The sequence below is a fragment of the Apostichopus japonicus genome, chromosome 23 (assembly GCF_037975245.1).
Source record: "Apostichopus japonicus isolate 1M-3 chromosome 23, ASM3797524v1, whole genome shotgun sequence".
NCBI classification, from domain to species: Eukaryota; Metazoa; Echinodermata; class Holothuroidea; order Aspidochirotida; family Stichopodidae; genus Apostichopus; species Apostichopus japonicus.
Window position 1 is genome coordinate 8,397,175 of NC_092583.1, and position 107,607 is coordinate 8,504,781.

The window sequence follows — 107,607 nt, forward strand, 5'->3', positions numbered from 1 at the left end:
CTTGTAACCCTGGATTTGCAATAGCTCAAAGTTGGTCAAATGTGTCTTTATTTCACATAGGAAGACTATTCTTTCTGGATATTGATACATTTTGGATCAAACTTATATACTGTAACATCCTTATGAGTGAATGACATGGTTGATGTCTACAAAGGATTTCTACCAATCTTTTTCTTGTTCTCACTTAATTCTTGAACAAATTTAACTCACCTGCTTCTACAGTAGTTAGATAGTTACAGTAATTTGAATTTTTGAGCAAATTGTACGACAAGGAACTTCACAAAGTTTCTATTCTGCCTCTCTAGTTAATCAACCAATCGCAACGAGTTTCTATATTAAGTTGCTTATTTTGAATGTTATTTCATGGTGTTGCTCCTTAAACTGCATGAATAATTTCACAATATTAATGTTAGCACGAAAACTTATCTAATGTTCCTTGTCAAGATAGGATCGAGAGCTATAAAAAGTTTCTGAAAGATTAGCACGAAATCGAAAGAACATCAATAATAACAAATTATGCTCAATGAAGATTATGATCAATAAATTCATTCCTCTCTCATCATGTCTTTCTTTTCATAGCTTAAAGTAGCATTTGCCTTACCTGGGTGCATTCACGTTAAACCTCCAGCATGGGTGCGAGGCAAGAAGCTATTGGGAGTGCTAAGCTATATTGAGGCATAAACAACCATTTCCTGGAATATCCAGTTTAAGTAATTTACAATAATTTCAGTGAGTAGATTCAGTCAAGTCTTCACAATTCAAGAGGTCACTCCTGGCACTACAGTACCCCACATTTATGCAAATGAGGGACTTTCCCCATAGGGAAAACTTCCCATAAGGTACATCAACACTCTGAGGCATTCAAATATACACCTTATTGGTCCCCCCATTAATATTCCTGGATGAAGATCCGAGTCAATTGAGATTAAGTGTTTTGTCCGAGGAATCTACATAATGATCTGGGCAGGACTCTGAACCTGCAATATCCTTAGAGCTTGTGTCTATGAAATGACACCATATTGTTCAACTTAGCTTGTTCAAACATATGGATGGTTCTCTCTAGAAGCCTATATATATATATATATATATATATATATATATATATATATATATATATATATATATATATATATATATATTATATGTGTGTGTGTGTATGTATATATATATATATATAGTTGAGACTAGTGGAACACTAGTAGTTGTATCTCAGAGTTTCACGCATTTTAGCGATCGTCAGACAACATCACATATATTCCGCTCTGTCCACTGGACATAGAGCACTCTGTGCCAAGATAGACGCCAACCAACCAACTCTACATATATATATATATATATATATATATATATATATATATATATATATATACATATATATATATATATATATATATATATATATACATATATATATATATATATATACAGACGTGTCAGAGAAGGTCAAATAAAGGAAGTAGAGGGTGCAAAATAATAAGAACTGGCTTAATTAATAATTGGAGGAAAGCAAACACCCACAAGAGAATTGAATAAATCTAATAAAGGCAACTTAATTAAACTGGTAAAGTCTTAAACTTACCTGAGATTGTGAAGTCAATGATCTATATGCAACTTACAGGGAGAAATGGACACACTGCCTTGGGGAGGGGGGGGGCGGTGGCACAGGGTCATCATACATCCAGTGTATGTGCATTACTGTTATCAGCTGATCAGGAATTGGGAATAAAAAGTTAACTTAATTTTTAATAAATTTAAATATCGTACTATCAATTATTCCTTCCTTTTTTTTTTTTGTCTTCAAGGAAACTGATTGAAACAAGAGGCAAAAACAAACAAAAATATTTGATCGTGTAGCTTGTATACGATTCATGTTCAGTGTTCCATATACAATATAGCTCTTTATTAACATAACAATGGATTTTAATGACTGACCTACTTAATTAATTATAATATATATCATTGGGATCATTGGCATATAGCATCAATGTTGCCCTTATATAGATTTTGCAAACATTGCAATTAATTAAACTTGAAAGAAATTCATCCACGACATGACGAGGCAATATCAAAATTTATCGCACGTCTCAAAATGATCATAATAATTGAGATCATAATGAAAACGTTTTATTTCTCAAAGAAACAGATTCATCCAATGAAGGGAAATTGCCTTTTCAGATGACAAGGACTCTGGACGGGATGTTTGCTAAACCAAACCTGCAGGCAGCATCTAATCATTACCGACTGTCTTCCTGCCTCTGGGAGAATGCAAGATCTTATCTGTCACTTGTGTGGAGATTTATCTAAAGTTTGGACCGTTTTCCATAAACAAATATTTTACTTTGACAGGAACTATCATAACATATTGCCAACTGTTCTGCTCATGTTTTATGGGTTTCGGATGAGAAAAGAAACGGTATTGGTCATAAAACTGAAGATATGACAAAAGATGATGTTATCATTCATGCATGTGGGTGATTGAGACATCATACAGTTTTGTCGATAAATTTAGTTCTAAATTTTATAATACATGATATATATGATGGAAGCATGACTTATTCTCTATTTTTTCACCCTCTCTATTTCTGGAATATTATTTATTTCCTTTTTTTCACAAATTTCTCAGTTAAGTTTCGTTCGACGGTCCTTCGGTCCCCCCTCTCCATCCCACACTGTCGTGTCATTTTCAAATTTTCTCACCTTTAGACTTAAATTAGGATATTGACATTTGAATTGACTAATAGGGAGTGTTAGCTCAGTGGTTAACGCCGGTGCCTTTCAATCATAAGGTCCCGGGTTTGAGTCACTCCAAGATTAATGTATGTCCTCCAGTTACAGAGTTGTTGAAAATTGACTCTTAAGAGACTGACCTCGGTCAGATGATGGCTTCTTCACGAGTTCCTGCTTGCAGACATTAAAAGTTGAATCATCAATTTTGCATGAAGATTAGACCTACTTTGACCTGATTGATTTAGTAACTTAACAAATTTTCTTTTGTGCTTTATGTCCCGATTCTCACCGTCCTAAGTATTTCCGCCCCAGATACCAGTCAGGGGGGGTGGGGCACCATGCCACAGCCCCCCCAAAGAAATCAGAGAAATAAATAAGATAAATAAGAATGACAATTCTGAAACATATAATCAGTTAAAAGCTTTGCCAAAGAACCATTTTGCATCTAAGGCACCTTAAATAAACAAGTAGGGGAAAGGGGACACCCCTCCCTAGGATGGCATCCCCTGCACGGGTAACAAAGGGAGGATCCACCCCGGGTGCCAGCTATTCTAGGTACGTCACTGCAGCTTACAAATGACAGTTTCAATAAAATCATACTCGCAACTGGCATCAGCATGTTTTTAATGCGGCTTGGGTAGTAATTAGTTTTGAAAATTCGGGGAAGATTTCAAATTCGGGCAAAAAACTTTCTGCCCCCCCCCCCACAGAATTGGGACGGTCCTATATGCCAATATGCTGACATCTGATGTGTTAACATTTGAGAACAGGTGGCACTTGATCAACTGGAAAGAGAGAGAAAATTACACAATTAAAGGTGAGGTCAAGGTGATACAATCAAGTAGTTATTTATAGTAACACAGGGATCCCTGTCTTTCGTCACCGATGCTGAAGTAAAAACAACAGAAGACAGGTAACTGGATAACTCTGGTTGCGTGATCTCATGCATTCACACTACAATCTTGATCGTCCTTGCAGGGTCAGGATCTTCTTCGAAAGGGAGAGCACGATTGCAGGATCTGATCCTGAGTATGGGAGTCTTCACAGTACAAAGTTAATCTTAGGAGCTGAACCCCATCTCTAAAGCACATGTGATTGTTCCCCTGTTGTCTAACAGGCCAAGTCTCCAGCAATGCCCAATTTATATATTTCATTAGTTATTTACCAGATCAAGTTAGTATGCATTCCATATAAGGTACCGTATATCAGACTATAAGGTACATACTAACACCAGGTTACTGTTTTTGCAATATAAAAATACATTAGTTATGCATGCATGCGTGGTTGAGCCTAATGATGGAGACATATTGGATCACTATGCATATTGCTCAGATTCAAATGGCAATTTTGCTGTATATGCTATCTTGTTGATTAAGGTCTCTATTGCATTAATAAATTGCAAACGGTATGGTTTGGACAAGATTTCAGGGGCGCCGGAGCCGGTACGGCAGGTCCGGCGAACGCCGGACCAATTATATTCACGGCGCAAAAAAAAGAAGAAAAAAAAGAAAGTAGAACTAAGAAAAAAAAAATGGCAAAAAATAAAGAACCAAAATGAAACATACTTCAAAATGTGTTTCAGAAGATTAGTCGGGTGGCAGGGGTCTTGTTTTCAAGCTCGGGAAGTGCCATTTCCTGCAATCTGGGAGACATTTTTTCAAAATTTTCTCCATTACGCTACGCGCCAACCATGGTGGCGCGTAGTGTAGTTTGACCTACCAAACGTCCCCCCGATAATTATGATAGATGGCCACACTCTGATCTGCCGTACCAATCCCAAATAGCTTCCGACGCCCCTGGATTTGCATCACAAGCAGGTAAAATTAAACCGACTTTGGTTGAAATTTTACCATACATACTAAAAAGAAAAAAATTACATATTTATAGAAAGCCAAAAGTAAGCTTGCATATGGTCTCTGTAAGAAACAAGGTATGAAGGTGATAATGTGTAGAAATATATTCTCAGGCAGGTGTAGGGTTGTATTCATAAAAGAAATTATATATATTTTTTCATTTTTTACTAATTCTCATTTTAGTATGTACAATAATTACATATTTTTGTGCCATATAGTAGAGCTGCATGCATGGTCCTGTTATTCTATTTCATAATATTATATTCTATTCTTTCTTGAGTGTAATAATAAAGCATAATGCCTGTAACTATGCATATTAGCAGGTGGAGATGCAGCAGGTGGGTGGATACACCCCTCCCCCACCGTCCACCCCCACCCCCACCCCACCCCTGATTTCAGTGATATATGACCAAGGGATAACTAAACCATTTCAGAAATTATTACCCCCATTATATTGATTGACGTCTTACCTTATCTTACCAAAAATTTTAACTTGATACAAACGATAAAAAATGTAATATGATAATTGTCATTGGTACTTGATATCATTGTAATCCGATCCCCCTCATTTCAAAACTCAGTTTTAATTGTCGTCGTTCTATTGAGTGCCATTGTGAGTCAATACCATATAGTTATTGTGTCAATTGTTTGGTACATAAATACCATGATATTTCTCTCAGAGTCTACATGAATCCTACTTGTCTGTTGAGTCTCATTTCTCTACTATGGGAATTCAACGGACACATATTGTTCTCTAAGATATATATCTCGATCTTGTATGTGTAATATATATATATATATATATATATATATATATATATATATATATATATATATATATTTATATACACATTAGGTGAAGTCTATAAGATCATGTTTCCTTGCCTAATGTTCAGCTAAGAGATCACCAATTGCAAAGAATTGCAAACCCATATCCTTAGAACTCATTTACTGGCCTTAATTATCATAAAAGCAGAAGCTAACTTGTGTTTGATTTTTTTTTTTTCACTTGATTTGTCCGCACAAAATTGGCCAATTGCATCACAGAAATAATGTCAACCCTGGCTTTCCCCGTTTGGCAGATTTAATTCCTAACACTCCACCACGGTGACATACAATATATCCAATCAGGAATTGCCCTCCTATGCCTTTAAAATAATAATGAATGTGTTATTTGGTTTATATTTCCTGTATTATATAAATTCATTCAGTCCCTCTCTAGTTTTTTGTATCAAATGGAATAATTCCCTCTTACATCAAATCCGTCCACTAGATGGTATGTAACCATAGTAACAATTAAAGAGAATTACCATGGTAACAATTAAAAAAGGATAACCAATTTCTTATCTTAAATTATTCTCAGGTTGCAGTACAGTCCAACAGTAGACCTATGATCAACATCGTGCAGCATACTAACAGAAGGCTCAAATATGGAAGTCGCATTTCATGATGTATGTTTGAGTTGTTTTTGCCCTTTTTTCCACAAAACTTGATCCATCATAAGTGTCGTATACAGACAGCACCTAATCCATCTGAAAACTGAAAAAAACAGACCTTTTTCAAAGGTTCATCATAGCTGCAAATGCATCATTATGTATGATTCAACATGTTTCATCATCAGCTTAAAGCAAATTTCTTTTTGAGTTGATATGTAACACAAAAATTGGGATGGCTTAATTTTGATACTAAAAAATCTCATAGCAATAATGTCAGATCAAATAAGCTTGACTAAAAAGGTAAAGTTTCAGTTTAAATATAAGTCAAGAATACTTAAAAGTGGCAAAATTTCAAATATTCTCAAAATTGGATCAATACAAGTACAAAAAAGATTCAACAAATCTAGGTGCCGACAAAATATTGGGAAATCGAATGGAATCTGTTATACTTACTAGCTGACAATTACCATTCGTTTGGTTTACTTAAATCTAGAAGAATCTTTTTGATTTAATTGCAATTCTCGGTTAGGTTGGTAAAATTGTCGATGTTACACCAATAATATGAGTGCTGGAGGAGATTTATGGGTAGGAGAGGGATGGATTGAGGAAAGGAGGGATAAGGGAGGGATTGAGGGAGGGATTGAGGGAGGGATTGAGGGAGGGATTGAGGGAGGGATTGAGGGAGGGATTGAGGGAGGGACTGAGGGATTGACTGAGGGAGGGAGGGATTGAGGGAGGGAGGGATTGAGGGAGGGAGAGAGGAAGGGATGGAGGGAAAAGAAAGGGGGAAAATGATAGCATCTGTGCTGCTTCACCCAATGTGGAAGTTAGTAATTTGTTTTCTGTTTGCACTGAGTCCCCTATCAACAAAATTTTGGTACTTGAGACAAATATATTAATTTCCTTGACTTTCGATGGATAAACAATCTCTCCGAGAATTGATTTGCCATCTGTGAATAGTCAGCTCATTTATATACTGAGTGAATTTTACTGAATGACAGTTCAACTGTTTTACTGATTATTGATTTCCAGGTGTAAATTCAGCTATCTATATATATATATATATATATATATATATATATATATATATAGGGCCTATATATTTGGTGAATTGATCTCAGTGCAACAAACTTGCTCATGAACTAGCTAGCAAGAAGGATAAATTGTTACTCCTTGAACACAGTGCATGCTATTTTCTACATAATACAGATAATGACCCTGCAGACACGTAGTGTACGCATGAGGCATTATCCTTTAATTATCTTACATGAAGCCGCACGGTTTGACACCTTGAGTCCGAAATTGTTGTAGCCGTGGTTCTAAAGTCACGCTCAAGCGACTGAGCAAAATTATTTGATTTCATGCAGTTTATGAGGAAATTGTAACATATTAAAGCTTACAGACTTGATGTTTCCATTTCTTAAGTAAATCTTGTGTGAATCCTTGACATATGCATTGTGTACACTTCTAAGCAAAGGTATAATGTATTATTCATGGATCTTTTTGAAAGCATTAATGCTATTGAACAATAGAATTTAATGTTTAATTTTGTATGATTTATGCTTAGATTGATTTGGAAATTTTGTTCTGATCTCTCCGCTATTTCTATTTTATTGATCTATCCTTTAGAATTTTCGGTTTCACAGTCATTACCAATCAGGTAAGAAAATTTTTTTTGGTCTTTTTCCTGAATAATTCTCTTTTTGAATTATTACCATTTTAAAATCCTACTTGAAGCTTGGATGAACTTCTTACTTGCTAATTGCATGCATTGCTTGTGCAATTTTCCTGTCCACAATTGCCGAAACTCGTCGATAAATCTTGTGTGCATGCAGCCTGTTTTATATAAAAATTTGTTATGGGAAATTAAGTGCATGCAAGATAAATAACTTAGGCCTGTTGGCTTTCTGTTTTTTGCTTTCCTATTTTTTATATTTTTTTTGGCTCCTTTCCTTGTTGTTTTCATTTTGCTTTTGTGTCCCTTTTTCTGTTTTTCCTTTCATGCTTGACTTTTTTTACCTTGTTTTTCTTTTTCCTGCACTTTATCCGTTTCTCGTTACCTTAATTTTCTTTTGTCCTCTTGATCCTTTCTTGATCCTCCACACTTAGAAAACCCCATAAACGGCCTCTAAATTTGAAGACCCCCATTAGAGACCTCTTGTTTGCCTCTCTAGGGGCTTCAACTTGCTTTATTATGACTACAATTATTAAAGCTTCTACACCTACAATTTGGCTGTTAAAAACACTGAAAATTGTTCATTTCATAACTTAAATTTTTTTACCCTTTCACATCATATGATAATTAAATTTATGATTTTAATTTATATCATAATTAACCGATCGGATTAAGAAATTGACATTTACCCGCTGCCTCCCAACTTAAATTAATTTCATTATCTCTTCCAATTAAATCAAATCTATTTTTGCTTTATTTGTCTTTGTATTGTTGTTTGTTTGTTGGCTTATAGTAAACTTATAAGCATTAAATTGTCCAACAACCTCTAATTTATCATATGATAACCATTGGATAGATAAAAATTCTTTCCCAATGGTATAATTTCATTTGCATATATGCTATACTATTTTTACTCTTATGGTTGTGGAATTATACATTTTCTGTATTTTCTTTTCCTCTAGAGAATATCACATAAATATGGTAATTTCTCCCTCTGCCTCCCACACTTTGGCAATGAGTTCACCCGTGGGTCCTCCACACAGCTTCCCAAGTCAGAGTTTATAAAGCCTGTCAGTGAATACGCAATCACTTTATGAGAACAACAGATGGGGCCCACTCATTAGGAACACATCAGCACCCATGTATAACGCAGCACTGCAGGGTGACCAAGGCTTCGCTGAGGACTGACTTTGTATTTTATTAGTTTTATCAACATATACTTGTGCCCTAAATACATATATTATGATTATATATATATGTATATATATATATATATATATATTATACTACTCACATAATTCAAAGACTGGAATAAATCTCTCAATTTTGGAAGAATCTCTTTCAAAAACATGATAATTAATTCAAAAGTTTTGAGGGTTTTTCTTCACCAAAAAAAAATAAAAATGGTGGGATAAACTGCCAGTCAGACATGGATACATTAGTTTTAAGAATTGTCTGCTGTGGAGTTATTTACTGAATTTTGGTACTATCCAGTTTTAATTGTATAGGCCCCGTTAACATTTCTCCGTCCATCTCCTTCTACTTCCACCTGCTGTAGTTTGCTTATCTCCCGCCTCCCCTCCCCTCCCCTTCCATCCCCCATAAACACCACACACACAGTCACCCATACACACACACACACACCCAATCACATACACATTGCATTACAACTGATCAATACCTACAGTTTAGATGTCTCCAATCCTTTGTTACATTTCTTTGAGCATTTACAGGTCAGTTGTTCTTTTCGACTATGACACACAATACCGTTCCAATTTTTGGATAACAACAGTGATACTTCCTAACGTCATCTGATCAGTTTCGTAGAAAGCCGACTCTCATTAATGATCGATCTTGGTCGCTTAACATTAATGATAACTGTGAATATTTCGTAATTGTATCGCAATGTACCGAACGAGACTGAATCTAGTGATATCAGGCACGGAGATCGACTCTCAAAAATATGATTGCGTTACAGGCAAAGCCATTTATATCCACTCTCCGTAATTTATATGAAGCCATATCGATGACTTTCATAATTAAAAAAAATAAATAAATGGATTCTGTGTCTGGCCTGGGTATAATTATGGGGGCGCTCTAGATGAGATGCAGAACGACCAACAGATTCAGAATTTGTTTTGACACCTTGCCCGAGAAACATGTAGACTGTACAGATATCAAAATTACAACCAAAATAATGGTGATTAAAACATTGGTCAAAAAGTGAGGAATTTCCAGTTGCGAAGTGTGTTAAAATGTGTGTCTATAAAACTATGTATCTTAATTCTTTTTTGGACAAAATTATGTTTGCAAGTGCTGCTGCTTTTGGTGCAAAACACTTTTTCTTGGGGGGGGGGGGCAGGATGGGGTCGGCCGCCATGCCCATCTGCCTGCAACCACCTCTGAGGGAAGATATGGGAGGGGGGTATAGTGTTATGGTTGAGTGATTAGAAGGGATAATCAATTCATCCTGCTGGGAGGTGAGGCAAGGGATTAAAGGGGATTAGTATAGGTGTATACATGACCAGAAGGAAAACTCCTCCCTAAACCTCCTTGGAGTCACAAAGTATTATGCAGTTCTTATCTTTAGATAATTATGGTAAATTGTAGATCAAATTAGGCAATTTTATAGACATGGGACTTGAACAAAGGCAGGGATCAGGGTAAATGAATGTGTAACTATCTGGTTAATTTTGAGTCAAATATGTACAGAATGCAATGCCAAAATTTAAAAAAAAAAAAAAAATTGAATTTTCCCTTTCCCATTTTCTCATCTTTCAAAATATGTATTTAATGAACTTAAATTGGATCAATTAATCTTTGATGATGTCATAATTCATCTTCTGTTGTCTTTAATGCTACAAGGCATTTGCAAGGAGATCAGCATTTAGAGGAGAAGTTCATTTTAGTGCTAATAAAAGTAATCATTTAAAGGGTTGCATGACCGTGGTATTCCTGGCAGAAATCATATAAGGTTTTGAAACGCTTTATTATACATATGGCAACATCAACCGACACCATTAGCGTACACCGGCCCACACCTTAACCTCCATCCCATAACATGATAATTGTCACACAAAACAGATAGTCATGATCAGCCCAGAATTTATTCTCCTGAAATTTGATTGCTTTTCAGTCATTCAAATTACGACCCTAACATGAGTGTTGTAAGTTCTTCACATAATATTTCCAGTTGCTTGACTTTTGATACGTGCCGGTCTTTCCTAATTCTGCGATTTTCATCGTTTGGGGACGGTTAGTCACGTAGCTGGGCCAGAGTCGTAATTGTGACATATTTTCCCTGCTATCGCTTCAAAAGTACTCTAGCGGCTTTTTTTATTTTTTTATTATTACAGTGCAATTAATATACTTTGAAGGAAGAATTGACCTCTGAGAACACTAGCAAGCTCAACAATCCAATCCATTCGATTCCCAAAGCAAGTAACAAGACAGAAAAACGTTGAATACTTTGATTTGACATGCAGACTGTTATAATGTACTTGACATTTGAAAAGACTACTACAAGAACTGATGAAGTACATTGAAAGAATTAATTCAACCCTGCTTTTGATCTATAAAATTATAATATTAAGAAAGAAAGTTAAAATCTGAAGATAAATTTATTTGATCAAGATTAGAGGGCTCACTACTAACGGAACGCTAATTAATTCGAATCTGAAAGCAGCTACAGTGGTTTATTTATTTCTTATTTTTATTATTTCTTAATATTTTAATCATGATTTTTTTTTAATTTGGCAATTCTATTTAATTCTGTTAGATTTACCAAACTCCCACAATGCATTTCATCAGCTTGCAATTTTGTCATGTGATGTTTATACCATATATTCGAAAGGGTCATGAAGTTTTTATAGATTTAATAGAAGTGTATACATAAACTAGATAAAATGAACAATAATACTTATTTAATTGGCAACTTTAATGCAAAAAAACAGGATTAAACAACTGTGTTAATACCCTATCAAAAAATTGTCTTTTAATTTGAATTAAGCAACATGTCCTATGTATGTTAAGTTGTGCGCAAGTTTCAAACTGATCGAGCTACAAGAATAAATTTTTTTGTTCATTAACAATTTACCACATTCTGTGAACGTTTGTTACGAACTAATTGTCACCTTCAGTAACAAATTATGCATACCATTATAATCTCATTAGATTTAGGACAATTAAAAGGGTCACTGCTAATGTTATTCATCTTTGTTGACTAAAGAAGCTTACTTATGATAACACTCCTCCTCCCACATGCCCCACCTTCTTACCCTTACCCCTCCCCCACCCCCCCACCTCCACATCCCTCAGCACTAAGCTGAAAATGAGGAATTCAGAACGAAAACAAATTCCAAACAAAATATGATAAATGAGCTTCAAATGAGTTTATTGATTACTTGATGTCCTTACACTGGACCGTGTTAGATATTGTATTCAAGGTAAAATTATAAGTGTTTGCTACTAAAGATGGGCAATATGTAAGGATTTTTTCCTCTCTTTCTTTAGTAATCAATTCTAATGAATTCAAAAATCACTATAGACTCCAGGTCTTTCCATATCTTAAAAGTTGATAATTCCAATATTAAATGGACATCATGACATTAATTGCATCTTATAAATATTTCCCCACTTTATGTCCCTTCTTTTCTTTTCATCACAAAGTGCAGGCTAATAACATTTAATATTATATAATATTATATTAAGTTATATATGCTCAGATGGCCACGAACAGGACACAAACATATTAGAGATGACAATAATAAAAAAATAAAAAACATTAAAAAAATTTAAAAAATTAAAAAATGATGAATATGTAAATTTAGAGAAGGTTGTATAGCTATAGAAGCTATCATGAACACTGTGGATAGCAATTATTGACTGCAGAAAATTTAGAAAGTAATGAAAACTGCAGCAACATAAATACGGAGAATTTGTTTCCCAGAAGAAGGGGCGAATGGGTCGTAGGCAGTTATTGGATTATCGAGCAGTTGCAATATATTCAAAGTCATTTACCTGATTTCACACTGAGAGGACCAATTTAACTCAACTAGAGTGAAAATGTCTACAGCTTGTAAGAATATATGTATATTTACTCTAAACTAGCATGGGGTGTCAGAGGCTGTTCAACATCCACTACAGGGAGGGGAAAGTTATTTTCAAAGGTGGCACAGGGAGATAAATGGTTACAAGGAAGGAGGGGGTGTAGGGTTGCATGTTACCTTCCTGTTGAATTTTCAATTAATTAGTTTGATTATTATATTAATGTCTTGGGGCTAATTAGAGAATCATATTATATACCTCCAAAAATACTTCTGAAAATATTACCTCAAAAATCGACCTCAAAAAACTCTGAAAGCGAACCTTATATACTTCTAAAACCTTAAGTAAATCTGAAACCTACCTCAAGTACCTCTGAAATTTACCTCAAGTAATTCAGAACACCACCTCAATTACCTCTGAAAGCTGCCTCAAATACCTCTAAATGCTACCTCAATCTTAGAGTTAACCTCATAAGTAGCCTACCTCTGAAAGCTACCTCAAGGAACTCTGAAAGCTAAACCGTAAGTACCTCTGAAAGCTAAACCTCAAGTTCCTCTGAAAGCTAAACCTCAAGTTCCTCTGAAAGCTAATCTCCAGGTACCTCTCAAAACTTCCCCAAGTCAACGTCTGAAAATTACCTTCAGCTATTCTGAAAACCACCTCAGTTGCCTCTGAAACTACCTCTAAATGCTAGCTCAATCTTATAGCTTACCTCATTAGTAGCATACACACAACATTCTCACAATACTATAACTATCTGACTAATGTAGAGCAAGTGAGTTAAATTTGTTCAAGAATTAAGTGAGAACAAGAAAGAGATTTGTAGAAATCCCTTGTTGGGGCATCAGGCGCGTAGCCAAGGGGGGGGGGGTGAAGGGGGCAGCCACCCCCCCCTTGAGCAATTTTTTTATAATGTTTTTATGATATCGCTAGTATTTTCAAAGGAGAAAATGCTAAGATGCAACTTAAAAGGCCTGGAAAGTGCCATTACCAGCGATCTGGGGGGCATTTTCAGCCAAAATTTTCTTGTACGCTTCGCGCCAACTCATGGTGGCGCTACGCTTAGATAGTTTGCAGTGCCGAATCTACAGTTTCGCCCCTTTCTTGGCAAATTCCTGGCTACGCCTGCATCATCAACCATGTCATTCACTTATAAGGATGTTACAGTCTAGAATTTTAAACCAGATTGTATCAATATCCAGAATGAACAGTCTTCCATGTGAAATAAAGACACATTTGATCAACTTGAGCTAGCAAATCCCTTTAAATAGTTGTTCAGAGTTACTTGACTTTGTTTGTATACTGCTGAAATATTTTTGAGAAAATGGCCAAATTTCCCACCATTTGAGATGACCAGTTGACCCATTGAGCCAGTTTGGTCCACTTGAGAAAACTGTTGACCCCTTGAAGCTCAGAGTGGGAAACCTTCATAGGAGGTTTAAGTGCATGTTTAAAGCAAGAGTATGAACTAGGAAGCAAATTTCATTACCTGGATGCCAGATATGTTTTGTTGAAGACCTGTAGAGTCCCCTCACAGAACTGAATTTGACCAAACTATGTTCACCAAAACAAACTCATAGCATTGGAGAATTCACAGATTAATTGTAGCTTTAATTTTGGGAGTTATAATATTTAAAAGGTTTTTAGACTTTGATGCATGTTGACCTCATGTGACCTTTGACCTCTACCAATTCCAATAGGATTCTTGTACTCACCAAGCTGGATCTACATACTAAGTATTAAGTTCACGAAAGAGGTACTTCTCGTGTTACTGTGTATACAAGATTTTCAGACTTTCATCTAAATGTTGACCGCAGATGACCTTTGACCTCCAAATTTCAATAGGAGTTCTTATACTCAACGAGCTGAATCTGCATACCATGTATGAAATACAACAAAGATGTACTGTTGAGTAATCACATTCACAAACTTTTCAGACTTTGACCTCTGTTGACCCCAAATGACCTTTGAGCTTCACAGAAATACAATAGGCTTCTTATACTCAATATAAAGAAGGATCTACATATCAAGTATGAATTTAATCCATGCTTAACTTTTTTAGTAGCGTTGTTTACAAGCAAGCATCACATACACACACACACGCATGCCATCACCATCGCAATAGATTCCTTTGCCCTCCGGCAAGAACTAAAAAATTGATGCAAATAAACACATGGCCAAAAATGCAGATTCAATCAGATATTTTACACAAAATATACTTGTAATAATATTCATAATCAAAATTGACTATATTAATACTACAGTGAATTGATATAACACAGAAGTAATTTTAGTATTGGGAGGAAAACAATATTCATCATGAGAGTCCCATGCAGTGCAAAACTTGTCTCTTTCAGAGGAAGGTAATATACTGGGTAGACAATTTAAAGCGAGAAGTTTGAATTGATCAAAATTGATCAAATCTGGTGAAAGCTGCAATTATTTCACGCATTCAAGGAAAGATACTTTAATGTTGCATGCAAATTTAATCAATTCCTTTAGTTAGTCCACTCAATTAAATTATTCCAAGATACAATGCACGCACTTTTGAACACTTTTAGGCATAAAATTCAAACGTTTGGTAAACATAAAAGAATCAAAAAATCAATAAAAGTGCATTAAAAAGTGTGGGACATAAAATGTATAAACTTTTCATAAAATGGTGGATAGTTTAGTAATTATTAGTAGATTTTTAGTAATTATAACTGCCTATTATAAATTATGATCAGAAAATCTGTAGTGACCTGAACCAACATTATTAAAGTAAAGAACAGTGCACTGCATTATATTGAGATTAAATTAAAAGAAAACCAGCCTTACAAACAAACAAAACATCACTAATTAAGAGACCGTTAATCATAAATGCATATGAACAATGGGCTGCAGCAGGTTATTACAATTAACTGCTATCATCCCAGTGTCATGTAGATCAGGTTTAAACAATACTGTCCTGCACTGACAGTCTCACGAGAAACATAATTCTCTAAACGATAACATCAGTACAGTGTTTTAGTCTATTGAAGCAGATATAGTGTCCTGCTTCTCACTGCAGTACAGTGGCTTACTAGGGACATAGGAAAGACAACAAAAATTGAGATAAAAAGACAAAAAACTTTGACTTTTTAAGTCAAATTTTTGTGATAAAAAGTCAAACAAAAATTTGAGATAAAAAGTCTAACTTTATGAGAAAAAAAGTCAACCTTTTGAGATTAAAAGTCAAATGTCCCCCCCCCCCTCTATGTCTCTACAAAGCTACCGTACTCCAGCTACAGGTTCCCTGTGTATGTAATTTGTTTACAAATTCCTGGGAAGTACCCTCTGCCATCCAGGTCTTCCCTATTAGCTCTCCTGGTTCGCCATAATTCCTGTGAATTCTATTTTTTTTCACACAGGGATTGAACTTGACGACAACGACGCACCTGGTAATTGCCATAGCGACTAGAGGTGTAAACATACAGGATGCTGGTAGTCTTTTTGAACTCGATCCAAAAAAAAAAAAACAGGGTTTGCATGCATGTGATCAAAACACACAGCTTGCAATACAGACTGTAACGATGCCTCTGGCTATTTCTGGGGACGTGTTTCATAGTGGGATATATGAGGATGGGTAGAGGTGATGCTAAATGATGAAATGGACTACACACTGTTTCTCTATACATGTATATACATCGTAATTTAACCAACAGGCTTACAGGTTTAATTTTACATTGGAACATTTTCTGTAAACTTTGACATTTTGGCCATTGCTGATATGTTGTTCAGCAAGGTTCTCATAAATAAGGTCCCCACGTACGTATATAAGTGTGTACTAAATGCATCCGAGCTTATTTGGAGCTTTTTGGTGTTCGAGAACATCTTTGACTTCTACGATAACATTGTGATGTTGTTTTCTGGAGCTATGGACAACTTTTGAAATGATTTTCAGACTGTGAAGTCTGTTGATTTCAAGTGACTTTTGACCTCTGCAGACGTAAACCCCTCACCAAGAATAATATTGTAGTGTAAACAGGGTAATATCTTATTACCAGAACGAGCTGACCCTGAATGGTCTTACCGACCCCCATCCCCCATCCCGGAAAAATGAGCACTGCTGTGCTGCACTAAATTATGTAACTGGGCGATATAAGTTAACAATAAAACGAACATTATGTCATACTGGCCCCACACAATTAAACAGTGTAGTACTGTAGTAAATCCTGTTGCACATTTTTGGCTACACAAGCATAGTGTAGTGAACTGTATGCACATGTCACACTGTCCCCACACATATAAGTAGTGCAGTATACTGCAGTAAATCTGTTGCACCTTTGTGGATACACGAGTATAGTGTAGCGAACTGTATGCATATGTCACACTGTCCCCACACAAATGATCTTCTTGTTTGTACGTCGCTTTTCTAACATTGATGTGTGATATGTCCAGGCGCGTAGCCAAGGGAGGGGGGGCGAAGGGGGCAGTCTTCCCCCCTGGAGCATATTTGTTTTGTACGTTTTTATGCTATCGCTAGTAATTTCAAATAGAAAATGCTTAGATGCAACTTGCAAAGGCCTGGGAAGTGCCATTTCCAGCAATCTGGGAGGCATTTTCGGCCAAATTTTTTGTGTACGCTCCACGCCAACTCATGGTGGGCGCTATACGCCTAGATAAATTCCAATGCCGAATCTATGGTTCTGATAATTTGCCTACAGGTTAGCCCCTCCCATGACAAATTCCTCACTACGCGCCTGGATATGTCATGGGTAGTAAGATCTGTATGCTGATCGAGGGTTTCATACGGCACAGAGCATTGGTTATCATCGTGCAGCGTGTGTGTTGGCCGTAACTACATCTATACTCGTCCCACATTGTATAGTGTTTTATAACCCTGTCTCAGTACTATTTGTACCATGCATCACCTGCTGTTTCTCTTAACATTGACTTTCTATTATTGGTGCAGGCATTGAGGAGTAAGTCAGACCCTGGGCTGTACCCCACCCTCACCCAACCCCCCCTCCTTCTCCTCTTAAGGGCAGTCCGTAATCACGATCATAGTGTAGCTGAGCGAGTTCTATGAATATTTTTGAGTACTTACAAAGATTGAGAGATTGTTGAACAATCCCGGTTGTAACATTAGTCCCTAACAATTTGGACTCTTTTGAGTCACAGACTAATATATTTTCCGGCCTCCAGCAGATTCTGCGACTTAAACTGTCTCAGTGAAATTTCTCTGGGAGAAATGTCAGCAATCTTTTCGTATCTTGTTTCACTTTGTTGATTGCGACTCGAACCACGACTGACAAGTATTTAGAGCTTCAGTTTGTTTATTACGTTTTGTTTATTCTTACAAGAAATCTGATTATGTATCACAATTTATCTCATTTCCTGCATTCATTTATATGAATTTATATTACAGATTCTATTTGCATCCTTTATCAGGCTTTTTTTTTGTCTTTATCAGTTGTCTGGAGACTTGTCATAGATGTGGACTTTAAGACCCCAGCTCATGGAATGATCAGCAGCTTAGGTCATTTACTTGTATTCAAATCAGTCCCAGTTATCAAAAGTAAATATCAATGCTCTGAATATCTCACATAGTTGAACATTGCACTTCTGACTTTTGATCAATTTTTATCAATGCACTTCACGATCATTATTGCCATAGCAACAATTATATCTGTACCGGGAATGAAGACCGTACAGCTCTTTTTATCTCGATGACGTATCAAGTTTCCCGATGACTAATAATCGTCTAGACTTGTATCATGCACAATTTTCGTGGTAACGCTTAATATTCTGTTCAATTTCAAATGGATACATTCAAGTCCATCTTGGTATTCAGGTCCTGTGCATGAGTGATACTGTTGAAACCATGGAAACAGCCTTGCCATTGCCAATTCATGTGATTGTCTATTGGTAACAAAGACTGGATTAAATTAGTCACATCTCGAAAGAAATTGTTTCTTTTCAAAGATGTTTGGAGTGAAAATTGTCAAATTTATGCTTCGGACACTTCCAGCAATTAAAGTGATAAAATGATTTATCCAAAGATGTTTGCTGATGACTTAAGAAAAAGGATAACCTGTCGTCCAAATTCAAAGGAGGTGGGGAGGGTGGAAGGCGAGGGGTTGGGTAGGGTGAGCACTTTTCTTTCCAATGCAATGCATTATGGGACTAGTTGATACATCCATTGACGAAAAATATCTTCAGATTTGGACGCAAAACATTTTCAGTTTTAATTGCGCAACTGGATGGGATAGAAAAAGTAGAAGACATACAGAAAATATACAGGAATAAAAATAGAAGAACATCAATTTTTTTTTTTTCTGGCAAAAGCTTATATTTGCTTCATACAAGTAGCTTGCATTACAATGTACATGTACACCTGATACAATGATAACGGTTGACTTTGCAGTGCGTTGATAAATTCACGAGTTGGAAACTATTTCAAGATTGTTTTCAATTACCTTCATAGTTCAGTTAATACATACTGCACATAATTGTGGGGGTTTGCTTTTCCCCCCCCACATCCAATCTGCTATATTTGATAACTTTCACAAATTGAAAAAAAAAACTATATATACCCTTTATGTGTTTACACTAAACTAACTGTAGATTAGTAGCGGGACAAATAAATACAAGTGTAAGCTGATATATACATATAATATGGCATGTAAACATAATATATTAGTTATCCATAACAAAAAATGAGATTGTAATCAAAATTAAAAAGAGAAACTTAAAAAACAAACAAAAAAGTAACCAGTAAAAAAACTGGCCAGTTTTGTATTACGAATGAAAGATCAATGATGCTAAGTAAATTTAGAGAGACTGGTTTTGGAAGACAAAATGATATAAGGATTGAAGTCGGGGGTGTACGGTTAGAGGGTCACTTAGAAGAGAGCCAAAACATCCAGCCCTCCATCTCCCCCCCACCCCACCACCACTCCCCCCCTATTCACCATCCCCTCGATCCTCTGCGACAATGTGGATGAGAAATGATCTCAGACAACATCCACACTTCTACAGTTACCTTTCTCTCTCTTGCCCCTGGTCCTCCTCTGATCAGTTCAGACTAGTACCCACAAGTCCTCGAACTTTCGCACTAACAATACCCAAAATATCCCAATGCCTTTTGTCCTTACACCCAGCCCCCACAACCACCCTGCCCCACAACCTCCTCCAGCACAATTTATTAAGTTCATCCCACAAATCTACCTTTTAATTGATGACCAACAAATGTATGTTTCGAGAAGACCAACATTTACCCTACCGAGGACTCAAAATGGCTTAAAACCAACTCGTTCTTTAACTCACAACCGGTTGTATAAAACAATAGTTAGGTAAGGTACAGAGAAAACTCCGCACGTCCCAAAAACCTTCCCTCAAAAATCTGCCCCGTTTTCATGCCTCGCTGACGATGTCACCCGCGACTAACCTGATTTTGTTTCTGCATGTCAGGATTCTGGAGATCGGTGCTGTTTGCATTTTTACGAGAGACAATAACTGCCTGTCTGAGTGACGTTTTACATCGCACAAGTGATTACTCTAATGCCAGCGACGACCGTGGTTACGATGGTAAATCTAATAGCCGTGCATTAAAATTTCACCAAACACATCAAACGAGAGGCAAACTACAAAACAAAACCACGGCATCAAAAGGAATTCAATTATCCTATGCCATTTGGAACTTCACAGATGAGACTTGGGATCGACTATAACACAGACTACTAGAAAGAGGGTTTGACTGCCCAGTAATTTTCGAACAACGGCAACGAGCATTCGATATGCAAATTGAGTTTTCCTTCTTTCGTTCTTTTGCACTTTTTGACTGCAAAATTTCCCTTCCATAACTTCCTTTTACACATTTTGGTTTCAATTTCCTTTTCAAAAGAATGTTTGATTGAAAACAAGCTGCAAATTTATATACACCGTACGAACAAGCGACCCTTGTTAATGTAAACATTACACAGAGTAACGTATTCATTCGGATTGTAATACAGATATGGGAAATGCCTGGGGCCCTAGCTTTTGCAACGGCCATTCTCATTCATCATATGTGCATCAGCAGCTCACACATACACACACACTCCCCAGGGTTCCAAAACAAACCAAAATATTATTGACCAATCAGTAAAGCAGGCAAAATGATTATAGTAACTAGCAGATGACATTGTGCAACTTCTAGTCACATGCACACCACTGTTTGCCATAAAACATTGGCATATTTGAAATATGCATGGATTGATGCCTTATCATTTTGCAAGTTTGTATTCCCATTCCAATATAACCCAGGGGTCTGCTTTCCTTTCAACATTAATTTGGAACCTCAACAGGTTATTTACATCTCCATTGTTAAAGTAATATGAACGGATTTTTATTCCTCATTTTTATTATGTATTATACTTTTGTATTATACATTTTATTATGTATGAAAGAAAAACAGACTGTGCAATAATTTTTGGCCAGTCAAATTCGATCAACATGAAGATTACAAGGTAGTAGTAGTTTCCTTTTCTCCACGGTTATTTGAATCAGCAGGAATCTCAACGTTATGGACTTGCACCTACTTTATATATGACCCTGGGGCAAGTGATTTCTGGCTGAGCATTATACTCGAGATTGCAGAGTAAACAACCCAAACCGTGGGAAACACATCTCTGCTTGCCATAGAGATGTTACAGGCAGGATTCATGAAAAATAAAAAAATGTGAATATAACATTACCAGAATTGATAACTACTCGTGGGTTAAGAGCTAGGGTGCCAGAGCTAATAAAACTTGGCCTTCCATTCTCTCGACATTCTCAAATCTCCTTCAAAAACAACCGATATAACAAGTCGAAGGCTCGATTTCATTCGATAGAAGTTCACTTCCAGATAAGGTATCATTAAGTGCCCATTGGTTAAGGTATGTCAATATATACTAGCAATGCAAAATCTTACATAAATAGCCATGTACTACTGATGGACAACCTACATGTTAGTCGTATTCTAGATATTACACCGTGAAGAGTGTATCTTGTAACTACTAAGATATATGGATGATCAGAAATGTATCCATCTACCTTTCCCTCCCTCCTCCCTCCTCCACACGCCCCCCCCCCCACAATGCCTTCATTAGCAGGAACGACATCGAGAAATTTGGAAATACACCGTGTTGGTTTGGAAAAGTTCATCTTTGTAACCTCCTCATGTTCGTGATTCACACTTTTGTTCCACATTTTTTGAGCAAATTTCTGTCCATGTTTTATTACAACTCAACCCCCCCCACCCTTCTTTCTTCATTGCATGCCACTCACCCCCCCCTCTCCCTTTTCTCAAATGACCCTCTTCAAAAACATCATGAACAAAAGACATGACTTCATGAAACAAATGACAGACCGACATCATTCCCAACCATCCGTACTATTACTTGTATTGTGTGGGTTTGGCAAGATTTAACTAAATTACTGGTCGATACCGTGACGAAGAAAGTGTTCCTCTTTCCCCTACCATATGTGCTTTCAAACCTCTCCTGCATCATTAAAATCAATACAACAATAGTAGTTCATTGTTCAATGTTGCTTTTTAATTCCACAACAGACAATTACAGCCAACAAAGAGGCAATGAGTCACTGATCTGAACCATGTAATTATCGACAGCAGGAGGATAACCCACTGTAGAATGTAGACGTTGTCAAAATAATCTGTTTTTCTGTCAAAATAATTTCGTTTTTCTCAACGATCCATGATGCTTTAAAGAGGGACAAGTACAAACTGTCAATCTCTTATTCAAAAAAGATAACAAAAATTGGATAAAAGTGTACATTTTGAGATATCGTCTGGGAGTTTTCAACTCCTTGGTCTGTTTAAAATGCTGACCATAATTTAGCATATTTAGAATACAAAAAGTACAGTTAAAGCATACTTCTACAATGGATAAAGTATTTGTTACAACATATATAAAACAATACTTTTCGTATATTTGTATAAAAAATTAATAAAACAAAAGGGAAAAAAAAATAGTTTTGCTAACTTTGCAAATAAAAGAATGTAATATCTCAGCCTCGGGATAAATAAAGCCAAAAAAAAAAAATTCATTAATGCCATTCGGAGTGTTTTACAATTTTTTTTTTACTTTTTAAATTTTTTACTTTTATAATGTAAACAGAAGAAATGTTCAGAGAAGCTTGATGGGACCATTGAAAAAACTAAATTTTTAATAATTATTAGTATTATTATCATCATTATTTTGAAAGGCCTCTTAAACAGACAAACTGGAGAACTCTTCTGAAAAGTGAAAAACTGTTGGTATGACCCTTGAACCCTAACAGTATGTAGGTTTCAAATTATTTAATAGTTTGTCTAACAAAACCCATAGCTGAGCAGTACAAATATCATGCACCACCCCAAAATCCAAAAAATTCCAGAAGGGGATTTTTATTTTTTTTCTCCTGCAGTTTTGTTTTTCTCTGATAGAACTCATAGGAGGGGTGAGGGAGGGGTCAGTGGGTTTGGAGAGCAAAATTGGGGGCCGGTAGTGAGACTGACAACCACAGAACAATATAGTCACAATAATCACTTTGCAACATAGACTGCCGTCCTCAAAAATCTTCTTCCATATGTATTTTTAAACAGAACACAAACTTGTAAACCAATTTCGTCATCAAAGCTATTATATTCTACTCTTGCATCTCTCACACTAAACAACCTTCCCAAATTTTGTTCCCTTTTTTATACTTTTCATAAAAAATATCCAATCCAGAAACGACTTTTATTTACGATACACAACCATAATTTTTTTCCCCCGTTCTTTTCTTAATTATAACACTTCCTCCCTTCCTTTCATGCTGAATGACAGACCTAATTTTCACAATTGACTCTTACTGCATGCAGCAGAGACAGACCTATTTTATTAATAAATGGATCCCCCCCCCAACCTTCTTCTATTTTTTGTAGCAAGAACTATAAACCTTCAGCAGCTGTTTCCTATCAAAAAAGAACAGATGTGTTCTCATCACTCTTTTCTAACATGTTGAACATGTAGACATTTTAAGCTGTTCATGCAGGGTTGTCTATATATGAAATATTTTTCCTATCTGTCAGCTGAATTTTCTTATCTTTTCCATCATGTCTTCTATGAGTCATACTTCCATATAATTCCCAAATTCCAGGATCCAGGGTAAAGAGTGCAAAAACATGACTTTGTCAAAGGTTAAGAATTGCTAATGTTTTTTTAAGATTGAGTATTGTTTTCTTGTTTGATACTTCTTTCACTTTGTTTATTCCCTAGATCCTACTTCTTCTTCTTTTTCAGGGGGGTGGTGAGGGGTTGGGGGGGTGGGGTAGAGTATTCAAATATTTCACAATTCCATAACCGCATTACTTTTTTTAAATGTTTTGATATTTTTTTAAATGCTTTGATACGTGAAAACTACGAATTAAGTGTCATAATACATGTTGGTATGAGAATTGTAGGATATGATTATATTTTGAAAAAAATTAGATTAAAAAAAGTATAAAAACCTTTTTACAAAATGCTTCCAACTACCTTGAAACACTTTCACCACTGCTGTAAATTAACCCAGCATTAATTTGCATAAAAGAATTGGGAGAGAACAGAAGGTTAATGTTCTCTTCATTCATATATGTGTATGTGTATATATATATTTCAGTATACATACATACACACACATACAGTCTGTCTGTCAAATAGGCCAGCACATCTATACACGTTCTCGGGATGGAGGATGAAGTTCCATTTCCAACTGAGTAGAAATACATGATTAATTTAGTAATTGGTGGTAGGGAGCCAAGGCCTGTGTTATGTCACACATCTCCTAATGACTACTACCACACTAATGAGAAACCACAATTCAATTAGGGTTTTTTTCCCCCTGAACTTACTTCCAGGATGAGTTTTAAAGGACGTCCACTAGCTGCAGGAATTCCAGTGGGTTAAAATTTAAACTATTTCAAAATTGCCCCTTATTGACAGTTTTGAAATACTTGAAATAAGTTCAAAGGAACGTTTCATTTTGACATTCATGAAGAAGAAGTGAAATGGTACCCCCCAACTCCCCCCCCCTCCTCCACCGGGTGGAAGTGAGGGCAAGAGTGTCAACTAGATCACATGACAATGTTTGGCACATCTAGCATTTTTCTGAGGCTGACATACTAGCTAAGTATAGTTTCACTTTAAAGTTAGAGGATGTTTTCATTTTTTTTTATTTTCTGGGATATTAATGGTTTCGGTTTCCTTGAAAACCTAATTACATGTCAACAGTTTAAATCCAGATAGTTGCATTTGGTATTGGTCGTCTTGATAATTTATTAATTTCTAAATCATGAGGGAAAAAAACTCAAGAAGCACATGATTAAGGTTTGTCATTTCACTATGGTGTGTAAATGTAACTTTTAGTTCTAATTATTATTGAATATAAATGTATACATTTCTCGTGCATATTTGTATATATGTATAGATATTTCATACAAATATTCTACAAAGGACCAAAACACAAAAAACAATCACACATCTGGGGCAAAAGCTTAGAATGCTGTTTCTGTTTCTCGGTTTTCTCTCCCTCTCTCTATCTTTTGATGGAAGTTGTAAATTAAACTGAGCAAGACTCTGAAGAACCCGGTCTCAAAAAAATTTAACGAGCAGATGAGGGAGAGTTTATAGAGTTGCAGTGAATGATGAAAACCACTTCCGATTAAACCTGTGGCACACCAGAAATCTTATCGACGGAAAAGAAGGATTTCTTTCAGACGATGGTCTGAGAACGCGAAAAAAAAAGGTGGAGCGTTATTAACGAAGGGCACAAATTGTTAACGACCCGCTCCTCTGAACATCTCCTCTGTCATAACATTTAATAATAAACCTTCCTTTTAAATCAGTGACGAAGACCACACTCGAGTCTGTTCACTACAGGTTTTTCCACTAGGCAAACATTTATGTACACAAATACATATTGGTTTCAGGTATATATATATATATACATACATAATACATTAAGTGCATACAATTATATACTTTTCTCACATACAATTTCTGTTATAACTCTCTGTGCATATATACTATTACAATACTTTTTCTATCAATTATACAGGTCCCCCTTTTTTTCCTTCATTTTTTTTTGTCTCATTTTTTTTTTGTGGGTGGAGCTTTAAACTTTTTCTATTCATGACTAGGGTTTACAAGAAGCATCATCAACCAATATCTCTTTCCATTTTGGGGATTAATAATTTTCATTTTCAAACATTTCTCATCTTAAGCAACCAGTGTACATGTACATTATATAGACACATTATTCACGTTAAGTTTGTCATTTTTTTTTTTTTTTGGAGATAATTTTTTGCAAAGTACCCAATCATTGTAAGATTTCATGAATTACTCATTATTTATTTATATATATATTTATATATATATCACTTATTACTTTCTTTATAAAAGGACAAAACAAGATTTTCTGCAAACATGATGGTTAATACTGTGAAGGGTGACATTAAACAGACCAGATGCCTAACATTTATCAGGGCTTTATAAACCCTAGAATTTGTGAAACATTTTAGGGAAATGTCACCGATGATAGAAAGAATGAGAACCAAACCACCTTTATCCACCCACTACTCTCAACCCCAATCTCCTAACATCCAGCCCTGTTACCTTGTGAATATGACCTTGTAAGGTCAAATTATTATCACACTTTCTCTCCTGAATGGTAATCAAACAGAATGACTTATGTGATTTAAACATCATCTATTCTACCCATTATCCCATCCAACAGTTCCCCTTCCTCATCCTATCCCCCCATCCCCTCCCCCATCCCTCTTAATTGAAGCTCTAGTGAAGTACCTTTAAATACCCTTTGGTTTTGTCGAGGTGCTCAGTGCAAAGAGATTATCACATCCATGGGCTGCTATACGTACAGCATTATAAAGCGCACAGTTAATCAATTCTCGTTTGACAACGTCATTTAAAGATAAAGGGTACCAGCTGGCCCTTTCTCTTCCACCTCTATCGGCAGTGGCCAATTTTTGGGCACCCCCTTAGGATACTACAACTCAAGGGCCTACCCACTCCACCTCCCTCCTCCCACCTCCCTTACAAGCAGCAATTATTATGTTTCATTGTTTTTCAATTTGGAGATGGAGTATAGCAGTGTTGTAAAGGTTGTAGTCTCTCATCATCAGAGATCCCTGCCACCGCTTCCCCCCTAACCCCAAGTTGCCATGGCAATCAACCAACCAACCAATCAGATGTCAGATCTCTCTGAGATTTTCTGGCTAGCTTCTCCTCCTCTATCACACCACCTTCACCGATTCCAACCAAAAAAATAAACTTATTTCCCTCTCCCTACTCCAGAACCAAGGCTCCAAAACCTCCCAGAAAATCTTGTTTTGTCCTGTTATATATACTATTTTTTTTTTTTTTTTAATAGCAACGCTACAATAATAACATCTAAACAGCTACACGCTAAAACTGCTATACTAAGGTTACGATGATACGCTTTAAACATCACGGATAGGTCCCTGCTGCTGGTTTGCAATACAAAGTATGATTATTTCTTCAGATACTTTTTTTTTTGGTACACTCCGGCATTTTTTAAGGTGCGGCACACGCCATCATTGTGAGCACTGCGGCAGGAACGCGCTACCGATATTATTATTACTACTACTTCTACTACTACAGCTACCGAACTACAGATATTATAACCTCTTCTACCGCGGCGTTGCCCCTTTTCGAGTCGAGTCACATGACATTTATAGCACCATGTTACCCGTATAAAACAAAATTCAAAATGAGACTAAAACATACCAAATGAAAATGTCATTAGAAAAATTCTGCAGCCCATTTATAGAAATTGCTTGCTAATAAGTAATAATAGTAATCATAATAATAATAATAAGAGTTTCTAATGATAAAAAGAGCTGTTTGGCTATCGTTTTCTTGTTTTCATGAGGAAAACACCAGTCCTCAAATAATTAATGAAAGTTTACTGGGTCTGGGAGGTGTTTCAATGATTTCGTTTTTTTGTTTTGTTTTCTTCAAATTTTATTTTTCTCTCTTTTTTGTTTTTCAAACATATGAAAGAAATCACATTATAAAAAAGTAATATCTAAATTGTTTGCGTTACAAAGTTGCTATTTTTTACTGAGCACTACGAATAATTCTCATTCACTTGCTACGACTAACACTGAAATTGCGATTAACATACAATAATTCTACACATTGATACACATATTGAGGGCAGCACACATGATTTGGTAGCCTCCGTTAAGCCTGCCAATAACATTGTCTATGAATTTACGAGTTTCCTTGGCAAAAAACATCCTAGTCATTCATTTACACCAACTTACTCAACCACCACTACTGTCATTTCCAAGCACTTTGATATTCAAAGCAGTTTCCTTATTTACAAGTGACAACAGAAAAACAATTTACTTTGGAAGTGAAATCTTTTCTGCACGAGTGACAAGTTTTAACTTCAAATATTGACAATCAAAGGTTAGATAGACAACAATTCACTTCCCCGTTCAAAATGTGGATTCACTTTGGGTAAATAATAACTTTCCAGTAAATTACATTAAGTTTAATTTTTAAAAGTGTGGAGGCCCCCCAAAAGAGACTTTTCATCCGTCCAAATTTGTTTGGGTCTCTCACCGTATTCTTCAAAGGGTTGCAAGATTGGCATGTAAAAGAGATGTGCTATCGGGTATGGTGGTATGCAGTATTATTACCAAGCGATATCGAGAATGAATCGGTTTTGAGAGCAATAAAAAAAATATTTAAAACAAAAATACTTCCCACGACGCTCCGTGGCATGTTGGAATATCTCTTCAAAAACTAAGTGACTCTGTGAAAGGTTAGCAAGAATTGTGACGGATCTGAGAGCCGCAAGATCTCGAGTAAAATCACTCACACTGATAGAGCAAACAGAAATTCTCCCAACTCTGGGGCCAGCATTAAAAGACGATAAATGATTCCCTAAGGGAAGTATGAAACGGAACCGTTCTCGTTGAACTAAGGCCAGGCATTTACATGATACGGATCAGACCCCACACTTCAGAATGTGGGTTCTTATCCCCCCGTTTAACACTGCAAAATGGTTTCAGCGAAAGTTAAACACTGTGCTTACGGTATCTAAATGAGTAAAAGGGGCCTTAGCTTCTTTTTGATTGAGATTCTAAGGAATAAGAGAGTTATGGGGATATGTGCTTGGTTAACAATATGCAGAGATAAGTCCATTCCACAAGGTAGTTTCCATCCAATGCATCATGGACAAAAAGCAGTACGTAAAGTCAAAGTTAGGAGAACTAAACAACTAACCCACCACCATAGACGACAGACATGTCACATACAAACAATGTCAGATTGTCTTATGATGTTCACACCTTGATATTAATCGAAAGAAATGTTTTGGGATTAAAACTTGCCATATCGACTAATCCATTATACATACTATGCACATCGGACAGGATACGGAACTGTAGATAATAGAGTGTGTAAGTTGTGTAAAGACAGTCGTCACTGGACATGTACTTTTAGAGTGTTACTCAGACCTTCATACCAAAGATGTTTTTTTTCTTCTTCTAGGTAAGTGCTATCCACTATTTCCTATTTCGCTTTCTGAAATCTACAACAGAACTTTACAACATGAAAGACTTATTTTTTCCCCTTCTAAATTGTTTGTGATCCACCCTAGGAAAGGAAAAGAGGTTCAAATTCCTAACACAGTATCCTAACACAGTATTTCTGATTGTTTACAACAACAAATTTGTTTTTGACTGAATTTACTTTAAAAAAGAAAAAAAAACATTTGCTCTTTGAAAAAGTAAGAATGAAACCACCGAAAACCCTTTAAAAAGATATGAAGATTAATTATGCCAACGTGGGGTAAAGGTTCTTACAAAAACCTGAAGCTTGGTTTTTCGGCTATATGAAAAGATACCAAGGCATATACTGTCCCTTAGCAAGGTGTAATAAACCTGAACTTGGAATAGCATGAGATGGAAGCCTCATCAGACCGAAGTGCTCTCAGTAAAACATCAACAAAACCCACCAACCAACAACCTGTATTTGAAGAAATTCACCCCAGCAATGCATTAGATCTATAATCTCCACATTTTTTTATGTTTGCCTCTCTCTTATTAATTTATTCAACCTTTGCAATATACCAGTGCATGCATGACACATATAGCACATTTATATAATACAACAACCACAGGGTGCCCATTATTCAGATTTTTGTCAACCCTTTTTTTCCGTCTCTTCTTCCCTATTTTTTTTTATAAACTCCATTTTCAAACAGAGGAGCGTGTTTTACAGCAGCAGACTGCCGCATCGGAGAAAACTGGCTAGTCGAATTGCAAATGTCGAAATTTACGGCAGCAAAACCGGCCGGCTGGCAACCACTTAATTAGCATCTTTGACGAACAACCTCGGCGAGAGCACTTCCTGACAGTCTTATCTGGGAGTTTAATTTTAACATTTGGAAGTTAAAATTCAAGGACGAGATTAATCAACCGTTTGTGATCGAACCGAAAGGGCTTGCTCTGACAAACACTGACTCAAACAACATCAACAACAATATGGTGGCCAATTTAGTTCTTCAGTGTGCATCGAATCAATGATCAGTGAATTGATGAGTAAAATGGGAAGGCCAGAGCCTTTACACAAAATCTATGAATATTTGGAGCTTTACCTGATACAAGATTTGTACATTCTTTGTATTATTTTATGGCTAATATACCCCGACATGGATCACTATGCTACAATTGTATGAATCGGCTATTTATTATCGAAAGCTTTAAATGGATTTTTAAAAAAAAAACAGATTGTAATCTTCATTATTGGAAAAATAAGGAAAAAGCTTTTTTAAGGACGTGAATATTTTGAAGAAAAAAAAAAAAAAAAATCAATTTTTGCTTTTCATGACTGATGACAATATTGAAGTGAGAGACGTACTGGGCTTAGGTTTTTCTTAAGTAGTTTCAATGTACAAACTTCGGAGAGCAAAAAAATCTCTCGAATCCCCATCTCCAAAGGATCGGGTAAATCACAGGTTAAATGCAAGGTGCGTTTATTTGTTTTACTTTTTTTTTTCTTCTTATAGGCAAGAGCAATTGTCTTAATAATTTTCTACCGGCGGTTGAATACATTTAATACAGCGTAATTCCAGTATTAATGTAATTAATCACAGCTCTCTCTCCCTGTATGTAATACTACCCTCATATGATTACCATGCATCTATGCTGTTATTGTAAAAGTAAAAAATACTTGGTGTTTGTCTCATCAAGAGTGGTTTTTTTTTTGTAGGCAATCTGGATATCAATCTTCATCACTTAAATTTACAACCATTTTATTCTGTTCTTCATACAAATTGCATTTATTCATTTACTCATTTCAAACGGGATGTACACCGTTTCTTGTTAAGATTTTAAAAGGATATCATCGCATTTACAAATTAATCCTCAGATAGAGGTTATAAACCACACGTACGTACATGAGCCTCTACCACTGTTGGTGACGACAAAGAACGCCACGTTCGACTTTCCCCTCAATAGTACCACAAGACCGCTGAGATGACACAAGACCATCACTTTAAGAATCGAGTCTTCCACCCACTTGATGGGATCTGCTTCCCACGACGCAATATCTGCTTTGACAAGGAATCAGGATCGTCGCCCGCGTCTTCTCGGCTGTCGACTGTTTCGCTCCATAGTGGTGGTTTAATGACATCGCCCGGTACGATTCGGTTACGATGGATATATGTGACTTTTCAACACTGTTAACTACATGATAACTCGTCGCTCTTTTACGTACCATAAAAACCAGGTACATTCCCACACCAGATCCCACAGGTTTTATTATGCATTTTCCCCTTTTCTTTTACTTTTTACTTTAAGTGCTGCTTTAAAATCTCAACTTTTTACCCACTTGCTCTGTGCTCATCCCAACAACCTATTTAACTCTGCAGAAAATGGTCACCCATGCTGAGAGCTGCTGACACCCATCACCATACCGTGGAAAGGAAACCTATCCAATTTATCATCCAACACTACAAAAACCTTTTGACCTGAAAAAGCACTCTCTTTAAAAAACTTTGGGGGGGTGGGGAGAAATTTTCTGTATTTGAAAATCTCTTCAAATCACAGTTACCCAGGTTTCAGCTAACCGGAATTTAGGACCTAAGAACACGAAATGATACCGAAATGATAAAGCAGGGTTGGAGGAGGACACAATCTCCAAGCATCCCATTATAAGCAAAAATGTGCAAAATTTATCTGTTTTTTTCTATAATAATAATATAAAAAAAAATTACAAGTTATCAGAATTTCTACTCTTCCCCCAACCCCCCCCAACCCCCCCTCCCCAGCCTCTTTTTCCTCCTCCATTGACAAGGCCACGTTGAGCCAACCTCATCACGATTCAAGGCAAAAGTATGATGAATTCGGTTCAAACTTTCCAAAACTAAGAAACAAGGGTGACAACAAAGCTTCATCATAACCCCTTAGTCCTCACATCTACTAACTGAGAGTAGATGAAAGAAAATTCAAAAAAAAAAAAAAGGGAAAAAATTTATCTACTGTAAAACTCGCATAAAATGAAACATTTTTTGAGCATATATTGACGATGCAAACAAAGACTAAGTTTCCTTAAAAATCAAAGATGTCGCTTCATGTGTAGCGCGAGGTGATCTGATCTTGAAAAGCACCTGTCGCAATGATTGCACTTAAATGGCTTGGCTCCCGTATGTTTCCGATAGTGCCTGGTTAACTCGTCCGAACGGGCGAACCTCCATTCACAACCTTGCCAATTACATTTATACGGTTTCTCTCCTGCAAAAGAGGAAAAAGAAAAAAGAAAATATAATTAATTATGCCGAAAACCAAGCACATTGTTTTTACACACATTCATTTTTGATTCAAGAATATTGAAAAAGAGTTGAAAAGACACGAAGAGCCAATTAATCGGAAAATTCCAAAGCCAATCCGCGACTCTGATGCGATTGGTTAATCTCAGTAGCCAACCAGTAACTCTAACCTATAACCAACTCTCCTAAGACAAGCTCACCGAACGGTTAAAGTAAAACCTGGAATCTCTTTTTCCCTTTTTTTTTCAGTTTTGAAGCTTTCTAGAACGAGTCTGATTAGCCGTTTTCTGTAGATGATATATTTAGAAAGCCTGTAAGATCTCTGCAATATTTCGTGAATATCTGTCCTCCCAAGTGAGAGAGATACAATCCTTTCATTTGTTGTTCAAAATTCATCAATTTATACTACCAGAGATTTGAATTTTCTTTGTCGATGCAAAAACTTGCTTTCCTAACTTTTGTCAAGATTCTGTTTGTATCACTTTTATTCACTTGATTTAACTAATTTTGCCTTCTCTGCTGTATTGCTGATAAATTGAACATATATCTATATAAATATATTCCTTTTTCTTTTTGTCCTTTTTGGCCTTCCATAGCCATGACAAACAAACCCTCTAGAACTAAGAATAAATTTGCATCAGATCATTTAGCCCTGAGCAGAATTATTGTCCAGGCGTAATTTTCAAAGCAAACAAGCCTTCGTTCGTCTTGTTAAGATATAACTTCACGATCTTTATTTCGGCTCATCAGTCGACGATATTTAGAAAAGAAAGAAGAAATGCTCTAAAAGAGACAAATATTTCAAGTCAGCTAAAAAACAGGAAAAGACTAAACTGATACTGATGGGAATATTTAAGTGGACTAGAAGGGAACAAACACAGCACCTTGTGAATTTATATTCATTAACTGAATCCAACCATAGCAACTGCTTTTGGCGAGCAAACCTCTTAAGATGTTTCACCTTGAGCAATCCCGCTATTCCATTGGTCAAAAATTAGAGCCACGTTTTAGGACAGTTGCCTGGCCGACTGATCCAAGAACCTCGCCAAGATTTTGATGCATGATACATTAGAAGTGCCATCCTATCATGAAACGTGATATCAGGCTATATTTGCTAGACAAGCTGACAAATTTAAAGAGCCACTGGGTCTAGAATGTAGCCAAGCACAAGCAGGGAAATTTTTTGAAATTACGAAATAGGGATGGAATAATGATTGGAGAAATATGTAAAGAATTTTCGTTTTTTATGCCATTATCACACATGCAGTCCCAAAAATGCATGTTTTGACAAAACCATATTTTTTTGTTATTATTCAAAAAACTGGGACTTATATATCACTGTATCAGAGTAATAATACATGTTTCACAAAACAAAAGGTATTGGGGGGGGGGGGAGTGAGATAAGTATTAATAGGTTTAAGAAAAAGATTTGAAAACAACAAACTTTAATACTAGGAAGATGTACAAACAGACAACTGAGTATCACAAGAGTAGATCAAAGCCATTTGTATTGATCACAATTCAAAGAAGCAAGCTCATAAAGTACACTGTAGTTCTTATAAATTGTATTAATAAAAATAAGTAGAAAGGGGGCTGGACTGGACCCAGGATGATGTGGGCTATTTTAATTAGGAAAACCTTGTAGACCACATAGGCTGGGAAAATGTAATAGTATAGACACGCTTTGGAGAGAAGAGCAGTCAAGTTACCAAGTACTGTATATCACCCTAACCAGAAAGGTTTACTAACTGTACACTGACCCTCACACTGTGGCAGTTAGTGTGTGACCATAAAAGGTTCTTTTTTTTATACCCTTCCATCAAACATCAACCTTCCACTTCCCTCTAAGGGTTAAACCTGTACATGTCATTACTAATTGCTATAAACAACACCACCCAGAGGTTCATTAATGAGCATGTCATATAACTAAGAAATACTTCATTCCATACTGGTGGTAAGTATACTGTTACAACTCACAAAACACACCACCACCGCATATCATGTAAGAATTAAGTACCTTGGTATGCCTGCCCCCCACTTACTAGTAGTAAGTAGTCAGTCATACACAAGTAACCTATTCAGGAATGGCCATTTGTTGCCAAAAGGAGTGTCATCAACAGTAGAAGTATTTCTCCAGGGACTTGGCCTAGTTTTATTACTGGACAGTTAGTAGACCTTATGACCTGAAAACCACAAGGAATTTATGCGTTACCTCAGAATTCCTTTTTTTTTTTTTTTTTTACCTACATAGTCCAGGATGTTAGTCCCCATACTGCATACAGTATAAATATAGTAGCATAGTTCTCTGTATCAATTTAATGAGGGATACAAGGCCAGGAATCTGGATCGGTAAAGCACATGTAGTGGAGTGGTAGGAGTTTAATAGTGTGTCCAAAGGCGTAACCACTACCAAGATACTGCTGTCCGGTGTAATGATAGAAATATAAATCTGAAAAGCTTACAACTTTGTGCAAGCTTGATAAATCGGTGAATATCACAAAGAAAAACATAATATCTAGAATCCGGACATGAGAACATCAAAATGATATTTGTAATCATTTATTAATTGGTCACTGTCACTATTTTGGTGCTTGCATGTGACAAGGGGCATGTGGAAAATGTGTAGCCTTGAAAAGAAAACTGTTAGTCTGTTGATTTCCTGTTGCTGGATGCTTGTATGCTCAATTGAAAACCCTGTTTCATCATATAACACTATTTCAATGGCGTTGCGTACGATAGAGTACTTTCACGAACATATATACAGAGCTGCTTTCCCTTTTATTCCAGTAAACGGTAAACGAAAGTTTGTCAGAACCGTTTACCGCTTCAATGGTCGTTTCCAACACTGTCTATCTTTCTGTGTACATGTTTTCCAATTGGTAGGGCCTACAGGTAACTACATTGGGTACATTGTGTATAAGAAGTGTGAATAGCCTAATGATAGGGGTATACAAAACCACAATGTTTGATCTAAAGTCTGTTAACAACTGACTGAAGCTAAAAATTCACTACAAGTATGAAATTAACTACATATTTGTTGCCCTTTTCTCTTCCAGTGTAAAACAATTTGTGCATTAACCAGCTTTTCTCTACTGGTTAAAACAACAACCAGTATATCCTTCACTACCCAGCTGTAAACCATCACCTTGGCCCACAGACACACCGTCTCTTGACAAAGAGTCCAAGACAACTTTTACACACTCTGTCCTACATACATCTTGCGTTCAAGGAATAACTGGGGCAATTCCACTTATCTTTGCAAATAGCAATGGTACCTGCTGAAAAATATGATGTGTGGAAACCCACAAAGTCACTGCAGAAGTGAGTGATTGGGTCTTCTACCAGAATGAGACTTTTCACTCATTCAGAATTGTCCAGATAGGAAAATTCAGAGGGAGGAGATAGTGTGCGGTAACCCGTAGCGGAGGTCACCGAGGGCGCAGTGCAAAATTTATACCGGTGGTGCTTTGGTAGACTAGGAAAGGTGCGTAAGTGTGGTAGGAGACAGGTAAAGAGAGGAGTGAAGTGAATATTTATTGAACCATCCATAAAAACTTCCCATATATGCTGTAAATCCAGGCACTCTCAGGAAAGAAATATCTTTTAATCGATTCAACAACATTTGGCACAAAAGTTCATACAATACATGAGTTTACATGAATATTCACGTTCCTAACATATATGATATCAGATGACTCTTCGTAAACTTTATATCTGCTTTAAATTAACAGTCTTTTTTTTATAGACGCCTTCCCCCTTGTTTTTTAAAAAAATATTATTTATAGGGAGTGGGCATGGGGGGGGGGGGGATTGTAAATTACAGAGACCAAAATTTACGAAAGATTGCTGTTTGGCTTCGCCTCTCCTTTAACCTTTCAAGCGATTAAAAATATGCAATGTTAGTAATAAAACAGTTATGCTTCAGTAAAGAAATAGCTTGAAAAAGATCAATTGCCTCCCCTATTATTTCCATTACGACCTTCCCTTATTAATACACAAAGCATCTTCCTTGCCACACATACCACTGGACAATAAAGTTACACAAATGAATAATATACCTGGAATGCATCACACATGCAGCTCTCATGTATTATGCTGACGTTTGAGTCAACTCGAAGTCCAAACTGCAATTTGGCTACAAAATACACGATTCCCAACAAATTAATTTGAGAAGATGGTATGAGTCTCTGTTATCAGCAGCCTCTACACCTTTACTATGTCCATGGTCAATAAAACTCAAACTACTGTAGCAAGAGATAAACATACAAACTAGCATACTGTATTTGACTGCCAGCTGCAAGACACAGTCAGCTCAAATTATTCATGTCAACCCATATTAACCTATAGAGTGCAGCATTAACTCACACATGTGCAAAGTTTCTGTTTCTTTTTCTCCGCTACTGTATGCCCCCCCTTCCCTCCCCTCTGCCACATCCTTATCTTACTCTGCTAGTTACTCCACTACTTTAGCCTCCTTACCAAATCTCCTTCCATCCGCCTTTCCCCCCCCATAAATTATTACCAACAGGATTTGACCCGACATTATAGCCCCCCCCCCTTGTATGCCCACACCCTTACCTTACTCTGCTAATTACTCCACTTCTATATCCTCCCAACAACCCCCCCCCCACCTCCCCTGCCATACATGTATTTAAAAGCTTCGCATAAATTATGCTAAGACTCACAACATTTGAACAGATGAAGAATCTATTGTACAGTAGCTACAAGTGAAGTGCGAATTGACTTCATAATAAATACTATGATGACTTGAGAAAGGTAGACTCCAAAGGAACAAAGAGTGGGAACTTTAATTTTGACAGTTATACTGCCAATCTGAACCACCACGCCCCCCCCCTCCACGGCCCCAATGCTCACTCACATTTACATCTTCCAAGATATCATCACCTACAGTACAAGTCTGATGATCCATGTTTGAATGAAACTACCAGAGGCATCGAAGAACTTCCATTTCCTTCTCAACTTTTCGATGAATCATTTGATGAGAAACAAACCACGGGGTTTTTCCGTCAGTCATTTCCGACTAAACGCCTTGAAAGCTACTTGACTTGGAGTGCATCCCTTTAAACAGTGTGTGTTTGCCGACTGTTCATTGTTATCACAGGAAGTGAAGTAGCAACAAATTGCACAAATCAAATTAACATTGCTATGGAAACCAATGTCATGAATCTACTATTTCAAACAAACCATTAATGCATATTTTTGCTATGTGCTAAGGGAAAGAATTTTTTCCCCCATCCATTTTATTCCTTCCATTTTTTTACTCCCCCTCCCCCACTCTTTTAATATTTGTTATGTCTTTTTGGTTCTTTTAGCTCGTACAGTATGCTACGGTATGGTAGGAAGGGGAAATGTGCTTTTCATGTTAAGAAGAAAGAAATATTTGCACTACTTGAACCAAATCCATAAATATACTTTTAGCTAGCTCAGACAGTATGCTTAGGATTTCTGAAAATGCAGCCACCCACTTGAAACAATTATCAATAAACTTATCTGACATGACTCATATCACAAAACAACAACATTCAGGCACTGCAGGCACAGTCGAATGTTCAACTTCATCACCGGTGACATTAACCGTCTATGAATTAAAGGTGACAGCTACTGTAATCCTCATCCGTCTATACACGTCCGCACTAAATGCCACAGTACAATACTCTTACCACCAACCGTACTATACTACAAAACCCTACTGCTGCTTCACACATCCATGCAGAAATGTCGTCTACTGCCCAAGTTAAACATTCAGTCGGTTACAGTCGATATAAATGTAGGTGGTAGGTCACATTGTCCAGCGTCCTTCCAAGCTTCAGCGAGAATAGTACGACACCCCCTTCGCCGGGTTCTACAAATCGTTACTACTTCATACTGTGTGTATATAGGTCTTATACTGCCACATCTGGTACTTAGCATTCCACGTCGTCCACGACGACTTGAACAGTTGCTACAGTACAGTAGGTCATCTTGTCACATGTTATTGTACTTCCGCGATATTTGTACTGTCGGTTGTATTACATCACTCCAAACAGGCTTACTGCCAAATTAACTTTCACTCAGCTGACAAGTCACCTTGTCTTTGGTAAGTTTCTGCAAGAATTTAGTACTGTTTCAGTACAAAACCCTCTGCGCTGTATTCAACAGAAGCCCACATATAGGGTTTTACACTGTATATTGTGGTTTATTTTACTGCCAAATCTGCATTTAGTGTCCTACAACGACTTGGAAGGTGCCAGGTCATCTTGTATCATATGTCCCTGTACTTTTGAGATACTTGTATCATATAGTACAATACTGGCTTCATCTCCTCCATACACATTGTACAGAAATCTTATGCTTATGCTTCACACATAGTATTAGTGTCTTGAACTTGAACATTTACTGCCAATAACATCTGGTACTGTAGGTAACATTGTGTAATGTCCTTGTACTTCTGCAGCAATAGGACTATACAGTACAGGATACCCTCTCCTCCGTTTTCTTCACAACCTGGGTATCGTTTAACACACATTGATACATGGGTTTACAGCCACATCTGGCATTTCGGTTTTCTACAAATTAAAGTTGGTAGGTGATCTTGTTACACGGTCACTTGTACTTCTACGATATCTGCGCTGTTTAGAAGAGTACAATAACGTCTCTTCCAAGATTTACAAACGTTACTGCGCATCACACAGATCTTTACTGCCAACTTTCTGTGCTTGTAAGAGTAAAATACCCTCCCTATCATATTCAACATACCCTACTGTAGAACACAGAGGCTGATGGCCGAGGTTCTACGCCATTTAATGTAAGTCCCTGTCCTACATATGAATCATTAATGCTGCGTACGTTAGTGATTCATGCTGCGTACAATAGTGAAAAACAATTTCGTGCTCTACAATCCTGTAACGTTTCCACCCATCGCCAGCAAATGGATCTACCTACATTGCCGACCGTCTTTGGAAACATACCAGTTCTCAATACATGTACAGGGAAAATATGCACTTAGTTTCCGGGAGCGGTTTCATTTTGCCCACTTAACTACATGCACTTCAGGTTTGACAAGTATGTTTACCAACAAAATAGTGGAATGTTTGAAGCCTCACTCCAAAGGATGACTTAGGGCTGATATATGTCATTGTCAAACACAAAAGAGATATATTCAGGCCATATCTCATTTTTAAGCTTGTTTGGGTCTCTATACAGTATGTCACTGACCTTCAAAATACATTATTTATTGCCAATCCTCATTCCCACGAAGAAGAGTAAGAGGTTTTATATTCATGAACTTCCGAGAAATTTGTTCAATAACATCATGAGCAACCAAGGATGAAATTTCAATGCATTCATCCTCCACATGATTATTTAAACTTTTTAAAGTTGTTGGTGTTTAAAACTTTGTTGCAGTTGGAGAGGGGGACAAATGTCTTGTGTGATAGACTAGTAGCACAGTCACTTTCATGGATGAGCCACTGACTTGTAAATGACAATTTCTCAAGAAACTTACACATTAATGGAGAAATTTATATAGAAATTATATGCCCAGATGTAAGATGACTATTGGAGCTCTATAATTTATAATTCTGTTTCTGAAGTTTCAAGCATTCTCTTAGGCATGCTTTGACAACAAACATTGAACCAGTACTATATATATATCTGTTAAGACATTTATCATGGAAACGCACACTACTGTATAATCTTCCATCACGTAAATTGGTCTTCGTGACCTTTCTGGACATTTGATATCTTCATCCGTCCACGATTATTTTGGAAACTCGGCCGACTCGATTCACGACAGCCACTATCAAGTGCCTAATCCCTTGGGGCAAGCCATCCGAGGAAGATAAAAGTTTTAACCCAATTTACTGTGACTATGGGACTGGTAATGATCTCATTAGTCATATTAATCACACAGGAGTGCCGGCCTGATAACAAAACGTAAAGTAGGAAATGTATTGCTTACATCCATGTAACACTGCATCTCTGCAGCACCCTTTATACATTATCATGTGTAGACGACAATGGACGTATCAAGGATAAAGAACTTTTCAACATATGAGACAAATAACTGTTCTAAAACATTGTCTGCAGTAAGTAGAATGGTCACCGATGCTGGCCTTTTCTTTAAAGGGGGACCGTTTCTTAATGAAACATCTGAAAACACAGTAAGACTATATTACAGTGAGAGGGCAGGAGACTGGGTATCTGATAGGATCATTGCAACCTCAGATGTACTTCAGTGGAGGGCGAGGGGTGGGGTGGGGGAGGGGGATTTACCTCTAAACCTGTATGACGTCAAGTGGAACGGACAAAATTACATGAGCTTTGACCCTTATTTCTCTCTACCTCCTAGTACACACATCAGGTTAAATTCTCGACAAAGTAAGAATAATTTTGAACGATTTCAAAATTGCACGTTTTGACCTCAAATGACCTTTCACCTACTACAATCCTTGATCACAAGGGGTCCTGATGTGGACAAAAAACAACACAGTTTTTATCCCCACAATGGAGCAAACCACAGACAAGCAGCATTCATAGCATGCTATAGATGGATGAAATAATAAAAGACTATATACAGCCAAAGATCGTAGTTACTTTGGCTAGTGTTACTGAGCTTGTTGAATTGTTGAATATAATCCAACCTCACTTCCAAGAAATTGTCAAATTGGCATGTAGGCTGAGATATGAGAGATTTAACAGACTAAATACAGCCGGATGTTCACATTTGATAAATATGCAAAACAAGATGACACATAATTCTGTAAATCTCTTTGACATTTCAAAATGCTCTTAATGCTTAAATGCTTTTAAAATGCTCTTATACTATCACAAACTAACCACGGTGAGGGGTTCACTGATCCATAATTCCATCTAACATGTACTGTAATCACACAGAGTCCAATGCAGCTATCATTGAGATATGGCTACGGGCATTCAGATCATCTTCAGTAACTTCTAATGAAGACATCCTGCCTATTTAAAATTGCTTCATGTAATTTTACTTTGATCAACTTTGCAGTTTACAATCGTTTACAATGTCGTTTGTTAGGCTGATTATAATCAAGCTTCAGTTCAAATATTTGTAAGTACATGTTGAGAGTTTCTTGAACCGAAACACCCCGGCTATTTGAAGCAGTCTTTTGAAAATGCATTCTTTCTCGTCAATCCTACTGAACGCAATAAATCTCATACTTAAGTCTCATCTTTTTCATATTTTATTCCAAATAATGAAATAAACTATTACAATATTTAAAATGAATTTTACAGACAAATATGAAAATTAAGGGTCTGTGGGGGTGTGGGATGTGGTGTGGGTGGGATTGCGGTGAACTGTCGAAAACCAAATCAGTAATTCTTTGATCATTATTTAATATTGATATGATGATAAGATCTAAATGGAATCCACCTTACCTTGCTTTATCATTTGCACTTTTATTCTGATTTGAGTATAAATATACTCCATAGGCCTGGGTAAAACTGTCAATTTGACAAATAACATTTTGCACACTTACAAAATTAAACATGGCTTCAAAGAAGAAAAAAATCAGGATGTGATACAAATACACTTTCATAATTCCCCAGAGATTTCTTTGAAATGAGGACACGAAAAATTTTAAAGTAAAAAACGTTCATCCTCAGAATGAATCAATCTGAAAACTCGTTAACATCACTTAGGTGTTACTTGACCCAGAATGCTGCTATAATTCCACTAAGTAGTAAAATAGCAAATAGCCTTCCATGGCTGTTCTGAAAACAAAATTCAAAGTGGGAGCAATGCCATAAACAGTGCTGCATTACTGCACATGTAAAGAAACTAATCAGTCAACTAATACTAAATCTTAAATTAAATAAATATGTAAACACGTTGATTTCCTGAGCAAATTTACAGCTTTGATTCAAACGCTATATTATATCGAGGTGACCATGTTCCTTTCTGGATATCGCTTTTTACCCCTTTTCTAAAGCAGTCTCTGCTTTTTCAATTATGTAAAAACTACAAGTTTCATCATGGCCAGTTTGTCACGGTAGAATAAGAAAAACTAGCCATGGACAAATTGATAATCACACATATAGGTGTTATTATACTTAATACAGCACTTATCATACTGTACAGTCGGTCCTACAGCTGAGCATGCATGCATGCATGCATGCGTGCAGGGAGAGAGAGAGAGATTAGAATTGGTCGACAGTACCCACAGAATTTATAGCCTGATACATCTCCGGAATATTGGTCCAATAAATCGGCATGCTACACTGCATACCTGCACCATCCAGGCATGTGTGTAGCTTCTCTCTCTCTCTCTCTATCTCTCTGTACTTTTTCCCACCTTTTCCTCCTCATGAATAATTCATAACTTCAGCAATATTTACTAGCCGCTTCAGTAATTTGAGAAGATGACTTTCATATCGTTTTGGACCTGGCATTGTGCCAGTTTTCCCCAATTTACTACAAGTTTTTTAAAGGGGCAGTATATTATATGTAACATACTGTGGTATGCTGCTGAATACACATGGTTCCCAATTGATATGTGTGTGTGTGTGTGGGTTCAACAGTCACCAATGCCAGGAAATGCACTGGTCATCGTACTAAACCACTTCCCAGAAGTAATACTGACTACAGCAAATGGTCTACTTGCTTTTTTTGTGGTGGAAGAAGTATTAAGCTGCATGATTACGCTGCAGTATTAACCTGCAGTACTTAAGCTAAGTGAGGTCAGACGGTTACACGGACAGCAATACAGATACACAGTTGGTCTGTGCAGGTATGTGAGGAGATATGTAAATCTGTCAAATGTAATACAAAGGGTAAAAAAGAATTTTCGTGGGAGCATCTGTGGATGGATTGCTTTCTGCATCAGAAATCAAGCATAGATAATATTATTTGGTTCAGGTTCTCTGAATGAGAGCATTCTTTAGAGAGCCTATAGATTAGTGTCACGGCCAGGGAGCAGATGACCTTATAGTAACAAGTCCTGATTCTCCTCTCCGCTTACTGCAAAGCATTAACAGCTGCAGTGCAGTATGTTGGTCGCTGATTTCACAAAAGTTTGGATTTTTTGGGGGGATTGTGGCACATTATTGAATCCTATAAAGCAACATTATCGTTCATTCCTTCAATGCTATCTCACCATCTTCCCAAACCTCTTCCTCTTACTTATCAACCCACAATCCTCCCTCCTAATTCCCCCATTCCTCCCCTCCTAATCCCCCCATTCCTCCCCTCCTAATCCCCCATTACTCCCCTCCTAATCCCCCAATCCTCTCCTCCTTATCCCCCAATCCTCCCATCCTAATAATAATAATAATAGAGACTTAGCGCCAAATCAGTAAACAAACGTCACTGCCCCCCACCCCTTCCCCTCATTTCTCCATCCTAACCCTCCAATTTCTCTCCTGCCCTATCCTGATCTGTTCCCCCTCAAAATATGAATACAAATACATAATGAATACATAATCGCTGCTTCAAGGACATGTAATCCGACCATTTTCATAACTTCCATTATCTGCTGACAATGTGGAGAACTATGTCTTTCCACTTCTACCCAATGTACTGCATGTACTGTGAGCATTGATCAGCTGAACTCACAATAGTACAGTATGTTTTCACTTCTACCCAATGTATATACTGCATGTACTGCACCGAAGAGCATTGATCAGCTGAACTCACAATAGTACAGTATGTTTTCACTTCTACCCAATGTATATACTGCATGTACTGCACCGAAGAGCATTGATCAGCTGAACTCACAATAATACAGTATGTTTTCACTTCTACTCAATGTACTGCATGTACTGCACCGAGGAGCATTGATCAGCTGAACTCACAATAGTACAGTATGTTTTCACTTCTACCCAATGTACTGCATGTACTGAACCGAGGAGCATTGATCAGCTGAACTCACAATAGTACAGTATGTGTGTCCTTTAAAAAATGTAGGCTCCATTTAATTAAAAGGAAATACAAACAAAGGTAATCTTTTTATATCTGAAGGTTTGTGTTGACATGTCATGGTTGTTTTGGGAATGCACAAACAGACTTTATCTTTGTCTTCAGTCTTGAACATCAAACAGGAAAAGGAATGAGGAAGAGAGATTGAGAGAGAAAGAGAGCGAGAGAAGAATTTATCATCACATCTAGAGCTCTGAGATGAGGAACTTGGGAGAATGACGAAGAGAGATTTATTTAATCAATGTTAATCGAAATAACAACAACGTTTAATAGTGGTGCATGTATCTATCCAAACCCACTGTGTACATATTGACTCAATAGTGATGGCACTAGCTAGACCACACCATGAAGATATCCTTCTATTTTATCCCCTAATGAAGATGTTACTTGCAAGTAACTTAACAAATGCATTACTTTTTTAAACCTTCCAGATTTCTGCTGGTATACATTATTTTCATATATTTTTACACATAGCGTTAAAAAAAGCAATGTGAGTTTATAACTCATGTACACAGTATACATCAAATGCATTCCACAGATAATCATCCCTGATTCCCTGCACTGTTCAGGCTTACATTTAATTCAGTTCATTACTTGAAGGATCTTTGCGAGGCACTAATTGAGCTGCTACTTTTTAAGACTTAATTACGAGTTTGTACGCTCCAAATGTACGCTCCGAATGTATTGTAATTACTTTCCTAAGATGATGGATGTTTCATGTCCACAAATGCAATCACAGGAAACCACATCATTCTAGTTAGAAATAACATCTATTCCAAATGCTGCTTAAAATCTACAAATCTGCTCTCCTCATCATCACCACAACCACCACAAAGAGAACAGTTCTATTTTGTATGTTAATGACGTTAATAATTACTAGTTTGATTCCCCGATGATCGTTTTTCTCTCATAACTTGGCACCAAAATGAGAACCGAACAGACATAGGCTAGCACTTATCGTGAGGCCACAACATGTACATAAATGTGGTTGGCATGGTTGAAAAAAGGAGGTGACATGACTCAACTGTGATGGTAAAGTCTTTCGACTATTATTGCTAACTTACAATGGTTATAATTACTTACAGTAAAGCTTCTAGTATCTATGCTTCGGGGAATAGAGGGAGGGAGGTAGGTACAGTAGGTAGGGAGAGAGGGAAGGACACTAAAGGTATCTACCTACTTCCCAACAGCATCTCAAATACCCACACACATTTCACACCATCCTATTTAACCCTAAACTTGATCCACACACTGTAGTACCCTCTCTAACCTTGATCCACACACCGTAGTGTCCTCTCTAAACTTTATCCACACACAGTAGTGTCCTCCCTTAACTTGATCCACACACCGTAGTGTCCTCTCTAAACTTGATCCACACACCGTAGTGTCCTCTCTAAACTTGATCCACACACTGTAGTGTCCTCTCTAAACTCACCAGAAGGTTCACAAATCAGTTGTTAGAGTTGGGTCATATATACAAGCAACTTCTGCCAATGTTACAAAACATGCCCAGTGTTTTAATCAAAATAATACAGCAACTTATAAGAGACATGGCTACAGTAGGCCTACTTGGTTCTTTTCACAACATTGATGTCAATCACTGAATAATGTAACTGATTCCATTTCATTTTATATTTTTTTTCAATTTTCAATTTTATATGTGTCATTGATAGTGGATAGTGTTAATTTTGTACACGTAAAACAGAAACTAAACATCCAAAATCACTTTCAATATTTTACCAATATGTGTAACAATGTTAATTTGAAACTCCGTCAAAGCACAGAGTCAAGGAAATAAACAGTAAGTTCTGCATACGTGCACCAGTCATACTGCAGTGCAGTGTTCAAATTAGTGTTAGAAATTTATCTGCAACTAGCTATATACTAACATCAAGATTCCCCCATATAGCACCATTTAGCACACTGTAGTACTGTCATCTATAGTAATCTACATACTTCAGTTTATTAGTGACCATTAATTACAAGTCCCTCCTCCTCCTACTAGACTTGTCAAACCGTCGGATGGCAATATCAAATACAGCCAATATACCTTTGAAAAAGACCTTTAGTTTGTGACTTAGGTAGAAACTAATTAATTGCATCCTTATTACAGACTAAATTTCCTTTCAAACTGTATCAAGTTGATATCCTGATGAGAGAGAGAGCTCAAAGGACCTTCTATACACTGCTATACGTATATACACCACATAGATACACTGTGAAGCAAATTGATATCAACTGTACTGTACGTCAGTTCCGTTTTTACAGGGTAATGATAGTTTGCACGTATACACCAGAGCTTAACGACTTGAACTCAAAAGCCGTTGATGGTCTGTTATTTACTCCCCCAGGTTAATCACTTCTCAATAACCCATTGATAAAGATTTCTCTGAGTACACTATCCTATTGACAGGCTCTGGTTGCTCAAATAATTAAAATGACAAGTATGCCAAGTATGTTAACTTCAAGACCGCAGAAAGCATGCACACAAGGAATGGAGGGGGGTGAGGGGCTGTTATCTTCCACTGTCCCATACACAGTCAGTCTGTATGCAATAGTCCACTGATCCTTGTAACCACGCATAGATAAGAATAACTTACACAGTTAAATGTAGTTAGACATATTTATATTGTGAGATTAAAACTGCCTTACACATAATTTTGGTTTTCCAAACAGCAAATTTGGTTTTCCCACTCTCCCACCATACCCCCTCTCCCACCAACCCCCTCTCCCACCAACCCCCTCTCCCACCAACCCCCTCTCCCACCAACCCCCTCTCCCACCAACCCCCTCTCCCACCACCCCCCCCCCCCCCTCCATATGAAGAATAACTTACATGGTTAAAAGAAGTTGACGTTTTTATATTGTGAGATTAAAACTGCCTTACTCATAATTTTGGTTTTCCGAATAGCAAATTTGGTAGCCCCCACCCCCTCCCCCCCCAAAAAAAAATGAAGCAATATGAGGCAAGGAATAAGAAGTCCTTCAGAGAACCTCCACGGCCAATTCTGGTTGTCTGAACAGAAATTTGGACGACAATTACAAAAGTAAAAATTTGTCCCAATGCAGATGATATTTCATGATACAGTATGCAATGCTGATGTTATAATATTTCAATCGGTTAGTTTTTACTACTGTATGTAATGCACACATAGGGATACAATCACATCAGTCAGGGTTGAGCTCATTCACAACGGAACCACAGCAATAATAATAACAATAATAATGCTATATCATCAAATCTTAATCAGATACATAAACAACATAGTTAACACTGGCACAGACCCCCTTCTCTTCCCATTCTTGCCATCTAAACTGGTGTGACATTTGTTTAATCATCACGCCTTTATACATTTACACATTTATATATAATATATATAATATATAATATATATTTAAACATTTATACTTTAATTCTTTGAACTCTTATGTTTGCCATTCTTATATCTTTTTACTCTTTATCATCTTGTATTTGTCTTATATGTACATATGCGAGCTTGTCATTTCCCTTTTGGGATGAAATAAAGTATTACTTACTTACTTACTTACTTACTTACTTACTTACTAGTATGATCTGTAAAGCCACACAGACCCTCTACAGATCTACAGATCTCTCACAAGCAATAGTTACCATCACCACATTACATGGTGACCTCTTTTAGAAGGGTCAAAACGGGAGAGGAAAGTCAGTTGCATTCTTATCATTCCAAATTAACATACTGTAGTAAACTTAAACATCAATAAAACCGAAAATGATGTCAATAAAATGCAAACATATGGGAGAATGTCCCTGGATAAAATGCCAATCAGTCTGAGCACTAAGTTTGACTATATGTATATATTGGTTCAATTTCCTGGAATACACTTAATTAGATCGATACATACTGCGCCATGCAATGTGTAATAAAACTCCAATGTAGTAGCATGTCACTGCAATACATGTACAGTATAGCTGTGTGTACCAAGAGTTGCAATGACAGTCCGGTGCAGGACACACGCATGGATATTGGAGTCTGGATTTTAACTTTTGCTCCTCCTCTCTTAGCCATCTCCAATCTACACTTGCACTTTCCCATCTACCGACAGTACGACCACATGACTGGAAACGTTCTAGCTCTGCTGCCCCCACTCCTCCTATACCTGCCCACTTTCTCCTCTTTCTGAATTTACCATATTCAGTAAGTTTTGGAGAATCTTGTGGATCTAATATCATATCATTTCTGTAAATTAACATTCTTTCAAAAGATCTCTATATCACATTAAGATATGAAGATGACAAGTGGGTTTGACTCTCTCTTCTCCTGTAATAGCATTTGAGATGCTGTGTTCAGTATATCAATCAAAACAATGGAATCCAGCAAGACAAACAAAAGGGAATATTTGAAAATGTCAGAACCAGCAATCCTCTCTCTCTCTGTGACTGATCACTTGAAGCTAATTAATCTTAAAACTTTTACCTGACCATCCTTGGGACATTCAGTTCAAAAGCCATTAAAAATATCAATCTTGTGTAATAATGATCTGATAATGTATACAGTTGCTTTACGAGGGCATATTTCTCTAAGTGTCTAAGCCTCAACTTTCCACTGCTCATAAAGAGTGTCTAAATGTCAGAGGGTACTTATAATACTGTACCTCTGTTTTTCTGCTCGACTGAAATGGCAGCCAAAAGCCAGGAACAAATTAGGCAAACAAATTTTTCCCTAAACTCAAAAATTTGTATTGTATATATGATGAACTGTGTTTCTGGCAGGCCAAAAAAAGGGTATTCCAAAATTACCTGCTTTAGATGAAATTGCCATCAGTCTAATGCAAACTATATATATCTGTATATTTCATTTTAAATTCATTTTTAAAAGGAAAACAGAGGAAAATGAACAAGATCGATTCCATGTGAATTACATAGCAAAATTGCTGTATGTTTTCATACTTGCTATATATACTTAGGCACTTCTACCCATAATGCATTTTGATGAATCAGCAATAGATTTCTAATTCCAAAATATTCTTCCCACCCCCTTCCCCCCCCCCCCATCCTGAAGGTTTTGCTACGATTACATTTAACAGCTGGAGTTGATCTTGGCCAAATTGTGCATACTACAATTCAATTAACAACATCCTGTTTGTTAGCTTGAATAATCAATTAGTTTAATCAATTAATCTCTTCTTATAAAGAAGAAAAGTCAACAAATTGGGACCAGTTCCTACTTTTTTGGTATACTAATTTTGTACGTGATTGATGCTAATATGATAGTGTCTGGGTGACAATTATTGTTTTAAGATACGATCTCGCTAGTTCGAAAGTTTATCCAATGAAAATCTAGGAAAACATTTTTAGGTAGAGGTCAACCATAACCTCATTTTGAGAAAGCATGTGAAAGGTGTTGATAAAATAAAAGAATCCAGAAACTAGGAAGAAACAAGCTGCTTTTTAACAAAGTCCTGCAGAAAAGGTTTCACATCTTGATAATACAAGGAAACAGATAAGGACTAGAGAAATATTAGAGATTTTCACTTGATATTCATTTCTGAACCATCTCTATAGACTCCCATAAATCCTGCATATTCTCGAGTACTTTGAAAACCTTCCCCTCAGACAGACAAGACAGCCTTAGAATTTATCAACATTCGAGCAAGAAATACTCTAAACGACGAAAGATGAAATTTTACAGCTGATCAGCTACAGTCTCTCTCTCTCTCTCGCTCTGCGCAGAAAATTTGAATATCTCCAGAAGTGGAAAAATCCATCATAGCTATAAATAGAGTGCCTCCGATTGGCGAAGAAATCTTCACCCGCCGTTCACAGGCTTGAGTCAGAGTTTTGGTAATTAGATGCGCGCAGACACACAGACTTGTCTCAATGTGCTACGGAGTTGTTGTGAAGCACCAGTGTTCGCCCGCCGCATATTGGGTTTCCAGACATTACACACTGTTGTTTATTTCGCTCCAAACAACCGAGCGGCAGATCAAATCCATGAGAAATGACAGGTGCCGGTAAGAGAAATAAAAGCTAGTCGCAATTCAAGTTCGTGCGGTGGAGAGAGAGAGAGAGGGGAAAAAAAAAATCAATGACAGGCGGGAGGGCATACGCTTGACGGTAAAATATAGGCCTAAAAAAATGACAGGGTTTTAAAAAAAAAATGGATTGATGAGTTGGTGGGGTCCAAGAGAGAGAGAGTTGTGAATGAATGGATGCATCTATGGGGTAATTCATTATGCATTTGACGTCGTAATTTGGATGTAACACAGGAGAGCTCTACTCTCTTATCTACTAAGTCTGCAAGGGTAGCACATTCGGTGAACAGTTAGTAACGTCGGCGGAGACAATGTGCACAGGATTTGACAAACTCTGTAACCAGAGGACTTATTTGAAAATTTCCATTTTTTGGGCATTTTCTTGCTGGGTGCGAGAAGGTGGGAAGGGTTATTTAGATACAGACTAAATTTGTCCGTGATGTATCCTTCATTTGCAGTCTAATAGACCGATGACCCACCCCACAGTAGAAAGATACGTGACTTTAAAACGTTCTTAAAATGCACGGAAGGGTACATTAGTCAGCGTTGGGAACCAGCTGCCCGAAGTAGAACACTGCCGTACAGTGTTACTGTCTGATCGAACTTGTTTTGATGAACATACGAAACAGCTGGTGTCTATTTCTATTGTGCACAATAATTGTGTTTTTGGATACGTGTAGTAATTCATTATATCAATTGTGTGGTTGGTCTATGGTCTTTCTAAGTGTGTTGTTAATTACGTTGGCACTATCTCCTCATATATTTGCAAAATACCACGGAGTACTTTTCACAAAACGTCACCCAAACGTCGTCCCCTTTACTACTGCATCGAAATTGATATAAGGTATTTAAGGTATCAGATATAAGGTACTGGCACCAGTCCACTATGTATATTATTTATCTGAAATACTGTATCAATGTACTCCACAACCTTCCAGGAACACCATTGGCTTGGGAATGGCATACAGTATATGTGACAATTATCAAAACACACACACACATATATATACAGACAATTAAGACTACCCCCTAATGCAACACTTGGCTAGGAATTTTTTCACAGAATTTGTCCGACAATAAACATATCCACACCTGCCTGGCTGAAATTTGTGCCTTTTAATGATTATAGATATCTCTGTTATTGTTGAAAGTATCACATACTAGCGATGACAGCTTTATTTTGCTACTCTTCTCATATCACTACTATATTAAAATAAAAAGAAAACAATGTTATTTTTTATTTATATTCCAACCTAGATGCAAAAAGTCATGATTTATGACCAGGAGGCTAAAACAGAAGTGTTTTTTTTTTTGGTGTGTGGGGGAGTGTATTTCCGTTACTATGAGGGAGAGAGTAGGATAGCTTGAAAATAGAAACATTTCCGCACTTGTCATTTATTCTGTGTGACTGTCAGGGACACAGGGACAATTTATTGGTTCCAGACTGTTACAGTGATGAACAATAATTAAATAAAATCTTGACAGTTTATATCACATCTCCCTACAGGACTAACACTGCCCTGTCAAGAAGGTTCATATGAAGGTTAAAAATCATAACCCAGTATAAAATAAGATGGAATCTCACTGATGACCTTAAAAGCAAACCTCTGAGTAAAGAATGGTTGGGGTGTGCACTGATGCCCCTGTTCTACCCCTCTTTGAATCTCTGTGGGGGAGGCAGAGGGGGAGAATGGGAATCTTGAGGTCAATCAATATATAAAGGGTTTGATCTGATTGCTTCCCTTTTTGTTTGTGTCCCATGTGTCCATCTTCGAGGGAAGGTACAGAACCGGCACGCACATCCCTATATTCAGGGTAATGCTGTAAGTGGGCTGACAATTTAAGAACGGGTTGCTTGGAGCACTGCGCATATAAGTGAGAAGCAGGTCGAGGTCAAGCATCTCCTTTGCCTCTTTTTTAATCAAATTTGGGTTCGGACGAGAACACCAGCATGAGGACGACGCCGGCGATACTCTTAGTCATCATGATCCTCGTGGATCATATTCAATTGCACCTTTCGGTGAAAATACCGTTGAGGGGTACCCCTCAGAGTAATTGCATACTTAGGCTCTTGGTGAGAGCACATGATAATTCTGTGAGAATGTACGTCACCTTTACTGAGCAAAGATCCCGCCAACTCTAACAGTACTGACAAGTTTTGAAACCGGAAAGTCAAGAGGTTTCTAAAGTGATTCCTTGTCACGTTTCGTATGTGAATATTTAATGTGACACTGCAGCTGACAACAGTTTCAATTTTTAAACCAAGGACTTTTCTTTACTGAAGTTTCTTCACTTATTCATGTATTAACCAACAGATCCCTACCCCTTGTCCCCTACCCTCCTCCCCTACCCCTCCTCCCTACCCTATCCAGATACTCCCTCACTCTGTCCCTATCCTTCTTCTCTACCCTTCTCCTCCTCATCTTCCCTCCTGTTTATGTTGCTCTAGACTATATGTAAATGAGTTGGAATATATATATACAATACAGAGAAGTCTTAAAATTAAAATGGCAGTTTTGCAGTCCTCAGGTGGTGGTTCAATGCATGATTGATGACTCTTCCAGTTAATTACTCCTTCCCCCCCTTCTTATTCCCACAAGGGATACATATCATACTAAGACAAAAATTCAACATTAATTTTAATGACAATCACCAAAACAGCTCAAAGGAATAAATATGCCTATAAACACATTCCTAACATCCACCAGTATAGTAATATTCTGAGGATTGTGGTTTTCAAGACCACAAGCAACAAGGGTATAAGCACAGTAAGTTGTATGGGTGTGGGAGGGGAAGGAGGAAGATAGGGAGAAGGGAAGAAAGGAATTTACTAAACATCAAACAAAGGAAAATGAAACAATGCAAATGTTAGCTAATATTTGATTATAATCTAATTTAATCACAAAATCACTGTCATACTACTTTATCTCTTCCTGAAGTATTAGTTACAGGCTGTGAAGTACTGACATAAAATATTGTAGGGCATAAGGGGCATCCATTGAGGACAACCTGAAATATTTCAAACCTCTTAATTGATTGTAAAACAGTCCCTTTTCTGTGACACTGTGCATTATACATACACACGATTGCATAGCAATTTGCTCATGTTGTGCACATACCATTTTGCGAAGGGATATCGAATAAATTATTCCCTATATAAAACGTGTTAACTACAGGTTGTGTGTGGTACATCTATAGGTACAGTGCAGAGATGGGGGGGGGGGGGGAGAGGGGGAATATAAGGAATGTAGGAATTTGCCAAATTGCAATATAATTTGTTTTGGAAGAAATGAGTGGACTTTTTGCCTTCAGAAAACACATCTGTGAATCATTCATTATTAAGAGAGCCTACTGAACTACTTAAGGGCTTTCCGTATTGATTAGGACATTTAATAATCAGTCATGTTTTTGACCAAAACTCTGCCATCCTAATAACTTTTTTGTACTCCCTCTTCCTCCTCCCTTCCAAACGGTTTCTTTAATCAGAGCAGTATAATTCCCCAAGGTACACGTTAATTACACAGATAGTCTTGGCTCTAAAAACAACCGCTGCTGGTAAATTACAAGACAACTCACAAAGAGCTTTTTTCAATTCTCACTTGACTTTTTCGCGCCGCTCGACCCATCGATAATATCCAGAGTGGGTTTTTTTTTTTTTTTGCCGTCTTCGGACTTTTCCTTGCGGTTCGAGCTTCCTCGAGAGGCAGAGACACGACGACGTCTGCAAAGGGGACTGGAAATCAATTCCATCTCGACGATAAAAAGATACTGCCATCAGCTTAATGAGATGCTCTCTATACATACTACTGAGCTGCTCGAGGATGTTACACATTCTGACTTCCAGTGCTATCGAGCCAGACTTTTTCCTTTTCCTGCAGACAGTCCAAATTTTTTTTACCTCATTTTTTTTTTTTTTTTGTATTCCTGACATGTATCTAAGGCTCTCTTTAGTCTTTTCAAGAAGCTCTGCAAACTGATATCTCCATATTGCCCCAGTTGCTTGCAATGATGCAATGAAGTGGATAATGCCATGGATAATGATAGCTTCTGTAATACCCTGTTCTCTTCATCAAGAAAGATACTTTCATATTTAATGTGTAATAACTTTCATATTTAATGTGTAAAACCAAACAGCAAATTGCATCGCACTGTGGTAGAGATGGCTGATTGACTGACCAAACTGTTGTGTAATTTATAATATATTTTTAGCAAATCCACTTGACTACAATCTTGGTAAACGAACAAACAAACTTAACAACAACCAAAAATCTGAGAGTGCTAGAGGATGTGTCCCTCTAAATGTCTAAACTTCCCTCTATTCCTTTCCCCCCCCCCACACCTCATTCCCAATCCCCCCATATATTTCAACCATCAGATAACTGCCACAAGAATTGCTAGAAAGCTATTCTGGAGGTGCTGCTGACACAGGCATCGAGGACAGCCAACAACTACAACAGAACAATTATCACTTCTACTCATGGCACTCATCTCGAGAACAAACTAGGACATTTAGACAAGATTTTGACAAGGTCAAGATCAATTCAATACAGTTGCCACGAATCATTTAAATTTATACACCAAAACTATCTGAGAACCTGCAACTCTTTTCATAGCCATAGCCAACATAGCCAAACATCTACTCAAATTTTGCCTTAAAAAAAAAGAAGAAGAAGAAGAAGAAATTCCCGCTGACAAATTCCTACCAAAAGACACGACAGAAATTGTACGTGGGGGGAGGGGGGGTGGGTCTGTGACTCACCTGTGTGTGTTCTTTGGTGTGCTTTCAGATGCGAACTCTTCGTGTAAACTTTCCGACAACCTGAAAATTGGCATCTGTGTACTCTTTTCTTACTGTCCTGGGAATCGACCTCGGATTTTTTACTGCTGTTATGACCTTTCACCCCCGTCTCCATTTGCCTCATGCGGGCGTTAGACGAGTCTAACCTGTGTCCACTGTTCATCATGCTAACTGTGACTATCTGGCCCATGGATAAGCTTAACGGTAAAATTTTATTCGGCGGAGCTATCTCCGGCGAAGACGGAGGTGTCAGGTTGTGCTCCAGACCGACCAGTTTCGTTTTGAAATCCGCTCGAAATGGATCCGAAATTGAAGCACAGGGCGACGGCGAGAGTTCCCCTGAGCTGTCCCATGACGCACCAGAGCTGAGACTGATGGTGTCGAACCGTGAATCGTTACTTTCAGAGTCGGAGAACCCGGTCATGGATTCCGAATCTCTGTCTATGGAACGTTCCCTCCTTGGCAAGAGAAATTTATTCCAAGGGTTTGCAGGTTCTTTCATTTTTGTTTCACATGGTTCTGTTTTAAGAAGTCTTTCCATTTCAAGACATTGCTGCAGAAAAGGAAAAAAAAAAATTTATATATAAATTTATGTTTAGCAATATCTACAGAAACCGCAACAAGTCGGCTTAAATGTTGGATGTCAAAATTACCGAGCAAATTTACCATTCTCAGCAAGTCTCAATTTACACTACTGTAAGTATAAAAATGGAAATAAATGAAAAAAAAAACCTCCCCGCAAAACTCTATTGCTGACATGGCTAAGATTTTGCTAAATGGAAAAAGAACATTCTTGTGGTCATCAGTTCATTTACTACTGTACCTTGTTAAAAAAAATTTGATACATCTTTGCACATGAGATTATTAGCCAAATTCATGTAACTGACATAATTTAGCTAAATATCTGTGTCCTGAAAAAGTAACATATATAGTTTTACCGTGTTTCTCAAATGCAGATGCTGGGTACATACTTGACACATGAATAATATATGTATGTAAATTTGACACGTACCATCTATAGTTGAAAGTTTCCAAATAATATAACAGATGATCTGACAATGTTGTCAAAATCTCTCTGACCTCCCCTCTCCATTCCCCACCCCCCCCCCACTATGGATGTCATTAATATGTCTGTTTTCCATATCCCGATATTAATATCTCACTTGATTAACTCTCTCAATTGCTTAGACTGCAAGTCTTTTTTAAACATCCTGGATACAAAAAAAAAACCTTCAAGCAGAAATGATGATACTGATGAATAAGACAGTTGCCAGATTTCAAAAGATAAAGCAGACCACAAAATTTGCATTGCAAATCCAGCTCTCTCTCTCTCCTTGTATCTCAGTTGGATATATAGCTTCATCACTTTCCTTTACTGACAATGGGTGACAAGAGGCATATAAGATTCTCAAGAGATGAGCATGTATTCATCATCATCTTTTACATCCAGCTACTAGAGGCAGCCAAATAAGTCACCAAAAAAAAAAAATTTAAAAAAAATACTTCAACCTAAAATTGATGTAAAGCAAATGCAATATTTATTGCCTAGATACAGTGCCTTAGTTAGAAATATACAGTATATGGGCGAGTGGGGTGCGGGAGAGGGGGTTTGGGAGTGAAGGCATGCATAAATACTGGTTGACTTTGGCCAACTTGTACACGCAGTACCAGATTTCCCTATCATGCATCTCTGTACATAGACATTTCCAATAATCTAATCTGGATACAGGTTTCAATCCTTATAAATGTTTTGCTACAAGACAGATCAATTTTTTTCTACCTTCGAAATAGTTTGTAAACGGTTTATACACTATGTTCGCTTTTTCTTGTCCATTTTTCTGTTATCTCTTACTTTTGCCGATAAAGCTGCTTCTCTACAGATCCTACATGTAAGCAATTATATTAAATGTAAGTAATTACAGCTCACTATAAACCCGACGGACGGACGTTCTTCAAACTATGCCACAGTATGCAAACGTTGGTACTTTTCGTTTGCCAATAGTTGTCAATTAAGATGTTAATGAATACCTGGAATTGCTTTAATACTGCTTGCTTAAACACTCGTTAACTATACAATATAGAAAGTAAGCCATATCCATTCCGGCACACGGAAACATGCTGGGAAAAGTGAAAGCCTGCACTCAAAAAGAGCAAATGAAACTACAAATTACTCAAATCTACAAACTTCCCTACTTCATTAAATCCTCTGTACGGGCCCGTATGTAACTCGCAGAGGATATTTTGAATTATTTTCAATTTCCCAGCTACAAAGATTGTCCCTTCTGCTTTGACAGCTCTGCTGTGCGGGGGAAAAGATCGCCCGTCAGACTGACAAAATTATTACATCCAAATAATTGGCACCCCAGGGCAAAAAAAATGAGTGGGAGAAATATCACCCCCCCCTTAAGGTCAAGGTATAAAGGAAAAAAGATGAAGCAAGCAAGCAAGTACACAAACAGACAGACACAGTGGAACTTTAGAAAGGAAGATGTTTCAGCGATGTTTTGAAAGATGTGCATAAGGTTAAGGTCTTCTTTTTTATCCCATGAGAAAATCCTTGGCTGAAAAAACAACTGGCATGAAAGAACTTTAATGAAGGCAAATTATGTATGCAGAGTCAACAGAACGTCAACTCTAGGGGGATAGATTCAGAATTGACAACGAGGTCCCTAGTGTTCTAATCTTTAAATAACAATGTGTGCATGTGTGTGTATATTATATACACACTTGAATTGGTTACAAACTTGAAATTGTGAATTGTGAGCAGAAGTCAACGATAAAATAACAGAAAAAAAAATACAACGGCCAGCTAAAGATGTACAGTAACTATATCCAATGTTGACTGAAACTCAAATTTGAAACAAGCCGAGTATTAAACCCATATGTCAATACAGAAATGATGAATCGTTCAGCAATCATTGTCCATCAAAACCGTGCACCATCACTCCCTAGCCTGTGTAATGATTCTGTTAAAATCCTGACAATATATATAGACTGTGCTATACAGTATGTATAGGAAAAAGCACATCCCGTCCCCCTTCCCCAACAATTTTTGTCTGTTTTTATGTGATTTTATTCACTTCATGATCCACTTTCAGTAAACATTACATTTGCTAACCAAAAAAAAGAAACAACTCCAGCCTCTTCCCCCCCCTCCAACCCTCCCACCAATTACTCTCCACCCCTCCATGTCTGCTTTTCCTTAATTTTTTTTCTTTCTTACCTGTAACAAAAGAACAAGTTATGACTTTACAGGGAAGATTCGTTCTCATCTAATGATGACAATCCTGCCGACAAGTACAACTAACTTCAAGCCCTCTAGGCTATATTCCCTTCTGGTCCACTAATGTTTGCACAAGTTAACACATATATTCATAATACTCTCTCATAATAATGCCCTTTCAAGTGTGAATAATTGTTTTCTGGCAGAATTATGCCATCCCCGCCATCAACTTTCCTGTCAAACAAATTTTCGCTTCTGCCCAGGCAGACATTTTCCCTCTTATTGCTGCTATGGTATTCAGAGTGATGGCACATGATTAACACTTGTATCCAAGGACTCGTGTCTAGTCAGATGAACGGACGAAGACGGCGATCAACGGGGTATTGCTCGCACGTTCAAGACCGGTGCAAACTATTACTTTATATTGCTAGGTAGGGAGGAGAAGTTTAACTCATACTTGGTTAGAGGGTCCCTGGGGGTATGGGCCAGGTTGGATAGAGAGGATAGGTTGAAGTGAGACGGGGCGAGGGGAGGAACACCAGTGGAAGTGATAGCAGCAGTTATCTTGCGGAAGAGGGAAGAAGAAAAGGAAACTGAGGGAAATGAGATGGACTGGAAGGGAGACAAAAGGGATCAAAGGAAAGAAGTGAAAGAGAAATAATGAAGGAAAATTTCTCTTACATATTTGCACAGGATCAATGCAGAAACACAGTAAGTTTTATTTTGTGTGCCTTCGTTTGAGGAAGAGAATGTGAGAGGAAAATAGGGGTATGGGGAGGGTTGAAGGCTTGCACATAACTTCTTTGGAAGAGGATTGTAAATATGGTGTTCTTATTCACTTTACCGTAAACATTTTGCATTGGTTGCAGAGTGAGCTAGTGAATACAGTAGGTGGAGACAGGTAAGTAATGAGAGAAATGGTCATAAATTATATGAGAATTTAGCTTCCCTAGTTGAGGAATCAATTCAGCAATGGTCTACAGATAAGTCTTCTTGACTGAAAGAGAGCAGCAGCACATTACACACAGAAAAAAAACTGAAAGCAAAACTCTGCTTCCTTGGGAAGGAAGCCATGCAGCCCCCAATAGCTTAATTTAATTAAGCTATTAATTAACCAATCAAAGGAGCAGGTTTATAAAACCCTTCCCGTAGTTCTGGTTACCAAGGTTTGACTGATCAATATGAGACATTCTACTGTTTTGGACTATTGACTGTCCACAAGAATCAACCATTACTACACTACCTTAACTGTACACTAAAAACGGAACAAAGTTTCAAAGAAACCAAAGCCGTCCCAGTGAAACTGCAAGAAATAAAGAGCCTGTGCTTCATATTAGGTTATTAAGTTTTAACAGGACATGAAACATTGGCATGTAATCATATAGTGCAATATTTACTCAATAGGTGGGAAAAGTTTGTCGTCATAGTAACACATGTATCAACTTTTGGCAAGCATATATATTCTGCATAAGACTGGGATACATGTATCAAACTGGGAACAAATTGCATTCATAGAAGATCAAGGCAACTGGGGGGGGGGGGGGGGCGGAGGGGAGCAGTGAAATATGCCCTTCGAACTTTGTAATTGAGAGTAGGCGTAGCAAGTAACATAAATCCATGCACTCCCTCAAAAGTAGAATATATTCACAAATTATCTAGCAATTTGTTATATTTATGACCCTTAACTGAATTTGGTTCCGGGAGAGATTGAACTGCCAACTACCATGAACAGCAGTCACTGGTTAATGCCCAAATGTCATTGACATTTCTAAATTATACAGACAGTCAGAATTTTGTTTTGGATCATCTCTCTGAGGAGGGGGAAGGGGGAGGGGGAAGGGGGTGGGAGAGGTGGGAGCAGCTGACTTGCTGTTTAGTGGAGAGAAAGGGGCAGAGAAACCCATCATGGTCTCAATTTGTGGTCTCAATTCATGAACTTTGCACCGATGTCAATGCACAAGCAGTAAAAGCCCACCGTTCCTTGCTGTTTTCTTAGGGCATCATCTCCCCTATTTTCTCCCCGATTCTCTCCGACAGTCGATACCATTTCGCTAATGTATTTCATTAGACGGTGAAAGTGACCTCCAAAAACCACTTCGCAGCGGGGTATTTTTTTCTTTTAACCCCTTTGCTCTTTTCTCTCATCGTAAAAAACAATCCCCATCTACATCATCAGCTGCTTCAGAGATGTCCAATCAAAATATAATTTACTCATTCTCTTTACAGGCCCATCATCTCAATGTCATCCACTTTGTCGAGAGGAGTTCTGAGGATTTTGAACAAATAACGATGACCGAGATGGAGAGGAAATAGCAGAAAAATAATCATGCAACTTCAAAGCAGATTCAGATTTCTAAGGCAAAATTGAGTGTAATTCATCTATTTTACACAGTTGCCCAGTTGTATCAATTCCACTATTGAGAATACATAATCTGTCACTTCCCACTATCTAGAACTGGGTCGTAAAGCTACTGCAATAGCCAATATGAAGGTCTTTCTCTATCATTGGGATGCAGGTTCCACCCAAAAGGAGATTGGGGGAGGGGGAGATTGGGGGAAGGGGAGATGGGGACTTGGACAATTTTTTTGCTTTCATAACCCCAATCTTGTGTTTACAAACAGCCCTGTGGCAAATTATCACTACTTTATCATTACAGTATATTGAATAACTTATTTTACGACATTACCACAGAGAAGCACACTAAATAGCCCCAAAATGAGTTTGGATCCATTAATTCCCAGGGTAAAGGGGGGCAGTGGGTGACCATGGCTTTATCTCAGGGTAACCGCTGTCATTTGTTTTGCAACCAAACCAACAGGAAATACCAGGTGCTCCTGATAAGGTAAGCGCAACCTTTCAGAATTTACCCATCAATAATGACTGTTCTTCCAATCCCAACCCTACTCAACTCTTTAAGGACTTTATCAATCTCTCCTAGATCAATTAAAATAGCAAACTTTTTACCCTCCTTTTCACATATATAATGACTGAATGAAGCAAAAATTTTCCTGCATTTTCCAAGGATTTTTAGTATTAACTAATACAAGGTTAACCTTTCACCCTTCTGGCTTTTTATTTTTTTCCCACAATAATCATTCCATTTTTTTTTTTTTTCTCACTACAGGTTGTGACCCCAAAGGTCACAACAGGTATGCAGCTACCACAGGTTGTGATAGATTTCCCTCAGTGATAAAATGTCAATATGGAGGAGGAAAGAGGAGACACACATACACACACACAAGCCATCAGATAAGTGCAAAAATTGAAAGGGAAAGTAAGAAATGACCCACAGTGGTGGTACATCAGGTGCAAAGATCAGCTGGAAAAGCAAGGTATGGCAATGAAGGACATTGGATCTAAAGAATTATCTACCCTGGGCCAATTCCAATATGGTGGGAGGAGAGAGTGGGTGGAGTAAATCTATGGAATTAATTTGTTTTGAGGATGTTTTGAGAACCCATGATTTAAAGGGTGTGAAGACTCCCGCAAAAAGAAACGTCTAATGCCAGTAATTTCACCTAGTTCGAATGAGGTGTAACAGAAGTGTTAAACACTACCATCTATCCCAGAAGATACACACACAGCTTGCTACCATCGGTAATTAGACACTAGTGTACAGTCAGTACATACAGCTGCGGTCAATACCCACAGCACAGTATACAAACGATACAGCGATGGATATCTCAGGTCCAGCTAAAGATCACGTTTCATTACTGTCTGCATTTTGTAGCGACACGAACAAAACGTCACTTGCAAGCGACAAAAAGGTTCAGATTTTTCAGATGGCCACACGTGGTTTGGGGCGAGTCTTCAATGCCTTTAACCATCAAGGAGGAGTGACATGGAGGAACAGCAATGTTCAGTACCTTAACAAACATTTCTGTGACATTTATAACAGAAACAGTCCATACTATGCACATTGTAATGCAACTGTACAGTAGATCTTCTAGGGCAAACAGTCAAGTGCTTGGTGGTTTAATGTGCAGCAACTCGATGACGAATTACGCTATTTGGGAAAAACATCCTTAACTGTACTTCCTTATGCTTGGGGCAATTAGCCAAGACATTTTTGAAGAATTGGTTAGTCATGTATTACTTTCCAGTCCAAGCTCAAGAAAATACAGCAACTGTATACAAGGTGACAAGCCATCTTAGACCTCACTGGAAATTAAAACTTACACTTTGCTCCACTTCCAGGGTGATTTCCCTCTAGATAGCAACTACCACTCTAACAAAACATTTACAAAAAGGGCTAGTTGGTTTATGTGAACACTATACACCAGGAAGTTAGGGATTTTCCCCCTATTGTAATAACTCATGGGGTTATCAACATTTTAACCTTCCACAGGTTTTGTTTTTTACATTCCCTTAACTATACCTATTTCCTTCCCAGTCCCCCCCAAACCTGACCTAACCCACCCCACCCCATCCCTTGCCTCGTCCTTCTCACTTTTTATCTCTTATTTGGCCCCACCAACTACGCTGGTCAAATGAATCCAACTATATTTTCACTGACCAAAACCCATTCTCATATTTCTAACTCAGGACAAATTACTGAACATGGTACATATTACTCCTCCTGAAAACAACAGGGATTTCCAGAAGATAAGGAATCCCTAAGTAGCAGATAGGAAGGGAGGTTTTGAATTACTGTCATATGGGCAATGTAGTAATTGTGACCTATTCCCAAATTCCTGTATGTCACCAAAACAAACACTGCTTGATTGACTTTTAAAGCAACATATCATCCACTCAAAATTCAACTTTTACAAAAATTTGTTATCTAGGATTTTTATACATTTTATCACATAATACATACACAAGTTGCTTTCTTTTTTCAAATGCCAGGAGTTTTTACCTTTTAGTATAGTATTTGCCATGGGGCATTTTAGTTGCACACAATTGATGCATGCCATAAATTCTAACCTTTGTGTAAAAATGTTTTACACTCAATAGCAAGTTTCTTGAAAATTTTAAATGGCAGGTGTGATCATTAATAGACCTCTTTAAAGAGGATTGACATAAGACACAGAAATAATTTCTGGTTGACTTTCAGGGTCAAGTAGTTTGGTGTACATGGAGGGACTCCTGAGATACAAAAGGAATGGTCAAGCTATCAATTTACAGATGGCAGTCTGTTTTTGTTCAGTTTAAAAAGATGGCTCTTCATACAATCTGAAGGAGTTAGAATAAATTTGAGTGATATATTTTGGCTTCAAAACGAGGAAAAACACAAACCCTAACATCGTAACCACCGACCCGATTGGTTTATAAGATAAAACAGCTTCCAAAAAGATCTAAGAGAAAAAACCGTATTCCATTTGGGAGATTTTGTTATTTACATTCCTTCACAAACAAGGCTGAAGACTTGATCAAGTATAAATCATCGAGCCACACACATCCTTCAATTCCCCCCCCCCCCCTCCATTTTTAAATGTTAATTTTCTCTAATGGATATGGGGGTTTGTCTAGTGCTGAATCTAAAATATTGAAGCTCTTAACATGACCTCCTAATGATGGCACTTGTTTCAGTTTCAACACTAAGTTTTGTTAAAATTTTAACTTTAAACAAAATTATGGAAAAAAAAACAAAGGGAAAGAAAAGGTTTTCAGATGCTAGGTGGCAATATAGACATCAGAGAATTACAACTCTTCTCCCCCTTTTTTCAAAAATAAAAATTTTAACAACGGATGATAACCTTAATTGGCTCCTAAAGCAAGTGAAAGAAAAAACATGACTTGGACGTTAGGTTTTACCTTCTAAGCTATAATGAGCAAACATCTCTTGACCTTAGACAGACAGACAGACAGACAGACAGACAGACAGACAAATACATAGACACAGAAAGAGGAAAACAGGGATATACTATCAGAATTTAAGGAAAAAAAAGTTTACAGTAGGTCATAAAAGTAGAAATTGTATTGATATAATCACACCAAATGGTATTGTGTTGACCTAAAAAAAACCTGCATCAACATTTTTTTGCAAAATCTGACATAGAAATTGCCAGAAAAAGTACTTATTGATAGGAAATACCTAAATCAGGAAGTTTAAAAAGAGCTGCACATTAATGAGCATACAACTATATCTATTATTTATTCGGCTTGCATGTCTCAATAGGTCAACGCCAGATTCGGTATCGATCGATAGATTCAGTATCCTGCGAGGGTTTTGTGTGGAGTAAGTACGTACTATAACCTGCTGCTGTAGTACTAGAGCTTTTTATGGAATGAGAAAGTCTGTTATAACCAACACTCGCTGTTTAAGCTTTTACACTAGACTCTCACAATTATACTCCATAGAACGTTTTGTTAATGAGTTCCAGATACTCAATATCTCTCTGTTTCAATTTGAAGCTGCTTTCCTTTTTCAATAGAAAATAGTTAAGCCGTGTTATATAGTTTGAACTATATAACCAGACTGCCGAGCTACAATCGATCATATAGAATGTCAGAATGATCTATAACTTAGAAACTCCATAAGAGATATAGGTATGTTTTCATTTCTTTAGGAGGGGTGGGGAGGGGGTAGGAGACGAGATGTACAGGACCAGATGAACAGGGCGAGAGGGGAAGGATACTGGATATTTGCATGAACAGTTAGACAGGAAAGTGTCATATATGTGGACACATATGCATAACACTGTGCACGAAACTCTTTAGCAGAAGGCAAATGGCCAGTGCTGTAAGCCCAGAAGAATTTCAACAAGCACAAAGACATATGGGGGGAAAAAACTATCCAACCAACTTGACATGTGACTTGTTGTTTAGTCCAACAAAGTGTCAATAGTCCAAAATACTCTTCAGGGTACTACAACGAGTACTTCACCTGCCAAGTACCACACACAGTACCACTACATTGCTGTAGACGACTTAAAGTGAACCAAAGAATTTCTATTCACAAAATGGTCTTGTTATCTATATCAACCAATTCTTTTGAAAGAAATCACAACTTTTCCATGCAAAAACAAAAGTTTAGAGGAAGGCTTCTCTTTGCTTGTTATAACTTTGAATGCTTGCAACCTAGTACAAACCACTTTACTGAATCGCTGCCAAATTCTTTAACACCAACCACTCAGAATATTTGGTTTCTATGGTAATAACAAACCTAGGCTTTCTTACCCCAGCATAAACATTTTAGTAATCACCAAGGGATGATAACTCAAAAACCAGACCAAAAGTGAAAGTAGAAGTCCTAAGGGTTCCTACCCACATATAACAAGACACATACATCATGCAAACTTGTAAGAAATGTCTACCCATCTACAAAACAACATACCTTTGTATATGGCAAAGAAGAATCACCCCACCCCCCCCCCCCCTCTGGTTTTACAGTGAGTGATAACCATGAATGAAATAATAAGTTCCTGTCATTCTAAAGCCAAAGTATGTTTTCAGTGAGTGACCTATTTGTAAAAGCTGTTTACAATGGCACTTCAGACAGCTAATGTTAAGCAGCACAATCTGCCATTAAAAACTCCACATAAAAGTGTACAGTTTTCAAAGCACTCTTCAATCTGCATATTAGAATGCAAGGTAGGCTAGCGGAAAAGTAGAGTCAATCAGAAGAGAAATCCCTTCCATTGTATAAAAACTTCAGCAGCCTGCCCTGGGACAAGAAGCTTAGGTTATCTATACAGATTGAGAGAGGGGGGAAAAACAACCTAACAATAGAACAGAGATTGTTCACTGGGGCTTCAAAATGAAGACAACACCTAATTGACTAGTAAAAAAGACTACTGAAATGGACCCTTTACTGCTACTGGATCATTTGAAGCATGCTTCCCTCACATGATGGAAATGTGAAAGAAGATCATGCCCTAGGTATGTATACCAGAAAGCAAAATTTAGAACTTACAAATCTTTCGCAAACGACTAAATATTCATTTACGAGTATTTGATGGCACATAAAGTTCTGAGAGAAGATTGCCAATTTCATGTGTTGGCAGAAACATGTTTTTTTTTCCTTCTTTTTTTTGGGGGGGGGGGGGGAGTGAAGGAATCAACTGGATAGCATCATTGTTTACCCAATAAACAAATTAACCTCTAATTGAGCTGCAAGTCCAAAGGCCATGTCTGGATGAGAAGTCACCTCATCGAGACCCCACGACATTTTCCTGGATCGAATTTCACGGCAAAGAAAAAACTAAACAAACACAGCAACTTCGTTTACCCCCAGAGTGACCTTACAATGTTATCACCAGATCAATGCAAACACACAGACGGACGCAATGGGAAACTAAGCGAATTGGTATAATCAACTAGGCCTCTTTCAGGGCCCCAGTTGGCCCTTCAAACTGCCAGAGACTGAATTCACATTCGTCTAAAGAATCCTCGAGCCTCTGTCTTAATGACGAGCAGCTGACCGTCCGCCGAGACTCGAAGGATACGATTAGACTCACAAATAAGCGTAGAGGGTATGCTGGTCAAGGTATCACTCGCAAGGGCATGAGTTGAATGCACCCCAAAGAATCAACCCCCCGAGATCCCAGGTACCTCCAGGTTGACAGGTGAGGTTTACCCTGAAAAAAACTTCAGAGGAGAGATTCTTGAAGAGGGAAGAAAAAGGTTGTACTTTTGCTGCACTAATGTCTAAGTTCTAACTGCCACATGAATCTGAATGTGATGGCACATGTACTTTTAGTGCACTAATGGCTAAGTTCTAACTGCCACATGAATCTGAATGTGATGGCACATGTACTTTTAGTGGCACCCTAATGTCTAATTTCTAACTGCCACATGAATGTGATGGCACATGTACTTTTAGTGGCACCCTAATGTCTAATTTCTAACTGCCACATGACTGTGACAGCACATGTACTTTTAGTGCACTAATGGCTAAGTTCTAACTGCCACATTAATCTGAATGTGATGGCACATGTACTTTTAGTGGCACACTAATGTCTAATTTCTAACTGCCACATGCATGTGACAGCACATGTACTTTTAGTGCAGTAATGTCTAAGTTCTTACTGCCACATGAATCTGACTATGACGGCACATGTACTTTTAGTGCACTAATCTCTACGTTCTAACAGCCACATGAATCTGACTGTGACGGCACATGTACTTTTGCAGCGCCAATGTCTAAGTTCTAACTGCCACATTAATCTGAATGTGATGGCACAACTGCACTCTGTGGAGGTCATCACTAGTAAATAATGATCACTTGCGTTGTCATGGACACAGTCAGGACAAAGTACTTCCAATTTTGAATTATGTCAATCTAAATATTGATTACAAAATTGACTGTTTGGCTCACAAAGTTACATCTTCCTGAATTTACCATTTACCTTATATGCTATTTTTCTGTATGCAAGTCCATTTAAAGTCTCATTTTTTCCCCTTTGGAAGGGGGGGGGGGGGTGGGCGGGTGGGAGAGGGAGGATGGTTTTATATGTTCCTCCATGATAAGACCATCCAATAGTTGCACAATTAATTACATTTATCCATCAATGACAGAGATCTATGTGATTACAAATCTTTGCCTACTCTTTTTTTCTTTCTTCTCTTTTTGTGAGTTCTAAAACTAGTGAATCCAATGAACAAAATTACTTTAAAACAGTCTTGTCCATGTAATGTCGGGTTTAAAATTACTCATTTTGCATATACATTTATTTTCAATATATTTCCATTATCCCTAGTGCACTGTTGGTGAAATGAGTTTATAGCAGATTGTTTCCTCCACGTCGTCGGTTTACTATGAAATGTTGGTAACACCACTGACGACTCACAAGAGTGCACTGAAATTACCACAATGTAAACAGCAAGTTGTGAATTACAATAAACCCATAGCTTTGTAAGCGGCACAGTGTACTTATTGATCTCCAAATTCAAGCTACTGTATGCCATTAATATACAATATACATTACAAACACCTAAAGTACTGTGAGGGGTGACCTTGTACGGAAAAAAAAAATTGCAAAGACACTTAACCCTGCTTGGTGTGCAACCATTGTTCAACCAAGTGGAGCACTATGGGATTTTTTCTTTCCTTTCATATTGCTGATATAAAGAGCAGCACAGTTTGACATCTCTGCCAGGCCTACACAAAGTGCACTTCACATGTGTTATCTAGCTGCTGATGGGTAAACAGTACTTATTAAACAAGATATTGACTACATAGGTTACACAGTTTAAACCCAAATGCCATATCCCAAGATCAAAGTAGAATCATTGAATAGTGCGACGTATCATGTCAAGAAACAAGGAAGAAAAAAAAAAAAAGAATCCGACATTACTTCCTGTCCCGCAAAAGGATGTAATTAGCTAGTAGTTGGGCTAATAAATTACTTACAATAACAATACACTTCCATACGAAAACATTAAATGTTTAAAAACAATGACATTGATGAAGCACAACTGGGGGAAGAAACATTGCTTATCAAACAAAACCTGTCTATATTGTATTCAGCATAACATGTGATAGAGCCAGCTATGATGAACGGAAACCCTCTTCCATATCCCTGCAAGCCAATTCGATCAGTCGTTCAGAAAAGGACCAGGGGAGACTTGGAACAAGTCTAACACCGCTAACACCACTGGGCAGAATGGATAATGTTCACAGAAGGAATACAGGCAAGAGAAACATGGCGATATATACTGTATAAATATGCAAATGGATTTTTAATCACTCCTGACTAAAAGGAGGCCTGACAGCTGTACAAACCAACCTAAGTTGATATTTATAATACAACGTGAAATGTTATTTGTAGCTGTTGTGGATTGGACGGAAGAGACTTGACAGTTCAGTTTAATACAGGTATACCATTACATGATACCGATGAAAATCTCAGGTAGAGTGTTAATATTACATTGTTATCTCAGTATCAGATCATGATAGGATAGTATCATGCATGCATGCATGCATTTACCAGCAAAGAGGTGTCCCTTCGGTACCTGTATAAAAGAGCAGCCTAATCACATGACGTACTCTCTTTGGTCTAACTGCATAATTTGAGGGAGGGAGGGGGGGGGGGACAGATGGCCAAGACTGCCATTCCTTGCCACCAATAGCAAATGGAGATCTCTCACTAAGGGGTGTTTATGAACCAAACATGTAATTTACTGACACAAAACTTTTCACTCCGGTTGTTTACGTTTTCAGACTTTGAACTGGCACTATTTCCCAAAAGTGGATATTCAAGAGGCAAAAATCCTGGGACATTATAGCAAGTTATTTAAGGGGCCCCAACTTGAATTTATAAATTGACTCAAGTGGAGGTGGGCAAACAGACACATCCATACAGCTCTTAACAGTACACAATAACTGTATGCATACCCACGGGAAAGCTGTACCACACAGGGATCCCTTTCTATAAAACTATGAAATTCAAAATTCAATCAGTACAGAGTCAAAGAGATTAATTTAAGAAGTCAAGTGACCGGAATCTCAAGCCATGGTTCTGTTAATAAGTAACTTGCTTCGGTTGCAGCATACTATGCAAATGTCAGGGAATAGCCATGGGGACTTACATGCACCATCCAAACTTCCTAACTGAAGAAAGGAACTTTTGACTCAAACCGAGTTGTACCCATGAGAAAAAAATATTCTGGATTCACTTTAAAATGTTTGACTCATCAAAAAAAAAAAAAAAATGAAAAATGCTGTAATTTGCAAGAGGACCAGCAAAATGACAAATCACAACGAGGATCACATTTTTGTCTGAGTTTCACCATTTTTGATGATCAGACGATCCAGATAAATATAACTATCTGAAACATTAAACGGGAAATGAGGGCGCTTTCTGCCAGGGGACGGATCCAGAGGTTCTATGCCCTTGAGATGTGCAGCAGAGTTGATTGAATTACCAACTTTAATATAAGAAGAACGGAAATTACACCATTTCTACCAATCGCAAAAGCTTGAGGAAGAGCTTATGTGAAAGGTTACATAACTAAATGCGTTGAGGTTATAGGGCAATCCGCAATGGATACAAGACAACAAAAACAGTACTTAGTTATAAATACTAAGATCATAGAGAGGGCAAGTTATAGCCTTATTCCAAGTAAAACCATTCAGGAAAACAGCAGGATACCTCTTACCCCGTTTAGGTTTCCATGCATGCGTTTTGCATAGTCACGTATTTGGTGGGTTCCCAAAAACCAACCCAAACCATCCAGGAAGGAAAACTAGTCTTCCTAGCCTTCCTTCCTTTAGGAGTGCCCTCCCACATATTGGATTGTGGAGATTATATACAAACAGTACATTGTTATTGCCCAATGTGAGATGATCTTAAAGGATGTTCTGGAAGTATAGAACCATGACGGTAATCCACCTCTGTCTGATGGCATTACTTGTTTCGGTCGACAAGGGAGTCAGTCGCAAGCATTTAACTTTGAATAAATTACAAAGGTAGACTTCTTAGGTTCAGCAATACATAACAACAATCTGGCAGACTTTTAAAGGGGAAATTTTACATAAAAAGCTTCATAAAAAGCACAACAAAAAATAAATTAAAAATTAAAAAAATAAAAACCTTAAACTTGTTGTTTGATTGAATATTTTGAGAGAATTCTGCAAAAATTAATAATTATCCAAAGCAAATAGTGTAATATTGTGCAAATTTGAGTTAACTTACAAGCAATGCCATCTGCATCTGACATATTCCCCCCCCCCCCTCCCCCCAATACCTGACCCACCATGCATAGTCTCCATTGTCACCATGTAGAGGAGCCTCTCTAATTTAGAATGGCTGAGTAGATTTAAGCACCACCAGAGGCAGATATTGCAACTTCATATAGCAACTTTAAAAAGAAAATATTTTACAACTAAACCAACAAGACCAGTCTATGCCATGGTAGGTAAGATCATACTGTTAAATTACAGATTTTTTAACAGATTTGAACAGGATTTAATTGCAGGATTTTAACAGATATGTTTAGATAGAAACCACACTGTTGAGTGGGGGTGACTTGACAATATACCTTTGAAAATGAAGATTTTGCTTTGTCATAAGTTTCATATGGTATGGTCTTGTGCATATGCATACAGTATACACCAACAACAACTCTTTGAAGTAAACTCCCACTCAAAGGAAGCCCACAATCACATAGCAAGCATTTCATCAAGTTTCACGCTATATATAAGTTTCCTGCGTTGAATTTAGATGGATCCACTTTTAGTTATTAACAAGTATGTTGTAATCCCATTCTGTGTTGGGTTTCAGGTAACAAACCACAATCAAAAATGGGTTTGATCTAAACAAATAAACTCACAATCATATTGAAATTTGTCACCTGAACACACCTTCCATATATCTTGTACTGTCAATTCACAGAATCTCAAACCACAATGGAAAACACTGTTAACAGAATTTGTGTTTCAACTTGGAATGATCTGGCAAATCTGCACGCCGCACAAGTTTATGAGGGGATTTTGGTCAGGCCATCACAAGAACAACCTTACAGTTCTTCCAACCTTCTTTTCAAATGTATTTTTTTCACTCCCTAATATTCAAGGATTCTTTACATGCTGAAAAATTGAAGTTGTGCAAGAAAGATCACCACCTATAAACCCCCAAGTTGAAAGATCCCCTGCCTATAAACCCCATTATATTCCTTGAAATGTCTTTAATCTTCCCAACAAAACAAATTCCTGGGAGTGCTCTTCAATACAGGACATCAAACCAGATTTCATTGGATAGTTTCTGAAATCTGTGACAGGCAAGAGGATCTTATTGTAGCCTAATTCCTTTGAATTGATTACCCCTTTGATTGTGAAATGACAATAGCTGACCACAAAGAGTTGATGATATCCTCAATGAACCCCAGACTTCACCTTCATCCATGAAAATCTCACTCTTTTATCTTTCCAGATGAACCAAATCTCGGCCTCTCTATGGACTAATTCCTCTTTTGTAAGTGAGACTCTTATAGGGGGAAGATTTTAACCAAAGAAAGCCTCATGGGGGCTTCTTCTTTCTTTCTTTCTTTTTTTTTAGCCTGAAACTACTGAGAAATTTAACAATGGTCTGAGATCATTTCTGGATCTTCTTTTGAAAATGTAGTGTCTGAGTGTGGGCGAAATGATGAACAGTGATTCTGGCAAACAGGACAAATACAAACGTTGCCAGGTGCAAAAGATTGTCCGAAATGCCTTGTTGCTATGTAAAACCACAGCTTGGAAAAAGCTTGGAAAACAGGGTCATGTTGACCAATCATCTGACATTAGTGAAAATGGCAAAATCTGAACTGCATTAATGTCATAAACTAGGCTAGGAAGAATGAAACTGATATTTCCCTTATAGAGTGCTTTTACACTAAATCTGGATCTGATCTCCTGTTCAGGGTCACATCCTGTGCTCGAGATCAAGGCTGTAGTCGTAAATGCAGATCATATCGGGATCTGTTCCTCCAATTTTGATCTTGGAAAGGGGGAGAAGCAGACCCTGAGCATGAGATGGAGCTTGTAGTATAAATGCTCTAGGGTCAACGGTGACTCGAGGATCAACAGTGAACTTTTTCAGATCAGATCCTAGTGTAAAAGCATCCTAAGTTTCCAGCAAAACCAACAAGTAGGTACAACTGTTGGAAGAGTTCATGTACCTAAGCTATAATAAATCATGTTTAATGAAAGGCCCCTCTCCTAGCTGACCAAATTGTACCATACATAGATGGACAATGGAATTGTTAAACCTACCTAACAACTTTTTCTTGCTCGCAAATATGATGCAAAATCCAAAACTTTGCCTGTCATCTTTTAACTAAATGCTAGTTAGTTGAAAGCCTTCCGGTAGTAATTTTGATGTATCATAAACCGCAATTTAGGCATGAATTTTAGCAATTTTTAAGCAGGACTGTGTGTACTTCAAATTTTGCCAATTTTTAGTTTGCCAATGATGCTTTGCCCCTGCCACAACCATAGGCACTTTGTACTCTCTATCATGGACAGGCCACATGCTAAGTATGACACATGGACATTCCCCTTACTTAGATATCATGTTTGCCAGGTTGTCACATTTTGAACAGAATCGACCTCAAATGACCTCAAATGACCATTGACCTCAACCAATGACTGTCAACCTGTCAAGTCTGAAATAGATCTGTCAACATCCTAATTTTGGATATCACATCATCAAGTTCTAAAGAGTATCACATACATGCATATACACATACAAATATGTGCATGCATACATACACGCATTCATACATATACATACATACATGCATACAAACCAACCACTCCACCTGCCTGCAATAAGTATCCACCTAGAAACCATCCACTCAGCTAAAGAATGCTGTTTGACCAAGTTTACAACCTTGCCAACGAACGCATTGGCCGCAACTAATTTTTGGGCTAATGGATACTCTGGAACCCTGTGAAATTTCAGCTTGCAAGTGAACTTAGGTACTAGAGACCTGATCTACTCCACAGATTGGGTAGCTTCGTATCGAGAGAAATGAACTTTCAAAAGGTTGGGCCTCTCTGCGATGTCCATTCAGCGGGCAAGCTGAGTAAATCAAGCCCTGCTATTTATGTCATCCATCACACACAGAAGAACTTGAAGGCATTCATGGTACAGTACTTAGTACATGAACCTTTGGAACGGCACATGTGCTTTAATTAATGACGGTGCACGAGGGAAGGCCTCTAGGAATATGTTGGGAGAGAAACCCTAGTATACTGAGAGCCTTGACCAGCCTCAATTTAGTTCTCCTGCTATTTCAGTTTTGTTTACTAACTCAGAGGAAAAGAGCACTTGGCCTACTTAACTTGACTAGGGGTGTCATCCGAGACATTCAAATTAGATGTAACCGGAGGAACGCTGCGACGAGCCTTACGTCCGCTCGATGCAAGATGCAGTTTAGAATAGCCATTGACCACCCCGCCCCCCCCCCCCCCTTAATGGAGGAGATAAGTACTGTATCTGTCTTGTTGATTCACAACAAATAAACTGGTTCCACTTTGTCTTTTAACTTAAAAACATTATAATTACAATGGTAAAAAAAAGTGAAATATGTCAATTGAAATGCAAAAGATTAACCTCTTCTCTATATATGGCCATGATTATCAAGTTACGGTCAAAAATTGGTAAACCTGGCATTCAACGGACAAACTGATGTGTAATGCTGGAGAGGACATGGCAACCAAGAGGGATTTTGCCTCATGCACCTACTACAGTTAATCCCTAATTATCCACTTCTCTAATCAGGCAGCCTACCCAACAAAAGTTTGGGACACTACACAAACCACATTTACTGCACTTGAATTTGATGATTCGCTGAAAATGAATCCAGCAAAGAGGATAGATGTTCAACAGACTTTAAAACAGTGGTACAACCAATCAGTAAGAAACTGACATACGTGCAGATTAGGAAGGTGGAAAAATACAAACCTTATCTTTTATAGCAAATGCAAAAGGATTCACCGATACTGTATCTACTCATGCGCAAACACACATACACGCACCCATACAAATGGATACACACACAAATTTGCACTGGTACTTTCGTACCTGTTTCTGTGTTGAACTTAACCAACGCATACTGTACACTGTTAAGGGGTCTGTTGTATATAATTACTGCGGTCGATGTGAACCAAGAACCTGTCTGAGGCAAACAAGATTTCACATTTAATGAGCTGCATAAATCAGGGGTGTACAGGTAGAGATAACAATCTTCACACCAATCAGCTAAACAGTTGCAAAGGGGGGGGGGGGGGGTGTGAAAAGGGAAAAAGAAAAAAAAAACGTGGAAGATTTATTGTCAATACACAGCAAAGAAAAAACATCCAATCTGTAGCCGTTCATACCATGGAAAAAGATTGTAGAATCCAGGGAAGGGAGACCTATACAATTAGATAGTACTAATGGCTTAAAGCAAGAATGAAAATCTGACCAATTCCAGGTTTCGATGCTATTAATGACAATTGATCACAATAACCATTGATAACTTAATGACTGTCTCCATTTCCACCGCCTTGGACAAAATGAATTGGATTCCAAGATTTTGTGGGTTTAATTTGTGGTTAGAAACCAAAGGAGGTAAACATCCTCCCCAACAAACATGGTTTGCATAACTGTATTTAAACCCAGATAAACAGGGCTTTTTAAATCTCTTCAAATAGTCTATTTGAAATCCTTTTACTGCCACTTCTTGAGTGAGTAGACAGATAATGTGTGTGTGTGTGTGTGGTACGTATTGTACACCATCATCCAGAGAAAGAAATTAATATGTACTATAGAATTGCAAAATGGTTAAATTTTTGGTGTGCTCACTGTCATTGAAAATCTCACATCGTATTCTAGGTAGATGGAATATTATGAAGGAAAAAAAACCTTCATATTTATCTGATATATTTTTATACGCACTGTAGATCTGTGGCACCATGGTGGGCATTCACATATGACATCATTCATAAAATCATTTTGTACAGAGTTTTTTTTTTTTAAACCTACAAAAAGAATGTACTTCCCTTACACTACTTTGCTCTGCGAGTTATCATCAGAAAACTGTTTCATTGCAGTTTTTGCTCAGCTGATCATCATCATCATCATCATTATCATCCGATAACCAATTTCCAACTGTGTTTTCTCGTAACCATAGCACATGTGATTATGCCTGGATCTTTAATCAAACACATTGGAGTTAAACAGGCACATCTTAAAATTTAATTGTTATTAAAAATTGATCTCATCTACCGGACTTCCCCGATGCAAACATCCGACAGATCGGTTCGCATCTCTGAAGAAGAGAAGTTTGCCACTTCCACGGAGCCTAGCAGACTGTACAATGTCGTCGTCTTTCAACATCTGACATAATTCATACAAGCCAGCCACGTACAACAAACAACACAATTAATACAAACTTACAAGCCGAACAAACGTTGTTAACCCACCAATAACCAAAAGAAAGATGAATAAGAAGAAGAACATCCTATTAAGGGCACATCACTTGAGCTGTGCAAACAAACTCACACACATATACATACATGTGTACTACAAACAGTTTTTGCCTGCTTTGTCCTAAATGAGAGTAACACATGATCAATAGAGAGACAAGAAAATTGATCTCTCCGACATCTATTTGCTGACAAATATTATTCAAAGCAAAGGCAGGGTAATTAAAATTTAGGCACCAGAGTCATTTCAGTCGTCTGGACGCTTCGAGCTAGTCGCATAATGAACCTATAGAGATGATTTCATCGTAATGATGAACAGTAGGAAATTGGCACGCTGTACTATGAGGAGATGTGAGCTGCCAGTGCAGTATTCAATGCTGGATGTCCCAAGCTGATAGCATTCTTGAATTTTATCTTAAATGTATTAGTTACTTTTATTTACTTTTTTTCTCTTTTTCTTGAAGAAACAAGATTAAAATCATATTTCTATGATTGATCAATCTCCAGGACTTTTCCTCCTCTGTCAGCTTTCAAAGAGGATGGAGCTATGGTAACCTATACCAGTAGATGTGGATTCATTTCCGTTCTGCAGTGACTTGTGAAGGCTATCGCGTTTTATTTCATTTTTTTACCCTTTTTTTTTATATAAATTTAGGAACCTTCCTAGACCGGACAAGACTATATCACTCTGCTTCTAGCGTCTGGGCCGTAACTAACTGAAACTAATTAGACCTTCAACGCACTAGGTCCGTGTAGAATGTGGCCCATGATGTTATATATCAGAGAATCACTGTGGTATATAGACCACTTACTACTATTAAAAGAATTCATTTAGGTCTGTTGAGGTAGAATACATGTCAGAATTTGCAGATTATTATGGCCACAGAATCAGTTAATTATTATCTGACCCACAGAGAAAAATAACTTGTATTTAATCAAGACTTCACACAGCTATATACATCACAGTACCAAAACACTATACATAGATGACTTTGTAAACAATTTCTTGCTTACAAAAGTTCTGCGTTGTAAACAGTGATTTAACACAGCTGCATGGTATGATACAGTTTATGAACTCTCAAAAAAAATTGATATTTTATACATTTTATATTTTTTCTGTAATTAATATGTAATACACAATTGTGTTTAACCCGGCATCAAAAGAGAGAAATGAAGTGAGATAATCAAAATAAATATCAAATTCACTACACCATATCACTTTAGTAAAAAAAAAGTCAATTTAAATATAAAATGATAAGTCTATGTATACTACAAAACTAAGTATATAACTGACATTTTGATTAACAACTAAATACCAGCAAACATTGCTCTACCAGGCTGCCAGCACAAGTGGTTGCCTAGCGACCAGTTTTTTGAGGGCACTAATGAAGCCAAGGTTGAAACATCGTGATTGGAATATTATTTAGTTCATAAAACTGCCAAGTGTGATATTGCAAAAAATGCGTAGAAAGTGGGCATAATGTCTGTCACAGTGCATGTGAAAAGATATTTTAGATCTTTTCGTCCGGTCAAATTTTGTAAAATAAAATATGTACATATTTGCCAACAGAAATTGGTCACATACAGTTTCAACCATCTCTGACACAATAAACTTGCTGTTTAAATGGAATATGTTTTCATGGATAGTTTCCACAGTGTAGATTTTTTACATTGCAATCAATAATTTGAAGCAAACTTAATTCAGCTGGTTGTTGTTAATTATCAGTTTCCAATCAAATTTGTTAACCCAAAACAATGCACTGCGATACTGTGTCAAATGGTAGAACTGGAAGGAGACAGTAATCAGTAGTATCAGTCGCACACTGCGTTTGCAACGCAATGACGACCTAGGCTTATATAAAGCTAGGCTTATTAGGCAACAACCTCATACACAGTTTGTGTTATATCAGAATAGTTCCCTGTCTTGACAGTTTGCTTTTCCATAGCAATTCAAATGTCTCAGACTATTAACATTCACAAAAGCATCGTTTTTGCTACTTTTCAATGAAGAAGAAAGGTGTTTTCTTTCCTTTACTGTATGTTTTTCTTCTGCCTTTTCCCCAACTCTCTATGCAATAATGCAGGCATTCATTTCACTATGTAATCATTCATTCATCCTTTCTTTAATCCAATGTGGTTAAATCATTTATTGGCAAGAGGTCACACACAATTGGGGCATCTGTGTGCCTATGATGCAAGTAAGGAAGCAGCTTCCTAAAGCCACAAAAGCATTTCCTTTCCACTCACCATTGAAAAATGTTGAGGGCACATGAAAGTTCACATATCCTTAGTCATTCCTTAGCAAATGTCCCCCAGGCCCTGTAGACTTCTCTCTCATAATGTTTCACCAAACTTGTCTTTTATGAACTGGCAGCACACTATTCATACAGTACAATGGAGTTTTTAGACTTTTTAAATTATATCAGGGAACTGCTGTAAAACCCAATAGTAATACTATCGTAGCTGTAGGACTCTACACAATATACCGTATACATGTACACTACAAGGTCATTGCCATATAGAACAAAAGCCTATATATATGCTGTCTTCTATGTCCATAGATGTCGTCACTTCCACTAAATAATTGGATTTTTTCATAACACTAGAGGAATACAAAGTACCCAAAAGGCTCAAGGTTCAACATTCCCTACAAATGGGAAAATTATCAATTATCTGCTGCTTCAGTAGAATGGTAACATCACGTTTCACTGCACAAAACCTTAGCTATTGTCCTTCTGTAATATATTAGTAACCCAACGGTAGCTGATTCGTCATGTTAATGCTATGTAAGTTAGTAATGAATATTCATAGTCACATTAAAACCTCATTCCAGCATAGCAAATATATTAACCATAACTGTTAGTAAAATGACAATAGCTGCTTCTATATATTGATTGATGCCATATTCACATATTACCTAGATATCATATTTGATATTTTTGAAACTCAATCTGAATGCCAAAAAAAAAAATTTGTTTTATAGTTAAAACACAATGTATACTTCTAAATTTGCACTGTGAGAAGAAAGCAAAGTTTTGATTACCACTATAGTGTGCAATGTTAATGGAATTGGTGTTTACTAATACTATGCCAGCAAATATTTAGGACTTGTGAAGCAACTTGCAAACCCCTTTTTCTCAGATAACCTTGGCATAGGAGACTCTGTGAATGTGGTAGATATGTGAATGGACAGACACATACATGTACGTGCAAGAGGATACCTGCTGGTTATAATGTATATACTCATGTTTAACAGACAACCCTAGTTAACTTTCTTTTTAAATATTCCACGTAACTCTTTACAGTTGTTACCGAGGGAAGCCAAGCACAAGCTTTAAAATTACATTTTTTTTTCTCTCTCTCTCTCTCCCTCTCTTTCTCTTTATAAGTATCTTTTTTCTCCACGTCTGGTTAATTTCAAGGATTAAGAATTAGCTGGAGAGACACTGGGAATCGTATATATAAACAGCTGGAAACGTCCTGCGATCACAACACGACCAAAAAAAAACTAGCAGAAAGCTTCCGTATTCTTCATGCATGCATGAACCACCCGGTCTGCACGGCATCATTTTTCGGTTTCATGCGCATTCCGTATGACATTAACCTTTTACTGTACAATCAAATGCCTACGTATCTTCCAAGGTTTGATGATATTTGAGTAACTTTACTTTGTTTGACTTTTGAAAGGCAAAATGAAGCTGCCAAGAGGGCAGAATATAGCGATCTGTCTATACTCTGTTTACATATTGGTGCACTGGGGACGCAGTCACGGTTTGTGTACGTGGTCTGCATGTGTGGAGAGTCACAGTGCCCAGTAATTCAAATGTTGGAAAACTTGACCTTTGTATCTGATAGTCCGTGGGTGAACAACTCTTTGAAGGCCCTCTCTACTCTTGCATTTAGTGATCAATGTAGCCATACAACCACGTCTAAACAACCTCTCTCTCTACATATATTTATATAGGCTCTCTATATACATGTAGACTACATGTGATTTGTATCATAATTGTGGTAGGTCAAAAGCATTTTTAGGCGCCCCATTTATACGGAACAGATGGAAATATTTGTACATAGGACAATTTTCACATTTATTTCCACTTTTTCACAAACTGAATTAAATTGTTTAGAGATTCTGAAGGATGCTATACCATTACCCAGTCTGGGTATTTTTTTTTTATTATATTTTATATTTTTTGAGACAAAAATCCCATCAGTCATGACAAATTTTTCGCCTGGGATTTCACTGTGTGTTATATATATGTCAAACTCCTGCTGTGGGTATGTGACCTATAGTTTACAAGAGTGCTACTATTTATAACTAGATTGACAGAGGCAAATACTGTGTAAGACTTATCAAAATAGGGTGAACTTGCATTCACCTTCCCCACAGCAGCTCTAGATGCTACCACAAGAAGGAGAGGAAAAAACTGCCAAGAGAAAAGTCAAAGCAAACAGGAAACGTGTCTTTTAATCGTATTTATTCATCACAAAACTTGCAAAAGGGTGGCCGGCCCCAGCATTTTACTTCTTCAAGAGTGATTCCTAGCTCATCCAAACCAGTTATATCCCTCCAGGGGTGGTTTTCAAAATTGCTTGAGTGGAAAGTCTTAATGAACGAGACGTACATGTGCAAGTGCTCACATAATTACTGAAATTGAATGTTAAAGCATATATATCCTATTTCGTGAGTGACTGCTCTTTGCTTCTATCAAAAGGTACTCACATGAAGATCAAAACAAAATGCACATTCCCAACAGGCAGGAAGGACACTTGTCCGAATACTAACAAAGTTTTTCAGATGGTAAAGAGCGCCGGCCTCTTTGATTGATCCTTCAGGTTTTGAGAGGACCCACCCGCACTAGTTTTTATCAGTTACTGGAGTATTTACAGGTATTTAAGTGCCATCTATCCTCTTGTCAAAAGTTTGTAACTTAGAGAAAACATCTATAGTTTAGCCAGTGACATACATATAAGCCATACCGTATGTACTACACACATGCAGTGGCATTTAAATGGCTATAAATGTCAATATTTTTGAAAAGCTGTCAGTTTATAATGCCATGGTAACGAGATCGCACAATTTCTCTCCACACTACAATGCATGTTAAGAGTGATTCTGCATACAAGAGTGATCAATTAAGCCGAATTGTTGGTAACCAGAGAGACAGTGCTTAAGCTTCATACCATCCTCTGACATCTGTAAGACTTTAAGGTTTGGCTCAGTTAACATATCTATATATCTATATATATATCATGTTTGATCTCTAGAGTAAGGCAAAATGTGTCACCAAAAACAGAACTAGTATTGTTCGATACAGGTGACAAACGCCTACAGTGGAATTACGACCTTCCTTACTGGTTTCGAACCTCTGGACATACAATCAGCGTCCATAGCCTAGTTGGTTAGGGTGTCCGCGTACAGAGCAGGAGGCCCGGGTTCGAATCCTGGTGGAGGCTGGAAGTTTTTTCACTGTTCTTGATTTTCCAACTCATTACGATTTTCATTTATATATATATATATATGAAAATCGTAATGAGTTGGAAAATCAAGAACAGTGAAAAAACTTCCAGCCTCCACTGGGATTCGACATACATACATATATCAACCAACAATTTGGAGTGAAAGGACAAATTAAACACAACCAAGTGTGATCTATAAATGTATATTATATACTCTCCACTACCAACATCCTGTAATAATAACAGTGTTAACTAATTAATGCAGTGAAATGAACCCCTTTTTCAGTCGGATAACCACTACACCTGCATATTATGGTGGAGCTAATTATTTGTTTAATTCATTGCAAAATGGAAGACGGATCTCCCTTGCTAAATTATTCAAATTATGTGAGTTTTGCTCATCAATCGTCTGAAAGGTTGCATGGCAACAGTTTAACACCAGCCGCTTTGTATCAAAGTTTTGTTTTTAGTCTGTTATTTTATCTGTCACGTTTTTCCCTCCTCAAAAGTGTCGTATCTTGAAGTTTGATTCCTATACAGAATATATCTGAAAAATTGAAATGAATTTCTCTAAAACAACATACCCACCCATGAAGCTAAAATCCTTCCTTGTATAGACAAATCTGAAAAAAATTCATAGATGATAACATCGTGTGGCTAGTTCTCATCTATAGACACAATCATTATAGTACATGTATAAATGCAACTTCTGATCAAAGTTCCAAAAATATCTCTCTGTTGACAAGGAAACAAACGGTAAAACATTTTTGTTTTATGTTTACCAAGTAAATGCTAGATGGTTACTACTGATATCTGGTCACATTTTACCCTTTAATAACCACCTTCTGATAAGCAAGCTTTTTCAGAAGTACTACTTTATATCTACTAAACTATTAACTATGACCTTTAACTTGCTAACAAGACCAAATTGAAAAACATGTGTACCCGTGTATGAACTACATTTGGGCAGGGTGCCCCCATCCCCTCCCCCAACCCCCATTCATTCAGGGAGTAGTGGGGGGGACAAACATGCAGCTAAGTGGTTCAAATCAGAAGCAGGAAAATAAACTCTCCATATAAGACAGTTGACTGTATAATGAATTTTTCTTCATAAATATTGCAGTTGCAGTCAAAACTAAACCTCAAAACGAATTGCAAGTGTCATTTTACGACAAAATTGAATTAAAAAATTGGGTAGTAATTTGTAATCAAGCAATGTTTAGATAAGCTGTAAATTAAACATTCCTATAAACAGAACTGAAGTACCGGAACACAGTCAAACCAAGGCTTACATGCTGACCAACATTGAGTACTTTTCAAATGTTTCAAGTTTGTTAGGCTGTTAAACCTAACCCTGACCCTTGACCCCGACCTGGTTACACACTGGCCAGATTATACAGCATCAGTAAGAATACATACCAAATGTCAAATGAAAGGGGCATCCAGAGACTTAAAGGCAATAAAATTCAAACGACAACAGGTTTATGTCATCCATAACAGGCAAAACCAACATGACTAATTGCTCCAAAGAGCAAAAATCTAGCCATAGGCATTCATTTCGGAACTAAAAGACAAGAAGGCTTTCCAAGTATGAAGAAGCCAAAGGCTGTCAAATGTAGTTACGGAGGATGTAAAAGTGCAGGCTATTAATGCAGAAAGCACTAAACGAGCCTTATTTCAGCAGAGCCCCCTGTTAGTTGATTAATGATGCTAATGGATCTTAATGGCAGTAAAACTGTTGAGTAATTTTTTCTCTTCTTGGCATTCAATTTCCTACCTCGTAAATGACGAGGCGTTCGGCTACTGAGCATAAAGTCTCGTAAATCTCTGATGAGAAATGCAAAGAAAATTTGCACCGCTGGAAATTTCCGCACCGTACATGCTTCGCTAACTCGACTAGTGTAAACCTTTCCTAGTTGGAGGGCTCATTCTGAGAGCAATGTTTTTAAAGTTCTATCAAGGTGCCCCTTATGATTTTCTTTGGCATGAACATCTTTCACTTTTACAGGAAAAGAAATGTAAACACATGGAACATGCAATCCTGTAACTGTAAAATTAATTCAAACACATACAGTGATATTCTAGCAATGGTAATTGTGATCAATATAAACAGCAAAAAAAGAAAATGAATTCAGGTATTTTCATTTCCTGCAAACATATTTTACTGTAATAATTACAGTAAAATGTGTTTGCATATATATATATACATTATTGCATTACCTAATCTTTCAAACCCACAAAACATTTCTCTGCAATTATGGGTTTAAAACCTTCAGCATGATGCTAGTTTTAGAAGGAAGAGGAAGAGCTTGTTGACCCTGAAGTAGGTCAGTATGTGGGCAGTTCCAAACTGTTAAAAGGGTTTTTTGCAGCTAGGTAGATTTGTACAGAGTTCATAAGTAGAATAGAAAAAGGGTAAAGAGTGGAGTCAAACTGAATTCTCTCATAATTCTGTAACCATACAGTAGTTGCCCCAGTGAGAGAGCTGTTGGCAGGTTTTGTTATTGAAAAGTTTACATGGTTGTCGAATTATCTGTAGCGCTCTCATGTGCAGTACGATACAACAATTTTGAAAGGAGAGAATTTACAAGCCCAGATAAGGATATAGTGACCCTATCAATATTTCGGGTAAATTACAACAAATCTGTCGAAAAACATTGCCATGAGCAACATGTATGTAACGTCTGTCTGTCTGTCAACATTTGTCCGAAACGAGGCACTTGAAACACAGTTACCAGAAAAGACCTTCCTAGGTACTGGAAGAGGAAACAGACCCAGCACCGAGCAGGAAAGACACCAAGAAAGGGGGAAATAATTCGAGATCAACAAAGTACACACACACCAAATCATGAATTGCTACAGTTACAACAGGAAGCTCGACAGATCGGCAATTCAACGCTGAAACAATTGATTGTTACTGGAAAGTAGAACAGCTTGACAGCTGACAATAGTAGGATTATATCTCTCACACTGGAACAACATCACAGCAGAAAAAACATGGATCTTATAGCTATTCTACAGAACTGATCACTGTAAAATGCACAGTTTATACGGCAGATGACTTTCCTCAACCCCCGCCTCCTTCCTCAATCCCCTCCTCCTTCCCCCCCTCCTCCTTCCCCCCCCTCCTTCCCACTCTTTCGCCTCCACCCAAATCATCATTTACAGCTGTACTACACCCATATCATCTATGACTCATGCACTTTACACCGGAAAAAGTGAGGCTCCCTTTAAAATCATGAACTACGTAACTGCCGGACATCTGTTTGAACAATTTATGTCAATACACCTGTGTTTATAACAATTCAACTTACAGTACTACAATTGTTATAACTCCCACTTTAAAATCTATGCTTAATACAAAACTGACTTTAATAGTGTAGCACACTGTTGCATATATATTAATGCATACATGTATAATAGCTGTGTGTAATGGCTGAATGCATATTAAATTCTCACACTGATATAGCCGCTGTACAGAGTGGATACAGTACTGTAATCGGTTCTATCACAAGTGTTTGTGTTAAATCTTTTTATATTTAATTTTACGCTTGCCTTACAAGGTTACACTAACAGTGTACACAATATTTATCACATGACAATTGTAACTGCAGCGTATTGGATCCTCACTGCCGTCGCTGCATAATAAGCTTTAGAACAAATTTATGCCATCAGTACAATAATAATGAGAGTTTATCGCATGGTCTCTGCGCACTACTATTCTAGCGACAAAATCCATACGTGTATAGAGATCCATGGCATTAACACGACATAGTGGAAGCCAGCACGTGAAGTGGAACGTTTTATAATTCAACCAGCAGGTTATAATTTGTTACCACGGGAACCGCTATCATTAATGCAGCCAATATGGATCACAGTCTCTGTTGACAATGTCACATGGGGTAGAATTTACAGACTTCTACGGTCTTTCTAATCTCTGCCGACTACGAGCAGCAGTTTGATATTGTAGCGTACCAAGAATCAAATTAATAAACATCCTTCTGCCAACTTCCTGCTTCTTTGTTTGAATTGGCCAGGAAGATAGGAAGACACTGCCAGACATCATCCTGAGCGAGATTTTTACTCGGAAGCTGATGTCACGGTGAAAGCTCGTTCGGTAGCCATGGAGCCAGTCAGTACTACACATTATATACAAAGAGAGTTGGAGAATGAAGACCTTATTTTGACCCTCATCATAGCTGTTGCAAGTTAAGGACAATTTGAAGGTTTTCTCATTGTTAATAATATATATTTTTTTTCCCTTTGCGGTTTAGAATGTTTTATAATTTAATTGAAATACCAAAGAGGTATACCAACTTCCCAAACCCCCTACCCAATTAATTTTGTCAAAAGTCATGTCAATGTAAATTACGGTACAGCTCAAAATTGAATGTTGTAGCCATCAAACTACTGAAGGATCATTATCTCACAAGAGTCAAAAGACTCATTTAAATTTAATTAACATAAGGCAGTGCTCCATCCTAACCACTACTACACTGAACACAGAGAGCAATGTACATGCTGTCAGGCAGGACTGTAATATTTCAAACTGAGTCACACGTTAAGAAATTTATGTCTATCAGATTCTTCACGACAGAATCTTGTTGGAGCGAAACTTTGTCTGCCATAGTCTCAGCTTAATTGGCCTCTATTGTAGCAGTGGTAAAGCCACTTAGCCATCTGTGTACAACTCTGAGCAAATCTGTACTTTCTAAATCTATACACCTACACAGTATGACTGACTTTAGAGGAATCCAATTCCTGAGTACACTACCAGAATATTAATAATTCAGTATATACTGTAGTCACATAGATCTGAGGTGACCAGTTTGCTAATGGCAGCAATTCAAAAACTTGGGGCATCACAACTTGCTGCATATGTTTTGGCTTAATTAGTTAGCTCTAGGTCGAGACTAAAGCGGAAGAGAGAGTGTGAGTTGAGAAAAACCAAAATCAACGATTGAACCAATCACATGACGCACGCTGCATCAGCAGTGAGTATTACATGCATTGCAGCTTGATTAATCAGCTCGATTTGAGAAGGGGGAAAAACAAAAAATGAAGACTCCCTGGAAGGTTCAGCAACAAAAAGTATTGATTAGAATCATGGATGACTAGTTTAACCAGTTACCCTGTTACTCTCCTTCACTGACCATAGAAATAGTCAGATTTTGAAAATGCCAAAACAAAATTGATCAGGATTCATTGGAGGATAAAAAAAAGGTCAGTGCAATAATGGAGAAAGAAAGAAATATGAGTAACAGTATCTGACTTTTTTTTTACCTTTTCTTGTGTAGATGTTAAACAGCGTTGACAAACATGGCAAACCTTGACTTAAATACCAACCTAGTTAGAACTGCACTTATTAAACTTACATTATACAGACAATACTAAGTACTGTGTGTTGTGCTGTAATAGTAGTACTACAGCCTCTAGTATTGCCTCTAGTATTGCCAGCAGTGCTATCCGGTGTATGTAGGAAAGCAATGACCTTTCTTTTTACAAAGTTAAATAACTTGTTAACTCAGCAATATATAAATGCAATATGCATATTCTGGGGGCACCAGTGGCGTAGGAAGGTAATTTTGAGTGGGGGGGGCTGAAGATTGATGGCCGGCCTGGGAGAGGGGTCTAAGGGGAGGGGGTGTCCCCCTCCCCTTTGGAATTTTTTTGCATTTCCAGGTGGCCTCAGATGCAATTTGGTGCAATATAGCACACTTCAACATCCCACTCCATTTTGTAAATAATTTTGCATTTTCACCTGGCCTTAGATGCAATTTGGTGCTCCAAATGAGATTTTTGTCTCATTTGGAAATGAAAAAGGGGTTTTTTGACTTGCGGAGCGGGGGGCGGAATGATACTTCCGCCCCCCCATATTTTTCACCGGGGGGACTGGCACCCCCAGCCCCCCCGGTTCCTACGCCCTTGGGGGGCACTAGTTGCAAATTAATTGCTGTCTCGTGGTTAAATCTCAAAAACAACATAAATTATTTCTGTGAAAGTGAAAAGTAAAAGGGGTCCATTCATGTCACGTTCATATAAATAGTAGGATTTTTGACATAACATGTTTTAATTTGGTATCCAAAATGGAGGAGGACCAACCATGACAACCATCGCAATCTCAATCACTGGAGTGACTCTGTGGAAGTCTTGGCATTATTTACTGCACTATATATAAATTCGATTCTCAGAGTATGTACCTACAAATTTACGTTGGTGCTTTTTCGTTTTCATCCTCCCTTTTCTTTGCAATCGCCCAGGGACTTTACAGAATACTTGTACTTATTTCAGTGTTCTTTGTGATTTTATTTTGTGTTTTATTTCTTATTTTACTCTTGTTATTTAAATGTGTATTTCTTCTAATTTCTGATTTTCTTTAAATTGTAAATTACGTTTGAGGGCCTCATGTTAGATTAGCATTCTGTTACGCTAAATGAGTTTTACCCGTGAAAGTTGAAAAAAATACTAGGCTAGGCTCAAATGTACTTTCCCATCAAACCACTGTCTAAGTTTTATCACAACATGGTAAACAAGCCAAGCGAGACGACGGGTTCAAGAACAAAGTTTGTTTCTACCAGCAACTCTTGACAAGAGTACCTAATCACCTGATCATCTTAATAATCCCCAGGGTACCATTTCAATGTAGAATCAAGGACCCTTCACTTTCATAGTATTCCTGGTAACAAGCTGTAAGAAGATCACATGTACACACGCTATTAATTTGGACAGCTTAACATGTCTTTCTACCTCCTCGACTGTTTAGTTTCACTCAAAAATAATCCTAAAAACACTACAATGACACAAAGTATGGGTCGGGTAGACCTAGCTGTAACTGTAGACTATATATGTGACAAAGTTCAGTCAATTGGCCCATCTCCAGGAATCACGAGTTTGACTTGGGCTCAAGGATTTTGGAACTACATGGAACAGAAAACAATTCATACCCATCCTATTAGATTTGCTTATGGGGACTTTGGAGGGTAAACAGGTATTGAAGTATTCCTTAATTTACTGTTCAGAGACAAAAAGCTTTCCTGTAGGTCAGGTGCCAAAACAATATACCCACTTTACATTTTTATTTTAACCAGAAATGGTGGGTGGAATGAAGGGTGCCCATTGCCCTCTTTTCACAACATTCATTTCCCACTACATTAACTTTCATCCTGTTTTGCCAAACCCTATCTCACACCCACCACCAGTACAGTCCCACTGTGACAATTTACATTCCACAAGCTGCAGTACTCACAAAAATGATGTCAGTGTGAATGTGGAAATTTAACTTGATTGTATTCATGATTGTAGGTAGTTTTTAACCAGGGGAAAAGATTACTGTGGCTGTGGTATGTTGTGCTGTTATGTTTCCAACACTAGACAATAACCACTCTGAGTAACAAGTCCCTCTATTATCCATGGGGGACCACTCTTGCATACTAAGATTCAATCCTCTGGCACCTCACTTTTGTATGTCATCTATAAGGAATCTAAAAGGACTGGACCCCTATTAGACCCAGGAGCATAAAAAGAGGAGGCTTATTGGAATGTTCTAAGCAGGCCAAAAAATCCCTATTTTTGGAAGGTACTGAACAGTCCCCTGTTCCCAATACCAATTCCAGACATTCTTTATGGGGATAACAATGCTCGCTATTGTTCAAAAGAATTCGGTGCAACCTGTTAAGTGGTATGTACCAGTGAACCAGATCAAACACAGACTTGTGAATTTAAGCAAATTTACAGCCACTGTTCAATATCTATACTAGCCCAGGATTAAATCTACATTAGACTTTAGCACCAGGAAATACTTTTTAGCATTGTACAAGTGAGCAACAGTTGTCACTCATAGAGTCTATGCAGTATACTGTCAAATCAAGATATAAGTCAGGAAGTTAAGCCAATGCACTTGACGTTGTGATAATAGCTTTACTGCATAGGAACTAAGTAGAATAGAAACAAACTGCTGCACTGGGCTTTATATTCAATGATGGACTCATCATTTAATATATGAAGTGTTATTACCCCCAACCCTACACTCTTCCCTACCATGCTTCAGTATCTACTTACCCTTTACTCTTCCTGATCATGGTTCACTATCTACCAACCCTACACTCTTCCCTAACATGCTTCAGTATCTACTTACCCTTTACTCTTCCTGATCATGGTTCACTATCTACCATATTATTCCCTACCCATGCTTCAGTACCTACCAACCCTATACTCTTCCCTACCATGCTTCAGTATCTACCAACCCTATATTCTTCCCTACCACTGGTTCAGTAACTATCTCCAACATGTACCTTTACCCTCATTAAAACCCTTTTCTAGTTTCTGCATGCAATTAGTACACTGACAGAAAGAACCTTGGCACCGTAAGGTCATCCCAACATACATCTAATAGCGATTTGATAAGTGACAAAACCAAATACAGTTTAAATATTAGACAGAAGGATCCTGAATACAGTATTCGTCATTAGCAAGGTACCCAGGAAGAGCTCGCAGAGTGGGTACAGAGCTCTCCGAATGGGTGCTTGACCTACAGAAGGAAGAGGGACTTGGCAAAGGCTCTAAATTTAAAGCACCAGGCCTCCAAACAGTTTTCCCAGGGTTCAGATGACATCCAGCTAACCTTTCTCTGCCAGTACTTTTTTTCTGATTAAACAGAAGGGCATGTTACACCAACTTGGAACTACTGTACATCATACTGTCAATGCCAGTAAAATCATACTGTTGGGCTACTGTCCAATGTTGTTGTAGTTAGTATTATTACATGAATTTGAAGTTTTTTAGTAATTTTACCACTGACTGAAATACCTCCACCCACGTTTTTTTTTATTACAGAAATATTAATGGACACAAAAATGTTGTAAGCAGGTTCCAAGAGAAATTTGAGAAGCTGAAATAATCATCCTGACACTCATTCCGTGTTATTCAGTAGGACTGGAAGTAAGCCAAATACGCTCTTCAACCATTTCAACATGACTCATTCTATTTTCTTTTCCTCTTTAAACTTGATCAACTCCGTGATTCATATCTCCCTGCGTCGTCGTTGAAGATCTCTTCCCCTTCAGATACACATGTTCACATAGTACGTGCGTACGTACTCCATGAATTTTAAAGTTCAGAAGAAATAGATAAAAAAAATAAAAAGACTTTCCACCATGTATGATGCGATAGTAGCTTAGCAACGGTTCTGTTTGAACCTCTGTTGTTGTATGCAGTATTACAGGCAGCTCCAGTGGTAAGTTAATTCATCACTAATACATTCGAATAAGTTGCCCCACAGCATGCATGGTGGCGAACAGTTGTTGTTGTTGCAAATTTTATAACGTGGAGTTTTAGCTTTGCGAGAAGGCCAACGCAGAGAAAATTAATACTGTAGTAGCCTATTCAAAATGTTTAGGTCATTGTCAAATGACTCATGGAGTAGCTGCTGTATTGATGGAAAAAAGATGATCATAAAAGGGATATGTATGTACATCAATGCCATTCATGAAGCCTTCATATTATTCGTCTGTCGATTAATTTGATCAATTTTATTACTATATAAATACAATGTCTGGCATGTTTGTATATGAGTGAATCAAGGACATTATTCTGCTAAGTGTTAATGGCAGTATTGGGCCATTTATGCAACATACATTGACAAATATTTCAATTGCCATTAATCTATGAATGTTATAGCAATTAAGAAATATGATGAGAGAGAGAGAGGAGACATTGTGGTATCTTCATGATAACTGTTTTATTAGCGAAACTCTTTTGATGGATCTGAAATCAAATATATAGATATATTTGAAAAATTTGTTGAAAGAGCCAACTGCTTAAAGTAGTGATGCCATACAAAAGACTACAGAGGTTCTTTGAATGTATACTTTGATGCTATGATGTCACATTCTGAATGTAAGTTATCTAGAGGACAGCGACAAAAATTACTAATCCCATATATGCGTCCACAAATAAGCCAAACCCTACATTAATGCACATGTGTGCATATATGCGTGCTATATAATTTTCAACGCCTGACAAACACACATAGTAGTATTGATGACATGAATGACATCTTACTCTCCATACAGTGATTAATGTGCCTTCTGTTTGGACCTGTCCCCAGCATGTGTCTGGTATATAGATCAGAAACAGAGTGTGTCTGATACAAAAACAGCACAAAAACACTGGTGTGTAAGGCTCATCTTTGTGACGATATCCAGCACACCGTAAACGTTGGTCCCACCCAAACGTCTCCCACGCTGATCGACCTAGTAGCACCTCCAAACCATTGCAATCCCCAATGTAATTCACACCTTGTGAGAGAATCTTGGAACTTTTTTCTAAACCAGATTTTCGCACGTTTTCGATTACACACAAACGTGAGACAAACTTGTCTCGACCTACAGTAGAATTAGGTAGAGCCTAGAAAATGGTCTGAATCGGTGACGAGTGCTGTACGAGATCTATCAAAATTGCTAGTGGAAGGCGGGCGATTTATTATTGAAGGTGCAAATCTCAAATATTTTAATACTCCCAGATGTTCACACTTTTTGCTTTAGTAATATTTCAAGAAACAAAGTGTAGATAGAGATAAAGTAAGCAAGAAAAGACTGTCTGAATTCTGAGGTACAACGATGAATAATTATACAAACTGGCATGATGCTGCTATCAAAAAGGATTTGAGTGTGACCAGCCATCACCAAGAAACTTGTCATATTGAAGAGCAAACTGAAGACAGACTTTTATTTTTAAATGGTAGCCAGGAAACAGTTCCTGATAGTGAGAGCATATTTATCAAACATAGGACCCCTCTGACATTGCTGATATAAAATACTTGTGCAGCACATTATTGGCATTTTTAGTAAAGACTTCCTCCCATTATGTCTGGCTGTAGGCTGTTCTATGGATTGGGTTATATGCATGCTGTCAATCCCACCAAAGTCATGTAAGCGAATATTTACACATAGATAAACCTTGATCTAACTAAGCCATCAATGCCACATCTTGGTATTAGTAGTTACAATTTAGAGCTACTCCTAACATGCAAGTTATTAGCCCAGATAAACCCAAGTATTTTTTTTTTATAGTTATTTTTATCCCACACATAATTTACAAACTGTAATGTGAATTCTCTCAATGGCTAAAAAAAAGCTTTGAATCATATTTTATCCAAGTAAGTGTAATTTCAACATTTGTGGTATTGTGATGATGATGAGGGTGATTTTAAGTACAGTAAAAGATATGTTTCCTATTACATTATCTCTCTCTCTCTCCTTTAACCATTCTACATGGTACCATCCATCAGCCTGTAGCTCAGGTCAATTCAAAATACAGCTGTAAAGATCCCTCCCCCCCCCCCAATCATCATTACTGGTTCAAGTTCAAGTCAACTGGATTTTTCAACAATAATAACAAGTGAAAACATTATTTCCAAATACGGACATCATCTCTGTAAACACATGTTCTAGAATACTTGTGAATATCGTATGTGCAGTGTCTTACTCTTTGTGCAATGTTCAGGGTCACCAATCTCAAAATGGTACGTACTATGCTGAACTGATGATTCCAGACAAGGTTCTTTGTTCACACTAATTAAACTATGTATATGTGAACAAGCCACTTTAATTTAATAGATATTGCAGGCTGTGTAGGGCAGAGTCAAATATGCAGCCAATAATTAATTACACCACCAAAGAATAAGAAGACCACACCAGTCTTTGTGTTGTCCTCCAAAAAGGTCATGAATAATTCATAAGCAATCAAAGGGTGTAGAGTACTAATGTGTAATTACTCATTTTATGAGCGACACATGTAACACTAATCAGGGGCACGCCAGTGAGTATATCACAGCTTTAATGCAAGACACAATGAAAAGAGTGACTAAAACAATGTTTGTAATTTGTATCATTGATTAACTAAAATCTTGACAGAAAGACCAAATGAAACAGACCTTTACCCTAATGAAAGGTTTAATTTGAAGCAAACTTGATCAGTTGTTAGTCACAGTGATTTAAAAATGTCACTTCATATGCATTTTACAAGAAATTATAACCATATATTTCCTTTTGCTCTGCATTGATGAACCACTGAACCATTCCACCCACACCTGTGTGTGGGTTGCAAGAATTCAGCAAACAAACAGATGTAAACAACTTTTGATGCTAAGCAGAAAAAATTCCAGGTACCTTGCTCATAGCTAATGAACCCTAACCTATGGTAGACTGTACTGCAACTGATATGTATGGGGAGAATTTGATGGCTAACAGAGTACTTAGAACAAATAACTACCTGGGTCCAAAGTATCCATGGATGCTTACATCTAGTTCCATTAATATTTAAGGACTTGGCCAAACAAAAGCAACATTTAACATGTTTATCCAACAGACATGAGACATATTGTCTGGCATTTTCACAGAACTTTACAACTGCAGCCATATTTGGGAAATTCAATATTACATACTGTTCCAGTGACAGGCAAAGAAAAGGACTACAATATTATGTACAATAAAGTATATCGTACAAAGCAAAATTAATGCACATATAATCGCACAATTTTCTGGCCAAAGTAACCTTTGTTTTAAAAGAATTTAAGTAGTATCAGCACTATTTTGTTTTGTGTTGCTTCGTAGCCAACACCATCATTATATTCTTGTTATCGATACACAAACTCAAACAGTGCTCTTGTGATGGAGAATTAACTTTGCAGTCACTTACTACAATTGACAAAACACAGGATACTGAATGATATCGATTGATGAACAGAAGATTGGGGGATTCATGCCACCACAATCAATGATAAGTTATCTTGAAACAATTTTTGTACGATATCTGAAAATAGCGTTATAAAACCAACGAAGAGCATTTTGGGTGCCCTGAAAGCTACGTTCTGCATTGAATTTTTTTTCAAACTTGTAAGTGTAACACTGAAACACTGCATTAAATATTGTGGGATACAAAAATTGTTGGTACTTGAGTAAATGTTTAACAGCTTACAGTATTAAGAAGATAGCCAAATGTTTGCACACAACTGAAATCCATGAAATTGAGGAGCAGCCTTATCCAGCTAAGCATCAATTTAGTAAAACATTACCTTGGTAAGAATGATGACAAGTTTCCACTCAACACAATGTAATTTTTTAAGTCTAAGTGCTCTAAAAAATGTTCCAGCACTATTGTAATATTTAGAACCAATATAAGGGCAGAATTAACCTTGAACCCTACTGCCAAGGGCTGTATACCATGATGGAACTAACTGAAACTATAACTTTCTGAACATGGAAGTTCTGACTAAAAGAGAATTTACTACTGAAAGTCCAGCGTTAACATTGCAATTAACACATGTATGACTACATGAACTTGTGTAAATGCGTCTCCAGGGATAACAATTGGATCAACTCCTTGTAACTGATTGGATAGTGGTGGGTTCTGGGATCTCTTACCTAGGCTGGGTAGGCTATATCATGCAATAGAACAAACCATGTACAAATTATATCAGCCAGCCACCACACATTTGAATAAAGCCTAATGCCATGATGTTGCCCATTATACCTACTGAGTAATGGCCCAAATGGGTAGTCTCAACACATAAAATTACTGATATATGACCGATACCATATGCCTCAGCCTAACTAGGCCTATAGCTGGTAGGCAGTAATGGTGGGATGAACCTTGAAGTTGTATAGGCCCCAAGGTCAAGCTAGACTGGGCCTACCTTCACACTTCTAGTACTAAAGACAGATTCCAGTAGCTAAGTCAGGTTCTTGCCATCATGCTTTGAGTTTTGTGTGCTGGAACAAGCAGTCGGCTAGGCTTAACCTTTTACCTCAAATTGTAAAGGTAGCCTAGATGGTTGGTTTTTTGTGTCATGATTGGAAGTAATCACTCTTATTGTCTAATTTAAACTGGGATCTAGGCCTAGCCTACATTGAGCCTTGTAAGTTGTAGTCAAGTGCAAGTCATAGCCTAGGCCAATACTTTGGACCCTTGTCCTTAGCTGTAACTTGAGGTCCTACCTACCCCAACTTTGGCTAACCTAAGTTAGGCCTAACAAACTACATTTAACTGATTTGCTACCTAGCCTAGGCCCTTTGCCTAGGCTATGGTCAGACTTAAGCAGGATAACGTTAGCCTTAGACATAAATAACTTTAGGCTAGTCATGCATATTGTAGTTAACTTGTTGTTAACTTGTAGTTAAGTTGCTCACTTTGGGAAACTTGACGTGTTAGAAATCTTCAGAATAATAAACGATGCTGATAATTAAATACAATTTTCTGCCGCAAACCGAGGCAAGGCCTAACGTTAGCTTTACATATAGGCCTAGGCTATACAGCTTGAGCATACCTGATGCCACGATTCTTCGAGTGAAGGTTTAGCCGAAAAACAACCAGTCTCGTGCAAGATTTTCAGTTCATTGAAAATCCCTCCACATGGTAAGAAATCCATGATTCTCTTCCTATTTATTCAGGACAAAATCACGGGATTCAAAGAGATATTAGATGCAAATTACAAGAAACTTGATGGGAATGTGTTAGTTATTTGTAGCAGCCGAAAGCCACAGAACAGCACAGTGTTTTCATAGCTGTTCAAAGCTAAGTTAGACCACAACAAGGTACCTTTTCTTGGTCGAGTATTCCACACACAAAAATACACACATGCCAAAACCCGGAAGAATGGGATATGCATAATCATTAGGCAAGTACTATATAGCCAATTGGAGCAGTCTGTTGCTCATGCATTTTCATGTTTCGTCAGAGCTAATCTAAGCACCAATAGCTATCGCCGTACATTTACTCCAGGGGTTATCCAAAAGACAGATCGATTTGATTGGTTAAAGTTTCTTTCAGCCATATCCTTATATGGTTAATAACTCGTTATTATGATTCATGAATCACATATTTGTCTGTGAGTACAGAATGGTCGAAGTAATAAACTATACGTGACCTATAGTGCCTATACTCTCCGCCTACGCACAAATATTCCCATCAACTAATTCTTTATTCTATCCGCCGTAATGAAAACTCCAGGCCAGGGCTCAAAAAGACCCTGGTGTATGCACGATGTTCCACAACAGCTGTGAAGAGATAAGGTGAACAAACTTTCTGCGTAGGTATACTCTTTTCCTGTTTACGCCAAATGCAATTTTAAGTTAAATACTTAAAAACAACTTGTGTGTGTTTTAGTAGTATTTATTATATTTCAGAGTAAACGAATTCGCGAGTTTTCGTTAAGAATTCAGTTAGCAAACCAGATTTCTAAAACTTTTTTTAAAGACTGAATCAAAGGGTTGCCTTCATAAATTACTACTGGAAAACTTGCTCTAGGCTATGTGGACCCTACAGAAAGGATAATGGAAGGGGCCGTAAAACACACAATGTTGTACCAGAGGTGTCGAGAACCAGGGACAATTATGTTACTGAAGCAACATTTTGTAGGCCTACTCATCCTGAAAATTAAAAAACATGATTTTTTTTCATCCCATTTCTTCCCGGTACCCTAATCCTCCTCCCCACCCCCCCCCCCTCCTCAACCACTTCTCGTCGTGCCCTGTGCGATGCCAAACGTATCAGAAGATACCTAGGCTATATTGGTAGGAAAAGGGTGGTGCAACTTTAAATGTTAAGCTCAAAAATGTCCGTCTAGGAATGGCTACTTATGGGACCTAACCATCACGTATCCGCTGGGCGATTACAAGTTACTTGTTTCGCCTTCATTTCATTAATACTTTCAATACGCTATTCAATCAACAAGAAACACGTTACGTGCAGTAATTCGTATGTTCATGTTTGCCTTCTTTAAACTGACGATTTTCTTTCCCGGAGGGAATGAAAAAAGACCTAGTGATGCGACCAAGTTTCACGCGTGGCAACTACATACCCACACTGATGTCCTGCATGGTACTTACTAGACAGAGTAGAGATTTGGCGCCACACAGAGAAGGAATTTCATCCTCGAACCAGGTGTCAAAAATCGACAAGACGCCTGCACACCGTAAAATATTCGCATCCGAATCGTCTTCGTAAATTGCATTTGACTGAGAGAGGAGGGTTAGATGGCATACCAATAATGTCTAATACCGTAAATTGAAAGGTTAGCACATCAATGGATAGGTAAGGCTTGTGCGAGTTTGAACATCGAATCACAGATAGGCAGTCCAACCTGCTTAGAGCGATTCGTGTCGAACCTTATTATTATTGGCGTAACTCTCTGAAAAAGTTACAACATCCCTACATGATAATATTTTTTAAATATCTCTGTTCAAACAATATCAACAACAGAAAATATCATACATTTTAAGCGTCGGACGGTCGGGTCTGTCACTTGTCTTTCCTTTATTCCTACTTTGTATTTAAAATAGATGGCGCACTCCAGATACGTCTCTTACGGACGGAGATGATTGCGAATAACTTAGAAAGTGTATTTGCCTACTTCCAACCCCAATCTCCCACACATCTATACCCATCATTACCTCTTACCTCTCTTATCCACACCCCACCCCACCCCAATCACCCCACATTTCCTGATCCCCTATACCTTTCTAACATGTTTGTATCGTCATGCATGGGGTGAGTACATATACGCAATGTGGGTGATTGCATTTAACTATTTGCTCTAATGAATGGAAGTGAGGGGGGGGGGGGGGGGGAACCAAACACTAGATGGACATCTACTGTATACATTGCGTACCGTTATTCCGTAGTCTGTACCGATCAGTAAACAAATCAAAAAACAAATTGGAATATACAACTATACAAACAAAGTCCTTTGTCCAAAAGACGTTAACTATAGTAACTTATACAGATTTTTATCAATTAACCAAATTGTAGTCGGCTATAATGTCCGTAAGTTTAATCTTTAGGATGGCGCTGTTGCAGGACCCATTAAAAACGGAGAAACCGACGTATGTTCGTTTATGCTTTTAAGTTTTTTAAAGTAGTTTTGGTGGTTGGTTATCCCGATCGTCAAAGCTACATAATAATTAAACAAAATAGCATTGCATCAATACTCCCAGCGTTTTTCTTATGTTTATTTCTAAGTTTGTCCAAAGCGAATATTTCTTGTTGGAAAACACTAACCAGTATCAAACCATTTGTCAAACTTTCTATGCAAGATTGGTACGTATGGGTACGGAAGACGCATACATAAAAAATAAAAAAAAGTACCACAAATTTGACGAGATTCATGCTTGTTACAATCAATGTATACGATGAAGGATTTATCTCACACTCTCACACTCAGACCAAGTATATGACCAAGCGGCGTGTGGTGGATGCCTATGGCGGGCACAAGGCATTTTTCATCATCGTCCGTCCATCGATGTAGTTATAAAGGGGTCGCAAGTTCGAGATCTATTTATGTTTAATACTTACCTAGGACCTCCTACAAAGTTACCGCTTAATATCATTTGAACAATTTCTCTCCCACAATACCGTTGCCTGGCTTAGGACAAAACTGCTGATATGGGTCATTTTCCCCTCTTTTTTTTGATTGCATTCAATGGATTTCCTTTCTATAGTTGCTAAAAGCGACCCACATTTTCTGCAGTACAGAGTAATCGAAACGACATTCTACGGTGGCGGCCTCGCCGAGTTATTAATATAATACGGCCCTGGTTAATATCATCGAGGTTGCCATGATTGTATCGGAATACTGCCTGTCAAGTCAGTTAAACCATTTTCATGTTAGCAAAGGTCGATGTTATCTTTCAAATGAAGTGAACATTCAACATGTAAAGGTTTTTTTTTTAAACCAAGAAGTCCAACAAGACCAAACAAAAAAGAGACGGAAATAAAAGTTAAACACTTATCACCGGTGAAAGATTAGGCAAAGAGTAGGATAAGATGAAGAAACTTGTGGAATGGTGCACAACAGATGGGCAGATAGATAGATTAGATAGAACAGCCGGCTCCTAACGCAAAATTTAACAACGCTAAAGAACTGGTGACCTCACTACATTATGACTGTGGCTGCATTGACAACGAGTAGAATAAAGATGGCGCTACATCAGTATTATGCAAAAGGCGCCAACTGTCGGTCTTAGCTATAAGATCAGCGTATGGGTCACCGTGTTTCGCGTAACACGTGCACCAAGTTTGATATCGAAGAGTTTGAAAACATGCCTCACTGACAATACCGTACTTCCTCATATCCTCATACCAGCAATGCTTAGTTTACATATTCATAATGCGTGCGTGCCTTTGTGTGTGTAGTTCTTTGTTTCCCTTGCACTCTTTGAAATACCAGCCTAGTTTACATATATTCTGTGTGATGGGGGGTGGGGGAGGCATGGGACAGGAACTGGTCCCCTGAGTAAGAATGGTTAAGCCACAATGTTCCAAATGATGTTTCTATGCACTGTTAACATAATATCATTTCCATTACATTGATTACAGATTCCGGTTTACAAAATTGATTAACTTTATTCTACACGAAATGTCTGTTCACATTTTGATATCGAATCATGCACAGGGAATACACGTGTATGTATTTGGGTGGTTAGTTGGGATTTACGTCTCACGTGGACTAAGAAATAACCTCATAGAGACATGCTGATGAAATTTTGCGAAGGTAAACGGTAAAACATTACCTGAATATACTCAGAAGTTCAAGGCATCTAAAGTTAAGCTATCCGACGCCTATAAAGGAACTAAGATACAGTAAGAGGCAAAACTTCCGCCAATGATAGGCACACAAACACAACACCCCCCCCCCCCGTAGCCTTGGTTCCAACAGTGACATTTAGGGCGAAAAAGATATTCACAGGAGAGGTAGAGAATAGGCACTTTTAAACAGCTTTTTGAGTTCGTCGTCAAGTACACCAAAGTACCAAACCTACCAAATATTACTCAGAATATCAACACAAGTGGTCAAATTAAGACACCCTCTTGTCCTAATTAAGCTAATGAACTACACGGAAATGATGACTTTTTAGAATTGAATAGAAACGAATAATTCATAAAAGAATAAAATCAACATAGAGAAACCCGTTTTTTTTAACTAAAACAAAAACAAGAAGGGATCCTGTACTCGGTTATTCCCTCATCCGCCGTTTCTTTTCTTTTATCTTTCCTTTTTAAAGGAAATTTGTATCCACTTCGCATCGGCATCAGTTTATTTCCAGGATGAGCATTTGCATGCCTGAAGCTGTAAGATCTCTCTGAACTGTAATTACTGCTACCACTTTACTGTCCCATTAAGACAAGCACTGGATCTTTAACTATAATTATTCAAGTGGTAGCTGGAGTCGGCGGGGTAGGATGGGGGTTACAAATGTACCAATATAGGCTATATGTGACAGTGAAACGAAATTCTGAAAAAGATGGTTCTTCGTGGATTTGGTCAAAGTCAGGGGGGCTCGGGAGAGGGTCCGGAGGGGCTCGTATAGGGCGCGACCAAACGGCAAGACACCCACAGACAACATATTTTCTGTCACTTCTCACAAAACAGAGAGAGAGAGAAAGTATAACAAAACTCAATCGTTAGAAGAACCTTCCTCTTAGAAGCGAACGATCTTCCTGATGGTCGGAAAGTTAAAGAAATGGCGCTATTGTCAAATTGTGCAGTGGTATTCATTTCTGAGTTCATCTTGGGAGAGGAGGAGCGTGGGAAGGGTTGGGTCAAGTTGCTTGTTTGAAAACTCCCGCGACGCCATACTGCATGGGCCATTCATAATAAAGCTAATGTTTGTCATTAAATCAATATAACAATGACAGAAGTATATCATGCCCCATAATTTCTGGGGCTATATCACTTTGTTTTCATCAGCACTACAGAGAAGTGGAACGTTTCCAAGAAGAAGTTTAATGCGCATGCGTAAATACGTCGCCATTTTTTATAGTACATACAAAGACTATGACACGGGTCAAGAGTGAGGATAAATCATATACCTACATATTTATCGGGGTGATATCAATTTTAACCAAAACATCCGAGACGATTTGTCAAGGTATCTGGCAACAATGGAGTGAGGTCATTTGCATAGAATGAGTCACTGTATGAAGATATATACAACTTGACATTTATTCAGAGGGAAATCTCAAATTCGGAGTTCTTTGGCTGATTGCCAGATAAGTAAACAATTCATATTTTGGGCCTATCACATTTCAAGGAGAGCAAAAAAGAATAACAATTGCATAGGATATTACAGAAGGAAATGATGTTTTGAAAAAGAGGTTTGTAAAAATAAATGTATCGCGGCACTTCCTTGATGACACGTTCAAGGTTTGCAGCACATAACTACCGAGGTCTCTATAACAGTGTAGAATACAGAGTTCATTAAAGGTCGATTCTCGACGTCCCCAATAAATAAGTCTTCAATGAGTCACTGTGTTATCTCTATTGTGTGTTGGGGGATGGGGGAGGGGAACGGGTGGGGTGGGGAACAAGACTCACGTTAATTGAGTCACATGACTTAAATGTAGCTAGCGACCCGTGCCATGACTCAAAACTGCATTGACAATCTGTTGAAGTTCTCTTCTCTCGTGAAAACCGACATGAGAAAATTGACATCAGAATTGCCTTCAAAATTTATATCAAGTAGAAAAACATGTGAAAAGTTTTCACAAGTGTAATTTCCTCGAGGTTATGTCCGTTCAAATGATTCCCACAAACATTTATGGGAGAATGGACGACAGCGGAAGAAACTGTTTAGGAGTACTAGGAGAAGGAAAAAAACAACAACAACTAGGATTTTTTTTTTTTTGTCAGCCGGGAATCAAAAAACGTTATCGGTGCCTGCGGAAAGAAATTCGATTAAAGCACAGGGACCCAGATTAATTATAGTGACGTATTAATTCCTTCATTAAAGAATTATGTAACAATGGTGCCCATTAATTACTTATGGATACACCCCCCCCCCCACACACACACACACACACCTTATTTCCATGTCTTCCTTTCTCTTTCTCTCACTTCATCTTAATCGGTCAGGTTACCACAAAAGGAACATCAAAAGAGAAGAAATTTCAAAACTATTTGAGGACTCTAATGATGTCAGTCACCTCCCCGTAGGCAGTGTTCTGACGTAGGCCTACATAGTTTATATATACACTGTTGTGGCTAATTGCATAGAAAATGTATTGTACACATTTATATAATGTTAAGGTGAGGGCTAAAAATAAATATCATAGTTTAAACTATTGAAGGGCACGGGAAGATTGAATAACTGCATATTGGTACTGCGAAATTAAAACAAACATGAATATACCAATGATGTCAGCTTTTATCAACTGACAATAAACTATATAGCCGATAAACGCTACCAATTCTAAATACGTAATGCTGTCAATAACCACTCACCCCAATGGGCAGCAAGCCAAACAATATCAACTTAGCTAGGCCAGAAAGGTGTATGTAAATGTCGTTACACGAGCGAAACAGCAATATTTCGACAGGTGTATACCCAATTTAATCATTCATTACTCGATAACATACGTAAAAAGACAATTAATGCAATGCAAAAGAATGCATCCTATCAGAGAACAGTGAAAACGCCCTATCAAAACACGTGTGCTCTTTGTTTACCTTCGTACCATCAGAGCAGCTCCTTGTACAAGAACAACGTAAGCTAACAAGGTAAGTGCGCAACGAGAAATTTTTGCACAAAATAGCTGCCTTACCTAAATTCTGGAGCTCGGTTTGGCCTCGCACAGTTTCCGTGAGTTAGGTATAGTCCAAAATAATCCATGGTAGTAGTTATTATCCACAAATTTAATCAAAGAAGCAGAATTCAAGGCAAATTTATCCAACTCTAAGGTGTGTCGCAGGACGTTCGTATTCACCGGCTAAGAACAGCTGACAACCGCCGTACACGGTGTATTGTGTACCGTAGTGATATACACCCATTATGTTTATTCATGAGGTGTAAGAGCTACCCATTGGTTGAATTGTAACGCGGCAACTTTGTGTGATAGACTACGTAAGAATAGCGCGAAACGTTTCGATGTCACTTGGTGGGGTACCTGGGAGTTGATGATGCAAAGCCGAATGTAAGTTGGCAGGCAAAGTCAGTTTGAGAATAGTTTCCCGTTGTGAAAACTAACGTATCATTCAATTGTTAGTGAGTAGAATGTATAATTCATAAAGCACGACTAAATCATCACCATTTCATTATTACAAATTTACTATATTGCCTATGTCTAAAGTACACATACACCTGCCTCGTACTAAGAAACTATGTGTACGTCGAAGTCTATGGTCCGGCGTGTGCATATGTGTGTACTTATGTGAAGATAAGGAGGGGTAAAACCTTGGTGAGATAGGGAAGGGGAAGCAATCATGATTTTCTTAAACGCAATGATGTCATATTGCCTATAAGATGCAAAAGTTACTTCATATTTATTTGTTTGTTGGTGTTTTTCCGGGTTGTCTGTCGAGCATGAGAAGGTAACCATGCCGACGTTGTCGAAAAGTGACAGTTTTCGGTAAGTTTATTCAGCAACACGATTTGGCAATACCAACTATCTAAATATAATGCTTCAATCAAAACACACACGAACACACACATAAGTAGATCATGCACTGAACAGTGACACTTTGGCAACATGTTTAGACTTGCCCAAGTCTTCGACCATTAAATCTCCAATGCATATGTATTGCTTTTTTATCCCGATGTTTTAGTGTGGTGTTTACCACAGGCCTTGTATCTCGATATTACAGAAGTTAAATTAAAAGGATAGTCTTGGGTAAATATAATCGTGACTTATAAATTAGGAACAAGTAAGAATCCAGTGAAATAAACATTCAATGCCTGTTTCAAGATGAAATCATTTTGTGTTTTGTACCAAAAGATAACTTGAAGCATACATAATCATTCATAGATATACATTGGTAAATTTGGTTCTTCGTTTTCCTTCAAACTATTTCATGCATCAAAAGACACCATAGTTATGATTGGTAGCCTACGTTATTTACTTCAAATCCATAAAAAAAACACGATCCGGTGAAAGGTCAAACCGACAGAATGAAAGATAAGTAAAAAGCTAATATTTTCCGTCTGTGTTCCGCAAATGTGACATCACACCTGTTGGAGTCAATATCACTATGGTTACAAACTGACACATTTTCAGCGATCATTATGGGCGTCCGTAGGAGGGTTGAGACACAAGAGTGCTTACCGAAGTTTATTGAAGATTAACTATACGTTCATCTAAGTATCGAGATCTTGGTCTGCTATATCCGTATATGACATGTACAATGAAATCGGAAAATGATATGGTTAATATGCTAAATATTATGTTTTTTTCTTCTTTAAACGATTAACCGGTTATAGGATCCCGAAGCCCCCCCCCCCTACAGTGTAAGCATTCATAGGCGTAGGAGGCGGGGCTGTGGCTGCAGCCACCCCCCCCCCCCACCAAATATTTGTTTTAAATTCGGGCAATATGCTGAGAATTTTGTCGGGCACCTACTGAAAGAAAAATAAATTGCAATGATGTAGCTTAATGAAATCAGTAGTTATAAAAAAAAAATCTCCTTGGTAATTAAAATAAAGTTCTAAGCTTGCCCCGACTAAATTCGCCATTACTAATGTAAAAGATAGTTTTTACATAATTGGCCCTCCATGATTTTTCTCCATCTGCATAAGACACTTCGTTGTTTACATTAGCATCCCGCGCGTATACTGCGCAACTTTCACGGACTGTACTGTACACGATGCCATGCGATGTAATAACCGCTGCATGTCTATTTGATATGTAAATAAACATGTTGAACGCGCGCGGAGCGAGCGAAAAATGTTGGTAATATTTTTCGTCATTACAGCCCCCCCCCCATCAAATTGGGCCCCTACGCCTGTGTAAGCATTAGACATATAAGTCTTCATTGAAAGTGTTAACTTACCATGTAGGACAACTTACAAGGTTTTACTAGTAATGACGCTTTGATAAAGAGGAAATGGTACGAGAAAAATATATTAACATCACATGACATCACTGAAATACCGATTGGTGGGTGTTTTAGGACCCTTACCCCTCCCCCCCCCTATAATCCTTATTTTATTTTTTTGGTGATACCAAAGTGGTGATACTGGAAAAAAAACTAGATTGTTCTGCCGTTCTTTCAACTTGTTTATCTCGGTCGAAATTGTTTCAAAATTATTTCTCGAATTATTGCGTTTCACCTCGAATTCTCACTTCTAATTTCGACTTAGGCCTACGTATAATGCGTCGACAGAGCCAACCCCCTGTTCCTATACGCCTAATTTAGTTCCCTTTTAGAGCCATATGAGCCGAGAGACAGGATAGCCAGGGGATGGATAAATAATTTCCGACTGTCGCATTCTAATTTACCTAGGACGTTTCATATATTCTTGTAATTGTGAAGGACCTAAAATTTTCGGTCAAAATTGACCTTTAATCAGTCATATTTACCACGTTTTCCTTGCCACTTTGAGAAATTGTATCTCGCGATCCTCATACTCCACCATACAAAACTTCGTATGATTTTGAATACTCTAATAAAAAAATGCCTAATGGAACTACTGTACAACGTTCGCCAGCTTCAATTCGGTTTATTTATGTACTAATTTTGCTATTGGGTGGGTTTAACCTGTTCGCTAGTTCAGGATATACATTGTCTCTATGGTATACAATTAAAACACATAATGCTAATCTACGGAAGCTTAAAAGTGTCATCAACATAAGAAAAACTTTGCCCAATAAGTTGACATTTTTTCAGTAAATTGTTTAGATAACAAGATGAAATCTTATCAAAAACCAGAAAAATGTTGGATTGCTCAGTTGCTTTAACTGAGCAATTGAATAATTTTCTGAAAAATGTTTAATTGACAACTTATCATATCACGTCAATTGGACATTTTGCTGCAAAATGTTCAATTGTTCACTTTATTCCATCTGAGCAATTGCAAAATTTTCTGCAAAATGTTTAATTGACAACTTATAGTATCTCGTCAATTGGATATTGTTTTGTAAAATGTTCAATTGTTCACTTCATTTCAACTGATCAATTGAAAAAAATTCTGAAAAAATGTTTAATTGACAACTTATCGTATCTAGTCAATAGGACATTTTTCTGCAAAATGTTTAATTGTTCACTTCATTCCAAATGCTCAGTTGAAATGAAGTGAACAATTGTTTTTTTTTTCATGTGAGTGATAAATAGCCCCACCCCCCCCCCCCCCACCCTAGAGAAAATAATATTAAGCGCACTAGGAAAAAGCACTGTATTTTTGGGTAATTCACTATGTCGAATATAATTTGTTAAAAAAAAAAGTTTTCCCCTTTGCTACATTAACTTAGCTTTTGTAGTCAGTAGTCTATGTAGCCTTCAAGCAGATAATTTATACTAAGCTGCTTACTTGCTTAACCAGAGTGATTAATACGTTTGTGAAGTGAGGGCCAGTGGTACAAATGTATCGAATACAAGTTCGGAACAAAAGTGCAGTCGCGAAAGATGGGGTGTCTGACTGACAATGACCGTATCGTTGACGAGTAGTGCGGGGGGGGGGGGGTACAAAGCAGCAGTCGGAATTTTCTGGCTCCAAAACCCATCCAGTTGGAATTTCAGCCACTACCCCCCCCCAAATCATCAGGCCTTAGCTACGTCCCTGAATACAACAATAACATTTACAACGGTTTGTTGAGTAACGATCTCCCCACGTTTTTTGAACCAATTTATAGGTTACATTTAATCTAAATAATAATCATAATAATAACAATAAACAGCAGTTAGGTTTACGACGCCTAAGCGACCACAAATGTGGCAGAAACCCACAAGGGCTTATGGATAACAACTTAAACATCGGGTG

General features: G+C 37.6%; 2 protein-coding genes across 3 annotated transcripts in view; one reads left to right on the top strand and one right to left on the bottom strand.

Moving 5' to 3' along the window:
• The window catches only part of LOC139964912 (uncharacterized), a 50,996-nt gene extending 42,193 nt beyond the window's left edge, over positions 1-8,803 (top strand). The window contains exons 8-9 of the mRNA XM_071966967.1: positions 7,646-7,676; positions 8,654-8,803. Of these exons, the coding sequence (XP_071823068.1) occupies positions 7,646-7,676; positions 8,654-8,788 (166 nt within the window). The 3' untranslated portion in view covers positions 8,789-8,803. The remainder of the gene's footprint in view (positions 1-7,645; positions 7,677-8,653) is intronic.
• Positions 8,804-22,260: 13,457 nt separating this feature from the next.
• LOC139964544 (Krueppel-like factor 6) lies at positions 22,261-103,643 on the bottom strand. Of its 2 annotated transcripts, none has more exons than XM_071966186.1 (3): positions 103,460-103,643; positions 55,298-55,889; positions 22,261-32,538 (listed from the first exon to the last, which is right to left on the bottom strand). In XM_071966186.1, the coding sequence occupies exons 2-3, from the start codon at positions 55,875-55,877 to the stop codon at positions 32,363-32,365; spliced, it is 756 nt and encodes a 251-aa protein (XP_071822287.1). In that variant the 5' UTR covers positions 55,878-55,889; positions 103,460-103,643; the 3' UTR covers positions 22,261-32,362. The 2 variants fall into 2 exon arrangements, with proteins under 2 accessions (XP_071822287.1, XP_071822285.1); XM_071966184.1 differs by lacking the exon at positions 103,460-103,643 and adding an exon at positions 96,186-96,551.
• Between the last annotated feature and the right edge of the window lie 3,964 nt (positions 103,644-107,607).

Coding starts and splice junctions, on each gene's coding strand:
- LOC139964544 (XM_071966184.1), bottom strand. CDS start 96,287: ATGGATTTCTTACCATGTGGAGGGATTTTCAATGAACTGAAAATCTTG. Junction 55,890..96,185: donor TCGAAGAATCGTGGCATCAG/GTATGCTCAAGC, acceptor CCTTTTCTGCAG/CAATGTCTTGAAATGGAAAG. Junction 32,539..55,297: donor ACACCAAAGAACACACACAG/GTGAGTCACAGA, acceptor CCTCTTTTGCAG/GAGAGAAACCGTATAAATGT.